The sequence below is a fragment of the Pyrus communis genome, chromosome 4 (genome assembly GCF_041283825.1).
Source record: "Pyrus communis isolate YQ-2024b chromosome 4, ASM4128382v1, whole genome shotgun sequence".
Classification (NCBI taxonomy): Eukaryota; Viridiplantae; Streptophyta; class Magnoliopsida; order Rosales; family Rosaceae; genus Pyrus; species Pyrus communis.
The window spans coordinates 15,385,117-15,529,295 of NC_142568.1; the positions used below are offsets into that span (position 1 = coordinate 15,385,117).

Consider the following 144,179-nt stretch of genomic DNA (forward strand, 5'->3'; position numbering starts at 1 on the left):
AGCTCTCTTCAAAAAACATATAACCAAAGCCGAAGCTTTCTTTCGACAAAAGCCAAAACACTCCCCTTGAAGAATCAATAAGCACTTGTGCCAACTCCTTCAAGACTGGCATATGACTCATCACAAATGGACGAGTCATCAATGACATGTGGCACAAATCAAGCAAAGAAAGCTCAAAAGCATTCCTAACATGTGGCAAATGGGAAGAAATCTCCTTAAAATCAGAAAAGGACCCAAATTACTCCCAAAACCGGAAAGAAAGCTAAAACATCTTCACAAAACAAGCAAGAATTGAAGATTGCTCACAAAATAGGCAAGAAAGCCCTATAGATTTCGGCCAAGCAAGGGAAAGTGGCTGAAATTAAGACACAAAACATGCCTAAATTCTCCTATGGATGAATCAAGATACAAATAAAAGACAAATCCATCCAAATGCAAGCTTTGAGAAGTCTATAAATACAAGGTCCTCAGACAAGCATAAAGGTCAACAATTTCTACTTTAAAAGACCGAAATTCTCACAAAAAGAGAACCCTTGCCCAATCTTTGAAGACTAATACGCTGCCAAAGCTCTCTTTGAAGAACGTATAACCAAAGCCGAAGCATTCCCTTGAAGAATCAACAAGCACTTGTGCTGATTCCTTCAAGACTTTGTTGCAAGCTCAAAACTTGTAACGACGTTCGTTTCAAGATCAAATCTCCAAGACCCTTAAATCAACGAAATCCTACATCAACATCACCTTTACATCAAATTGGAAGACTGAATCAGAGGAAAGTTGTAAACAGAGACTATAGCCCTACAAATTCATTAATACAAATCTACTTTGTACACGTGTTCTCGTTTCATTCATTACGGAATTTTCATGTTTACAATATATATATATATATATATATATATATATATATATATATACATACTTATATATGTTATAAACTTTATTATTTGTCAAGCTTGAATTACTGAATCGGGTTCAAGCCTATCTTATAAAAGTTTCGAGGAGCTTTACGAGCCAAACATACCAATGCTTCTTTTTTAATTGAGCCAAACTAGGCTTTGCTTGGTTTTCTCACTAGTCGAGATTTGACGAGCCAAATTTAGTGCAAGTTCAAACTAGTTCGAGCCGATTTACAGCCCTAAGTGTAAACTTACTAAACTTAATCTGATTTGGTCCTATATATTGTAAACTTATTCTTACAGTGCAATTTTTTTTTTGTCAAAGAGAAGAATATTATTAGATACAAATATAAATGTTTACATCAAGAGCCAAAGCATTAAACAACCACTCTGGTTCAAAGCAATCCCACAAGTGTGAACCCCCTATACGCGTGACATAATTCGCCACCAAATGTGCAACCCCATTACAAAGCACGAGAAATAAAGAGAAATTCAATAGAACTCAATTGCTGTTTGAGATGACCAATGTCCCATAACACAACTTCAATGCTAGCATCCGGTAATAAAAGACCATTTAACATATCCACGAGCATCTTCGAATCAGTTTCAATCTGAACGATCGCATAACCTCTCTCCATACAAGCCAACAAAGCCCTCATCCCTGCTTCCGCTTCTGCCACCAAGCTAGACTCACACAAAACATTCCCCATACCTCCAACTCCTTGAAAAATCCTTTCAAAATCTCTAGCAACCCACCCAAATCAACCCTTCCTCGTTTGAGTGTACCAAGCTCCATCACAATTAACCTTAATTGTTCGAAATGGAGTAATTATCTATAAATTTAGTATTTTGCAAAATTCGATTTTTAAGTAACTGATCTCATCTTCGTTCCCAAATCCGAGTTTCACTAATCCAAAGTTGTTAGAATCTAGATTTTTACAACAATATCTTACACAATTATCTCTTCTCAAAATTTGAAATATTTTTATTCCTAAACCATTCAGAACTACTTCCTACTATCTCTGAGTCTGTTATATTCCTTGAGAAAGACGTTTAAAAAAACAAAACCCTTGTTTTCCTTCTTCTCTTGTCTTCCTCAATTTTCCTCCGCCTTGCATTCTCTCCACGTTTTTTCGCCACACTTCTTCTTTGTCTCCACCAAAAATTGCAGAATAAACCGCCATGGCAAAAACCCCGACAAAAACAGCTACAAAAGAAACAGTGAAATCCTCAGAGAAAACCCCCACAAAACCCCCTAAAGTTGATGAAGAAGACGACGATTTCCTAAAACTTTCACTCTCAACAGGCCACAATCCACCAACGCCTACAAACCCCCACCAGCCTCCTCCACCTACAAACTTCCACCAGCCTCCTCTTTTGGTAACAACACCATCACAACCCTTGACTCTCTTTGCACAAGCCGTCCCACAAGCGCCACCGCCGCCACTTATCCAATATCATCTCTCACATCTCCCACACAACCCTCCTTCCGCCTCCCACCACGAAACCTCCGGCCCATCCCGCCCTACCCGTGCCAGAAGATCCCCTGTCCAAACCCTCAAGCAAGGCAAGTCAGAAGACATTCCAGCTCCATTCCCTTGGGCCATAACGAAACGTGCCACAGTCCACAACCTCGATTATCTCCTCTCCAACGGCATGAACACAATCAACGGCCTCATGCAGTGCAAGAAATGCGACCAAAGCTACGAAATCCATTACAATTTGCGCCAAAAATTCAAGGAGATTGCGGGCTACGTATCGAAACACAAATGCAACATGCATGACAGGGCACCAGCTGATTGGATGAATCCCACCTTGCCCAATTGCAAGTTTTGTGATCAGAACAACTGTATGAAGCCAGTGATTTCGAAGAAGCGTTCGATCAATTGGTTGTTTTTGCTGCTGGGGCAAATGCTTGGGTGCTGCAAGCTTTCTGAGTTGAAGTATTTCTGTAAGCACACGAAGAATCACAGGACCGGCGCTAAAGATCGAGTCTTGTATCTCACTTATTTGGGACTTTGCAAACAGCTTGATCCCAATGGACCCTTTGAGATTTAAGATTTGTAGGCAGCAATTAATTAGCTTTTTAATTGAGTTTATGGTTTTTATTTAATTTTTAAGATTATGCAACTCTGTTATTGGTGGGATTTGGGTTGCTTGATTTGTAAGCTTTTGTTTGATATCTTCAAGTATTGGTTTTTATCTCTTATTTGTGTTCACAACATGCTCGATTTTATGTTTCAACTAGCCTTTCATTCATAAGCCAAAGAGGAGAAGCATGAATAGGAAATAATTGCAATACTTCAATATTGTCAATTAATTGGGTTTCTCATGACAAAATTGCAATGAGATATGTAGACATCTAACGAAAAGTGTTATGAAATACATGTGGAAGCCCAAACACTGAAAGATGAAGGCTGTGAAAGTTGCAAATCAGAGTAAGTATTATTACTCTACACATGTGCACACAGTGGTCTTTATTTCTCAGCACAATATTACCACATGGTGTGTCCATATATGTATATACAAAAATAAATTTGCAATAGGGTGGAGAAATAAATTAGTTTTAAACTCGAGATCTACATGATTCGAACTTAACATCTTTTACTTACAAGTGAAAATTAGACTGTAATAATAGATGACATGTTATAACGATTTATCCATGCCAATTACAAATGAGTTTCTCTATGAGAGAGCAAGAGGGCTACACCTGAACCTAGAGATGAAAGAAAAATAGGGAGAGTATATACACTATACTTTGTACTCCTATTTTTTTTTTTTTTTTTTTTGAACAAACGATATTATCTACATTAGGGGGCCTTAGCCTCGCAATGAACTAGCAATAATGTGGTTCAAATTCGTCTTTGGTGAGAATTGAATCTAAGACCTCTCACTTATAAGTGGAGGAATACCACTAGACCGTAGTACTAAGTGGCTGTACTTCTATTGTTTTAAATGATGAAATGAACTATTTATGCTCCAAGGACGGCCGTAGGTACTCTCGTCTAACCTAGTAAATATTGTGTTCTATTTATTTTGGTCTCTGTCATATTTAGTCTATGTTACAAACTTGGAACATATATTTATTTCACATAGTATAATATACTATTTTATAACTTTATCAGATGGCTAGAATACTCCTTTTGTATTCAAATAGGAATACAGAACACTATCTTATTTGCTCTACATGAATAGAAACCAGATACAAATGACTTTGCAGAAAAGCTAACAAGAATCGACCAACATTTATACGTTTCAAGTAGTTTCGCTGTGTAAAGAATGATTTTCCTTCATTACTGACTGATTTATGTTACAAATTATACAATTATAATCAACTATATATGGATACAAAATCCATACAAACTATAGGCGGAAAGGAATCGTTGATCAGAAGGTAAGTTACATTGCATTTGAACAAAAACAAAAAGGTGGCACGGATTGGATTCTAAATAATCTGTAGCTCTAGGAAACATCAATGAAAAAAATCGGATTCTAAATAATTTCCTAAGGAAACATCATCTAGTCCTTATATAAATATCATATAGCAGGGATTGGTCTTTCATTCATAACCGAAAAGGAAGAGAAGCATGAATAGTAGGGCAATGGCATATCAAAAGTTTTCACTGGCAGCCTTTTTGGTTTTGCTCCTTCTGGGGTTTGCCTCATGTTCCACATTTACCTACAAACCCTTGAATTTTAGAAAGTTAGCGGAAGGTTACCATCCAACAAGAGAAATCGATTTTCGTATTCTGCCAAAGGGCACACTAATTCCACCAACTGGTCCTAGCGACAGAACATCTTGTAATGAGGATAACAATTTTTGCGAACCTCCTCCTCCTGCTCTTCTGTTGGAAAGGAAAATCAATTTTGGTACTCTGCCAAAGGGTACACTGATTCCACCAAGTGGTCCTAGCAGCAGAACATCTTGTAATGAGAATAACAATTTTTGTGCACCTCCTCCTCCTGCTTGGCGCTCTTAAAAGATGAGTGATTTGTGAGCATTTCGTAGCAACGATACCAGAAACAACAATTACTACTTCAAATGATGTGTCCTATGACATGTTTCCTTATAAGATGTCCATAATTGACACTTACCAATAAATTCAAGTGATATCAATGAATCAATGGATATATATATATATATATATGGCTTATTATATTAACACCGCACTAAGAGGCTCAATCAATACTATCCTTGATAAACAAATCAACTATTATATCGGAATATTCTTCAAACCAAGAGACTGGTTGTGCACTAGTGACTTCGAAGCGCGCCAACGTGTCTACTACTTCGTTAGCTTCTTGTTAGCTCTGCGCACCATCTTTGTCTGTGGAGGAAATGCACAAACTCATTTAACCTACAACATAGTAAACAATCTTAACCAAGGACCGGGGGTGTCGACCAAAGCTCTCTGACAGTCAAGTTAGTGATAAAATATATTAGACTCAAGCACTAGGCAGGAAAATAAGTGTGTGATAATTGCATTACCATAGATAAACCCTAGGAGTGTATTTATACTAGTCGATATAGAGTACTTTTAAGACATGGAATCCGTATTAAACTGGGAGAATTCAAGGATATATAGGAGTATCTATTGCATCCTCTTAGGAGTATGATTATTTGCGACGCATGCCAATTCTTAGATTTTAAAGATTTCAAAAATACAGGAAACCTAACTGATTTCTTATTTGGTCAGGTTTATGTGTCTTGCGAAACACGCATGGTCAATCTTAGCGAAGTCATCAAACTTCGCCCACAACTCTAGAACATGATGATGGTGGCATCGCTGCTCCGTTTGTGCAGCTCCACTGCAGAAGTTGTTGAGTCCATGACCAAACTTCTAAAATATTCATATTCCAAACCGCAATTGTGTATTAGAGGGATATTGCATACATTTATATAGTTCTTTCACACGTATTATATATCTACTGTTCATAGTTTTATGAAGAGGATGGAATACTATTCCTTTTGCATTCAAACAGGAATATACAACACAATCTCATTTGCAGCAGAAACCAAATAAAAATGACATTGCACAAAAGCTAACCAGAATCGACCGAAATAAATAAAACAATGCACTTGCACAACAGCATCATGCATTATTCGGGTGCCACGGCAAAATCTAAATTTTGTTCTTGATGGTGGAAGATCGCCTCCTTTGCAGGACTAGATGGTGTAACTGCAATGTACTTTGGCAACATACCAAAGTACCATTTTCTTGAATTCTCACTACCTTTCCCAGGACTATCGGTTGAGTTGGAGTACCTTCTGATGAAATACCAATCAGGTTTCATTTCTTGATGAATATTCAAGAAGATTACCCGTTGGACTGCTTGTTGATAGCAAATGCAGTAAGGTTAGTGGGATTTGAAGAGCAAGAGGCAAAGCCAAAAATTAGGAAAAGCACCAACTTTAAATCAAAGTATCAAAATTTTACCAAAATAATTACCAAAACATACTAAGAATAAAAATTTATAATATGAAATTTACTCATCAAAATACCCCTAAACTTAGCTTTTTGCTTGTCCTCAGGTAAAATAAAACTAGAAAACAAAAATAAAAAAACTAACAAACTAGAAACTTAACTAAAACTAACTGACAAAAAATTTCACCTTCAAAGTTGCAATCCATAAAACGCGTTAAAAATTAGAACATCTTTTCAAAAGTTCCAACCAATCCCACCACACAGTCTAAGCCATTTAGAATCAATTAGAAAAGAATTCACAAACTTCTTTTGGTGTAAAGTGAACCAACAGAGTTAAAGAGACTCGACTAAAACCCTTATCTCTCGTCCTTCTTTATTTCACACGTACTAACTTTGAATATAGCTATTTTTATTTTTCTTTTTCTTTTTGACTTTTCACTTCTTCTTTTTATTTATATATATATATATTATTTTTTTTCAGTAACAGCAGTGGTCGTGCAATGTCAGTTCCCTTAAGTTTTCTATCCAACCCATGTAATGAGCTTTAGGTCAATGACTCCCAAACCATAAAGGCTTTAGGGCACTAGGTGTAGAACGCCCCTAAGGATTTACTAGCTCGAGCTGAAAAGGCTACGAAACTAATTAACCACCTTGCCCCATGCCAAAACTCTACCGTTTGACGAAAGAATCATTGCTGATTAGGCAAGACTGTCCCGGTTACTAAGTAAAGCCTCGAGTGGAACGATTATTAATTTATAACACTTACTAACTCTATTTTATATAGAACAAAAATTAAAATACACTTAGACAAAAATTAAGTGTTTCAATCTCACTCTCCACAAACCATGTTGGTGTGATGTGCAAATTTCAAAGTACAATTCATGAATTAGTGTCTAAGAAATGACAAATAGAAAAGACTCTATTATGAGATTAATCTTCCTCATGTCCATTTGTTCTAACGTTTAAAATATTCTATGAATATTAACTTAGAAAGAATAAAAATTTTAACTTGACACAAAAATTAAAATCCTAAAATTTTACATTCCCACCTCCAAACTTATTTCACACTTTGTCCTCAAGGTGTGGAAAATAAAATAAAATAGAAAAGACAACAAAATTAAATAAAATTAAATTAAAGACAAAAACGAAACCTGAACCGAACAAAACAAATAAACAAAAGAAAAACCAAACAAAGGTAACAAAATAAATAAATAATTAAAGAAAGGAAAACAACATGCACCTGGTGTGAATAACGACGTGAAAGGATCCAAGGTCTTCAAGAGTCACTCATTGGGCCATGGAAAACCAAGGAAAAACATGAAGAATGGCCCACAGAAGTAGAGACAAAGCAACCCATTTTGCTGCTCACACGCACGACACGCGGAAACACCAGAAACTCTAGCTGTATTTGACCAAGCTTCTGCATCCATTCTCCTTGAGCCCAGAGCCAACGGCTCCCTGTCCCTCCAATTTCAAAATCGTCCTTTCATCTTCAGACACGGAACGCACGCGATTTAGACACGTGGCATGCATCTGTGCAATGGACTCCTTAGGATTCCTCCAACACATGCATCTCATCCTCCCATTTTCATTTCAGAGTATTTTGTTAGAGCAAGCCCAGCGTTGCTGGTTGCTCGGGGGACGGGGGAGAGAAAAGGGGTCCGAGGTTCTGTGGACTGGCTCCAGCGTTGGAGAGTCCGAGTGGAGGTGGAGGCTCGAGTTTCGGGCCCGTGGAGAATTGCCAGCCCGAGAGCCTGAAGCCCTGTGACGCCAGTGCTGACGTCAGGTTGGTGTCAGACTTTTTTTAATTTTTTTTCTGTCAGGCGCGTGCACCCCACTCGCGCGTGGGGGCGCGTTACCGACACAAAATCAGAAAAAAAAATTGCTTTTTCAGTTACTGTTGGGAAGCCAAGTGGCTTCCCACGGTCCGTTCGATCTCAACGGATCTAACACCTCATCGACAGTTGATAAAGGTTGAGGTTGTAAAATATCACTACGTACCTTATCAAATATTTCATCCAAACCTACCAGGAAGGCATACACACGGTCCAATTAGATTTCTTCTCGGAGTGTTTAAATCAATGATACATTCCATCTTGATTGCCCGGCATTGATCCAACTTTTGCCAAACAGATTTGAGATCAACATAGTATACACCAATAGGACGTCCCTCATGAGAAAGTCGGAACAATTTCACCTTCAACTCATAAATCTATGAAATATCAAACCCATCATAACACGTGCGAGCAACCTCTTCCCATACTTCTTTAGTAATGCAAAGGTGGATGAAAAAACCTGTGATAGTAGGATCCATAGAGTTGATCAGCCGCCACCCATTCACTATTGCATTCCCCGTCTCCTATGTTTCATATTTGGTACTGCCTTCACTAGGTTCCTTGATGCTTCCAGTCACAAACATTTTTTTACCACGTCCAGCAATATGCATCTCCAAGACCTTGGACCAAAGAGTGCAGTTTGATCCATTAAGTGTCACGGTATTAGGTAAGGCTGAAGCATTATTTTGAATAACTACTGAACTTAAAACTGAGTTGTTGGTTGGACCTTGTGCACCACCCTCCAACTTCAGTGTCGGGTTTTCTTCAACACTCGCCATCTTGACCCACGAACACCATGTAGTAGCACGGTAGGAAGCAAGAACAGCCTATGCAACCTCTTCACGATACACGACTAGAGCAGGTATGTCTCCTGCAAAAAGATCATAGCAGTAGCAGCGGAAAAAATATTTTTTACAGTTAGGGTTACGGCAAACCAGGCTTGGATGCCAAATAGAACTTTTATGGCTTAATTTTCATTTTATTACATAATCAAAGATATATTCATACAAAGTCCTTGTACTACAAGGAAACAAGAAAGGACACAAAAGATATACTTCCTAATAAAGGACACCTAATATTCACATAATCTATACGTACCCTTTTTACAAAATAACGCACGTTTACATATATTGCATATTACTCATTGTGTCCTAACTTAGTTTAGGACATTACTTCCATACCATAGATCATATCAACTCATTCATAGGATATTATCTCCAGAATATAAAGTCAAACTCATGAATGAATAAATCTTGCCCTATTGTTGGGATTGGTCAGTGGAAAAGGTGTGTGGGTGTTGTGGATGGACTACAATAAGGATGGTGTGAGGTGAAACAGACTATGACTCTGCCCATTTTCCAAGTGTCGTTCCTGGGATGTGGCCACATCACTGTCCTGCTTCGTTCTATTTAGGAGCCTCTTGGCGTGACCATTTGTTTGCATTTTTTTTTTTTAACAATTTAGTGGTGTTTCTCTCCTTGTGTCTTACCTTTGATTGAGAAAATTGGGAGTGGTTAGGGTTAAGAGAGAGCATTTTTTTGGTAGTTTGGATTTTCATATTTACAACTGGCTTACAGTTATTAATGTAACCATTTGTATGAATTGACGATATAGACATTTGGTTTGTTCGGATCAAGTTTGTCGTTTTCATGATGACTTATTTACAAGTAACTCTAAATTTGCCCAGATCTTGACTTGTCAGCGTCCGAAATAGCCACAATTTGCTACGTTTTTGACATTGAATTGTTGTCCTCAAAAATGGCCAAATTGAGTCTACTCAACTAAGAGATCTATGGACTTACCTAAGAGATCAATTTGTCAACATTGTGGCCATAAAAATTTTCAAACAACATTGAATATCTCAACTTGCCTAAAAGATAAAACTGTTAGCGTTGAAAATTACTAAAATTTGGTTTATTTTGCAACAACACATCTTTATATTTGTCTAAATAATTAATTTATCAACGTCAAAAATGGCAAAAACTTGATCTACTTCTCCAACAACAGCACATCTCTCTACTTACCTAAAAGATCAATTTGTCGGGTTTGAAGATGGTTAAAATTTGATACACTTCTCTGACAACAACGTATCTTTGTACTTACCTAAATGATACAATTTTGTCGGCGTAAAAAAAAATGGCAAAAACCTAATCTACTTCTCTAACAACAATGTTTCTCTCTACTTAACTAAAATGATCAATTTGTCTACATCTAAAATTGCTAAAATTTGATTCACTTCTATGACAAAACGCATCTTTGTACTTGCCTAAATGATCAATTTTGTTGGCGTTGAAAATGGCAAAAACCTTATCTACTTCTCTAACAATAGCGTGCCTCTCTACTTACCTAAAAATATCAATTTGTTAGTGTCAAAATGGCTAAAATTATTCGCTACTCTTACTTTGTACTTACCTAAAAGATCAATTTGTCAGCCTAAAAATGATTGAAATTTGGTATACTTTCACCACAACGTATCTTTTATCATCCCTGTATTAGTGATCAAGATTTATGTGATATGGAATAATGTCAAATCACATATAGAAATATATGATCCCTGTAATGCTTCTCATGTTGAAGCAAATCTTACAAACATAGCTTCATCCAGTTATTCTGGCTAAAGATTTCCTAGATGGATCTTCAAGTGGCTTCGAGGGTATCTCCTTTCGTAGAACAGTTAGCATAAGGCCATACATGGGTATCTTCATACTCATACTTATCAACCTATGTATCACACTATCGGGCCCTACGAAGTAGTGAAGGCTTTGAAGTGAAATCAAAGTTCATATTTATAAACATAAGATACCTTTGAGTCTCAGATTTGAGAACTATTTGCGTACTATAACCTAAAGCTTTGTAAAGTTTGACATGTGGTTAGCATCCATACGTTTAAGATTCTTGAGCAGTTAGTGTTCAATAAACTTCTTGAACAGACAAGCACCTATGGATCCCCCACGTGTCCAACATGTGTCGCACAAGACCATGCTAACCTTAATACAGCATTTTTGGATAGTCAATGTTCATTTGACTTTCAAATGGCTAGGAAATGTTTTTAGGACATTGCTTCCGTACCTGAAATCCTATCAACTCATTCATAGTATATTATCTCCAGACTATAAATTCAAACTCATGAATGAATAAATCTTGCCCTAATATTAGTTATATAGAATGTGATGAGTGCAACCTTTATCAGTGGCTAAGGGGGTGGGTATGCCTTTACCTACACTGTTAGCCGCTCATATCTCTTTACCCACTTCATTTTGTACACTTTTAATATATTGGAGCATCTTCAATGTGATGATACAAATTTGAGATGCCCAAATTATATTACTTCCCATTTTATTACATTTCTCCAAGGTGTAGATAGGAGTTCTACGCCAATAGCAGAGATGCAACTTAAAGATCCAATTCCATTTCTCTCTTTGATTGGCAAGATCAGCACCACCAAAGGATGTCAAAGAAAGATGTAAATTTAGGTTTTTTGTTTACATTTTCTAGCCAAGATGGATATTTACATCTCTCCGTTGGAGTTTTCCGGCCACCCAAAAACATAAAATGCACATTTCAAGACATTTTGCATCTTCCATTATATTTTTCTTTAGTTACTTGACAAAAATAAATAAATACCTATATATGGGCACATAGTGCATTCATATATACATCAGAGATTCTAAAACTGATGCATTCATTTTAGTGCAGTTAGTGCATTCACATATATCAGAGCAGTCATATATATCAGAGATGCTAAAATTGATGCATTCATTTTTATTGATAATGTCTCAAACGTCTAACATAATATATTATGTTACAAAATAGTAGGAGTTGTCTTGTAGCATAAAAAAGTTTAATTGTCTGATACTTATGTCTCAGGTGGACCTGCATTATGTCTTTTCCAAGGAGCAGATGGTGGGATTATAGTACCCTTCGGCTTCATAACAAAATGAAATTCTCCCGATGATATTTTGGGAAAAGGGGTTGGACTCACTCCAACTCCATGCTCTGTAGCAGCTGCACCAGATGGTTGAACTGGAGGGTCTTTTGATATTTCACCAAAACTTGATGGAAATGGATCAGGTGGAGGGTAACCCTTGCTAGGACCAGATGGTGGGATTGGTAAGCCGTTCGATGGGATGTGTCTAGGTATAGCCCATCTTCCAAGCAACTGATTGTGCTTCTCTTTGGTGCCGCCTGAGGACGAAGAGGCAAAGCCTACGGCTAGCAAAAGGAGCAAGGCCAGTGAGAGTCCCAGGATATGCTTCTCTTTCATTCTCTTTGTTTTTGTTGTTTCTGAAAGAAAGTTATGCTATATTGTTGTGACTTATACGGTTTTTTAGCTATTTATTAGCACGTTGAATCCATGTTAGATTTGTGGTATATAAATTTGTATTCTGTTGTATTTGGTCTATATATTCATATGAAGGCAATAAAAATTTTTCCTTTTGAGGTTTACCAACTAGGGAATTTCACCAACCATATCCAACTTATGGAAGGATTGGAGGAAATATTGCAACCAACTAGCTTTTAATTTATTTATACCAGATTCGACTCACTTGAATTTGCAGCGTATAAGAAATAATATAACTAACTAGCCTTTAGTTTATTGGTACAAGCTTCAACTCACTTGAATTTCAACGTATATAAGAAAATTTTATAACAAATTAGTCTTTATTTTTCCTGCCAAGTTCACATCATCAATCGACAACATCACCACAAATGACAATATTAAATTCTGGTGGCCAGCGGTAAATACGGCATAGCATTTTTGCTTTCGTTGGTATAGCAGTTCACATTAGTCTGTGCTGAGCATTCACATGTCATAGAAGTTTCGAGTGAGAGCTACCACTCAAGCAGTGGCAAGACAAGGATCTGCAAGTCTCCGGCTATAAGTAGTCGTATTTGATTGCAATAGGTATCAGATTCGACTCACATGGATCTATAGAAACTCGATACCAGCCATCCCATTTATTCATCTTCTCATGAAACTACAATTTCAAGTCTTCATTTACATATTCTATTTAAACTTGTCGACAAAAAAATCGAACAGAAGAAAAACTTCAGTTGACATTCTTGGCCTTCTACACTACATAACCACTACCACTACCTCTGCTACTAGCTCATCTATCAACTTCCTCTCTACTTCCCTACCTATGACGTCTATTTCATCTCCAAAATCCATCCACTGCGAGTCCCGTTGCAGCTCTTTCTCCAGATTGTCCTCAATCGTATTCTCTTCTTGGCTTGCTAGCAACTTGCGCAGAACATCTTCAAGTGCACTTTTATTAATCCACTTGGTGTTGAATTTTTTTTTTTTTTTTTTTTTTTTTTTTTAGATCAACGGCCCGGGATCCTCACTTTAACGACACCAATATTGCTCCCAACTTTACCACATGCCCAATCTGTCAAGTGTAGAGTTTTACCACACAAGGTCTTAGTATTAGTTAGAGTCGGGTAATCCTATTTAAAGTCATTACTTTTCTTTACCCCCACCAATGTGGGACTACTAACATACCCCCTCTCATGTAACCTCATTTAGTAGTTCACACGTGGAGATCCACACATTGGCAATTGAAATTCAGAGATCGACTCTATATGACGTCTATTTCATCTCCAAAATCCATCCACTGCGAGTCCCGTTGCAGCTCTTTCTCCAGATTGTCCTCAATCGTATTCTCTTCTTGGCTTGCTAGCAACTTGCGCAGAACATCTTCAAGTGCACTTTTATTAATCCACTTGGTGTTGAATTTTTTTTTTTTTTTTTTTTTTTTAGATCAACGGCCCGGGATCCTCACTTTAACGACACCAATATTGCTTCCAACTTTACCACATGCCCAATCTGTCAAGTGTAGAGTTTTACCACACAAGGTCTTAGTATTAGTTAGAGTCGGGTAATCCTATTTAAAGTCATTACTTTTCTTTACCCCCACCAATGTGGGACTACTAACATACCCCCTCTCATGTAACCTCATTTAGTAGTTCACACGTGGAGATCCACACATTGGCAATTGAAACTCAGAGATCGACTCTATATGGAGTCCAAACTTGTTTTCAATCTTTTTAGGAAGTAACTCTTAAGAACTTAGAGGCCGGCTCTATGTTAAGAGTCCAAGCTGTTTCCAAACCCAAATTTTTGATGACAAGCCCGTTGGCTTGCATGGGCCTATAACCATGGCCTCTGATACCATATTGAATTTTTTTTTTTTTTTTTTAGATCGACGGGCTCAGGGGAGCCTCACTCTAACGACACCGATACTGTCCCTAACTTTTTTTTTAGATCAACGGGCCCAGGGGCTCCACTCTAACGACATTGATATTGTTCCCAACTTTACCGTCCAATCTATCGGGTGTGAAGTTTTAACATAAAATGCCTCGATATTAGTTAGAATGTGATAATCCTATTTAAAGTCATTGTTTTTCTTTACCCCCATCGATGTGGGGCTGCTAACACTAAATGATGTAGAGCGAGCCACGTGTATAAGTGTTCATTTTTTTCCAGAAAAATTAGTTTATAAATCATCAAATCCTACTAAAAACATCACTTCACTTCATACTTCTATTGATATATATTTTTTTATATATTTATATTTCTGCTGCGTCAACAACATACTACCAAACTTAAACAACGTTGCACTTTATATCGCGTATGCATACACTCCTAAGTACGAGTGATGATACTTCTCTTCAAATAATATTAATCATGATAGTGAGATTGAATATTATTAATCAAGATACCCGATTTGAATATTAATAGTTTCCCTTTGTTTTTCCAGGCCAAAGAGAAAACGAAACCAAGATGCCTGAACTGATGCATTTTATTGATTGGACCTCAAACAGGTGAGCTCGCGCAATTACTGTATGCCACTAGAACAAGGTTGTTGAATTCCCTAAAACGAGAGCATTATCGTATGAATCAGTGATTTTATAGGATCCATAGTATGATATTTTATAGCATAGGTTTAGGTCTGGATATACAAGAACATAATAAAGGCCAAAGTTAAAAAGGAGAAATTGAAATGGAGCTATATGATTTCACTGCAAGAAAATTGGACAATAACCACTAGTATTAGTTATACAGAATGTGGTGAGTGAAAACTTTCAGTGGCTAAGGGGGTGAGTATACCTTTTGCCTACACTGTTAGCCACACATACGTCTTTACCCATCTCATTTTGTACACATAATATTTTGGAACATCTACAATGTGACGATACAAATTTGAGATGCACAAATTATGTTACTTACCATTTTATTACATTGTTGGAAGGTGTAAATAGGGGTTCTACGACAATAGCAGAGATGCAAATTTAGAATCCAATTTCATTTCTCTTTGACTAGCAAGATCCGCACCACCAAAGGATGTAAAAGAAAGATGTAACTTTAGATTTTTGGTTTACATTTTCTAGCCAAAATGGATATTTTACATATCTCCATGTGAAAGTTTTCCAGCCAGCCAAAAACATAAAGTACACATTTCAAGACATTTTGCATCTTCCATTAACAATTTTCTTTAGTGAGATGAAAAAAATAAATGAATAACTATATGTGGGCACAGAGTGCATTCATATATATCAGATATTCTAAAACTGATGCATTCATTTTAGTGCTGTTAGTGCAGTCATATATATCAGAGCAGCTAAAATTGATGCATTCATTTTTATTGATAATATCTCAAATATCCAACATAATATTTTATGCTACAAAATGGTAGGAGTTGTTTTGTAGCATAAAAAAGTTTAATTGTCTGATACTTATGTCTCAGGTGGAGCTGCATTATGTCTTTTACCAGGAGCAGATGGTGGGATTATGGTACCCTTTGGCTTCATAACAAAATGGAATTCTCCCGATGATATTTTGGGAAAAGGGGTTTGACTCACTCCAACTCTATGCTCTGTAGCTCCTGCATCAGATGGTTGAACTGGAGAGCCTTTTGATAATTCACCAAAACTTGATGGAAATGGATCAAGTGGAGGGTTACCCTTGCTAGGACCAGATGGTGGGATTGGAAAGCCGTTTGATAGGATGTGTCTAGGTATAGCCCATCTTCCGAGCAACTGATTGTGCTTCTCTTTGGTACCATCTGAGAAGGAAGAGGCAAAGCCTAGGGCTAGCAAAAGGAGCAAGGCCAGCCATGAAAAGTTTTGGTAGGATAGTGACAGTCCCATGATAATGCTTCTCTTTCTCTCTCTCTTTGTTGTTGTTTCTGGACGAAAGTTATGCTATATTGTTGTGCTCATATAAGAGATTTATTTTCCTTATATGGTTTTTTGCTATTTATTAACACGTTGAATCCATGTTAGATTTGTGGTATATCAATTTGTATTCTGTTGTATTTGGTGTGTATATTCATATGAATCCATTAAATTTTTTTCCTTTTGAGGTTTAGCAACTATGGAATTTCACCAACTATATACAACTTATGGAAGGATAGGAGGAAATGATACAACCAACTCGCTTTTAATTTATTTGTACCAGATTCGACTCACTTGAATTTGCGGCGTATAAAAAATATTAAGACTAACTAACCTTTAGTTTATTGGTACACGTTTCAACTCACTTGAATTACGGCGTATATGAGAAAATATTATAATGAATTGGCCTTTAATTTTCCGCCAAATTCACATCATCAATCGACAACATCATAGCAAATGACAACATTAAATTATGGTGGCCAGCGGGAAATACAACACAGGGTTTTAGCTTTCGTTCGTATAGCTGCTCACATTAGTTTGTGTTGAGCGTTCACATGTCAAATGAGTTTCGAGTGAAAGTTACCACTCATGCAGTGGGAAGTAAGGACCTCCGCAAGTCTTCTGCCATAGGTAGTCTTATTTGATTGCAATAGGTATCAAATTCGACTCACATGAGTATACAGCAAATTCGATGTACAGTTATAATTGACCCCATTGTGATATGGAGAAAAAAATAAATAAAAAATAAAAAGGTAATTATGTAGTCGATGAGCATTCTTTTCTACCCCTATAGTCATACCCACCAACAATTTTTTTTCTCTAACAAAGACCATCCCATTTATTCATCTTCTCGTGAAACTACAATTTCAAGTCTTCATTTACATATTCTATTTAAACTCGTCGACCAAAACAACGAACAGAAGAAAAACTTCAGTTGAAATTCTTGGCCTTCTACACTACATAACCACTACCTCTGCTACTAGCTCATCTATCAACTTCCTCTCTACTTCCCCACCTATTACGTCTATTTCATCTCCAAAATCCATCCACAGCGAGTCACGTTGCAGCTCTTTCTCCAGATTGTCCTCACTCGCATTCTCTTCTTGGCTTGCTAGAAACTTGTGAAGATCATCTTCAAGTGCACTTGTATTAATCCACTTGGGACCAATTCTTTTGTTCGCAGGCCTCGCCCATGGGTGTGGATCAGTGAATTGCTCAAACATCTCCAGGAGCCCTGAATTTACCCGGTCAAACAGTAACTTTCTCTCAGGCTTTGGCCAAGAAGTCTGACCGTAGTACTTCTTCTCCAGTTCTTCGAATAGTAAAGGACACATAGGAGATTCTGGAGTGTGACATATTGCCAAGAAGGTAGCCGGACCAGCGTTGCTTAAACCAGATTCAGTTAAAATATCGGCCAAGTATACAGATTCCCAGCTCTCTTCATCTTTGCAAAGCCCTCTTGCATCTAAACACGCTGTAGATCCATCACCGTCTTCATCACTCGAGACTTCCATGTGTGGTTCTGATTCCAACTTGAGTAGCTGAAGCTGCATCCGAAGCCCTAGAAACCAAACAAAAAGATGAAAACTAAAGCAAACAAAAGGAATAGGCCAATTAAATAAAGGAATGCACAACACAGTAGGAAGACAAGTAAATCATATTTGTAAGCAAACTCAACACGGATTCAGTTCAAACAAAAATTAACTCCCATCAATGACTAAAGCATATCCTTACCCAATACCTACACTTGAAAATTGCATGCTTCCTTATGAGTATTTATTATAAAAAATAAAAATCAACTGACTTCTCGCACACAATATATTGATATAAACATAGCAACATTTTACTATCAAGGCTTCATCACAATAATCTACATACGAATTAGCACAACATATTCTATGGATACTGGAAGAAGGCAATAGCTTTTTGTAGCACCTACATATTCATAGGGAAACTGACACTAGAAACAAAAGAAATAATAATCAAAATAAATGGCCTTGCAATTACCTTGCAGGTCAGCACTGACACTCTCAAAGCATTCAGAACTAGATGACACATCATCAGTAAAAGGAACTTCCAGAACTGAAACCGGACTCGGCTGCTCAGCTTCCTTGGAGCTTGCAGGAGATTCGATTCCAGGCACGGAATGGTTAGAGGGGACTGCCTGTTCATCAGGGGGCCTGATTGATGGTTCCTGGAAATTTAATGGAATATTTGAGAGAAAATTTTTAATGTTTAATACAAAGCCCTGCTTTCAACCAAGCAGGGAAGGAATTTCAAACACAGAGATGCGACATACGTATAAAGTATGATGCATCCACTTGTTGGTATAAATGGTGATAAAATAGTGAACATCCGACAATGAGTACTACGCAACATACACATGTTTTCAGGAGCATCAAAGATGAAATTATATAAGATTTTTTAAGAATCAGTTCCTGAAATATCTACAGAAATAGGCCTCCAATAATTCTATATCATTGCAGCACTGATAATATCATACTGCACAAGTAAAAGCCCAGCAGAAAAATTAAACACGCACCTGGGGAATTAGGTTATCTTGGTGACTACCAGAAGAATCACCTTCTGCTGACATATGAGATGATAATTCTGGAAGTAACACATCAGGAGTTTCACAAGGCATGGATGCATCCAGATCCACCAAATTTGCAGAAACTGGACTTGTGTCCAAAGCATTACGAGCTGGTGACTCAAAGACTGCAACATTCTGCTGGGTTCGATTGTTCCCTTCAAAGTCAGTTCTATCTTTATTCTCAGTAGTATGAGTTTCAGGTGAAATGTCAATAGCTTCCCTACTTAAGGAGTGAGACGAATAAGAAATTTTGTTGCTGGATCTAGACAGTTTATGGCCACCTTCTCTAAGATCAAGATGACCAGTTACTGTGCGGTGTCTTTCGTGCAAGACTGTCTCCTTTGGCATCAGATACTTGTCATCATGTACAGTTTCACACCACATACTTGTTTTAAAACTTGCAAACGCAGTAGATGAAGAAGGAAGAGATTTTGATCTTGATAAACTATTGATGCATCCATCCTTCCAACCATCCCTACTGCTGATACCCAGAGGTCCACCCCACCGTGCAGGTGCATCTTCAGTAGAAAACGAATCTCTGAATCCTGCCTCGCCAATCATGGCATTCAAATTCGCAGCTCGCGTTTCCTCGTCTGGGACAGCAAGCATTTCACCAAGTGTGCTGCCCCTGCTAACAGGTCCCACTTCTTGGGACTTGTGAGTCATCTTCCACCTCTCCGAGAGCCTCTTCTTGGCCTCTCTACTCACGGATGATTCAGTAGAGCATGATGATGAAGGCCTGGAGTGGTTACTTATGTGAAATGAATGCCTGGAAGACACCGACATCACCTCTGACTCATTTGCAGATTCATTCTCAGACATGCTACAACAACTCTCATCACCAGCATATCCTTTCAAACCAGAGGAGGAAAGACGCACAGAATTACTGTGAAATTTATTCCTCATTTTCCTTGTGATTTCCTTGGCAACTTCTCTAGATTCTCTGGACTTGTGCCTCAGACGCCCATCATTATCTTGGACATTATTCCTTCCCCGTGATTCTGCCTCCCTATCTCTAATGCTCGGAAATTCAGTGTGTTTGCTTCCATCTAACATAGAAGCATGAGGAGAACATGGTGATGTTTTGGTAGCATTCAGCACCTTCCCAAGGTTTGGTTTCAGAACAACTATCCTTGTAGGATGAATGGCAGATTCAATTTTCACTTCCGGTCGGCTTACAGATGATTTAGGAGGATTATGACCAGCATGTCTACTGTCAGAATGGCTAGGAAAAGAATCGCGATGCTTCTGCGGAGATTCAGAGCAATGCTTCCGCTCTCTCGCTGATGTGAAACCAAGGTCAATGTTTTCATACTTCTGAGCCTCTGGTGACTTCATAGATGCTATGCGACCACAACGGGATTGAGGAACACCGTGCAGATCATGCAGATGTTTAGCAAACAATGAGTCTGGTTGCTGAAGGAATTTCAATAGAAGATCCTTGTTAGATTCCAGCACCTCAAGCACATCATGGAATTCCTTTGAATCCTGTAGCCTCTCATCAGTTGAAAGGCGTTTTGCATCCATGAACTTCTGTCGAACAAAAGCCATTTCAGCATCACTGAGCTTTGTGTTAGCAGTTCCTCGTGATGAGTAACCCTTTGAAGTTTCATAAACTTCAAACACATCCTTGAATTCTTGCTGCACCCTTGAGTTCTTCCTGGACAAGCGGCGTTCATAAGACATACTGTTTCTGTGCTCTGTCTCTTCCGATCTTGACTTCTGAAAATAATTCTCCGAAATGCCTTTTGGTTGTCTATGAGCAGGCTGCTGAGGTGGCAGCCCATCAAGACCCATCAATTTGGCAATTACGCTTGGTGATCTCCTCCTGGGTTCAATTTCTCTCACCATCTCCTCAGCTAATAACTTCTTTATTGGAGTTCCAACAGCTTGCTGTGAAGATCTCCAGCCCAATTCAAAGGGGAACTGCAACGACAAAATTGACACACTTCATCATGCATGTCACATTGTAATTATTTTCTGACATGTAATTATTTTCAATACCAATATATATCCAAAGGAGGGGAAAATCTAGAAAAATACAAAGAAAGCGGAATCTACTCTGTTCCAGATATAAAATGAACTGACAAAACAAACAACAAAATAAAATTAGAAAATTAGAAAAAGCACCCCGAGAACTCAAGTTTTATAGAAAAACACTTCACTAGCTCAATTGGAGAAAACAGAGGAAGCCCCCATCCAAATGAAATCTTTCCCCCATCATCAAGTCAATTGGGTTTATTTTTGTAAACTATTGGTTTCAAAGTGTTCTTTCTCTAAAGTGTAATGTTATGAAGGGCTTACACACAACTAGTGAGTAGAAAATGAGATTACCGAGTCGTCACCGGTAGAGCCACTACTGCAAGAACTCGAATCAGAGGCCAATTTCGGAATGTGTTTCTGTTTCTGAACCTGCCTGTTTCCTGAAAACAAAACCCCCAAACAACATCAGGATCAACATTTCAAAGCATGGGCAAATTGAGAAGTAAACACTCCATAAAATTTTGCAAGTAATTAGAAATCACCAAATGAATTAGAATCCAACCCAGCAAAGTAGATGAAATTTCAACTGTACCCTTTCAATCAAAAGAAAAGGGAAACATGGCAATCAATGTCTGGTAAAATAGCATGCAGAAAACAGAGGAAGCTTCAATTGTTCCCTTTGACTCATCAAAAAGAAGCAATTGAATTATGTCTCATCATTCCAGTGGAAACAAAGCAAATCATGGCAAAACCACTACAGAAAAAGTCACAAACTTTACCAAATTTACAGATACAACCCCAAAATTAACCTGCATTGCATAAGCATTAGAGTAAAATAAACAAAAACAAAAAAAATTAATCAATTAAAATTAGAGTTGCCAATTGAAAATAAATTTTCATCTTTAGTGGATAATTTGATAGAAAAAACTTTGAGAACAATAAAAACCAGTTACTAAGTTCAGAATTTTGTAATTTTCTTCAAGTGAGCTGAATAATTTAGCTTAATCGTTCTGTTTTCGGAACACCGGAGAAAAATAACTACTTTCAGCCAAAATCTGAAATTTTCTCTTCCACTTTTCTTTAATTTTTCTCGGCAACCAAACAGGGTCAGAAATTCAGACAAACCACAAAACTAAAACCCCGAAAAATAAAAAAGTTCCGAAATTCAGAAAATACCAAACCTCTGTAAGCTCGCTCAGCGGAGGAGGCGAGTCGTCCTCCTTCGAAGCTCCTATCAGCAATGCTGGTCACCTTAGACCTCCGAGGCCGCAAGTTCTCCATTTTCACACATTAAAAACCCAAAAATTGAAAATTTAACAAAGCAAAAAAGGGAAGAAACGTAGATCGGAAACTCCGCAGCGACGCACGCGACGCGAATGTTCCGAGAAAATTACAGAGAGAAAAAAGGGAAAAAAAAACCCCAAATTTCAGCTCCCCATTTTCTGAAGAGAGAATCAGAAAAGAAATAAAAAAGATCTTGAACCGAAAGAGAAAGTGAGAGAAAGCAGCAGAAAACGGAGAGAGAGAGAGAGAGAGTAATAAAGAGGGGTCCGTTACTGAGAACTGCTATAGAGAGAGAGAGAGAGAGAGAGAGAGAGAGAGTGGGGTGACTGGGAGTGTGGTGGTGGGTGTGAAGAGAGAGAAAGTGAGGAGACAGAAAGAGAGGGGAGAGAGAGAGAGAGACAGAGACAGAGAGAGAGAGGCAGGGAGAGAGTTCGTTTTTGGGGTTTTGTTTTGTTTTGGGATTTTTGAACTTTCAAATAGCGATATACTGACGGGGGGGCTGAGGGTCTGCGCGGGCAAGTTGAGCGTGTGTGACTGTGGATGGACTACAGTAAGGATGGTGTGAGGTGAAACAGACTATGACTCTGCCCATTTTCCAGGCGTCGTTCCTGGGATGTGGCCACGTCACCGTCCTGTTTGGTTCTAATTACGGGACATGGATCCTCTCCGGATCCATTGGTCCTAATTCATCAAGTCCTATCATCCGGATCATTGAAATTTGATCAAACGGCTAAAGTTATTATACATTTTAAAATGGATCTCTGTTTGTAGCTGTTAGATCAAATTTCAATGGTCCGAATGATGAGACTTAATGGATTAGGATCAATGGATCTAGAGAGGATCCATGTGGGGCCTCTTGGCTTCACTCTTTGTTTGCTTGGGCTTTTTTCACAATTTCATGGTGCATCTTACCTTTGATTGAGAAAATTGGGTGTGGTTAGGGTTAAAGAGAGAGCATCTTTGGGTTGTTTGGATTTGCATATTTACAATTGGCTCAGGGTTATTAATGTAACCATTTGTATGAATCTGCAATATAGACGTTTGAGCTATTCAGATCATATTTGTCGTTTGCATAACAACTTATTTATAAGTAGCTCTAAACTTGCTCAAATCTTGATTTGTCAGTGCCCGAAATAGCCAAAATTTGCTAAATTTCTGACATTGATCCGCCGTCCTCAGAAGTGACCAAAATTGAGTCTACTCAACTAAGAGATCTATGTACTTACCTAAGTGACCAATCTGTCAACGTCGCGACCAAAAATAATTTCCAACAACATCGCTTCTCTCAACTTGCCTAAATGATCAAACTGTTAGCATTGAAATTTACTAAATTTTGGTCTATTTTGCAACAACACATCCTTGTATTTGTCCAAATGATAAATTTGTCAACATCAAAAATGGCAACCACTTGATCTACTTCTCCAACAACAGCAAATCTCTCTACTTTCCTAAAAGATCAATTTGTCGGATTCGAGGATGGCTAAAATTTGATTTACTTCTCTAAAAACAACGTATTATTGTACTTGCCTAAATGATACAATTTTGTCGGCGTCGAAAATGGAAAAAACCAAATCTACTTCTCTAACGACAATGTTTCTCTCTACTAACCTAAAATGATTAATTTGTCTGTGTCGAAAAAGGCTAAAATTTCATTCACTTCTCTGACAACAACATACCTTTGTACTTGCCTAAATGATCAATTTTGTCGGCGTCAAAAATGCCAAAGACCTAATCTACTTCTCTAACAACAACATGTCTCTCTACTTACCTAAACATATCAATTTGTCAGCATCGAAAATGGCTAAAATTTGATTCACTTCTTTTACTTTTTACTTAAAAGATCAATTTGTCAGCCTAAAAAGGACTAAAATTTGGTATACTTTCACCACAACAACATATCTTTTATCCCTCCTGTATTAGCGATCAAGATTTATGTGATATTGAATAATGTCAAATCACATATAGATATCTATGATCCTCATAATGCATCTCATGTTGAAACAATTCTTACAAACATAACTTGATCCAATTACTCTGGCCGGAGATTTCTGAAATGGATCTAGTGGCTTCAAAGGATATTTCTTTCTATTGAATAGTTACCGTAATGCGATAGATTTCTAATTGCGCATTCATGTATCTTCATACTCATACATATGAACCCATGTATCAAACTATCAAGCCCTATGAAGCAATGAGGGCTTTGAAGTGAAATCAAAGTTCATATTTAAAAGCATAAGATACCTATGAGGCCTTATGTCTGTTTGCATACTATAACCTAAAGCTTTGTAACGTTTGACATGAGGTTAGCATCCATATGTTTAAGATTCTTGGGCAGACAATGTTTGATAGGAGCATATTTATGCGACTTAATTGGCTTGTTCTCGTGCATTTACGTTGTGTTTCTTTAGTTATTTTAGTCCTTTATGCCATTTTCGTGTGTTTCTAGGTTCATATGGCTAAGGAAGCAAAAAGATGCATTTTGGAGCCTTTTGGAGCACTTTTGGGCTATGGATGGATAGCTTATGCTTGGAGCCAAAGTGTTGGACGAAATTGAAGGCCTTGTATGCATTTTAGGACATAAAACAAAGGGCCTAGCCCATTCTAACACCTTGCCATGCATCCAACACACATTCACCCTCTTCTCCCATCCCATTTCCAGGTTGTCCACTTCACCATGCAGCCACATATTCACCCACATGCACATTCAATCATTCAAACCCATTGGTGCCGTGCAAAACACCTTCATTCCAGCCACTCCACATGCATTTCCAACCCACATGCACCCCTTTAATCATTCAACCTAGCTGTCATTGCACATGCATCTTCAAATAAATCAGCCACATGCACATTCACCCATTCCTACCCATGTCGTGCAAAACACCTTCATTCCAGCCACTCCACATGCATTTCCAGCTTTCCACCAACCTCCTAACTGTCATATTCCCTCTTTTTCACCTATAAATAAACATCCATTGCAGCCACAATGAGGGGGATTCATTCATTCATCCATTCACTCCAACAAAACCCTTGAGCCGTGCAAAGGCATCCATTCCAGCACCAATCCCAGCCTTTGCCGTGCCTTCCTCCACCATTCCACCACTCCCCATCCATTCATACACACACCCTACCATTACACAACCAAACCTATCATTCTACATCATCCATAATCCCCAAAACTCACCTTAGACCTTGTGCAGCAACAAAGAGGAAGAGAAGAGGGCTTAAACGTTCATACAATTCAAGTTTGAGTTGTTGGAATGTTTAGGTGTTTCTTTTCCTTTGAATTCAATGTTTAATTTCAATTCTCTTTGTTTTGTACCATGAGGAACTAAAACCCCCCTTGGCTAGGGGGGATTCGAATTACATGTTTAAGCTTGCAATATGATTTGATTACTTCTAATTGCGTTTCATAAGTTGTGAATTCAATTTGTTTAACTGTTTGATTGATAACTTATTTATGTATGTTTATTGAGAGTGCACGCTTAATTTTCATGCATGAATATGACGCTAGAATATAAGTGAGTTTCACCTAATCGTTATGAACTTATATTCACAAGTAGTAAAGGTTGATGATCTCAATCGCGTTAAGTAAATTCTTGGCATAAGTTTCATGCAGTTCATAGTAACGAGTGCTTCGTCAATGCTTATGGTTTTCAAAGAACTTAATGATTCTTGCTTGTATCTCTATTATGCAGTTCATATAGGGAACTTGTGGGGAATGTTTTGGGTTGTCGTATGCAATCATCCAATTCAATAACGTTAGGAAAATCTGAGGGTTAATTAGTGCAATTCACGGTTAATCTGGGGCGTTGAGAATTCATGGTTTATTGAGAAGCAATTGGAAACCGTTTTATATGCAAGTATAACATGTATGGAGATGAACCCCTTACCTAGCCTTCCCATCCATTCAATTCCATCAAATTCGTTTTTAGAATCTGTTTTGTTTCCAAGTTTCTGTTTTAATTTCAAAATCATCCAAAACCAATCCCCCTTTACTTTGTTGAGTCATAGTAGTTAGAAATCCCTTTAGTTTGTGTTTTTAAGTGTCTTAGGTCAAGTTAAAACCAATTTTCGTCCAAAGTTGTGTCTAGTGTTCAAAACTGCCCAGAAAGTGTGTTTAAGGCAATTTTGAGTGCTTTGGGTACTGTTTGAGTCTTTTGGTTTGTTTTAGTGTTTTAAAGTTTAGTTTTGCATTCTTTGAGTCTAGTATAGTGTTTTATATTGTGTTTTTACGTTTTTGAGTCAAATCCAAGTGATTTTGCAATCCCTCCTAATCCCCGGTTAAGAACGATCCCTACTTACATACTTACTACAATTGACAAAAAGAGGGTTTAATTTGTGTGCGTATAATTCTCGCATCAATGTTCAGTGAACTTGTTCAACAGAAAAACACATGTATATACACCATGTATCCAACATGCATAGCACAAGACCATGCTAACCTTAATGTGTTATACATTGGCATTTTCGAATAGTCAATATTTATTTGACTTTCCAAACAGCTAGGAACTTATTGGAAGACTAAGTGATTATGGAATACTAGTCCCCCTGCCTAACTTAGTTTAGGACATTGCTTCCATAACTTAAATCCTATCAACTTATTCATAGTATATGATCTCTATAATATAAAATCAAACTCATGAATGAATAAATCTTGCCCTATTGTGGGGATTGATCACTGGGAAATGTTTTATTCATATTTAGTATCATGTTTGATCTTTGTATGGATGTTTTTTGCAATTGAGATGAGTTGTGTATTTTTTTTTTCATGTTGTATTACTTAAGCATTGTAACGTGAAGAACAACATGAATAGATTGTTCTACTAGTTGCGAGCATTATACTCTTTTATTTTATTTATAACTAGTATATGGGCACACACAAAGTGTATGAGAAAATTTTTCATTTTTGTTTTTGAAATAGAATGAGAGAGGAAGAGAGTGATAGAGAATGTGGGAGTGAGAAGTTTTTTTTTTTTTTTTTTTTTTAATTAGAGATATGTTAGGATTATATGTAGGTGAGACTTTGAAAAAAAAAACAGAAAAATTTGATTGTGTGAAAGTACATTTCTACCTCATATTTCTTATTCAGGTTCTATTTTAATTAGAGGGTAAACTAGTAATTTCATAGAATTTTAGTTGACAATGAGTGTTTTATTAATTAATAGAGATACAACAATATTATTTACTCTTTTTAAAGGCCTTTCAGCCTTCTGTGTACATATGATATTTTGAAGATTGCACATTTTCGGGATTTGCAACATTAATTTTAACAAAATAAATTTGTACAGTTGGGTGAGTGTAAGGTTTATTAGACGCACTCGTGGAAAAATACCATGCTATTGTCAAACTAACTTGATAAAAATATTTAAATATGTATCACACTCCGATATTGAATATTCCACCAAACCTGAATGTACATCCTTTATTTTAACAAATAAATTTTTTTTTACATAGAGGCTAAGGTCATCTTTAACCGAAAGAGGCTCAAAATGTCATGTTTAGCCTTATAGCCTTACAAGAAATTATATTTTAATGAACAGTGTCATGCCATATTTTATACCATCTCCAACCGAGAGGGCCAAATGATCATAGGTCAAACATAGTCATTTGATAAAAAACTCATCTCCAACTGAGGGGCCAAGGGGCCAAAGGCCAAACATAACCCCCTCAATAATTTATTATTTTAATTGAATTAATATGGTTAATTAAATTAAACTACAATATATAAATAAGGTTCTCTGACATATTTTGAGTGCCACTTGCCACAATAACGAAGAAAGTGTGATATTATTGCACCTGCCACAAAAGTCAAGTTTGACATTTTGCCATTGGAGGGTTGGTTGGTTGGCTAGAAATGACCAGCCCTCTAGCTTGATTTGTGGGTTTTGGCCTGGTAGGGCCCACAAGCCCTTTGGCCTAGCCTTCGGTTGGAAATGATTTTCGTGTCAGTTCAAGCTATTTTTAGCCTTATGGCCATTTGGCTGGATCAGTTGAAGATGACTTTATATACTTAGGTCATCTCTAACTGGGCCGGTCATAAGGCTATAGGCCAAAGGATAGCCATTTTTGACACAAAACTCACCTCCAATGGAGGTCTAGGCCACAAATTCTTGGGACCCACTAGGCAAAAATCCAGCCATATGGCTAACGGGTTGGCCAACTTTAGTCAGCCAACTAGCCCCTTTAGTTGGGCCCAACTGGATTTTTTTTTTTTTAAAGACGAAATTTAAAATAAAAAAATTTAATTCTAATTTTTTTCCCTATAAATACCTAAGACATTTCTACACCATTTCTCACATCATTTTCACCATTCCATACTATCTTACCTCATTTCATTTCAATTCTTCGCATTTTATTTACCTCAACACTCATCAACACACACACTCCTCTCTTACCTCTTCCAATAATCTTTCCTTTAATTTTTTCAATAATTTTCAAATGGCCACATCTTCAAGTGGCACTCAAACTATGTCCGGAGACTTATTCATAGCGACCAGTGACACCTAAAATATGTCCGAAATTTAATATGGTAGTTTAATTCAATTAACCAATAAAATTAAAGAACAAACTTAAAATAATAAATTATTGAGGGGGCTAAAAAATAGCCCCTTCGGTTGGAGATCATGTATAAATATGGTCTAATACTGTTCATTAAAAAATAATTTCTTTTAGGGTTATAATCTAGACAGGGCTAAACATAACCCCTTCGGTTGGAGATGGCCTTATATTGTTGTGTGCTGGCACAAGCGATTCATCTTTCTTTTTCTTTTCTTTTTTGTACATTTTATTTCCATTTTTTGGATGAATGTGGTTGTATCATCTTTATTATATGTAAAATGACGCAAACCAAACAAAGAGAGGAATCTTTAATTCTCAAAAATTTGAGCTAATTATAAGGATATGGGTACCCATAGTAGGCTGATAATTTCTTGCATGATTCATTAACCTGATACGAATATAAGTTTATTAGCGTTAAACAACGAAACAAAATTATCAAGATGGTTACAAAGCAGAGAACTACATTGTGACTGACTTATTCACAACTGAATAACAAAGCATCATGTTTATAATAAGCTAACCATGATTCCTAATGAGCAAGAAAACGAAAGCCTAAATGTAATGTGCACGGCCTAAATCTTAAACAATAAAATAAATTTAAATATTATTTTCCAACAAATATTGAATGGATGCAAAAGTCTTAAATATCATTTACCAAAATAAATAAATAAAGAAATTTGCATCAATTCGATTGTTACAAGATTCATGGTATGACCCACATCTGTCAACCTAGCACTTGTCGGATCTACTTAAAAATGGAAAAGCTAACTTTCTTCCTAATTAACTAGGATATGGTTTCTTAATGCAGCAGACATGTTATTAATTCATGTAATATAAATTTAGTGAATAAGGAGTTTAAACTTAAAGAGTTAGTAATAAGCAAGTTAAAAGTCGGTTCCCTCCAATGTATTAAAAAAGAAAAACAAAAATTCATGAAGTTATAACGTAATTGTTGATTTTGGCTTGTTTTGCTAGCTACTATTTCACCATGCATACTCAAACATTAAATTTTAGAGAGCTTTAATGAAAATGGCTTCTTCAAACTTTTTATTAATAAAAAAATTCTAATAACTTTATTTAATGAACATGACACAAAGCTCTAATGAAAAGGGATTTTTTTAAATTTTTCTTAATCAAAAGCATCATAATAACTTTATTTAATGAAGAGGACACAAAGGTTTAATGAAAAGGGCTTCTCCAAACATGAACACTGCAATTGTTTCTACAATTGAACACTACAACTGTTCTAGAATTAAATACTGCAACTATTTTCAAAACTAAACACTCCAACTATTTCTAAAACTGAGCACTACAACTAATTCTAGAACTGAACACTGACACTATTTTTAGACCTAAACATTGCAACTCTTTTTAGAATGAAACACTACAACTATTTTTAGAACTGAAAATTGCCACTATTTCTAGAATTGAATATTGAATTGTTTTTAGAACTAAACACTGCAACTATTTGTAGAATTGAACAATGCCACTATTTATAGAACTGCACACTGCCATTATTTCTAAATCTAAATATGAAAGTATTAATTTTGAGTAAGCACTTACATGGAAAAGAAGCCCATAAGGAGAGGGATTAAACTTCTCTCCTGGGCCAAAAACCAATTATGTCAAGTTTGATTAAAAATTGGCAAAAATCTTCGGAAAAACGTCACCTTTGGAGAGCTTGATCTCCCTAAACATTGAGTTTTAGTGTGTGCGTCTTGTATTAGAAGAAAGAGGGTGTCGATACAAACTCGTAGCCTTTAATCTTGCGTGATTTTCATTATTGTATGAGAGATTTTTTAAAGAATCTAATATTAGAAAGGAGAAAACGAGAAAGTTTGTCCTAAATATTAAATAAAGTTATTAAAATACACTGGTTAAGATGATCTTAGTTTTTCTTAAATTTTATGCTAGAAAATGTCAATGGTCATGAATTGTAAACAAAGAAAACTCAAAGCAGCCATGTCATACATGATCTGACCCTCCAACAAGTTTTGGTCCCCCAAAACTTGCATGATTTTTCTTGATACCTTTATTTCTGTGTAAATATGGAATCCAAGCAAAAAGCATCATAACATGGAGATCATTGTGGTCTCCAAAACCCTCCCCTCCCCCCTAGTTGACAAATAAAGCTAATTATACATTTACTTGTCCTTATGCGTGATCATGAAGACGTTTCCTATCTCTTTGATATTTTTACCCCTTTGCTTTTTTTTTTTTCTTCTTAATTCAGGCAATAAATTTCTAGTGTTGTTACGCTTACTCGCCTGTTATATTTTTTTTACTCATTTTATCTGTATTTTTATTAAATATTTTGACTAATTAATGAGTGAGAAAATATGACAAATAAATAGATGTAATAACAGTTATGACTCTTTGGAAAAATAAAAAAAGTCGGTGTGCACGGTAGCACTCTAATTTTTTTTCATGAAAGCATGTCAAAAGAAAGATGACTCTCGTAGCCCCCACAAGCCAGAAAAATATGAGTTTGCTTAACAAGTAAAAGAGAGAAGAACAAGAAGGGGATTGTTTTTTCCTTCTTATGATGCTTAATTGGAAGAACTCAGTTACCAATTGCTGGAGTGTTCTATGATAATTAATTAAAAGCAAAAGTTAAAAGCAAAACTTACTAGCAAGCTTGACTGGACTAAAGTGTGATTATTTAGGTAGAAATCCACAATCATGGCTTTTGAAAGGCCGCAATTATCTGTTAAACTTTGACAAATCTCAAATTCCTTAATTAATCAATCTAAATTGAACATATGCTAGAAGCACATTGGCTATGCTTCTAAGATTAAAACACTAGTATGTGGTTCAACATTTTAGTAAATATGGTGTTAAATTTTCACCCATGTGTCCTGGGTTCGAAACTTTTCTCGTCTTCTAAATTATTGTAATAATTTTGGAACCTTCGACTCTCTTCGTAATAATAGTAAGAAAAAAAATATTGAAACACTAATTGGACTTCCTAGGCAGGCCTGCATACTTAGTTAGGATTTTATTCATATATTAATTAACCATCAAATTTCATCCCATATTGCTTGCAAATACTAGACAGGTATATGATTAGCCCTCAATAATCCTGTCTTTGTCTTCCTTAATTTACAAACCTTTCAGCATTGTGCTAATTGGATTGGAATATCATGTACATAAAACGATCGAGCTAGGATTTAATTCAAATCTTTGAGTGCATGAATACTGAAATCAAATTTGCTCACGCAACTGTAGCTAGGTAGTTCATTTTATGTATACCTTTTTCTCTTTTAGGATAGAGTAAATCAGTTGAGGATGACCGTTTTTAATTAAAAAAATCGGGTGTGCAACGATATTATTATGATATTGTTTTAAATGCATTGATAACATGTTGTTACATTTTTATTAATGTTATAGAAAATAACATGTATAAACTGCATATATTATTTCACACAAAATTTTGTGGAAGTTAACCATCGCTAGTAAATCATTGTATTATTACTAAGTGTTCACACATATATTATATATCAATTGTATAAAAAACGAAAAAAAATATATATACGTAATATACTTGATTTTGTTTCATATTCTAACACATCAAAATAAAGTTTTCTTGTACAACAAGCATTAAACTGGGCATTTGGGTGACATGAAATTGGGAAGTTCTACCAAATGTACAGGACTCGTTTAATCAGCCAAACTCAGAAGCTATGTATGTTTACAAGTTTCATGAGGTGTTGCCATAGCCATGACATTACTATGTATGGTCAAGAGGACTCACATCAACACCAAAACCCAGGAAAAAGAATCTTAAGATCATACGATGGGAAACAAATTTAAAGAGAAAAAAAGGCCTAAGGTTTCGGACTTTGTCATCCATGGATGAGACACCTAGACTTCAAAGTTATAAGATTTGGAACCAAAGATTTCAAGAAGATGCTCCTCCATGGAGCGTTCCTTGTAGTTGTATGATTTGCTTCCTTGGCTCCCCAAAAGTACCAAGATTTCAAGTGGGATGTGTCACATCTACTATACATATGCCTTTATTTCAAAATGAAAACATTGTATTGGTTAGTACACGGAGCCTCCTAAGGCAGAGAATATGCAGTGTAACAAAGTGTACTTAGGTCTCTATCACTCATTGAATATGCGGGTTAACAGAATGTATTTAGGTCTCTATCACTCATCAACGAGACTATATATTGTAAAACTTAGCTAAAATTCTCTACAGGAGAAGTTAGCTATCTCAAATTTCTTTATTAAGAGAGAGTATGCATTCTAAAGAGACAAAAACTGAAACCGTCAACTAAGCTTGGTTCGGATTTGACCAATTTTGGTCAACTTTATTTTTTATACTCGATTTAGTTTGGTTTTTCAATTCATCAATTTTTTTTGCCCACTCCTAATCTTAATATAACTCATCACGTGATTAGTGATATGAAGATGAGAGTTACACATCCAAGTATGGTTTAAAGTTACACATCTCTCTCTTTTTAATTTTAAAAATAATGATAGGTAAGATGATGAACAAAAAGGGTAATGACTATAGGACAATAAAATGGAAAGACAAGGGGGCATCACATGACTTTCACACAAATTGTATTTATTTGTACTATATCTGTCTCTTCCCTAGTACAATGCAGAACAGATAGAATTTGTTGAAACCCCATCCATTTACTGTATTCAGACCAAAACCATGCATTGTCTGTTTGACTGGAAAACATGTACTGAATAGTGAGACCCACACCTTAAACTTCCGATCAAACTGCTAGGCCACCACATTCGACAGTTTAGTATATAACTTAATAACATAGTTTTTCTGTTTATCAAAAAAATTAGTCGGTTTTGAAAAAGTTGATCTTTAAATGGCAACTTAACAAAATAAGGGAGCTTTAATTAAAAAAATTTACTCAATTTTTTTTCTTGATTGAAAAGATAAAAATTACACGTCAACTCAACTTTTATTAAAAGGAAGGATAAAAAAAATGAGATACGGGTCCTTGGCAGCGCGTGGATCCTTAGCATGTTTCCACCGCTCGCTCTTTCTCACCCGTCCCCATCAAGCCCTCTCTCTCTCTCTTTCCTCTTTTAAGCATCACCATCAACTCGCTCTCCCTCACGTCACTCACTCCACAACACAACTACATTTTTGTTTTGCATAAAGTTAAAAAATTAGTGCATGAACGTAGTAAATTAAAAACTTACAATATTCATACTTCAATAATTTTAAAACACTAATTGAGAAACAATCACTATTTTTTAAATATTAATTGAAAAGATGTTTGGGCTCAAAATATTGGTGTGGGCCGAGTTAGGAGTTGTTCTCGGCCCGGCAATATGATTCTAGAATCATCGTGAATTCTAGTTATTATGGGCCGCTTAGTTAGGATCGGCCGAGTCCTAGTATGAGATGGATTGATGGGAAAGTCAAATCCTAGCATAACAAGAAGTCTCAATGGGATGAGGATGTTGAGATTTGAGAAATGAATGTGGCTGGATAAAGAGTTTGGTTCAAAGTCCTAATGGAGCTAAGATTCGCCAGGACTTGGTTAGATTAAGACAAAGAATCCTAATCCGAGTATGGTTCTAGTTTGGCCATGACGAGATTGGTTGCTATAAATAAGAAAGGGGTGGATCATTCTAAGGCCTCCAATTTAACACACAAACTGCCTTGCGCAAACTCTCGCTCAATGTGAAACCTCTCAACAACCTTGAGAATTTTTTTTTTCCACCAACACATCTTCAGTTTGGATAAACAGCACTGTGATGGCAACCGGTGACATCTTCAGTTTGGTTAAATAGCACTGTTGTCGTAGAATCAGCCGATCACGGAGCACCTTCAGTTTGGATAAACAGTACTACGTCGAGGTCGACTGGTTATTTATCCAAGTCTTGGTCAAGAAGGATTTTCGAATCCTTATTGGCAAAGGTCATCTTATTAGCCTTCTCGGTGAGTGAGCTGTTACAGATTACTACATTCGACACATTGAATGCCGAATTTGATATTGAACTTCGCAGAACTAGTAGCCTTGTCTTCAGGCTCTAGAACTTGAAGGCCGAGACGTGTTCCTTCCTCGGCTGCAGTCGCAAGATCAAGAAGTCAGCAGCGTGCCCAACACCACATCAACATATTTTACTCTTTGGCCGAGCTCGATCGACGAGTTGGCACGCTCCCCACATAACTGAAGGACATAATTAACTTATTAATTACTCGGCTAACGCGCCACGTAGGCTTGGTAGTTTTTAGGGTCAACATTTTGGCACGCCCAGTAGGACCCATTGTTGAAGCTACGAAGTTCATGACCACTGAGACACGGTCAGTGAAAAAGAAAATAAGGATGGGTAAATCAGCAACTAACCTTCCACCTATGGTCCAAAACCCAAATCATGATGGCATGTCACAAGCACAAAATCCTCATGTGGCCATCACACCCGAAGCCACGAGTGTGACACGTCGAGAAAAGAAAGTTAGTCTCGGCGGATAGGCTCGTGATGCGGAGAACACCACCAGAGCAACAAAAGCAATTTTTGTCGAAGAAATAATCAAAGATTGGGATGAAGATGGTGGTGAAGGTTCTGATCCACCGACTAGATTTTTTCTTTAGAGAAGACTCGAAGAGCAATTTCAGATTTTCAATCAAGAAGTAAAAAAGCATACTTGAAGTAATACGCAGTAATGGTGAGGCACATAACAAAATGCTCAAATTGTTGATTAGTAAAGTTTACGACGGCGGACCCACCGATCGTTCCAGGCAACTTCCACTTAAGGGTAATCTGGTATCAACGCTACAGGTTGAAACAAGATCTGCTCGGCTCAAAATGATCGATTTGGAAAAAAGAGGAGGATCAAGCAGTAGATCAGACATATCCGATCAGAAAGAAGAAACAACATCTGCTAATATGATTGAGGTCCAAAGAATGATCAATTCGGCCTTGAAAAAGGGGTCGAAGTTCCCAAAGTTCATCCATCTATACCCAACTTATATAGAGAAGTTTGAATATCCTAAAGGTTTCAAAATCCCAGACTTCAGCCTTTTTGCTGGCAAATCGTCACTGTCTTCATTAGAACATGTGGCTCGGTTCACTGCACAATGCAGAGATGTTAATAGCGACTTCCATAAACTGTGATTATTCAACTTCTTGCTAATAGGTTCGGCATTCGCTTAGTACATCAACCTCCTGCCTAATTCCATACAAAGTTGGGGGGAACTGATTGAAAATTTCCATGAACAATTCTATCAGCTGGGGATGGAAATGTCAGTTTCATCACTGGTATGGCTCAAACATTTGACGAATGGCCAATGGAATACTTAACGAGGTTCAAGTCGGCCAGAAATTGGTGCCGAGTAGCTCTCCCTAAAGTTGAATTCGTCAAAATCGCTTTGAATGGCCTGGATGTGGAATATAAAAAAATAAAATTCTTGGGGGCAAACTTCCGAGATATGTACGAACTGGCCCAGGACGTCGAGCAATATGATAATTTGCTCCGAGAATCCCACAGTTAGCTATGCATCGGCCGAAGGCAAGGATTCCCGATACGCCAGTATGGACACGGCCGAGATAACGATAGATAAACCGTACGTATGCAAGGCTTTGGCTCAAATTAATTCCAAGGAGTCCAAAACCTGCTCGGCCTCTGAAGAGACAATGAAAACATCAAAAGTTTACACCTTTGATATCACCAAGGCCGATGCAATACCAGTTGTTACTGGCAAATATCATCAAACTTTGGCCAGGACATAACATTCCAAAGGCTGAAGAGCTGAAAGGCAAAACGTATTGTAAATCCCACAACTCGAATAAGCATACCACAAACAACTGCGTCGTGGTCCGTGATGTTATTCAAATCTGGATTGATAAAGGCAAGCTAAAATTTCTTGAAAAATAGATGACTATCGACGTTGATCCCTTCCCTTCAGCGACAGTTGGCATAGTAGATGCTCATTTGCCCAAGAACAAAGGGAAGGGGAAGGCCGAGTTCGTTCCAATACAACATATCCCAAAGCAAAATTCTCGGATGCGACTCAAGCTTGATCTATTTTCAAACGAACCATCTACAAAGTTGTTAGGACTGGCCATAATCGAATCTATGTCAGACTCCAGTGCAAAAGAAACTGATAGACTGATGGTTTTGTGCAGCCATTGTAAAACACGCGTCGTCCTAACCGAACCAAAGAAGAAACCAGCTCAGGTTCCAACACCACGACAACCATCCACGGTCGCAGTAACACATCCAAGGGTACTCGGCGCAATTAGCGCCAGAAGGTGTTCGATATGCTCAACCCTTAAATACGAACGGACGACCTAACTTCAGCCAGACGACGTCTTGATTTCGATGTGCCGTCTTATAATGAGGATTATTACTCATATAACTCCAGCAGCTCGAGTTCATCGGCGAATAAAAAAAACCTTCAAGCCACCTGAGCCATGAGATCAACGTTAGTATAGTTACAATTCTCCTACCGACATGTATACTGCATTATCCAAATCTCAGAAATGTCGACGCCAACAGATAGATTACATGGCTCGACGACAGGCAACACAGGATACTTCAGCTACCAAATGGTAGCCGAAAAAAGCCGCAAGAAGTGGAGACGACTGACAACCCCTTGCAATCATAGCCAAATTACTTCAAGGGAAAAAGGTAATTGATCGCGACTTTGAAACCACTATTAAAGAATCCGAGAAGCGCATCAAAATCGTCATTCGGCCCGGGGAAATGAAATCCAATTTCCAGCATTTCAAAAAAGAAGCTGAAAACAAGCTTCTCTCACTACCCCCGCAAGAGCCATTAATAAGAGTCCGACGAAATCTGCACCCTCCATTTCTCGAAGACTCCCTAGAGTACATACGAGAATTTCATAAGAAACATTCTGCCCATGACAGGTACAGCCTACCTAAAGCGTGTCAAGAAGCCCTCAACCTGGCCCTAACTTGCCCTGATGTTGAATAGATTATCCAAAAAACCACTGATCCAGCAATGAAGGCCAGGTTCCAGCACATACATGAAGCTCGGGTATTCAGCTTTGAGGTCGACCCGCACACAGACATAGTCACCGTTGAGCTCTTTTTTCCTCTAAAAAACCTTTAATATTTACGACATCATTTCAAAGTCTTTTCAGCTGTATCTCTCTTCAGCTTTATGGCCGATGAGAAGAATCGGTGGTGCGTTTGGATGCCTACTTAGACACAAGGGACACCCGAATCGCGTATGAAGAATGAGCCCGTAAAGCACTGCAGGGCCAAAATCAAACCTCAGCAAAATATAAGCTCGAAGACGACAACCAGAATGAAATAGGTTCAGTCGACATACCACGATAATAGGTACCCAATGAGGCGAAAGATGATCAGGTCGAAGATACTCCGAAGTATGATATCGCACTCAATAACCCGAAGGACAACGACCAAAACTCGATAGGCCATTCAGTCTTCGAAAATATGGAAATTAGCTTGGTCTATGTCTTACCTGCTGAATTTTAACCAACCACACACCAACCAAATTTCTTAGATGGGGACGTGGTAGCCGAGGAAGCAACACAAGTCGATTTCATCGCCAACAATGAAGATGGGCAAGCCAATAGAGATGACAAACTTAAAGCAGCTCTGGCCGTACTATTTCCCCACTCTTATTCGATTAATCTTCAACATTTGAAGCCGTTGTATGTCACGGTTCACATTGAAAGTTATCCAATCTCCAAAATCTTTGTCAATTGTGGGGCTACGGTCAATATCGTGCCCATATCTGTCATGAAGGCACTACGACGATCTAACGACGAACTCATTCCATCAGGAATAACCATGAGTAGCTTCGTCGGCGACAAGTCCCAGACCAAATGAGTGCTTCCTTTGGAGGTAAGCGTTGCAGGTCGTAATCACATAACCGTATTCATTATCGTCGACTCCAAGACCGAGTATCAGGTTCTCATCTTTTAGGACGGCAAATCAGTTGTGGTTCATTCGGCCAATAATCAACCGTTTGAAGCTAATATGACTCAGGAACGGTATTACAATGATCACGGCGGCTATATTACCCTACAGTGTTTGAATGAGGAAGGACGACCGACTCTTCAGTACAGAAAGCAATCAAGGTAAGTGCCGAGATTGTCCATCAGGATTTGGTGAAACTTAGGTTGGTAGAAGACAACCAGGACAGACGTCGGGCCGCAGTTTCATCTACCATGGAATAACTGCTGGCCCATTGGTATGTTATTTCCAAGCAGCCAAATTCGGGCGTAAACTTGGTCGAATGAGACAATAGGCCAGTACTCTCACTAGACAAAGTTCAGGCTGTACTAGCCGAGCTCGAGGATAGTCAACCTTAAGTCAAAGATCTTTTAGAGGAAATAAATGTTGGAATGGCCAAAGACCCACGACCTTTGTTCGTTAGTGCTTTGTTACCTCAACATGTAAAAACCAAGCTTTGTAATTTGCTTAGAGAATTTAAGGATTGTTTTGCTTGGAGCTACCATGAGATGTCTGGTTTAGATCGAACACTAGTCGAACATGAATTACGTATCAAACCTGGGTGTGAACCATTCCGCCAACCACCTCATCGTTTCTCAACCAAAGTACAACTCGGCATAAAAGGCAAACTCGTTCGACTTTTAAAAGCTGGGTTTATTCGGACAGCTCGATACGTCGAATGGTTGGCAAACATCGTCCCAGTTTTAAAGAAAAATGGTGCCTTGCGTATCTGCATTGATTTTAGAAATTTGAACCTAGCAACTCCTAAAGATGAATATCCAATGCCAATTTCAGATTTGTTAATCGACACGGCATTAAACCACGAGATCTTATCCTTTATAGATGGACATGCTGGTTATAACCAGATTTTCATCGCCAAGGCTAATGTTCATAAGACCATTTTTCATTGTCTGGGGGCACTCGACACATATGAATGGGTCGTCATGCCATTCAGCCTCAAGAATGCCGATGCCACATACCAACGAGCCATAAATACTATTTTCCATGATTTGATTGGTACTACCGTCGAAGTCTACATTGACAATGTTGTAATCAAATCACAACGTCGGCAGACATATTTGGATGATCTTCATCAGGTTTTCCTACGTATGCGCCAACACAACCTTAAAATGAATCCCGCCAAATATGCTTTCAGCGTATCAGTTGGAAATTTTTTAGGATTCCTTGTACATCATCGTGGTATTGAGGTAGATGAAAATAAGGCTCATGCAATCATCAATGTTCCATCCTCGACGACTAAAAAACAACTACAGTTGTTACTTGGCAAGATTAACTTTCTCCATCGATTCATTGCTAATTTGGTGGGAAAAATGAAAGCATTCTCCATGCTCTTGAAACTTAAGGATTCTCACCTATTTGAATGGTGTGCAGAACACCAAGAGAAGTTTACACATATCAAGGTCTCCCTCACGACTCCACCCGTTATGGTCCCACCACGATGTGGCAGACCTCTCAAGCTGTACATCTCAGAGCCGAAGAATCCATCGGATGCCTTCTTGCACAAGACAATGATGCTGGGCGGGAACAGGCCATTTTTTATCTTAGCCGAAATCTCAACCCACCAGAGATTAATTATTCCACTGTCAAGAAGCTTTGCCTAGCCTTATTTTTCGCTACATCAAAACTAAGGCATTACATGCTTCGCCCAGACGGATGTCATTCATTAAATGCTCACTCAGTCAATAGTAAAAGGCCGAATCGGAAAATGGACAATGGCATTATCTAAATTCAGTTTGCAATATGTGCCCCAGAAAGTTGTCAAAGGCCAAGTGTTGGCCAATTTCTTGGCCCAACATCCCTCACCATACGGTTTTGGGGGCAATGACGTTGAAATCGACATGGCTCTAGTACTTCAGTCTCTGCTGGCGTTGGAGCATTATCTAACCCCTAAATCACAGTCGTTGATACTTTTCTCTCAAGCTCGATTTTGATTGTACGAATAATCAGGCCGAATACGAAGGCCTTATCATCAGCCTTGGTGTCCAACACGATTTGCGGGCAACTCGTGTCCTTATTATCGGTGATTTCGAACTTGTGATTAACCAACTTAATGGGACTTTTCGTTGCATAAGTTGCACTCTGGTGCTCTATCACATGGTTGCCGGCTATTTAGCCGAGTCTTTCGATGACGTTACCTTCTACCACATTTCACAAGTTTGAAACACTGACGCAGACGAATTAGCTCAAATAAAGTCCAGAGCACAACTCCTAGGGGGCAAAGTAGGCTGAGAAATACATGTGCAAGTTCTCCAACGCTATTGCATGATCCGTACACGAGTCATGTCCTTACCTTCGTTGTTAGAATAGAATGACCATATAGAGGTTTGTGTTGTCGAGGCAATACCAGATGACTGGAGAAAGTCAATTATACGGTATCTTGACAATCTCAATGGCAAACACGACCATAAAACAAGGGTCCATTCCACGAACTATGTAACATACCAAAATGAGTTGTATTGCAAAGGTGAGGATGGTTTATTGTTACTATGCCTCGGCTTGCAGGAGGCCGCCCAAGTAATTGCAGAAGTGCATGAAGGAATTTGCATAGCCCATCAATCTGGACGCAAGATGCGATGGTTGCTCCGTCAACACAGATATTTTTGGCCGAGTATATTGAAATATTGTATCGAGTACGCATGAAGATGTGTACAATGTCAAATTCATGGGCCTATACAAAGAGTACAGGCCGAACTGCTTCACTCGGTCACCAAACCCTGGCCGTTCAGAGGATGGGCCATGGACGTAATCATTAAAATTACACCATCTTCTAGAGCAGCAAAAGATGTATGGATACTTGTGGCAATCAACTACTTCACTAAGTGGGGTCAAAGTAAAATCATGCGCTGAATTGACATCCAAGGAAGTTTGCAATTTTGTAGAAGAAAACATCGTGACCAAATTCGGCGTACCAGAAACAATCATAACATACAATGTAGAATCTTTACGTCTGACAAGTTCAAAGAGTACATGACAAGCTTAAAAATTTGGCTCAAACAGTCCATGCCGTATTACCCACAAGCAAATGGACAGGTCGAAGCAAGCAATAAAATGTTGATCGGCATTCTTGAAAAAACGATAAAAGAGAAGCCTGGTATATGGCATTTAAAGTTACACGAGGTTTTATGGGCATATCGGACTTCGCTCCGCTCGACAATAGGGACGACCCTGTACGCGTTAACCTACGGACACGACGCAATGTTACCGGTCGAGCTAAGTATAAACTCGTTGCGAGTGATTGAACAAAGTAGTTTGTTCAGTGTCGAGTATAGTTAGGCCATGAGACAAGAGTTAGAAAACTTGAAAGAAATTCAGCTTGACACTTATAATTTATTGGTGGTACAGAAGAAGATTGTCGAGCGAGCCTATAATCAACGAGTTAGACGAAAAACATTCGGAGAGGGAGAGTTGGTTTGGCAAATTGTACTACCCGTGGGGATTAAAGACCCTAGGTTCGGTAAATGGCCGCCGAATTGGGAAGGACTATTTGTTGTTCACAAAGATCTCGATAAGGGGGCATACCACCTCAAGGATTGGACTGGTTTAATTCACAAGTTGCCAATCAACGGGAGATTTTAAAAGAAATACTATCTAATCACTTGGGAAAATGAGGAAATAAAGGCTTTTCATTAACTTTGAAAATGATACAAGTGACAAGAAATTAAAGCAGACCGGTTGAAGTAGTTAGGGGATGCCACCACAGAGCCTATCATTTTTGAGAATTGAGAAACCATTGGCTTTTGAAAATATCCCTTCCTTAGGCAAATCACCCTCAAAATCATTATGAGAAAGATTTAGAAACTTGAGAAATTTTAACTTGCCTAGAAATTCAGAAATTTGGCCAAATAAATTATTGCTCGAAAAATTTATTTCTTCCAAGTTTCTTAAACTTTTAAGAGATTGAGGAATTGTTCCATGAAATCTATTCCAAGTGCTGCAGCTCTAACATAATACAATTTCCGAGCGTTGTGGGTACTTCATCTAAAATGTTGTTTCTTGTCACATCTAGCTCCACAAGATTTGCCAAATTACCTACTTCATGTGGTAGTGGACAGTTAAATGGTTGTTAGCCATGCCCAAATAGGTTGAAAGGGATGAGAGCCCAATAAGCTCTCTAGGTATTATTCCTGTTATAGTGTTATTAGAGAGGTTAATGACCAGTATATTTTTGCAGTTCCCTAGATTCGGAGTTATGCTACCCTCAAATCTATTGTCCTCCATGAAAAGGTTTGTCAATGAAGTCAAGTTACCTAGAGATGACAGGATTGGCCCATAAAATTTGTTATAATTTAAGAGTAATGTTATTCATATTATTTTTTTGTACCACATTTTCATATCATTTTAGGTGGTATTTGATGTGGTCAGTCACATCATTTGAATTAATCAGATTTTTAAATTTAGTTCATTATTTAGTAAACTAATAATTAAGAAAAACTAGTTAATTAAATAATGATTGTGGTATAATTAATAATTTTGGTTTTATTTTTTCTGTATTTTTAAATAATTTTTATTAAGTTAATTAATCTAGACCGTTGGATTTCAAAAAATTGAAATCCAACAGCTCAAAATTGGATACGTGGCCAACAGTAATAATGCTAACATTTTCCCTTCTTTCTTTTTTTTTAAGTTTTTTGACCAAAAAATCTTGACCGTTGATCTAGGAATCAGACGGCCTAGATTTGACCACATCACTAGCCATTGGGTTTAAAATTCAATTTTTTTTTTTTACCATTGGAAATCCAACAGTTCAAAAAACTAGCCGTTGGAAATCCAAAGACCGTAGCCAAGCCACGTGGCCTATATCCTGCACCCCTTTAATGTGCCTGCAGCGCTGGCCTAACACATGTCGTCGGGGACGCACACCCACATGCGAGTGTTTCCCACGCGCCTGACTAAACAAATATATGTTGTTCGTTGGCATTAGCATAACGCCAGATAGGCCAGTTCCTACCTCAACCTATTTTTAGCTGGCCTACAAACTAGCTTGGACTTTGTGCCGCCCTATTTTTAGGGGTGGAGTGGATTTTTTGGGTGACAGCCCGTTTTTTTTAGCCTTTGGGCCAGCCTAAAAGATAGGGCTGGAGTTTCTCTAACGCCCATTTGGTAATGTTTTTACTGGGTGGGTTCCACTAAATTTTAGTCTAGCCTTCAGATAGAGATGGATTTTGTGCAAATCAGGCCATATTTTGGCCTTTTAGCCCTCTCCATTGGAGATGACTAAAGGTTCAAAAGCCAAAAAATAGTTTCATTTGCCCAAAAATTCAGGAATTTGGCCAAATAAATTATTGCTCGAAAAATTTATTTCTTCCAAGTTTCTTAAACTTTTAAGAGATTGAGGAATTGTTCCATGAAATCTATTCCAAGTGCAGCAGCTCCAACATAATACAATTTCCGAGCGTTGTGGGTACTTCATCTGAAATGTTGTTTCTTGTCACATCTAGCTCCACAAGATTTGCCAAATTACCTACTTCATGTGGTAGTGGACAGTTAAATGGTTGTTAGCCATGCCCAAATAGGTTGAAAGGGACGAGAGCCCAACAAGCTCTGTAGGTATTATTCCTGTTATAGTGTTATAGAGAGGTTAATGGCCAGTATATTTTTGCAGTTCCCTAGACTTGGAGTTATGCTACCCTCAAATCTATTGTCCTCCATGAAAAGGTTTGTCAACGAAGTCAAGTTACCTAGAGATGACGGAATTGGCCCATAAAATTTGTTATAATTTAGGAGTAATGTTATTCATATTATTTTTTTGTATCATATTTTCATACCATTTTAGATGACATTTGATGTGGACAGTCATATCATTTGAATTAATTAGATTTTTAAATTTAGTTCATTATTTAATAAACTAATAATTAAGAAAAATTAGTTAATTAAATGATGATTGTGGTATACGAGGAGTTTTTCTCTTTTCTTTCCTTGGGTTTTGCAAATTTTTCAAATAATGTGGTTGTCCACATCAGATGCTATCTAAGGTGGTATAGAAATGTGGTATAAAAACATAGTATGAAGAGAACAGGAGGGACAATACCACCAAAATAGTTGTGCTCTATTGCAAAAACAGTTAAAAGATTTCCAATACCGATGGGGATGTTTCCATGTAGTGAATTGTTGCTCAGACTAAGAATTTTTCACTGGGTTGAAAGATTGGTTATGATTCTGTCAATTCTCCTCCAAAATGATTATTGCCAAGACCCAACTCCTCTAGACTAGAACAATTGGCCAGGAAGCTGAGAAAGTCCAAGTCACCAACTTTCCCACTTTCTAATCCATTGCGACCAAAATTTAGTACAACTAAACTTCACAAGCTTCCAATATGCGTACCAGAGAGTGTTCAGTGAGAGCATTTCCAGAAAAAAATAAAGCATCCAAAGTCTAGAAGCATTTGACAATGATATAGGAATATTTTTAGTGAATTTATTTTCACCACTGAGAAATTGTTCAAGATTAGGAAGACTAATGCGGACATTTCATGGTATCTCTCCATGAAGCTTGTTTTGGACAACACCAAAACTGTATATGGAAGAAATATTAAAAATTGAAGAAGGGATCGTGGCAAACAGATTATTCTCTGAAAGTGGGATTTCTTGTAAGCTTGTTAGACGCCCAAACTCATTGGGTATGCTTCCTTGACATTTGTTTTCGTAAAGATAAAGTCTATGCAAAGAAGAAAAGTTTCCTTTCCAATTCGGGATATTTCCAGTGAGATTGTCAGTATCAAACCATAGAAAATTTAGATTCAACAATGAACTGAGTTGGTTGGGAATTTTCCCACCAAGCTCATTGAAACTAAAATCGAGCTTCCTTAGTTGTGTGCAATGAGATATATTAGTTAGAATTTTCCCCCGAAGGAATTGATGTAGATGACCCATTTCTTGAGGAATTTCACCACTAAATCTGTTGTTTGCGAGATTGATTTTGTAAGATAAGTAAGATTACCAATAGAACGTGGAATGGAGCCTACCAGATTTTTATCTTCCAGGTTCAAAATCATGACTCTTTTGGTGGAATGGTTGCTGTGATTATCTATAATGACCAAAAAAACATTGAATTTTTTTTTTTTTAGCAAAAAAACAAAAAAAAAGAAAGACATTGATTTAAATTTTATTTTTTATTAAACTAATATAAAATCTGAAAATTGTTATAGGCCTAATTTACTCAATCATATAAAGGACAGAGAGAGAGGTGCGGCATAGTAGAGAGAAAGAGAGAAATGTGTAATTATGAGGTGTGTGTTGTATCACCTCATTGTGCCTTTATTTATAGTAGTATGATAGGTTAAATCCTTACCCTAATAGGATTACAACTCTAATAGGATAATATCTAACTTAGGGAATATTCCAAGATATCCCTAGATACACTAGTATTTACGCAATTACATTCCTAATCCAATTGGACTGCAACACTCCTCCTTGAGTGTGTAAATACTGAAGTAAATGGCGCATCAGGTCTTCAGCGATGAAGTAAGTACAGTTAATGAAGTCATCGACACAATGAGCGAATGCGACTCTCAAATCAACGGAAGAATGTATAAAAGGTAAAACTCACAAAACATCGCTAAACTCACAAAACATCGCTATGGTAAAACCCAAGGTGGGAGAAAAACCCATAGACTAAGGAGAAAAATGAGAAGTTGTATTAATTTAAAACTATACGTCTTCTGGACGCAAGTAAAAAAGCTCACAAGGGTATGACTAGCCCAAGATAGGTGCCTCGTCAAAATCTAGTTAGGTAGCAAAAACCCAGTGGGAAAAATGCTTCTAATTATAGGGATAGTTTGACAAAATTTCCAAATGAGAACTACAGGCATTGCATATGAATAGTTAGGCATAGCAATTTCTCGAACAAGTTTCTGGAAGGTTAACTTCGGTAGTGACGTTGTGTAGAGGTCGTCAAGGTTGTCTGGGATCGGCTTACATGACTTCAATCTCCTGATGTTTTGCTGATGTGATGGAGACGCAATATGTATTGGCGTTGACTTCGTTGATGTATCGTGTCTTGGTCGGGTTGATACATACGGCATAGTCTCATAGATCGTCGTTGTGACTCAACAATGGATGAAAACAGCAGGTACTTTGAACATGCTCAACAAGAGCTCTCAACCATGTCTCACGTGTGGCATAGTGAAGTAAGGTGACTCTTAGAACAATTCAAAGATTTGGCGACTAAGGTCATATCTTGGACATCCAAGATATTGCGATATCCCTATTGGTAAAGACATAACCATTTGGGGACGTGCCTTGTGCAAGTTTGATAAATAACCAGTGTTATCATAATAAACAAGGCAAACATCATTTCGAGATCAAGGGGTTCAAATCCACTTGGGATGCGTTAGGATTAGCCCAAATCCATAGTACCCTTCAGGGTAACGAAAAAACGTCTTTAATATCAATTCAGTGGATGCGTGTAGGCGCGATACTACATCTTGACTAATAGGTCAACAATGAAGGAGATGTCATGTCTAATGCAATGAGCTAAGTACAACAAAGCGCAAAGTTGAACTTAAATATGGAACTTTAGATTCCATAACCTCTTCAAGGGTCTCATTTGCATATAGCGTATGAAAAATCATAGGTATACTCATAGGTATACTCGAAGGTAACACCTTCGAGGTGTAGTTCGACTAGAAGACCAAAGTAGCGTCAAAACAATGCTTGAACTTCAGGTCAAGGCATAAATGAGTTTTTTCAAGATCCTTCATCTTAAATTCCATCTTCAGGTGTGAGATAGTTTTCTCAAGCTCTTCCAGAGTCTTAGTGCAATTCATGTCAATTACATAAACCGTAACTCTATTCGAAATATGACTTCATAGTTTAACACGCAAAGGCATAGTTCATATCCCTAAATAATAAGTAATCACTTAGATAGGTATACCACAACAACCAGATTGCTTCAATCCATAAGTGAATGCCTCAAACAAGTTGAGAGGGTGTTCATTGGTTTGAAACTATTTAAACTAGTCCACGTAATTCTTCGAGAACTTACATGTAAATCTCCATATTAATATCCCCATGGAGAAACACTAACCATATTCGTAATGCTACAGTCAATCACAAGACATTTGAAAGAGACCTTGTGCCATAAGGCGTGCATCATATCGTACTATTTCATTCATTTCATTACGCTTCCTTTCCCACTTGTAACACAACAGGGTTACCTTGGATAGTGTAGGAACAATAGGTCCAAAGCACACTTTGGTAAGGAATTTAACTTAGATTGTGATTTCGGTTGTCTAATAAGTTTTACGTTGTCACTAATCAACGGAACGCGGTTCGATACCATCGTTTTTCATTTAAGTCGGTAGCTACCATATTAGTGAAAACATCATCGATGCTAATCTCATTCCAATTCCATTATCTCATCTAAACTAGTATACTAGACCAAGAGCTTCAAGTCTCGGGAGTAATCCGGATTAATCTCATAAAATGATTTGAGACAGCGATCAAATATGGATTCATGTTTGTGTCGTGACCTGCCTCTTCAAGCGAAGTGAATCCTATTAACCGAATGGTATGTCGTGCTCCAAGCCGAGACATATTGATTGGTTATTCGTCGGTGTACCGGATTGTCCAACAGGGGCGGCCAAACCGTCTTTTAAAGGTGGCACACCCTTCAGGGATGTTGACTCAATGTCCGTTAACTACGTCTATCCTTGCAGGCATGTTTGCAGTTGGTATATGATCTCGTCACGTTAGCTAGATCATAGGAATGCGTCTCGAGCAACATTCTAAAAGCTAGAATTCATTGCGCTTGCTTATCACACTTATGCGATGCGAGGATTGAGATGAGACAGTGGGCAACGTCCACGCAAATTCGCGTCGTTTTACAGGAACGTTGATGTTTTATTTCCCCTAATGGCGAGAAGAATGTCTCATTAAAGTGATAATCCACAAATGAGCGGTAAAGAGATCACATGAAAGGGCTCTAAGAGAGCTATTATGGAGGAGAATCATAATCGACGAAGATTCACAACCTTCTGTGAAGACCCATATTGGTACGTTGTGGCAATGAAACTTGGCATATGGAATGCACACCCAAAATGCGTAAGTATGAAACGTCAGGTACGTACCCAGTAACCAACTGTAATGTCGAATAGGTTGGGCAGCAATAGGCCTTAAGGCTGACCAACATAGCTACGTATAAGATTGCATAGCCCTAGGCAGAAATTGAAATCATGGTGCGTTTACCAAGGTTCAGGCAATCAATTAAATTCTGCTTTATAATCACTCTGCGAGGCTATTTTGGGGTGAACATAGGGATTTGATGTCCAATTATAAACCCAAAAGAAATGCAATACGTATCAAAAACCTTCAATATAAACTCTCCAGCATTATCTAGTCTTCTAGACTTTATGGGATAATTAGGGTGGTGAACCCTTAAAATCGGCCAAGAGGTTTAGCAGCAATGTGTGTGGACAAACGTGTGACCAGTTTGTCGATTCATCAACCAAAACCATAGGTATTTATATGGTCTACATTTTGGTTAGATTAGTCCACATATATTTCCTTGAATCCACTATGAAAAGAGGGTTGTTTTGTATCTTTACTAGGGATGATTTAGAAAATCAATTTCCCAAACAAGCAAGCTTGGCAAAGTGTGCTTGTAAGCACAAGATCCTTACTCTGAGCAAGGAGAGTGTCATATCGAACAATGCATCGTAGCATCATTGTTCGACCTAAGTGTCCCAAACGGTTGTGCCAAGGCAACTAAACTGCTTAATCACCAGGCTCTAGGTCGGCCACATGTGGCGTGTTCCCAGTTGGAAGGCAGCCTATAGGCCCCAAAACAAAGCTTCATGCTCATTTTTGGAGGTGGTGCAAAGATATTACACTCTATTTTCTTCAGTGGTTTCATTCATCATCATTGTCATCTCAAATATCCTTAAAACTCAACAACGTTCTTCCGGAATAGGGAGAATATAAGGTCTCTGAAATGTTAATTTAGTACCATTCATACAACGAGGAATGTGCCAATGCTCTTAATCAGGTTGGATAGACCTAAAGTTGTTGCTAAAGTTGTGATTTAGGTATAAAGTTAGTGTGCGTAGTATTGCATTCATCCAGACAATTAACTTTCCCACATTCATACCTAATCACATGTTTGATTGAATTTGGTCACATGTATTAAGAAACATGATTCAATTAACCCATATTCGAGGACAAGATCGATAAGATTATCCATAACTAAAACAAACACCAAACTTGAATCCAAGAACATAGAAAAATGTTCACAAAGTAAACCAAAAATACTAAAGGGATTTGGCGAACAAGGCCATCCATGTCAAAATCCATTGATTAGAGGGACAAGATTGTGATTGATGCTATGGAAATAAGATATCCATAACCATTAAAGTTAGAGCATTCAGGTTCTAAGACATGGTTTACGGGTTTACATGGGTGTATTATTTTATGAAAACTTCAGGTTTCAAAGGCACTAAATTCGAAACTACAAGTTCGAGTTTAGTTATGAACTTCCAGTTCATAAAAAGGAGGTACCTGCAAGAACACAGAATACAATATACAACTAAGTGCAGTGGATTTGGGTTACTTCAGGAACTCAAGTGTGAGTGCTTCGGGACTACGAAAGTCAGTCAACGGTTCAAAGAAAAGAAATAATTTATTGAATCGTTAATTGCCAAATAGTGAACTTCAGGCCAATAATTTTGGATTAATTGACAGATTAATGGACTGCTGGTCACTTTAATTAATTTAATAGATCATAACCATCTAGGTTTGATCGTAGAAACAAAATAATAACATTCGGGATAATATTAGCTTGAATTTTGGCTTTAGGCCAAGCACAATAAAATTATACCTTGATAAGCGTTTAACCAATAACATCCCAAAAATTATAGGAGTATGGTTATAGAGCGGGAATGCCAAAAACATGGCATTTGGTTCGAAAAAAATCACAGCCCAACATGGTGGGCTGGCTGTCGTGTGCAGGACAAAGCCTAAAGGGCTTATTAGGCCACGAGATAGGCTGCCAAGGTAGCCCATGTGTGGCTACAGGCCACGGGCCATGTCTGGGAAGAAGCCTAGTAGCCAAGCTTCTGGTTTTGGGCCATAAGGGGCGCGGGAAGCACAGGCCCAACACAGGGGCTAGCTTGGTATGGGTGCGTGCGAAGCCTAGCAAAAGCTGGCTTTTTTATGGGCCGGTTCTAGGTAAGCACAGGCACATGGACTGGCTTTAGTGATCGCGGGCCGAGACAAGTGGCGAGCCCTGCAAGCAAAGCTTACTGCAGGCAGGTAGAATCGTGTGCAGGCAAAGCCCAACAAGCAAAGCTTGCTGGCATAACAGGCCGAGATGGACTCAAGGCTTCAGGCCCGTGCAGAAACCAAACACTGGTCCATGGTGTCGAAACGACGTCGTCCTCGCTGTGGCGTGGCTGCAAACTAGCCAACTTGGCTCAGTGGCATGGCGTGGAGCTGCAGCTGAACCGCAAAAAATCCTAAATTTCCCTTTTTTTCTTCAAATTATAGGGTTCTAAACCCTAATTGCTTCTAAACTAATTTCGATGCTTTGACTCACAAATTCCACATACGATTTATAATTGCGTAATGCATGAACGCGCGCGCGTGTGTGTGTATATATATATATTGTATATGTTTTCATACTTCATAGTCGTTTCAAATATCTTAATTTATTTTAAAAGAACCTATTGGCATAAAACAATTGAGCATTTGAATTTGTAGAAGTTTATTCTCTGAAAGCCAGAATTGCATCTCCAATGCGTTGTATCACGTTCAACAAAAAAAATTTAAATTGAATCAATAGTATGTCGATCAATTCAATAAAGTAATAAATTAATCATAAAAAAATTGATTAAAACGTAATACTCCCCTAATTGAAGAATAAACTCTCTTTAGCGCAGCGTCAAGAGCGTGCTGATAACATGTTGTAGGCCTAATTTACTGAATCATATAAAGAACAGAGAGGGGGTGCGGCATAGTTGGGAGAAAGAGAGATGTGTAAATATGAGTTGTGTGTTGTATCATCCTATTATGTTTTTATTTATAATAGTATGATAGGTTAAATCCTTACCCTAATAGGATTACAACTCTAATAGGATAAACTTAGTGAATATTCCAAGATATCTCTAAATACATTATGATTTATACAATCACATTTCTAATCCAATAGGACTACAACATAAATGTATTAATAAACATAATATGAAGGCAAAAAGTAATTAAAACATAAAAATATAATTAAAATGAATTCCAAGTAGACCCACCCCCCCCCCCCACCCCTTCAAACCTCCACCGTGACCAGATCACCCGTCTAAACAACCACCACGGCCATATCACGAACAATCACCACCGCCAAACAATCCATAAAAATTGTCGGACCACCCATCCAAACTGCCATTGCAACCAAATCACCCAACCACCACCCTACCCAGATCATCCCTTCGCTTAACGACCCTAACCCACTTGATCAACACGCAGCCACCACTTTGGTGTGCCCATCTCGATCTACCATTGGCGTATCCATCTTGATCTACAAGCAGCCACAATTGTTTCAAAGTTTTTCTTTAAATTTTCAATTTCATTTTCATAAATCTATCTCGATCTATCTATGCGTACTTTTTCATAAATCAGAGAAGTAGACTCTTCTTTCTAACTAATAACTTTTTCTGATCATTCAAGCGAAAGATTTCGATCTCACGAGATAGCATGTTGGAGCTTGAAGGAGACGACGAGAAGAAAGAAATTGGACGATGCGCAGAAAGAAAAGGCATTATCATCGCAGAAAAATTTATTGAAGAGTCACTGTTCATCTATGTTTTAGAAAGAAAAAAAAAAACCGATTTTTAAAAGCTTCTTTTGCTTCTTTTGCTTTTCGGTTTTGAATGGGTCTTAATTGTAAAAAAATACTTTTTTGTTTCCCAAAAAGGACTTGGGTATTCCACAACCTTTATCGTAAAAGGACTTGGGTATTCCACAAAATCACCTAAAGTGATTTCTTAATTATATTAAAATAATAATAATTTAAAGTTTTCTTGCTTAATTCGACTCACAATATCTGGTGATGTTTGCATTTGGTTATTGGTTCTTGGCTTTTCAATGAATTATTTGACCAAAAGAACAGTAAATATGTATTTAGTTTCTCTCTGTAGTCCTTACTATTGTGGTCCTGCAAGTTTTAAAAGAACAAGGCCTGCTACGTAGAGATGTTGAAATGTTCTAAATTAGTACTAAAAATACTTGGCAATAGAGCTGGTATAAAATTTCCTAAAGCATAATAATTCATACGACCAAGATAAGCTGCACGACTAATCAATGTTGTTTCTTTTAATCAATAATTATCGTTTATAAGATATGAAGGGAATCCTGCAATGCACCGGAGATTGGCTGCCGGTAGCGAAAAATGCTCATCTGCAACTCCTTAATGCAGTACTACAAGAATGCTCCGTGCTGTTTTTAATAAAATACAGAGAAGATGTAAAACCAGGTTTCAGACTTTTTAGGATTACATGCAAACTTACTAACTTTTCAGACAAGGAATTGACTGTATAAGCATATGGCAAACTCTGAGGAGTTCAGATAGACTATGTCGAAATTTATATGAAGGAATATTAATTAGAGTGGATCAAGCAAATCAAAATGGACTGAAATAGTGCAGGATTATATGACTCCCTCATGCTGCAATTAGGATAATGTCATATATCGTCGAGACTGGTTGGATTTAAACAGAAACTAATGCAAAAATGTAACTATTTCAGCCATAGAACATCAAAAGTAATTTCAGCAAAAAAATGCTAATGATAAATTTCACTGTTCAAAGTGCAAGATAGCTCTTTAGTCGGAATACTTGTACTACTCCTACTAGGCCTACTAATCTCAATTCAAAATGTAAAAGTAACTATGATCGGTATGATGAACGAAGAGAGAAATGACAGTAAAAAAAAGGCGAGACAAGGGGGATCACATGACTTTCACAAAGATTATACTCGACCTAGCTCTTCTTTAGTAGTAATACGATACTTCTTTAGTAGTAATACGATACAAACAGAGAAAATGTAAACAGAACAACACAATATTCCCTTATTCTAAAATATAATTATAAAATACTAGATCAACTTTACATACAATACACATTGGTTTATCTTTAGCAAATTATGTTCTGGCATATATAAGAGTCTAAAGAGTGAGATTATGAAAAGAAACTTAGCCCAATCTCGTATACTGCTAGCTTCGTCTTCATAATTTCATAAATGAGTCTCTAATTGCCTTCATTTTGTTGACAACAACATTCATATGCATCCGCTCTCCCGGGGATATTGCTGAGCATGCTAGTCCTATCTGCATCGCTGAAACCAAGCATTCCTCCAATTTTCTTCCTTGGACTCGGCCGCGGTCATGACGATTTGTAATAGGTCTTTCTTGTATCTCATTTTTGTATTTGTCATCATTAGCATCTGCATTTTCTCCTTCAATGAGCAATGCAGGATCAACTATGTCCATGGTATCATCAGGCATCCCCATGGCTGTGAAATTCTGCATCACTGAAACCAAACCTTCCTCCAATTTTCTTCCTTGTACTAGGCAGTGGTCATGGCGATTTGTGATAGGTTCTTCTTGTACCTCATCTTCGTATCTGTTATCATTAGCATCTGCATCTTCTCCTTCAGTGAGCAATGAAGGGTCAACTATGTCCATGGCATGATCAGGCATCGCCAAGGCTATGAAATTGTGAATATTTATACCATCTCCAAACATTCTATCGGTAGGTCTTTTTCCCGTGAACATTTCTAGCAACAGTATCCCAAAGCTATAAACATCTCCTAGTATGGATACTTTGCCTCCCATGCCATACTCTGTCATCCATTACTCACATTAGGATGTCAAGTCAAATGTTTAGAATTCAAATCTTATTTAAGAGTTCGCTGATGCTTCTTATCCAAAGAAAAGAGGTATTTTTCCATTTTCTTTCATACTAATAGAGACTTAAGTGGGCTACTAATAAGTTTTTAGGAGAAAAAAAATTATTGAGAATCACAAAAACGCATACCTGGAGGAATGTAGCCAATGGAACCCTTTAGCCCAGCTGACATGGTTTGACTTTGAGAGGGGTTATGCACCACTTCTAAGAGGAACCTTGCTAAACCAAAGTCAGAAACATGAGCCACCATATCTTCATCAAGTAGAACATTACTTGGCTTTAGATCACAATAAACAATCGACGTATCACAATGGTGGTGGAGGTAATCCAATGCTGATGCAATATCAGTCGCAATATTGAGTCTTTGTATAAGGCTCAATCTCTTACTATGAGACTGCTCTATTGGATGCAACCACGCATCAAGACTTCCATTTACCATGTACTCAAAAACTAAACTTTTGAAGTCATTGCCCTGATTGTCAATGCTTGAGCAAGCAGTTATGATCTTGAGAAGATTACGATGCCTTATGCTTCTTAAAGCATTGCATTCACGGATGAAACTCCTGGAAGCTCCTTCTTGTTGAAGGTTTAATATCTTAACTGCAACTACGGTTCCATCACTAGGGATTATGCCTTTGTAAACTGAACCAAAACTTCCCATACCAATAAGATTGTCCATGGAGAACCCATTAGTTGATTTAACAAGTTCCGAGTAAGAGACACCCATTTTCCAATCCTTATGGGAAGGCGAAGTTACATGTTTGCGTCTTGAACGAGCAACAATGAAGCATGACAAAGCAATTATGAATGCAAGCGCACAAGCTACAGGGATGACTACTTTCGGGGCAAGCAGTCCTCGAGATGAATGAACCTTTGAGTTGGAGCATGGAGGTAGACTTAGTTGTGGGATGCCGCCACAAAGCCCACCATTTCCGAGAATTGAGATACCACTTGCATTTAGAAAAATCCCTTCTTTAGGCAGTTCACCCTCGAAAATATTATTAGAAACATTAAGATTCTTGAGAAATTTTAACTTGCCTATAAATTCAGGAATCTGCCCAGAAAAATTATTGCTCGAAATATCCATCTCTTCCAAGCTTCTTAAACTTTTAAGAGATTGAGGAATTGTTCCTTCAAATTTGTTATCTGCCAAGCATAGGCGCACCAACATAATACAATTGCCTAGGGCACTTGGAATATTACCTGATAACTGATTTCCCGATGCATCTAACTCCACGAGATGGGCCAAACTACCTACTTCCTGTGGCAGTGCACCAGTTAAATGGTTGTTAGCCAGGCCCAAAAAGATTGAAAGGGACGAGAGCCCAATAAGCTCTCTAGGTATGGCTCCTGTGATATTGTTACTAGAAAGATTAAGTAATAATAGAATTTGGCAGTTTGCAAGAGTTGGAGGAATGCTTCCTTCAAACCTATTCCGGTCCATGTAGAGCTTTGTCAATGAAGTCATGTTTCCAAGGGACGATGGGATTCGGCCCGAAAACATGCAACCACTCAAATACAGTTCCCCTAACTTGTGAAACTTTCCAATTTCATCGGGTAGATTACCACTTAAAAAGCTATTATCCGCTGCCAAAACAGTCAAGCCTATAAGATTTCCAATGCCGATAGGGATGCTTCCATGTATCAAATTGGCACCTACAGCAAGAATTTGAAGACTAGTAGAAAGGTTGGCTATGGATCTTGGCAATTCTCCTCCAAATTGATTATTGGAAATACCCAAAACCTCCAAGATAGTACAATTGGCCAAGGAGCTAAGAAAATTCAGGTCACCAGTTTTCCCACTTCCTAGTAAATTGAAAGCAAACAAATATTATAAATTGAAGGAGGGACCATACCAGACAAATTATTCGCAGAAAGTGTAAGTTTTTGCAAGCCTTTTAGACGACCAAGCTCATTAGGTATGCTTCCGTGAAAATTATTGTCGAAAAGGAAAATATTATACAGAGCAGAAAAGTTTCCTATCCATCTCGGAATGCTTCCTGTGAGATTGTTACGACCAAGCAAAACGGAAGTCAATTTCAACAAGGAACTGAATTCGTTTGGAATTGACCCGATAAGCTCATTGGAGCTCACATCGAGCACGCTTAGCTCCGTACAGTAGGATATATTGGCTGGAAGTTTCCCTCTGAATGAATTTGCAGACAGGTTGAGATATTGCAGGCTTCGTAGACGACCCATTTCTTGAGGAATTTCACCATGGAAGTCGTTGTTTGTTAGGTTGATTCCTGTCAGGTAGGTGAGGTTTCCTATAGAAGCTGGTATATAGCCTGCCAGTTCTCGGGAGTTGAGTTTCAAAATCGAAACTCTTTTGGTGGAAGGGTTGCATGTAACTCCAACCCATCTGCAGAAATCAGTGGAATCGTTCCACGAGCTCATGACATTGAGAGGATCTTGAGTTATCCTGTCCTTGAAGTCCAGCAACGCCAACCGATCGGTTTCATTTCCGGGCAGAATTGCGGCATCCAGACGTGTGCTCATGCATAACAAAAGAATAAGCACGCGAAAGAAGGTAAACAAAATGATTTTCCCATGAGTACTACAAGAATGCTCCATGCTGTCTTTGAAGAAATACAGAGGTGATGGAAAACCAGGTTTCAGGGCTTTTTAGGTTTCATGCAAACTTGGCCTACAAATGTGAAGGGGAAAATCTCATGATAGTGATTTGTTTGAATGCCGTATTTTACAAGATAAGAAAGTCTGTTACACAAATACAAAAGGAGTTGAAAACCCACGATGCCGTGTCTGATAAGGAGTTGAATATTAGACCACAGCTCCTCTTGGGTCCTTCCGTCACATTCAAGCTGGTTTGACTGTGACTAGTACTGACAATTTTTTACAAGGTATGTTAATTTGACACGAAATAACAGGTTTTTTATCAACCCGTTAACATGTCAGGTTGTTATCAAGCAGGGCTGACCCAGGTCTATTTCCGGGTTCAAAAAAGTTGGGGCACAAAAATTATTAGGATGGTATAGTCATATATGTTTTCATAAGAATATAAATTTATACATTTGGTTAAAATTTCAAGAAATTTACCTATAACAAGTAGTTTCTGTGTGTAAAATTAATAAGAAGATCCTGGCTTCAAAATCCTACTTGTGTTTGTGTTTATTTACTTTTCAATTTTTACGAATATTTTTTCTATAAAAGTATAAATTTTTGAAATTTGTTTAAATGATCATGAACTTTAACCATAATTGGTGGCTTATGCTATTTAAAATTAATAAGGAAGTCTCGAGTTTAAAATGCTGTGTGCATTTTTTACTTTTTAGTTTTTACGAATTTCTTTTCATAAGAGTATAAATTTATAAAATTTGGTTAAATAATAAAGAAGTTTAATTAGAAGTAATGGTTTGTGCTGTTTAAATTAACAAAGGGTCATGAGTTCAAAATGCTATGTGTTTTTTTTATTCTTTCCAATTTTTATAAGTTTCTATTTGTTTGTTAATTTTTTTTATAATTACTAGCTAGTAGCTATGTGAGTTCCCGTTTTTAAACATTCAACCTTCAACAAAGAGTAATGCGTAGACCAAGTTTGCAAACCATATGACATGTCACTAATAGGAAAATGCACATTAATCAATATTTAAGTAATAATACAATCATCAACAATCACGGTTTTCAAATTTTGGTTTAAAATTTTGATGTCTCTAGTATTAGCCTTCAAGAAATTAATTTATGTATGTGTTTAGCAATACTAGGTTTAATTTAGTGCTCATCCATTACTTGTACATATAAATTAAAGACTCAAAAATATGATTATTTTTTTAGTCTCATATTGACAAAGTAAGTAAATAAAAAAAAAAAAACAAAAGTATTTATCATTTTTAGGCAAAATTATCCTTTAAGAAGAAAGAAGATATTTTATGAATGACTGTACAAAGAAGATATTTTATGAATGATTCCACGACCATAACTGTGAGGACTAAAGGCTGGTTTGGTATTACTGTGCTTTGAAAAAAACTGATTATGTTGTGCTGTGAGAATAAGCTTATTTTTGCTGCTTCCACGTTTTCATTTTTTTCCACCCAAAACTGTGAAAAATAAGTTACTTTTAAGTGTTTACTAAACACCTTTTTGAGTTTAGCTTTTTTTATTCCCACTTTTTATTAAAGCACCTCAAAACTAAAAATATTGAGATTCTGCTGGTCCCTTCACTCCATTAGATTTTGAATCGAAGCTCAATGCTTTCAAATTCGTCAACTCTGTAATTGATGGAAATTAGATTTTCAACCTAGCACATGTTTGCACCTCTTTGCCCGTTTGTCTGTCTATTTGTAATTGACCTGTTTTATCCGTATAAATATCATAATAATTATTTATTTTCGTCTCTACAATAAAAATAATTAAATTGGCATTTAATTTCGTTTAATCATTCGCATGTATCAAACAATTAACCAATTGAAATTTTCATCCCTACAATAAAAATAATCAAATTTGGAATTTCTTACGTTTCGCATCTATCAACCAACTAACCTATTGAATGGTAAGAATGTTAGTTATTATCATATCCATATATACGTTTAAGATGACTAAATCATCCCTAATTCTATTTTCTTTTGCAAAGACGATTTATAAATAATGATAAAGAAAATAAAAGGTATTGTTAATACATATATACTAGCATATGGCAACACATAAAGTGTGTGAAATTTTTTTATTTTTGTTTTTAAAATAGAAGGGGAAAGGAAGAGAGTGAGGGAGAACGTGGAAGTAGGGAGAGAGGAAAGACAGCTTAACTTTTTTTTTTTAATTTTTTAATAGAGATATGTTCACATGTAGGTGAGACCTTGAAAAAAAAAAGGCAAAAATTTAATTGTGTGAAATTAGATTTCTGCTCATATTTTTTATTCATGTTTAGCTTTAATTAAAAGGTTAAAATGTTAATTGAGAGAGATTTTACTGCTTGTAAAACAAGGGTTAAACCATAGAAAATTCTTGCAAGAGAACAAGTTATTGTAGTATAGAATGACTCAAGTAAGGTCGATCTCCTCATGAATTGGTATGAACAATTAACGAGTTTTGTAGTATTTAACTTAGTTAACTCTAAGAACTACACTAATTTGACAAAACTAAAACGGATTTAAGTAAATTTATTACATTTCGTGTAAATAAATTTTGTGTAAACTAAAACGGGCTAGGGCTAGGGCTTAGCACCTAGGCGGCTAGGCGGGCACCAAAACGAATTTAAGTAAATTTATTACATTTCGTGTAAATAAGTGTTTGTTTATATGTAAAATGTTTATAAACTACAAAATAGAATGACATATATATTATGAAGTATTGGAACATAATGAAAATAAGGGGAACAAACATATAATGTGTGTTCATTTAAGTATTTAACAAGTCTCTTACAATTTATTGAAAAAAATAATATGCAAAATAAAATTTGTCTATTTTCTGTCTATATGAGTCGCAACCTAGGCGGGTCTGGGCGAGCTAGGCGGGTGCCTCAGCAGGTCTAGTTGCCCTTTCTTAATTTTCAAACACTTAGGCATTAATCGAGGCGGTGGTCAACCGCCTAGCGCCTAAGCAGTAATTTTTAGAACAGTGCTTAAGATACATTATAATGAATACATTATATTGAGGTGCACTAGGGGGCAAAACTAAAAGATATAAGGTCATCTCTAACCCAATGGGCTAAACACAGCCCTATCTAGAAATATAGCCTTACAATAAATTATTTTTTAAAAAACAATGTCAAACCATATTCATGTCCATCGTCAAACGAAAAGGCTAAATATAGCCTCCTCAATAATTTATTAATTTTAAGTTTATTTTTAATTTTGCTGATTAATTTTATACAAATGAAAAGAGTATTATTCGTAACCAACAGTCAATAATCCGATTGAAAAGCCAATTACTAATGATATTAGGTATCTTGTTAAATGAATTTAAAAAACTAATTATTCTCTTTAAATCTAGTTAGTGGAACAAGTGTTTAACATCAATGAAGTAAGAAGTATTTTTCTTCCTTCCTTCTCCTTCTTCGTTCCTTGAAATGCCAATCCGGCATCAATCCATCGAGTAGCAGAAGTTGCATAACCGAGTCGCGCAATTCAAAATGCAATTCTTAAGGGTTACTGGGCCGTGTCTCACCGAAACCACTGAAAAAGAATCAATCTTTCCCAAAACTAAATCTATATCCACCGAAATTTCAACCTGAAATTTCTCAAAATCAACAACTTGTGATCGATTATTCACCGAAATAACAAAATTAAATTCAAAGGTTGGTTTAGCTTGAGAGAGAGAAGGCAGGGACGAGAAAAGGAGGAAGGCGATATTTACCTAGCCGTTGGATTCTTTCAAGTCCAACGTTGGATATGCAGCTTGCTGCTGATGGACCCCAGCAAACGGGCTGGCTATCAGGCCGAGCTTGGCCAACCTGATGCCCCTTTGGTCATGTTTTGGCCAGGTGAGTTCCACTAAATTTTAGCCTGGTTTTCAGATAAAGATGAATTTTATTCAAGTCAGGCTTCGATTGGAGACGACATATGACATAACCTGACACTAGTCATTTAAAAATAATTTTTTGTAAGCCTATAATTCTGAAAAGGAGCTATGGTTAGCCCTTTCGGTTAGAGATGGTCTAAGGGGCCCATTCAGCTTTAGTTTAGCTCCCTTCCATTAATCTTGTGGAGGTTTGCTCAACCGCTCACCTGGGATATGCGCATGACTAAAGTAGATAGTGCATTTACAATATCCCACCGTATTTGATAATACATTTGATATTGTATCGTCATTATATTGTGGGCCATGCGCACAACCCAGGTGCCCATTTGAGCATTTGTGACATGTTTTCATCTTTTGCAAGGACAACTGCAGCTGCAGGTGAAGGTTACTAATAAATCATACTGGGTGATATGAGCAACAGGGAGAGAACCTGCTGCTACTCGATCCGATCGAATAACCGCAGTAAAAGCAAGAATGAGAGGGGGGGAAGAGAGAAGCATTATGTTCGTTGGAAATCACCTGGATGCAGTAAGAATCCATACAAACTTTTTCCATGCAAAACTGTCTTCATTTCTGCACCAACTGGGTAGACATCGCGCACCGTTAACCACAAGTTAAAAAACAGTCAGTCAGTCCAACATCCACTTGGTAGTTCATTAAAAACAGTTCAAATCAGATATAATCATATGCATTTTTGCTGCCTATCTGCTCACTGCAAAAATGGAGCACAATAACGAAAGAGGTTGCCTCTTACGCCAGTCATCAGCTAATAAACCATTAACTATCACGCCCGAGAGTCATGAAGGAACAGAAAATATTGTCTCAAGCAAGGGAAACGGATGTTCCACTAAGTAAGAAAGTATAAAGCATACATAGACTTGCCATGACATCAGAAAGAACAATATTGCAGTAGAGACCATAAAAACGATGCGATGTAAGGAACTCCAGTCCTTAATCCATATCCGAATATGCAACAAATTATACAAACACACAAATATAAATCATCATATAATTGTCAACAACTCAACATCTCCACCGCCTTATACTATGCACATTTTGTGCATTACATAAACCAAAACAAATTCATCAACTACTACAAGTTATATTGGAACTTGAATTTCTAAGTCACTCACATACCCTTTCATGCTAAGAACATTCACACGAAGTTCAACCCTTAACGAGATGTGGAACAACTTTGAATCAAGCACAGCATGACATGAATAGCCGCACTTGATACTGAAAAATAAAACAGCACTAAAGGCTTTTTCTGAAAAGAAATTGACTGCATAATATTGACTGTAACTGACATCGCTACCGATACTTGGGAACCAGGGCAGACCATGTGAAAGTTACACGAAGGATATATTAGTAGTACCTGCCAGGGAAATCAATGAACTGAAATACAGTCGAAGAAGTTATGACCAGAACTGAGATCCAGGGCACACTATATAATTTACGATGGTATCATATGGAGCGGAACTAGAGTCGAGGAAGTAAAACCCAGAATTTCTTGTGTATGATTAATCTAAATTACAGGACACAGTTATCAAAGTATTTTCCATCAGTAAAGATTATGACAACCACTTCTGCAGCAGTCCCATTGGCAAAGAAACATTCCCACAATAACTATATGCACCATACAATGAGCCTTCTGGGACAGAGCAAAGCATGCTTTTGAGCTCCGAACACATTAAACCAATACGGGATGTTATCCGTTTCAACATCAGCACATCAAAAACAGTTTCATTCCAGGTATAACTCCAAATATTGAGACAAAATTGGTTCAACAAGATATTAAATTTCACTATTCGATGCACAGATAGCTCTACATTCTGAAAATTACTTTTACTACGACGACTACAACTAAAATTACCTACAGTTTGAGTGAACACTACTAGCCAAAGCATTAACCAAAAACAGATGCAGAGAGAAACCAAGAGGGAACCACCACATTACAGATGCCAGCCACCACAATAAGCTAAAACTCAGCAACCCCAGTTCCCTCAGACTTTCGACGCTGCTCTCTCCCTCTCCACCTTCTGTCCAAAAAGCTTCGTCGCAAACATATTGTCATCAAAATACTCTTTATAAGGGTGGTTCTTTGGAACAAGCTTCCTGAACTTTTCAAACTGTTTCTCAGCCTCATTAGTCTTCCTCAACATTGTATAAATGATTCCTTGACACAGATGAGGCCTGAAGTCTCTCGGTTCTTCCCTCACAAGCTCTTGATAAAGCTTCAAAGCATCGGAATACTTCGACTCCATCACGCGAATTTGCGCAACTAACAGCTTAAAATCCCTCACATCCGACATGTTGCCTTCCTTCTTACACTTCACCATTGCCTCCTCCACCCTCTTCGTCACACTCTTCAATTTCTCCGGTGATTGTGAAGCGCACATTACAAGGCCATGAAAGGCCTCTACTTTGAAAGGGTCTTTCGCCAAAATGTCCTCGAACTCAGCGTTAGCGAGTTCGACCTCACCCATGTAGCTGTGAACATTGGCCTTCAGCAATTGCCACTCAAAGTCTTCGGGTTCCAGCTCGATCAAGCGCTCCAACACCTGAATCGCTTCAGTCAGCTTGTGGGATTTGATCCTGACCTCCATTAAATTCCTGAGCGATTCGACATCATCCGGGTTCTGGGCCAATTGCTCTTCAAGAACCCTTTCTTTCTCCTCATACGGAACTCTGTCAGTGGATGATTCTTGCTCCACTGGCTCAACCATGGAAGGTGCGACTGCAGTGGCGGCCATAGCGGTTCGGTGATTGAACCTCATGAAGAATAATGTGGCGGCAGCGATGGCGGCGCAGGTCGTCTTGATGATAGGGGCGGCAAGAGGGGCTAGGGTTTTGAAAGAGGAAATGGGATTAGAGTTTTGTGGGCTTTGGTGAGGTGGGTGGGCCGAGGACGGCGGAAGCGATGAGGATGAGGCTCTGACAGTGAGGGTGGTGAAGTTGAAGGGCGGCGATTGGCGCGGGGGTATGAAGGAAGAAAGGGGTTTTGGGGATGATGGGCAGTGGGAATTGAGCGAGAGGGTGAGGGGCTGGTGACGGTGGTGAAGTTTGGCGAGAGACTCCATGGATTGAGAGAGAACTGGGGTTTTGTAAAACCCTGCAATGGAGGTGAGAGAAGTGGAAGAGATGATGGAGGAGGAGTGGGAAGGGAAATAGGTAACAGGAGAAAGTTCAAAACGCTGAGAGTATATGCCGTTTAGGCATGTTGGTCCGGGAGAACAAAATTATCGTCTGGGAGGTGAGAAACGGTGTCGTAGGGTCGTTTCCTTAATGGGACATTCGAGAAGGAGCTGGACAGAGGAATTCGACAGTCAGCTAAAGGTACTCCGGGTGTGAGCCTTCAGCTGGGCTTTTTATTGGGCTGGAATTTCCATTGAACTTTTGTTTTTCTTTTTGTTTGGGTTTTGAAGTGGGTTCACTAGAAACTAGCATGGGCTTTCTCTGTTTTAACGTGGACTTATTAGGTTTTCTAATAGCATGTCAAATATAATATATTAAAATTTTATTTGATAGTTGATGTGTTCGAAATTGAATAAATTTTTTTTTTTGTTGATACGAAATAAATGCATTAAAACAAGAAACCACGGATACAACCACAGCCCATAGAGTGTAAATTATAGGTCGGACGAGCAAGGGAAGGAATACAATACTGCCAAAAATGGCTATTCCTAACTAGAAGTCCCTGTTTTGCAAAGGCATCAGCAAGGAAATTAGCTTCTTTGAAGATGTGATTCCATCTCACGTCCAAACAAGACGAAGTAAGCCATCTAATATCTTCAAAACAAGCGGAGGTTCCACGGAGGCTAAAAAATGCCTTGAAGCTCCCTAATAATAAGATTTGAGTTCAACATAAACCTTTTTAAGCCCTTTCCTCTTTGCTATAGGATAGCCCTCCTTCAAAGCTTTTTCCTCCACTTCATTTATAGTTGCACTGTCTAAGTACTGGTTTGGTACTGAGATACTTTTATAAAAAGTGGATATCAAAAAAAGCTGAGCTCAAAAAGGTATTTGGTAAACACTTAAGAACAGTTTATTTTCACAATTTTGGGTTAAAAAAAAAAAATTGAAAACGTGAAACAGCAAAAATGAGCTTATTCTCACAGCATAGCAGAAGCAGTTTTTTTTCAAAGCACAACAATATCAAACAGTCCTAAGTTGAAAGCACCAGCTCCCATCACAATGCCATCTTCATTTCTTACCACAAAACTAGCACCAGCCATGTCGCTAGAAAATGTTAAATCTTTCTTTCTTTCTTTTTTTCTTTTTTTTTTCTTTCTTTATGGATACATCAAATATTTATTGTATTATAGTTTTTATTTTATTGGTTGTTAACATGACCCATGCATTAAAAATTACGGTGAACTGCCAATTTAATCCTTGAATTATCATATGAATCAAAATTAGGTCACTAAACTATTTTTTCAAAAAAATCAGTCCTCGAATTATAATAGTCTGCCAATTATATCCTTAATATTAGATTCAAAGCTACTATACTCAATTTTTCATCAATTTAAATCACATTACTTGCATGTGATACACAATTGAGGGTTCATAAAGAAAGTGTATGAAGTTAACTTTAAAGGGTAAATTAGATGTTAAATTCATAATCTATATGAAATGTTAAGGGCTTATAGGCAAGAAAAAGGACGGTATTACACTCTAAAGTGTGTCAAGTGACTTAAGTTAACGAAAAATTGGATAAAACAACTTTGAATATACTGGTAGGGATGAAATTAGCAATTTTTAATGAATTTAAAGACTTATTCTACCGAAAAAAAAATTTAGGACCTAAATTTTATTGAAGTGATAGTTCAAAGACTAAATCAGCACTTCACTCTAAAAATTAAATATATTTGACTCCTTCTTTGTTTGCAGTAAAATAAAAGACAGCTAGAAAGCATGAAGTCAAATGACTCAACTATCACATCATATATGACATATGCATTACATAACACCTGAATATCTCTTTTGTCATATTTGACATATTTGACATCTACTTTGGAGATGGTCTAATGCATCAAAATTAAGTGTGCGAGTGAAAGTAAAGTTTTTGGTTTTGAGGAACAAAAGTAAAGTTTGAGCTCCATTGTAAAACCGATAAAACAGTAATCATATTGACTAGAGAAGATGTATTTTTAGTCATCACAACCTCTAAGTTGCCCCAAAGACCCAACCAACTCGAAGACACCCACCACCACAAAATCTGCCATAAGCGACACCCACCATAACCTGGAACTGGCCAAATTTTTTGGTTGAACCGAATATCCGTAAACCACAAAATTAGTTTGGTATCTATTTTGTTTTAAGCCATGTCAATAAGCTTTTGTCAATTGTCAGTTGGGGCTATCAATTCGGCTGCCAAACTGATTCTGCCACTAGATTTCCCCTAGAAGAAAGAAAAGACTATCATCTCCATCGATTTAGGGCTGATTTGGATGTACTTTTAAAATGATTGAAAGCGATTTTAGAAAAAAATGTTTTTGGGTTCTAAAAGCACTTAAAGTGCTTTCTGCAAGAAGCAACAGTTATTGCTTCTTCCAGGAAGCACTTTTAGTGCTTTTCCAGGATTTGCTTACATTTTTACTAAAGATAGGCTCCAAAAACATTTATACCAAAATTGTTTTCAGTTATTTTGAAAGCATATCCAAACAAGCAGTTAATGTGTTAAGCATTGAGGTTGACTTTTTTATACATTTTCCTAAACATTTTTACATTTAAGTTTTAACCTAAAAGTAACTATTAATGTAGACAAATTATTCACTTTTCTAATAGAACGATATTATTTACACCAGAATGTGAGAGATTTGGGCTAGCCACACATCGGCTACGAAGCCACATGTAATATATAACACATCATCCACAAAAGTTAAACGTATAACTTCTTATGAAGTGAGAATAAAAATACTACTAAATCATAGTACCAAATTATCAAATTTCAAGCAAAAATTTTGTTTTACTAAACTTGTCAAACATAGTGAATCATTAGAGACAACTAATGCACTCCCAGGAAACATTCTCTATTTTGAATTATTTTGGGCCTATTGTTGAAAAGGCCGAACAGATCTTACTCACCACAGTAGTCGAGTCTAATACTAATCACACACTGAACAAAAAAAAAAAAAAAAAAGAGTTTAAACGCGAAACATAATAAATTGAAGAACACAAGTTCATCAGCTCAGAACAATCTATATCTACCATTGCATCTCCAAGTGACTTAAAGCACTACAGACCGGAACCCTAATCTAATACTAATCATAATATTGTGGGAAAAGATTAAATATAAATTCATAGCCCGCAGGTATGCAAAGATTCTAGTACAACTAAAACTTGATGTCACTCTCAGCCTTTCTCCACCGAACTCGAACGAAAAATTACAATGGCGACAAATTCAAATGACCCACGAACAGAATTACTGGAGAAAACAAACAAAACATCCATGATATTTATACATATTTACAGGAGAAAGAAAGTAAAATAGCCCAATAACCAAAGCTGCCTGAACAGTAAATTTTGGAGTGATAGATTGGTCAAGTAGTTCATTAATTCACTATGTTTCGGGTTCAAAATTTTTACTTCTCTTTGCTATATAATATCTCGTGAAATGGAAAATGAGAAACTAAACACAATGAGAAGTTATTTCTTTTCTAGATGAAATTATTTGAATGAGAATTAAGCAAAAAAGAAAAAAAAGAGGAAAAAGGAATTTGCAGAATTCATAGCTCTAAAATTTTACATTTACAAATCAGTACAGTATCTGCATGGGAGACACACACACAATGGAGGCAAATGGGGCACATCGGGCTCTGCCACGTGTGCGCCACGTTGCTAACCCCAGCCACCCACGCAGTCTCAAGTCTCAAGGGTTTACAAACCCCAATTCCCAACTAGTATTGATGACTGCTACACGACGACGTCGTATGCTCCGTCCGGTTTTGCCCTTGTATTGTCCTGGACAACTTGTTATTTTGCCTATTGTTTTTAGCAACTTTCTCCCTGATGTTACAGATTTATATACCACTTAAAGCCAAAAAGGCCATCTCTTATCGATCGTTTTCTGCATAAAAAATCAAAGGGACTACTAGTCATCAGATTCATCACCGTCGTCATCGGTGGTGGTGGAGTTGTCGCCGCTCTGGGAAAGATCAAAAAGCATCTTCTGGATTCTTTGCTTTGTGACCGTCTCAGAGGATCCTGCTTCCCTGCTCTTCGTGTAGGCCTCAAAGAACTCTCTGTTCTCCTTCTCTAACTCCTTCCACACTGCAGTTAATCAGTTAGTCCATTAATTAGCTAACCATTCAATCCTATGCAAAGAACATATAATACACACACACACATATATATATATAGAGAGAGAGACCTGTGGAGGTAATGATGGGTTTTATGTTTGCATGCTTAGAGAGGGCTTCCATGCACTCCTCTTTGCTCATGTTGAATATGATGCACTCCTCGATTAAATGGTGCACCTATTTATAATCATGCATGTCACTACCATTAATTTTCATCACCACAAAATATTAAAAAATATAACAACACCCCTTTAAAAATGTCATAAGTGCTCTTGGTTTACGAAAAACTTGAGAAAAACTAAATTTCGCGAATTGACTTGTGGTGTTTTTTTAATGTATCGATCATATATATATTGAATCAAAGATATACATCATCTTGGTGATCAAGAAAAAGCAGAAGAATTTTCATAAAAATTATAACAAGGCTTACCAAGTGGATGTATGAAGCAGAAGAGTCTCCCATGTTTATATATTTTGATATATGTTAACTGATATATATAAAGTTTTTGCTATCCCAGCTGCAGAAGATTTGTAGAACAACGAAGAATTTGAAAGGAGAATTCAAAAGAAGAAGGGGATCGGAAAGTGAGAGATTTAGAGAAGCAAGAGGCACCTGCTGGATGATCATAAAAAGTGAACAATAATAGGTTAAAGTTAAAGAAAAATTGTGAAGATAGATTGTATAAATAAACAAATAGAAAATGCAGGTCAGTCCTTGGGTAATGTACGTTGGGACTGGGGGATCATATGCCCACGTGGGGGGACGACGATGATTGGTGGAGAGGGGATTAGAGGAGATTCTACAAGCAGCCCCTTATTTGTCTCTTCTACGTGGCCAATAAGCCATTGTCCACGTGACACGTGGGGTCCCTCTGCCTGCAACACATGATAGTTTGTTGCATGCCTAAACCCTAAACCACTGCGCCTCGCGCCCCCCACGCTCATTCAGTAGGCAATCTAGGCCCCGGTTTCGTCCTACAACATTAACCCATACTGTCTACCCCCTCTCCTAGATACCTTAGCATTTCAAGATTCAACATCTCAAATTCTTAGTCACCATATATATAATACCATTTGTTATAGCAGCATCACTATAGTTTCGCGTAATTGTAGGAAATTATATGTTCATATCTCGTATATGATATTTATTGGTTCAAAAAGTTCTTAGTAATTAAATTGAAAATGATGTTAGATTTCATGACATATTGTCATAAAAATAAGTAATGTTCACCTTGTTGCTATTATCATAGTTTGAAAAATATTCTCTTGTCATGTTGTATATATTATATGTTGTTATGATGCACGATTGTGCATTATCCTCTAAGTCTAACAACGTAAGATATCACAACTAAATAATAGAAATATCTAAAAGCTTATCTTGCTAAGCAGCCATACTGTAGAAAAGTATGGCAAGTAATTGCGTAGAATTCACAGTAACGTTTATATTATAACTACTGACAATTTTATGGGCACATAGCAGAGCTTTCTGATCGATATTTTTACTACTGAACTCGCTCTTGCTGTTTTATTAAGCATTTCGATCGGTGCCTTTTGTATTCTTTTGCATTTCATTTGTTTCTTTCTTTGTATTCAGATAGTTTTGTTTGCATGTTTGCATGGTAATCGAATATGGATAATCCATAAAAATATATCTTTTCATGGGATTCATTGCAGAAGGTATTTCTGATGCATGGGAGAAGCATGTGATTTGCACAATCATATTTGATGAATTTTAATTTACATGAAATATGAGAAATCCCGAGCACCCACCGAATTGGTGAGGCATACGTATCTAGATAAAATAAGTTCTCTTTTTTCTTTTCTCCTTTCTATAAAATCAAACTCCATTGTTTATTACAGTGGAGCCGACAGATCAGAGTAGATAGATGATAAAACACCATATAGAAAAAGGATGATCTTCCTCCACCCAAACATGAAGTTAAGGATGCAATGGCCAATACTTATACTGATAAAAAAAAAATTTAACAAAGAAAATGGAAAATGATATGGATTCCTCCAAAAGAGTACATTCTACCGCTCAATTAGTGTTTTCTCATTTTAACTCTTGAAGGAAGTTGAGGTTCTATCATGACAATATGAGAAGTAGGCAACGCAGTCACAAAACCTCTTATTTCTCCTACGTGGGATTTAAACTCTAAGAGAAACTCTAATTAAAAGCATTTGACAGAACATGAAATCCTCCTTGTCCCACACCAATGTAAATGAGTCATTCTTAACTGCATAGCACATCAAATGAAATTGTTTTTATTAAATTCCTTAACGAAGCCATCAACTGTTCTTTAAAAAATAAAAATAAAATAAAATAAAAAAAAAATAAAAAAATAAAAAAAACAAATTCCTTCCAAGTTGTGTCTTAGAATATCATCCAATGGCATTGTCACATGATTGCCTTGTTGACTTTAATCTTCTATGCGAGGATCAAGATATCATTTAAGCTACACCGATTCAGTATAATATGATATGCTTGTTAGTGCAATTACAGCTACGAATGATAAGGACATGGTCCGCTCTGCTGTTGATTCACGGTTTGTCACTGCCAACTACTTTTGTGTTTTTTAAATTTTTTATTTTTTTACTACAAATAATACTACTCTTCTAAGCTATATCAAGACGAGATAAAATAGATGAACGGAAACACTATTTATTAGTACAATTTATCACTTGTCACTGCACACGCGGATGATTTTCAACATAATTAAAAAAAACATTTACTCTTGCAAACCAAATTTTATGAAAAATAAATATTTATCAAAAGCAGCCAATCATCAAACAATAGTTCAATGGAAATGTTTTAATTTTCTTTATAAAACTGCAACGAAACTAATTTTACAGCTATATAGTGGAGGTTTGAAAGAGAATAAGCCCTTAGGGTCTATAAGAGTTGGTCAGCAACTTGACAGTGTACATTAGTAGATTCAAATACCTAATCTTCCGTCCCGATAAACACTTTGTTACTGTGACACTATCGCCAATCTATTCGCGCTCCCCCTCTAAAATATTTATCAGCACAGTATTTGAGCTCCACACAACCTACAAAACAATGGAGGACTATGTGCATCATGAATCTTACTCGGCTATAACCACCACGTGTTGTGGTAGTGGCCCCAAAACCCTCTCCATCGTGGCAAGATGCTCCAAGTTTTCATGTGTTTGAGAAAGGGCCTCACCCTGTTAAAAGAAAATATAGGAGGAAAAACAAGTGTAAACAAAAAAGCTAGGACACTTCCTAGGCAATAAAAAAAAACTTTCTTTGAACTTTAAATAAAACCGGCTCAACTATAGATGATGGTTCCACATGAACTCAACGGTACTTACCGAGCAAAGTTCAACAAGTATGCGGCCCACACACTATATATGACAAGGATAATTCCTTTCAAGACCTGCGGGTAACATCAGATGACTGTTATCTAGAAAAGAAAAAATATGAAATCAAGATATTGCTTGAGTAGCATAGAGCTGTTACCGAAAATGACCTCCGGTGCACGATAATGGCGTGTTGACACCACATCGCTGTGATACTGATGTTCAAATCTTACTCCCAAAATCAATGAGCTTGATGGCACTTGACTTGGGCAGATTCTTGAAATCGGAACCCTATTTAGTCGAACGTGATAGAAACTTGATTGAAATTAAGGAAAACAATAAAAAATTGAAGGGCTCAGATGAAGGTCTTGCGCCGAATAGGAATGCAGGTTGGGCCAAAACAGTTAATTTTTCAATCTGCTCACCCCCATTGAATTGCGTAGACGCTTGTTGTACGAAGTTTCAACATCCGTAGGTACCTCGCACAAAATGTGAGGGATTCTTGTACACTAACAGCCTCCTCTTTATGGATCATTTGGGTTGTGCCTTGTTACGAACGAACCGCTTTGTAACCGCCCAGCAGCCTAGCAAATTATAAAATGGTATGAAAATTTTTAATTTAAAGGGCTTGAGAAATAATATTAACAAATTAATTATTGACAAGATTACCTCTCAATTGGATACATTCAGCGATTATGCACGGGCCAGTAAGGTTCACTTCATTTGGCAAATGTATCATTACTGAAACCATACTCGTGAAAAATGCTCGTGGATATATTTTCTCTAGCCGTCATAAGATGTACACAATATCTTCTTCCATATCATCTACATCGGATGATTAAAGTTTTACAATATATTTGCTGGAAGAACCTACACAAATATGTTATCGTCTCAACAACCTCGATGTCCAAGAACGGCTGAGTACCAATTGGAAGTAGCCGTTTGAGCAAGACATGACAATCATGATTCTTCAAACCCGACAGTGTCCAAGTGTCTAGCTATATTGCTAATTTCAAACCTTGTAGCCACTTTAAGAACTCTTTCTTGCCAACCGGCTTGAAAGTAAAATTGGCATTCTTTTTCTTGTATTTACCATTTTCCAATGTAGGCTACATGTTAGGCCTTATTCCCTTTGCTTGCATGCCAATATGAGTCTTCATGGTGTCTTTCGATTTTCCCTCGATAGGTAGAGTCGTTCTCACCACATTGTCGCATACGTTCTTCTCAATATGCATGGATCAGCAATTTGTGAGATTTTGAATTTTGACCAGTATTCCAAGTCAAAGAATATACTCTCTTTTTTGTCTAATTAAGTCGTTCCACTGGCTTCGAGCCTTCCTCAAAATGGAGTGTATTCAACTTGGCCAACATCTCATCTCCGGATAATTCTCTTGGTCTAGTTCGATACTTTGTTGTGCCATCAAATGTTTCAGCCTTGTCATGCCACTTGTGATTTTAGGGGAGCCATCTTTGGTGATGCAAGTAGCATTTCCAACTGCCAAAAGGACGACATGTCCTCTCCTCATGTTGGGCATACCATATACCCTTTTGTGCTCCAACCCAACAACATACCATAAGCTGGGAAATCATTAATTGTCCATATAACTGCAACTCTCAGAGTGAACTTCCCCATCAATATGTTGTGCGGTTCGTACACCATTTGTCCATAATTCTATCAACTTATTAATCTAACAGTCGAAAATAAACATCAATGGAATGGGATGGTGATCTTGGCCCGTGTATTAAAAGACTCATGATCGAAAATTCTTTCTTCATGAACCTCTAGGGGGGAAGTTATAAGGAAATGACCATTGACCAAGTGTTACACTCGCTGAAAAAAAAAATCCCAAACGGATTGAAAAATGGTTAATGTAATAAACAGTGACTTGTAGTTGAAGAAAGCAAATCTACAAAATTTAAATGGGGTAAAGCCACGTCTCAATTGAAAGGTTGTTTGTCTGTGTTTGAAATGACACGAATTCGAATTGTGAAAATAGTATCTTTGCAAAACAATAATAAGGCTGCATACGATAGACGTAGTGTCCATGTGAACAATGACTGAGTACCACGTGTTATTAAGGGTCCATGTGAAAATTAAAAATTCAAAAAAAAAAAAAAAAAAAAATTGGTCGTCTTCCATCTCCCCCATCTCCCCCGACCTTCCCTTCCTCCCTTATCCCTCCATTCTCTCCTATGCACCAACCCACCAAACCCTCATCTCCTCTCTTCAACTCATTATTTCTGTCTTTTTGTTTCACTTCACACCCCACCAGTACACATCTCATCGTTGGCCATCTGCAATCTCAAGCAGCTTATCTCATATATTTCTTCCCCATTTGATTTTCTTCTATATTTTTGGAATATTAATCCCCAAATAAATGGTGTCGTAGCTTATCTTCCACAACCACTAATCCCAATTTTTCCACTCAAGAAACAAAATCTACTGATTACACGGGATTCAGTTTCCTTCCTTCTTCTCTCCGATCCCCGAATTGGATTCCGCAGCCGTGAAACGCAGCTGAATCTTTCTCTGAGTTGGTCCGTCGAATTTGGTCAAAAATGCAGGTCGATATCGGGATCCATTAAAGCTCTAGTCCTTTCGCCGCCTATTTGTATCTCGGGGTTGTTGGGAAGCAATTTACTACTATAATCTCACTGCTCAAATTTGGCCGTTTGGAGAAGAAAGGCGAGAAAAAGATTATTGGGTTGCTGTTAATTTCGATTTATTTCCTTCGTGTTAAATGGGTTTATGGCAAAGAATCTGGGTTTTAATTTCTTTTGAGCTGAAAAGATTTGAAAGCCAAGCCCTTTGAGTCTCTGAGGGAGCTTCTTTTACAAGGATTCCAAAGGGAAAAGCAAAATCTGAAGAATTGCAACGGTTGAAACCTTCAAAGTCCCTTTACCAAGTATCCTTTGCTTCTATTAATTGGACCTATAATGGATTTACGAGCTGAAAGCCATAGATTTTGAAGCTTGAATTTGCAGAATTTATTGCACATTTTCACTTACCATTCTTTGGATCTGAAGTGTTACAAATAGGAAGTCTTCTGGGTGCATATTGTCATCTGGGAATTGGGTTTCTACCAAGTTGGTTTTGAGTGGCATTGTGCTGAGTTTCAAGATTTCGAAGCATCGATAGTGCTTATTCTTCGAAGTCTCGCGATGTTGTTCGTTGTGATATGTTTCTCCCAGCTACCTGATGTTTCTGCACAATCCTCAGGAGACTCAGCACGTGGGCTTGATGCGCTTCTTCAAGATGGGTGGAGTCGAAGATGGAAGGGGAAAGGTGGATGTTGATGAGTTGAAAAGGAGAGGAGATGATGGTTTGGTGGGTTGGTGCAGAGGAAAGAATGGAGGGATAAGGGAGGAAGGGAAGGTCGGGGAGGTAGAAGACGACCAAAAAAAAATTTTGAATTTTGAATTTTTCCGTGGACCCTTAATGTTACGTGGTCTAGTCATTGTTTACATGAGCGTCAATGGAAGATTTAACAGTTAGACTAACAGATGTATGAGACTGTCCAAAATTAACATTTTATGACTATGGGACAAAAAAAAAAAACTTGATATACCAAATGTTGAAAATCACAAAACTTGAGTAAACTGAGATTTACCCTTAAAAATATAATAACTTATATAGAAATACATTATTACATTAATGTCAGGAACTTCAATACAAAACTAAAAACCACAAAAGTTTCAGTTAAAGAATATTGGTAGTTAGAAACCGCATTCAAAGTGTCATTTTTATTTTATTTTATTATAAAAACAATACGTTGAGAATGAATCTTATATTGATTAGAGGATGGACCTTGTATGTGCTTATAAATGGTTAGACTACTTCTCATATCGCGTTTTATGGTGGAACCTCAGCTTCTCATATCGCGTGCAATGATAATTGACATGCTGGGCTATCTGGAATAAAAGGTATGCAGCGGTTTTGGAAGGAAAAACTTTCCTCGATTGTTGGAGTTCTTAGTTCTAAAATGTCATTGCTACGAGAAATTTTTCATCGTGATTGGAATACGGGTAGTACATTACGTGTTTTTATATAAGTGGTGAAAAATTATATTTTTTAAGTTATTAACTTTTTAACACACATATCCCACCATTCGTATAAACATATGCTGATGATGATTCGTACAAGTTGTGGTGAATTTGATTAATAATGATGATGATGATGAAGCTTGTTTTTCGGCTGAATGTACCCGATTGACGATATTAGAGCTTTGTCATTGCTCTTTTGTGATTTTTCATGTTGCTGGCAAGGTCGTGAAGCAAATATGGTTGCTAATGATATTGGTCAACTTGTTTATTGAAATTTTATTTCACGGATTGAAGCGAAACTACCGTTGCTGTACTTTTCTCTCGTTGCAGATATAGTGATTCTCTGATTATCAATGAAATTTTATTTCAACAAGAAAGGAAAAAAAAAAAAAAAGCAATACTACACTAAATTCAATTAAACGATAAGGAGAAGAATTCAAACTTGAGTGTATATAGAGAGACACTGTTCTAGTTAACTTAGCTAAACTTATATCTGTATATGTTAATGCCACTTAATTTAAGAAGAACGTTCTCATGTTAGACATATATAACGGCTTAGATTATGTTTTTGTGAAGCTGTATTATATTGATCTCTTATCATAATTTGTACTACTTTAATTTAAGCAAAATGTTAATTGTGTTTGGGGTGTGCTGTCCACACACTTCATTTTACTTCTTACACATTCCCTGTTAATTTTTATCCGTTGATTTTTTTCAATTAATTTGATCTGACGGCTAAAAATTAAAAATTAATGTGAAAAATAAAATAAAATGTGTTAATACCCTTTGTGTTTTGTCAAGGTATATTAAAAAATGTGGTACCATCCTTTCCCTCCAGTCAAAGTTGATATATTTGGTTTGAATAATCAAAATTATATAATAAAATAGTAACACCATGCATGTTTGTTTTGAAATATCAAAATCAACATTTTGGGCTGCTATTGCCATCACACGTACATCCATAAACAAAAAACAAGAATTTCCCTCATCATTCAAATTGTCATTTGCATCCAAATCCGTGTTCTTTCTTCTTTAATAGTAAACTAATGTGTTTTAAGTTAAAACTCATTACTTTTCTTTTTTAATTTAATTTATGATAATAACATCGTATATGATGAGAAAATAATAATTATATATTATTATTCCAGCATCAGATATTGTATGCTCGGTTCTTTCCACAATCGCTTATATAAGAAAAAAAAAAATCTTATATTCTTTCCATTAATACTCTCTTTACTAAATTATTTATTTTATACTTGTACTAAGGGTCAAGATCTTCAAGCTGTCTTGTAGGTCCATATCATGGCAACTCAAAGCCTTGAAGTTAGCAGCACTTGCAAATGTAAGCTCATACCAACCGAGCTCTCTATATAACCATTGGGATAAGTTATTGTTTTTGCTTTCACAATTGAGGTATTAATTTCACATTGTTTTGTTGATCTCAATGTTTCTAACGAAGCAGGGAAAAAATATCAGAAACTCATGGAGGAGGAAAATCTTGATTTGATAAGCAGATTACCATTTGAAATCCAACAAAAAATTATTTCATTTGTCCCATTTAAAAAGGCAGTAAGAAGGAGTGCTCTTTCAGCTCGTTGGAAGAGCCCTTGGTCTCCAGTTGAAGCAAGTTTGAATTTTGATGCAAACCCAGCAAATCTTAAGGGAAACCCAGCAAAACATGAAGAGAAATACCAAGTTATGGAAACTTTCATGAAGTCTTTTGTTTTCCCAGAGCAATGGAAGCTTTATCTCAATGTTGTTGGAAGCAGTGAAGAACCACAGATAATTGTTGCCAAAGTCACCAAGGGGGTTGGCAGAGAGCTTCATCTCGAGTTCTTCGAATCAACGAAAAAAAAAAAAAATTTGAAGGGTTTGTGCCTCCGCAAAAATCCTGCAAAAACAGATGGTTTTTGTGGTGTGAAGCATCTCCATCTCAGAGCAGTTACTGGCCTCACAGGAACTTTCGTGTCAGATTTGTTCTCCAGTTGCCATGTTCTTGAGAGCTTGAAGCTTGAAAAGTGCATGGGATTGTATAACCTTGATGTAGAAACAAATAGCCTCAAGAGCTTGGTGGTGGAAGATTGTTCAGACATGGTTTCTATTACAATTTCTGCACAAAATCTCAAGTCCTTTTGGTACTATGGTGTTCTTCCTCGGATTGTTAGGTTAAAGAATGCAATGAGCTTGGTTGATGTGGTGCTTGATTTGAGAGATGGACCAGGCTGTAGTCAGTTTGAACGTGACCAATTTCTATACCATATCTTAATTTCTTTCAAGGATGTTGAGGCTCTCACTGTAAGTGGCTGGATTCTTGAGGTATGTTTATAATGTATTTTGAATTGAACACTGTTTGGCTTCTTATCACACGTAAAAAGTCATAATTCTTATGTGTAGATCACAGTCTGACACGTATGCAAAAATAACTCATTATTAAAATCTCAAAATGAAAAACTTTTGCACACATATCAAACTGTGATTTGTCTAGTGTGTAACAATGGTGACTTCATACATGAAACGAGTCAAGTATTATTATGTATGCGATTCTGACAATGTGTAAATATGCTTTGTGTTTAAGTGGTTGTGTTCAGGTGGAGTGATTTTTGGATAATCTTGATTTCCAATTCAACAAGCTAAAGTCATTAACGTGGGTAGACTTTTTGATCAACAAGTAAAAAAGGGACTCCCTTGCTTGCTTCCTAAATGCATGTCCTTTGTTAGAGAACTTGTTGGTTGAGGTAAGTGTTCTAGTTTTTAACCGATAAACGGTTTTCGGTCACCCAATACTTATGTTTATTCAATCAAATGCCTATAAATAAACATAGGTGTGCAACGAGAGAAACATGATGTGCAGATTAATAACTGGAATGAAAAGAGAAGGAACTCTGTTCAAGAGGAAAAACTAGTTCAAAATTGACGGCAACGAATTCTAATAATCTTTGGTTGTGTCTCATAGATTAATAAGTACCACCATTTGAACTCCAAAGTTTATTACAAAAAAAGGTTGTGGTGAGCTAAAATATGATGCTAAAGCAGCACACTTAAGAAGGCAAATCGTAATTCTATTTGGTCCCACATCGACCCAAAAGATAATAACAAGGCAAATTGTAATTCTTTTTGGTCCCACAACGACACTTGAGACAGTTGTTTAATATGTTTTTGTTAATTTTTGTTTATGTAAGAAGTAAAAGTGAACATATGGATAACACTATTGAATTCCAAATTGTTGCATTGGCTAGAGAGGATTTACTCACCGCTTACAATGTTTTCCAGGGAAGCAAATAGATTTCACATACACCCATTTATCTATCACATATGGAAGTGTAGTCCGTGCATGAAGTTGAAATAATAAAATCCAAATGGCAGATGCAAAACTAGAACTGAAACAAGAACAACAAAGATAACAACAATGGCAAACATATTACCAGCAATCACTTCACCATACTAATACACGTTTGGTACCTATTTCGTTTTTCGTTTTAGTTTTCATTTTTAAAATACAAATTGAAAACCAAAAAGTGACAACTTAAAAAACAAATCAGTAGTGCAAGGACAAGTTCCTCTGCAACTGCAAATCCACCCGAGTGGAAATAATAAGGGTAAATTACAATATACCTGTCAAATTTGGATATAATTGTAATTTCTTACAATATTTTTAAAAATTTTAATTTTATACATTATTTAAGATTTTATTGAAATTTCATATATTCGTTAATCAAACTGTTAAGTAATAATGTGGCAATGTAAGACGTATATTTTTGCTGATCTAATAACTTTCAGCGGGATCTAATTGACTATTTATAAAACTTTGAAAACATTGGGCACAGCAAGTAAAGTAAACAACAATGAGAGCGGCTACGCCTACCTTCAGTCATGGGAGCCATAGCCGCCGCCATCCCACTGCCACTCACCTCCCCAACTCGCTCCTCCCTCACCGCCTCTCTTCGACCTTCTTCTACGATTTTGAAGCTCAACTCTCTCCCTGCAGCTGCCTCGCCGAGAGCTCCTACTCTCCGCGCATCGGCCGTCTCGTTTTCCATGAACGTGGAAGCCGTTGAGAAAGCCTTCCCCGCTTCTTTTCTCGATCGGAGAGAGGCCGGATTCTTCCACTTCGTCAAGTACCACGGCCTTGGCAACGACTTCATCCTGGTATTCAATTTCTTTGAAATGTTTGAATTTGTTGCAATATTTGAAATTTAATTAGCATTCAAGAAGTTCGGATTTTGAGTTTGATTTTCAATGTTTATTGTGATTGATAGGTTGAGAATTGAGATTCTTCGGAGCCAAAAATCAGTCCGGAGCAGGCGCCGAAGCTATGTGATCGGAATTTTGGGATTGGCGCCGACGGAGTGATCTTGGCGCTGCCGGGCATCAATGGCACTGATTATACGATTTATAATTCTGATGGGAGCGAGCCGGAGGTGAATCACATTTTCCAAAATATCGGCTTTACTTGATTCTTTGAAATGTTAATTAGATGAGTGATTGCCACATTGTATTGAATGTAGACGGTCTGAAATGGCAATGAACTTGTTGCATTTTATTGAATGGCGGTATTGTCGTGCATTTCGAACTTCTGAACTTTGATATCTAAATTTTGTCTATAGATGTGTGGTAATGGAGTCCGGTGTTTTGCCAGATTCATTGCCGAGCTTGAAAATTTGCAGGGAAGGCATAGGTATGGGAAAGCTGGTTCCATATACTGATATTTTTTATTTTATTTTTCGCTTAACAATGTGTTCTTGTATATTACATTGTTTGCTTTAGTTTTTGTTTGCATTTAACGTTGAAAAGAAAATTTTATTCGTTCGCGTACGAATGGGTGTGTATATTTCTAACAACGCTATATGTAAACAATTGCAGCTTTTGGCGCAGGTCTAATTATTCCGGAAATTCAAGAAGATGGGAAAGTATATTCTTTTTTATTTTATGTTTCAGTTGATGTAAAGTATTTCAGATTGGGATGATTTGAACACATCAAACATTTTGCAAAGCCTGTGACTTTGACAATATTATAACAGTATCCATTGCTGCTCTGGATGCCTCCATCATGCATTAAGTACTGGATGTTCTTCGTCTTCACTTTACCAGACATCAATTTTCTTAATTACAGGTTAAAGTCGATATGGGGGAACCGATTCTTAAGGCGTCAGATGTGCCTACCAAACTGCCTGCAAACAAAGATCAATCTGTCGTTAAGTTGGGTCTTGATGTAGATGGAGTAACCTGGAATGTAACCTGTGTTAACATGGGAAATCCTCATTGTGTAACATTTGGAACAGAAGGAGGCCAGGTAACTATTGCTAGAATAACTTACGGCATATTCACTTATACTAGGGGTCTGGAGCAGAATTTTTTTTCATATGCATTTTGTCTGTTTTTTACCCTCCACTCAAATGAATGACCTAATCTAGGCGTAATAAAGCCAAAGTTTCTTATGATTGATTAATGGTTTCCTCCAGCATATCACATCCTTTTCAAATCATCGAAACTTTTCTTGAACAGTCACGCACAAAAAAATAATTCTGGTTGTGACTTCTTGCTTTTTGTTGAAAATGAACAGAATTTGAAGGTTGATGAATTGAAGTTAGCTGACATCGGTCCCAAATTTGAGGATCATGAGTTGTTTCCAGCACGAACTAACACAGGTTAGAATTTATTTGTCTGTGGAAATGCTTTTGTTTCTGGAAGCACATAGAGTTGGCATACCCTATTGTTAATGTAAGGCCACAGTTACATCCAACTTTGAAATTTCTGTATCGTTCGGTTTAAAATCATTGGAGTAGTTCTTGCTTGCAGTGGGTATGTTGAGATGTACTTTGAAAAAGACGTACTCACAAAATTGTCTAGCACTGACACCTTGTTTTTTTTTAATTTACAAAGTTAGAGTGGAATATTTATTTGAAAACAGCTACTCAGAGCTTTTATACTCTGAACTGCCTCAAAATGTAAAAATAACTCATGTGATGTCCATTCCAAATACGATGTAAGGTGCTTCAAGATTCCTTTCTCCAATCTTGCTTAGCAGTTTGAAACACAGTTTCAAGATTCTGTAATGATCATGGTATATATTCCAGTGCAAATGAAATGTTTGATTTCAATCAAATTTCTTGGATCCTTTGCTCCTGTCTTGTTCTCAATTTGTCATTGTTCTGAAGCGTTTATTTTGTATTCACAATTCTCATTTGATTGTTATTGACAGAATTTGTGCAAGTTTTCACACCTTCACACCTAAAGATGCGTGTTTGGGAGCGTAGGGCAGGTTAGTGCTGCTGCAACCAATAGAAGTTATTATACTGTGATCTTATACCAAATCCTTATGCATTGTTTCAGTGGGGAGTATAATTATTTTTCTTCGTAGGAGCAACGCTTGCTTGCGGAACTGGTGCTTGTGCTGTAGTAGTTGCTGCAGCTCTTGAGGGTCGTGCTGGGCGGGTAAGTTTTGGCATTCTGTTTCTTTTGGATATATTAACAAAAATTAATATGGATGGTTATTTATTTCAAATGAAAAAAAAATTCCACTTTCATCTCCCAGTTTTTAACGTTGCCATGTTACATTGGTCACTTTTATAAGCACGATACCCCTCCCATAAGCAGTGCTCTTCATGAAAAACCAGGGGTGGGTATTCTGATACATGTGGCCGAACAACTCAACAGCTACGTTTGTAATGCGGGAAAGTTTGGTGTGCAACATTTAGTTATCTTTGACCGTTGCTTATTCATGTATTGTAAAATTCCAGATCAACTTCACTATTACTGTAGTTTCTCTTACTTGCTGTCCACTTCGCTCATCTTTTTTATGTGCGTATCTTTTGGACATAGAATTGCACGGTTGATCTACCGGGAGGGCCATTGCAGATTGAGTGGAGGGAGGAGAACAACCACATCTACATGACAGGCCCGGCTGAATTCGTATTTTACGGATCGGTGCCTCTGTGATTTCTTTTCACAAGGTTGTCTTTGGATGAAGCATGAAGATGTATTTTGTAATTTAAAATTTCTGAGTTATGTAGAATTGCAAGTAAAAAACACCTGTGGAGTCGGAGACGTTGAATATATCATGTGTTTGCTTTATGAAAGTTTGAATCCCCCCAGTGTTCCATGACAAAATGGTAATTTGAGCCAAATGGCCATCGAAAGCTTGAATCCCTCCGGGCATTGGCGTAGGCATATTGGCTAGATGTTGTGCTCTTTTTATGCATCTAAGTTTGAATTGTCTTCTATGCAAGTTAGAATACTGCTTGTATAAAAATAAAGTAAGGCTTAAGAGACTGGCCCTACAAACACTTGTGATACAAGTAAATATTAGAGAGAGAGTCAAACTTGGGATTTCAAGTGTAAGGTGAGCAACAAGCCTTTTGCGCTCCATTTTCACATTGCATTAATATCCCACTTTTAGTCTAGAATTATGCTCGGCTCAGTAACTTAAGTGCGCATGGGTGATTGCATCATCGATGTAAGTGGGCTCCACAATACAACTCAATCACCCATGCAACCTAGCGTTAAGTTAGGGTGAACTATTGGTGCAATTGGATCTCACAATTGAACAACTCTATGTCACATAATGCATCAACGACTTGTAATCAACCGCGCATTCTAGCTTTCCCGTTCAGTTTAATGTGCTTTGATCATAACGTAAAGCGATAGCATTTCATTAATGAACAAGAACAATTACAAGGATTGTCATGATGAGTACCTTTCTCCAATGACCAATTAGTTGATCTGGAGATAATTTGCACAGACAAGCATAAAGATTAATCCCTTAAATGGCTACCACAAGCAGCATTGGCACCAGTACAAACAGCAACAATACAAATTTGTCACAAAAACAGTGGAGGTAACAAACCTAAACCGAGGCATACACAATGTCATTGCTAATTAAAAGCGAGATATCTTCAAACCAAAATGATAAGGCGAGGCCACATCAAACGATAACGATGTCGTCTATCAACTTTGCAATGGCGCTCCGGCCATCCTGCGTTCTCCTCGTACGGCAACTGCCCGGTTTAGCGTTTACCAAGCCAAATCGAACCCCCATTAATCATTACTTGAACCTTGAAAGTCAGTTCAAATTACATAAGATAAGCCTTGTAATCATCATTCATCATGATAATTTTTTGAGCCTTTTTGATTGATCGACATGAATCAGCTTTTATATGTTTCCCATATTCTTTAATATAGCTTTGTTTCTTACTATCGTTCATACGCGTGTGGACAATTAATCATTCATGTATGTAAAACTCATAATAAGAACAACACGCGTTAATTGTTGACAAGCTAACACTTGATACGACATGAAACATAACCAATTGTTACAATAGATATCAACTTTTCAAAGTATTTTAAATAGAAAAATGCTTCGGAGATTATTTTTTTAGACTTTATTTTATAAATCATATGTGATGGTTGATAGTTGGATACCATTTTAATGATTCATAGAAACAATTTGACCCTTAAATGGCAAATTATATGTGAGTAGTTCTACCCTAAGGACTTTGTGCCAGCACCCAACCCATTTATCCACTTCAGTGAACAGTAATATACTCCAATGAACAGTAATAGACCAAAGCATCTCAACCCCTAAAAAACATGCGCTGGCACCTAGTCTAAAAATGCGATGGCACAAATGATCTCCACTCTTACAAAATGCGCTGGCACCCAACCCATTTAAAATATTATTAATTTTTTTATAAAATAATAAATAAATAAAATTGTTTTAATTTCGGATATGATTTTTAACCAATCTCGTCACACTACGTGTCATTATCCAAACATACTATTTTAAGTTTATGTAATTTTATTTAGTGTGTTTTTTTTAAAAAGTTTATTTGGTGAGGTTATGTAAATTTAATTGGTGTTTTTTTATTTTTAAGTTTATTTGGTGAGTTTATGTAATCTTATTTGATGTGTTTAAATAAAGTACAAAAAATAAATTTGAAATTCCATAAAGTTCTAAAAATAAAAACGAAATTACATAAAGTACTAATAATAAATAAGAAAATACATCTATTAATAAAAATAAAGTACTAAAAATAAAGACGAAATTACATAAAAATTACATAAGAAATTAAATAAAGTACTACAAATAAAGTGTAAAATCCTACATCACCTAGGGGAGTGATCCTTATATGTATATTCTCATCTCTACCTAACACGAGGCATTTTGAGAGCTCACTGGCTTCGGGTTCCATGGGAACTTCGAAGTTAAACGAGTAGCGTGTGAGAGCACTCCCAGGATGGGTGATGACACACCCTGACCGAGGTCAGGGCATGCTGGCTGTCACGAGGAAGTGACGTAGCCACATGCACAGTGCGGAAGCTAATAAAATAGTAATACAAATAGTGCGAATAACTAAAAACTAACATACATAAGGTGATAGAAATAAGTGCTAGCGTAAGTGAGACACAAGTTCAGAGCAATAAGCCTACAGCAGTCCAAAAGAAAATGATGCGACAACAGTACACTCGAAGGTGACCCTACGCTGGTGATCGTTTGTCAGAAATGCCAGGAAAGCCCTCTGGGAAACCACCGAACCTGCTAGACAACTAGAACCTGGAGGGGCGCAAAACAAAAGCGTGAGTGGGCAAAAACAAAGCTTTTTGAAAACCATTTAATAAATAAGTTCTAACCCCTCGCCGTAAAACCTGTATACTTCCCAGAAAATAAACATATGTACGTATATATAAATATACCAATCATGCTCAATAATATGCCATGTCGGAACCACAGAATGAAATGCAAGTGCTCAGGTATAAATCATATCAATAACATATAATCTGGCAGCCGGAGTCACCTAACGTGACTTGTACGGCTGCATCTAGAGCTTAAATCTCAATCTCAATAACTAAACCTGCACACGAGTCGGAACCACCTAAAGTGGTCTGTAGGACAGGCTTGGGTGTAATACATATAAACGCTCTAGTGCTACGATCACGTGAAGGCTGTGCGAATAATCGCGGGTCACCTACGAGTCGAAACCACCTACTGTGGTCTGTACGACAGGACTGTGCACCTAACTTGGATCCAAGCTGAGCGTGTGGTGTGGGAAGTGAACATCACGTGAAGGACTGTGCCCTACTCTGGGCAGGAGCACTAACACCGAGGGTGCAGGTTATGAGCTCTCTAAGCATCTCGAATCGCTACTGAATATAAACATGAATAACACTTACCTGGCACTTACCTATGTGTCCACAACACCCAACATGCATATGTATATGTATGCAACTAATAATGCGACTAATGGTGCACAAACAACGACAATATAATGCATGGCATATGGCAAATAACAATTCAAATCTATTTCTGGGAAAATATAAGTATATAGGTATATACGGAAAACCAAAAGCCCACTCACTGGTATGTGGAAGGGTCGTAGCGCCCTGCCTCGAGTGACCACGCTCGTCCTCGGGATAGGTATCACCTATATGCGAAACAACTACAAAAACGTTAATTTTAAAGCACATAACCCACTTTTTGAAATCACTTCTCATACAATGCTCAAAAGGGGCAAATGAATATACCAACGTGCTCTACTCAACCTCAAGATCACACCCAAATTTTTAGAAAAATTTTCCACCACCGCACGCGCCCCCACGCGCCGGCCACGCGCAGGCACGTGCCTGGCACGCTGACGGCGTCAACTGACGCCGTAGGGAATATTCCGTCAGTTCTAACGGATTCCGTCAACGGCGTCAGGAATATTCCGTCACCTTCTCCGGCGAGCCTCCGGCGCCGTCGCCGGCACCGGAAAACTGGAAAATTTTCAAACGTTTATATCTTCTTCGTTTTTCACCCAAATTCGACAAAATTGGTACCAAAATGAAGCTTAGAACTAGAGGAACACAATTATACTACTTTCAAGGGTGAAAAACCACGAAATCTCACCTGTAAAAACAACCCAACTCCGGCCAACTTCGAATCCAGTGATCCCGACGTCCAAATCTTTCAAACGAACCACTCCGAGCCTCCTTGGGACCCCACCAAGCTTCCTACAAGCTTGAAATTTCCTAAAACGTGAGAAATCACGTGTGCATGAATAGTACCCAAATCGGGCTTCATGGATTCGACGTGAAAACGATGGTGTTCTTACCTGGAAATGGTATAGTTGCACTCCTACAAGCCTCACGAGCTCGAAAATGTGCTTGGTTTGTTCGATCTGTGGAGGTTTAGTGTGCTTGTGTGTGTGTCCGTACAATGGAGGAGGAATGGGGAAGGGAACTGGGCACGGGATAGGGGGTACAGGGCAGGGAAAGTATGTAGGTGTAGGTTAGTGTGTGTGTGGCTCACAACAAGCCAACAAAAACCCAAAACAACCACAACACGTAAAGAAAACACACTAGGGGCAATATTGTCTTTTCACATGTACGTTAAAATGTTTCTGGGACGGGCTGTCACAGGTGACCCATTGGGAAGTTATTGTGTGAGTTCTCAGAAACAAAACCGTGATGGCGTGGTCGGGGCCCAAAGCGGACAATATCGTGCTACGGTGGTGGAGCGGGTCCGGCTTGTGGTGGGGGCCCGGGACGGGATGCGATAATTTGGTATCAGAGCCAAACCCTGGTCGTGGTGTGCCGACGAGGACGTCGGGCCCTTAAGGGGGGTGGATTGTAACATCCCACACCACCCAGGGGAGTGATCCTTATATGTTGACCCACTGGGAAGTTCTCGTGTGAGTTCCCAGAAACAAAACCGTGAGGGTGTGCTGGGGGCCCAAAGCGGACAATATCTACGGTGGAGTCGGGCCTGGGAAGTGGTCCCGCCGGGGTCGGGATCTGACATAAAGATGTAATCGGGTCATGAGTAGTGTGCACCCAACATTCACACAACGTACCATCTTCAATGAGCTTCCACGAAGTCATTTTTTTTTCTCTCAAAGTGTAGAAAATATTGAAATGTTGAAAGTGTAAAAAATATTGAAATATGGTGTAAGGTGGAAGATGAAGGTTATGTATTTATAGAAAAAAAAATTTTTTAAAAAGTTTTATGTATTTTTTTATAATTTTAATTAATTTTTAATAATTTTTAATGTATTAACTTATCTGGACCGTTGGATTTGTAAAGTATTCAAATCCAAGAGCCAAGGAGCTGCCACGTGGCCAACGGTCATAATTCTGATGTTGAGCCTTATTTTTATTTTTATTTTTAATTTTTGAGGGAAAATTGTGGACCGTTGATCTGTGATCGAACGGTCCAGTTTAAAAGTAAAATTCAATTTTTTTAACCATTGGAAATCCAACGGTCTAGAAAAACTAGCCATTGAAAATCCAACAGCATAGAGATGGCCACGTCGCCTACTTCCGGGTGAAGAGCAAGTGGGCTGATAGTGGGCCCTGCCGCTTGCACCCTTGTCCTCTACTCGCGCCCACACGCAAGTGAGTTACACGCGCCAACCAAATAGGCCAGTCCCTGCGTCAGTCAAAAATGGGCTAGTCTCTTGCCTGGCTTGGGCTGGGTGCCAGGCAGTTTTGTGGGGTGGAGTGGATTGACAGACCCCTAGTTTGGTTTTTTGACTGGGTGCTGGGCTATTCCACCTTCGGTGGAACTGCTCTGATCTACAAAATAATATTCAAAAATATAATCTCTCTAACATCACTATTTTAAATAATTCTAAAATTAATTGTGCAACTCTATGCGTATATTTTGTTGAGAGGTTATTTCACATTTAGAAATAAGAATTTTGCATAAATTAATAATGTGCACGAACTAGATTTACATTTTAAAGTCTGCACAACATTTATCAGTGGTTCGACAACTTTAAAACAAAATTAACTCATATTTTTTTAAAAGGGTAATTTTAACAAAATCAATAAATGTTATGATATTGACAATATATCAATTAAATTTATTTTAATTATCAGTAGGTCAAAGAGGTCATTTAGTACTACGATATAGTGATATTCCTCTCACTTGCAAGTGAGATATTTTAGGTTTGATTCTTGCTAAATGCGAAGTTGAATCACATTATAAGGCTTAACCCACTATCCCACCCCCCTTAGTACAGATATTGTCGGTTGTTCAAATATAAATAAATAGGTCAATGAGACTTTGAGGTACTATAACACCTCGATCAAACAAAATTTACTAATTCATGTGACTATAGCTAGCAATGTGCAAATTCTTTTATTTCGAATTAGGTCAATCACACACCTCCAAGACTTCACACTTCGTGTGACTCTCGCAATTTCTGTTTCTTTCTTTTACATTGGATTTAGACTCTGCAACTAAGCAGTGTGCAAAGTCTCCTTTTTTCTTTTTTAATCAGGTCAATCTCACGCATCACTCACATGCCTCCTACGATTTACATCTCACGCGACTCATGTGTTTTACATTTAGATTCAGACACTCCAACGCAATGTCCACTTTTTGGTTCCATTTTTTACATTTGGATTCAGATGCTACGTTGCAATGTCCCATTTCCTAGTTTTGCACAGCTGAGGTACGCCGCACGCGTGCAAACCTCACCACCACCATCTGCTTCATGATCTCGTGGAGGATGTTGGGTTTTGGAAGGAATCGTGTTAATCACAATGTCGTAGTCTCTGCGACTGAGCCGTTGGGATCTAGTGGTCCTAACCATCGCCAATGACCTCGTGTTCTTCATCATAGAAAGGCGAAGAAAAATACGAGAGAGAATGGAGAGAAAGCCAGGAGAGATACAAGATAATAGATAAGAACGAGAGAGGAGAGAAGATAAGAAAAGAAATAAACTGAGGAGTAAATAATATAAATGTTACTTTTTAACTAGCCTAAATCCATGTGTCATGCTTCATTGATCTATACATAATTATTATGAATATTTCATTGATTATGGGAAAAAAAAATTTGGTCATTAATTTATGACTAATTAGCAAAGATTCTATTTGGCTAAATAACATTTTTTAAAACTAATAAAAAAATAATAATAATCATTATTCGATTTTTCTATGGTTAGTTTAGATTAGATAATTAGATGAGATTTTTATTGCTCATGTTTGAAGTAAGTTCTACACGGAAGTTCTCTTTTTCAAGAAGTTTTATTAATATTGTAATATTATTAACGAGTGTTATTATTAGCAATTCAAAATTTTCAGATTTTCTTGAGCAGACTGCAAAAATGAGAATCATGTTTAAACTACTCTCTTCTTTTTCTTTATAGGGGTACATATGGAAGTTCACTTCTGTGAACTCACCCAGACGCAAGTTAACATACGCGCCTCATTTGAATTATCACCGGGCGGCCCCACCCAATTTGAAAAACGCATAGAAGTCCGTCTCGCCCCAACGGCCACTTCCCCCCTATACAAAAGCGCACGGTAGCCGTTGGAGAATTAGACACCACCTTTCTTCCTCATTTTTCAAATCCACCGATTCGATTCAAATTCTCTGAAAACCCTAAAGGCCCTTTCTTTCGCTCGAAAGAGGGAAGAAAGCTTTTTTTCTCCTTATTCCCCTTTCTCTCTCTTGGTCGAAAAATTTCATATATTTTCCGGTTGATTTTGTTAATCGAGTTGGACTTCGTCAGGATACACAAAATCACAAAGGTAATTTCGAGTTTTCGATCCCAATTCAATTGTAACCTAATGCAAGGATTTTTCTACCAAAGACGGAATTTAGGGTTTTCTTCTGGTAATGCTGATTAGTTAAAATCAATTTAATTAATCGGCACGAAAAGTTTCTAAATTTGTTGCTAGGGATTTAGGGGTTTTTTTTATTGTGTAGCTGATATGGTTTATATGATTTGTGATGAATTGTGTTGGTGTTGGTTTAGGTTTAGGAAGAGTGAAAGGGTGATGGCAATCACCCCTGATCAGACAAGGAAAGTTGGGATGGGGCTGTCACCATCCCCATCTCCTTTTCTTACTCCTCGTCCCGAAAGGCGGCGCAAAACGCTTGAGTACAATCCAAATCGTCAAGACAAGGATAAAGAGGTTAATGTGCAAGTTCTTCTCAGATGCAGGTAAGTTTTAGTCTCCCTTTATCTTTTTTTTTTTTTTTTTTTTTTTGTGGTTCAAATTCTGATATGGAATTTCAATGATCATTTTGGTGGTTGCAATGTGATAGAAATATGTTCCGATCCTCATTTAATTGTTGATATAATTTTCAACATCTGGACCATAGAATTGTTTGTGTACGTATTTCTCTAGTCATTGAAGTTGTGTAGCTTCAATTTTTGTTTTAATTTGACATGGATTTGCAGTGTAACATTTCTTCAATTTTTGTTTTAATTTGACATGGATTTGTAGTGTAACATTGTTATGCCAGAGTGGTTCATGACATCGGGTTATCGAAACTTGCTCAAGTTTGATTCAAAAAGCTAAGCAATATCCTGTTGGTTTATTGTTGATTTGATTTCAGGCCTTTAAGTGATGAAGAGCAGAAGTTGAATATCCAGAAGGTGGTATCCTGTAATGAACAGAAAAGAGAGGTCACTGTTATGCAAAGTCTAAATAACAAGCAAGTAGACAAACTGTTCACTTTTGACAGGGTAAACAACAAACAAGCAAGTCTCCATTCTGATAATGTTACTTCATAACACTCTTTCGATCAACATGTAAAAACCGTTTTTGTTTATTAAAATTTGCAAGGTTTTTGGGCCAAAAGCGCAGCAAAAATCAATATATGAGCAAGCCATTTCCCCGATAGTTAATGAAGCTCTCGATGGATTCAACTGCACTGTTTTCGCTTATGGGCAGACGGGAACTGGTAAAACTTACACAATGGAGGGCGGGATGAGAAATAAGGTATAGAATCTACAGATTGATTATCTTGCCATATACTTGCTTTGATTGACAATATAAGATATCTTCCCTCTTCTGGCAATTGTAATGTACACATATTGTTTCTTGTAGAGTGGCAATTTGCCTACTGAAGCTGGTGTTATTCCACGGGCTGTTCGTCAAATTTTTGATACACTTGAAGCACAAGATGCTGACTATAGTGTGAAAGTGACGTTCTTGGAAATATATAATGAAGAAATAACTGATTTACTAGCACCCGACGAGAATCCAAGAACTGCAGACGACAGGCAAAGGAAATCTATTTCGTTGATGGAGGATGGAAAGGGTTGTGTGATAGTAAGAGGCCTTGAAGAAGAATATGTATACAGTGTAAATGAAATTTATACTCTATTGGAACGAGGGTCTGCCAAGAGGCGTACAGCAGACACTCTGTTGAACAAGCGCAGCAGGTATGTTTTCCTCCGTCACTAAAAAGATATTTGACACCAGAGGACCACTTCATGTTAACTCTTGTCCCTTTCTCTTTGTTTGCAGTCGCTCACATTCTGTATTTTCCATTACTGTCCTCATAAAAGAAGCAACAGTTGGAGATGAGGAGCTAATTAAATGTGGCAAAATTAATCTTGTGGATCTGGCAGGATCGGAAAACATATCTCGTTCAGGTGCACGAGAGGTACTATAAATATGTTTTCTAAGCTTAAGCTTGCTGTATTTTGTTAGTCACTGGAATTGCAGCCAGAATCAGGCCCAGGTAGTATATTTGTTTGCGTTTTTACATATCTAGGCTCCTTGTGTTGTTCTAGTAGTATAGGTGTTTTTTTTTTTTTTTTTAAATAAAAATCCCAAGAAATGACAGAACCCCAAAGTTAGCTTTTAAATGAATTTGCAATAATATTGAATTGCATATCAGAGCTTGATAAAACTTCTGTTATAAACTGTAGGGACGTGCAAGAGAAGCAGGGGAAATAAATAAGAGCTTGCTCACTCTGGGCCGTGTCATAAATGCACTAGTGGAACATTCCACTCATATACCTTACAGGTACGACATGATATATATCGATCTTTATTTAATCAGTTTGTGGTTCACTATCTTTTTCTGTTATCTATATGTTTAATCTAATGTGCCGACTCTTTTTTTCAGGGACAGTAAGCTTACAAGACTTTTAAGAGATTCTTTGGGAGGAAAAACAAAAACCTGCATCATTGCCACAATTTCTCCAACTGCTTCATGCATGGATGAAACTCTAAGCACACTGGATTATGCCTATCGTGCCAAGAACATTAAAAACAAACCCGAGGTTCATCCTCCTCTTTCAGCCTTTTGTTTCTTGAAATGTATTGCTTTATGCGATGACTATGATGATGATGAGGTTTATTTTTGCAGGCAAACCAGAAAATGTCAAAACCTGTGCTGCTCAAGGAATTGTATTCAGAGATTGAGAGAATGAAAGAAGGTTGGATGACGATTGCATAACCTCGGATTGGAGATTAATTTTGTTTTAATCTGTTCAAAACTGAATGCAGATATTCGAGCGGCACGGGAAAAGAATGGTGTTTATATTCCGCATGAAAGATTTGTCCAGGATGAAGCTGAAAAAAAGGTGGACCTTCTCAAAGATTGGCGTTTAAGTTCCCTTTTGCATTTGTAATTTTGTACTAATGTAGCTTCATCGTTTAAATCTGAAAACTTTGCAGGCTAGGATTGAGAGAATAGAGCAATTGGAGAATGACCTCAACCTCACAGAAAAGGTACAGTTTGCTTTCTCCTCAATTAATTATTCTTCTATGATATTCTAGTCATCAAACTCACTTCTTCTTTCAGCAAGCGGAAAGTTTTCGTGATCTCTATATCAGCGAACAAGAACAGAAGCTGGATTTACAAAGTGAGCTCAAGGACTGCAAGGTATGCATCATATACCTATATTTTTGCTCTACTCATTTTCAATTTACGCATCTTATCGGGAATTTTACTTCGTCTATTTCAGATAAATCTGGATAACTGTAACAAGGCTCTGCTTGAACTTCAAGAGGATTACCAAACAGCCACCTCAACCTTGAAAGAGAAGGAGCACATCATCTCCAAAATGCTAGTCTCAGGTAAGGAAATTGAGAAAATTTTGTACCTCTTCTCTCATATTTTTGAAAAACTCTCTTTTTTTGAAATAATGGTGGCGTGTCTATGTGTGCTCATAAATATCAGAAAATCTCTTAATTGGACGGGCAAAGGAGTTGCGCAGTGATTTGAAGAATGCATCAGAGGAAATGAATTCCCTCTATGAAAAATTAGGTATGATTAATTAACTTCAGCATGCAAGGTCATAAGCATGCCCCATGCATGCAGAAAAGTAACTAGTGTCCTGCATTTTGGTGATTGGCAAATGATTAATGATTATTCTAGTTTTATTTACTCTTCTGGATGAACAGTACATCTGACTCGAAAAGATGATGAATATTTTAACCTAAGCATTCACATGTCATCCAAAATCCTTTCTCGTGAACTATTGCATCATCATATGTACGTCAACTATTGCATCATCGTATGTACACGAAAGTCAGGTGCTTTTTTGCTCTCTGCAGATCAGAAAGACAAGATGGAAGAAGAAAATCAGAGCTTGGTTTTGACATTTGGTTCTCAACTTGATCGGAGCTTGAAAGACCTACATAAGATCATCCTGGGGTCTGTTTCTCAACAGCAGTATCAACTAAGATGCATGGAGGAACATGTTCAGTCATACCTTGCGAGCAAATGTGATGTAAGAGAGACTTGGCTATGTCATGTACTATGCTTGCCTCGTTTCACCATGGTTATCTGTTTATTAAAACTGTTGCTATTATCAGGCAGCACAGGTACTGGAATCCAGGATGAAGAAGATAACAAAGACATATAGTTCTGGAGTAACAACCTTGAAGGAGCTGACCGACATGCTGCAAAAGAAAGCATCATCTGACCTGGACCAAATAAATGCTAAGACATTATCACATACAGAGGCTGTTGAGAAGGTATCGTGTCAAAAAGTTTCATGTACCATTCGTAGGATGTTCTTGATTTATTAACTGAGCATAGTACAAATGTTCGTCTTTATAGTTTCTTGAAACTGCGGTTAAGGATGCCAACGAGGTCATCCAAGATATTCAGCACTCTCTTGATGAGCAGAAACAGCTATTGGCTTTCTCCACTCAACAACAAGAGGAGGTAGGTAATTCATACTTGTTATAATTTTCTCTTGAAAAATGATTAGAGATTCTTAATCTTTGAGTAAAACTGTAGGGATTGCAAAGAAGCTTGATGTCAGCAGAAGTAATTTCGAAGGCCACTGGTAACTTTTTTGATGACCTCCATGACCGCGCTTGTCAAGTTATGAGAAATCTTGAAGAAACCCAGTTTCAACGAGTCAACCAATTGGTGAATTTTGAGAAGATGTTTAAGGTAAGCAAACCCGAAGCCTACAGGTGTGTTTTGACACGATGATATATGTAAGGCTGATGAACTTTCATTGCTTTGAAACAGGAAGAAGCTTGTAGAGAGGAAAAACATGCTATGGAAAAAATTGCAGTAATTATTGGAACATTGACATCTAAGAAAGCCTTTATGGTAAGTATTTGATTTATTTTGTCGCTTGAAGAAGAGTGGTTTGTAGGTATTTCGTAATTTGACATTTAGAAAGAAAAAAAATAAAATATTAGGTATCGGAGGCATCAACCAACATCCAGGAAAAGAGTAAAGAAGACAACACCAGGTTGCAAGGGGCAATCTTTAACATGCAACAAGTGGCAACGGATGCTAGGACGGAATTGAGCGAATATTTCGGAAAGGTTGAATGTGATTTTATGAAAGACACATTCTCAGCAGTTGAATCTCAGGCAATCATGGAAAACTGCCTCCAAGAGTGGTGAGTTTATTCATTTTCTTCTCAATTTTTATTTTATTTTATTTTTTAAACTTGAACTAAACGTGAAAATATAGTGCAAAAAGATTGTATCCTCTGTTTTTGTAGGAAAATATAGCGCATTGTATTCTGGTATTGCAGCACCCTATGCAACGTTGAGCATGCGTACATGCTGCAGGGGTTTCCTCCTATCAATTTATTACTCCATTTAACCTTTTTTTCCCTTCACATGGTATATGCAGCTCAGAGAGAGTGGGTTACTCTGGGAAACAGTGGGAAAATGCCCAGTCAGCCATAAATACTCTTAATCAGAACAGTGCTGCAAATATCGAATCTACTGTGAAGTAAGTTTCCAACTTTGACACATCAAACTTTGCAGTCATAGTTTGTTATACCATTCCAATGCTCCGTTGAAATTTCAATTCCTTGCTTTCAACAGGGAAAATATCTCTGCGAACCATTCTGCACATGAAAAGTTTGTTTCTGCATCTTCCCGTGTGGATTCGGATTTCAATGCTTTAGCCTCCGACACATTGTCATGCGTTAATGGTAATTTCAATTTACTTATACAACGAACTAAGTGCTTCACTCGTATACAATGCCTAACTGGTGATTTGAATACCTGCAGATTCGCTAATGCTGGACTATGTAAAGACAAAGGAAATAGACTCCATGACGGCTGTGTGCGTTGATCAGCTTAAATCAGTACAAGAAAAGCATGGTGATGGCGTATCAACTATACGAAATCAAGCGGAAAAGTGCTTTGTAGAAGATTATTTGGTATGTGCTTTTGTTAATAGTACACGGTCAACTTCGTTGCATGCCTAATGTCATTGCTGACTGGTATGATTAAACAGGTGGAGAAGCATGCTGGTGCGACCAAGAAACAAGTCATTGCTATCCCCAGCTTGGAATCTATCGAGGAGATGAGAAGCTCCGTCGAAGTCAAAGAAGACGGTTCATCTGATAACAAATTAAAACGGAGCCAAATGGAAAGCAAGATGCCGGGTCCTAGAACTCCTTTCGCGGATGTCAACTGAATTTTGAGTGAAGAATTCAAAGTACCTGCTGTATAAGGTTCCGTTTCAAAATATCGAAACATGCTCATCAACTGATGAGTTCCGAGTTGTTTTCTGCTGATCGAAAAAGTCCTATGCTGCCGGTGCACGCAGCTCATTCGGAGAGCGATGCATGGCAGGGTCTTGTGTTCCCATTTAATCCTTAGAAGTTAAGAAAGAATTATGATTGTAATATTTTTGTAGTTTCCGTCTATGAAAACATTTATAAGTTTCTCCAACTTCTCTAACTGATTAAAGTAATAATGTTGAAGACTTACCTACACGAGGGTCGCACCCTGTAATCACAAACTAATATTACAACGCTAAGTGATTGATTTGAGACACCGTTACCTTAGCATTTATGGCTAAAAGAAGAAATCAAACTATTCTCATTTTGTGCAAGTTTTTTTTCATATTTATGGGCGAGAAAGAAGAAAATTAAAGTAAAAAAATGTGTGGATGAATGAAACCAAAATTAGTCATTGGTTCTCAGCTCCGCTCGCATTCTGCAGGCAGCCCACGGTTTTTTATTTTGTTATCTTAAAAAAACACAGAATATTAGGTGCAGTAGTAACTCATTTACCAATTGTTTTCTGCCAATTTGTTTGGTACGGACCAAGGAATAATCTTCCTTCTTAAATAAGACAGATGATTCTGTCGGTGCTTTTTTTGTTAAAAGTGCTTTTCTGACATCAATGCTTAGAGCAATCTGAAATACTCAGAAGCTACTTGGCAGCTTCCCTCCACAGTAGTACACGGCCATAGCCCTCCGCTCACGACCCGCTGCATCAAGTTTGACTGGTCGAATTTATCTGCTTTCAAGCCAAAGCTGGTCAACGCTCACACGGTATACACACACGCACGTGTACATAAAGGTATACAATTTAACACGTGGATATGATCTAATCTGAAATTCTAAATTCATTACAAAAAGACAACGATTACAAGTCAAACGAACAAAAGGGGTCAAACTCGCTGATTACAAAAAACCCACCACACTAGCCGTTTCCTTAACGCGGTCCAAGGACAGGATAGTCATTTCCAAAAAGTAAAAAGCAAACACTAGAAACTATATTCCTCTATAAATACGATCACAATTGGATGCTCCTCTTCATTCACTCACAACATTTTGCATTCAATTTTTAGAGACATTTGACATTTGTACGTTTGTTTTTGCTTAGACATGATGAGAGATATGAGAGGAGAAGAATTAGGGTTTGGATTAAAGGGTTTGGACATGGCAAAGTGTCTAATGCTACCATCATTTGGCATGGAGACCAAGTTCAAAACATGTTCAAACGATGTGTTCGAGTGCAAAACTTGCAACCGTACGTTCACGTCGTTCCAAGCTCTCGGCGGTCACAGGGCGAGCCACAAGAGGCCGAGAACATCGATGAGTCGTGATGATGAAGACCGTAAAGATGAACGTGAAAAGGGAAACGACAAGTTCATGGTTATGAACAAGAAGGCTAAAACTCACGAGTGCTCGATATGTGGATTGGAGTTTGGCATGGGACAAGCCTTGGGTGGTCATATGAGGAGGCACAGAGCTTCTAATATGGACATGGCCAGTTTTTCTTATGCTCCTTCAGCTGTCACTTCAAAGATTCCAGTACTGACAAGGTCGAGTAGTAAGAGGGTCATGAGCTTGGAGATGGATTTGAACTTGACACCGTTGGAGAATGACTTAAAATTGTTGTTCGGGAAGATGGCACCAAAAGTTGATGCTTTTGTATCATAATTTTTTGATGTACTTGTTACATACCATGAGGGCTCACCATTGTATTATTTTCATTAATTCCCATTTTTATTCTTTCATTAATTTTATTGGATGTACAACAACGTTATATATTAATTGAATTAACACTTACTGATTTTCTTAACTTAATTCTTGTTTTGTTTTTCCAAGTCTTATCTTTTATTTTTACGTACCTAAATATGATCGTTTAATCTGTATTTTGTAGTAGTTGTTAGCAATTTGTGTTTTTGGTGTGTTTGATTCGTCTAGATATTTACGAGGTCGCCATTATTTTAAGTAAATATTAAATTGTATTTAAAAAAAGAGTAGAAAATTGACATACGAACGATTCTGTGTGTATACGTGGGCTAGGCATGTTTTGAACCAGAGAAAGATAGGTCAGCGGTCCATTGAAATATAAAGAAGCCTTCGTAGGAGCCTTCCGTTATGGGCTTTCCTTCCACCTTCCTCCTAAAAAGAACATTGATCGGCACTTGTCTTCTGTTTTATTACCTGAGATAATTTACACTAATTTATATTAGGGAGGGAAAAAAGAGTGTGAATTCTGAACACACGGAATTAAAGAGGATGAATTTTAGGGAGGGGAATGAGAGTTTGCACCCGGAACATAGTGAGTTGAAGAGGATGACGGTTAACAACAATATTTGTCTTCTTTGAATTTTTACATCTTTTTTAGCCAATAAATTGAACAAATTAACGGACAATCAAGAAACATAATAAGAGAAGTGCAAAAAGTAATAATGAATGGGTGCAAATGGTTGATTGCTCTGTTCTTAGAGAATTCTTCTTCAACTCACTGCATCTCGAGTTCAAATTCTCCCCTCCTTTTAATATAGTTTTGAATAATAATTTTGTTTGTACTAAAAATTAAGGGTAAATTACATGGTACCCCTCAGATTTGAGATCTATTACAACCTCATACAATATTTTTAAAACATTCAAATTTCATATATTTACTTATCATTTTATTTCAATTTCATACATCCGTTAGAAAATTCGTTAAGTAAACCGTTAAATGATGACAGGATAAATATAAAATGTTGACGTGGCTGCCAACTTTGTATCAAGTAAATAAAAAATAATTAAAAAAGATTAGTTATTTAAAAAACCATTTTTTAATAATTAAAAACTTTAAAAATGAAAAAGAGGATCTGGGATGAAGGATTTTGGCCTTCTTCGTCCCCAATACCACCATCACAACCCGACGGAAAAAGAGGTCCTCAACGCCGCACCTGTCTGCTAACTACGCTTCCAATTACCACCATAACAACTCGAGATCTCACAACTCGCGTCGCAACTTGGTCGATTACGTCACTCCGAGTTCGATCTCGACACGACTCAGCAGATTGAGAGGCTAATTTGGCGACGGGGAACCACCCATTTTAGCCCCAACGCCTCGATTTCGTCCGACAAGATGGATGTGGACAACCCCGTGCCTCGATGTTCCCGCACTGAAGTCTGCGGTTTTTGACCGACGAGGTCACGACAGACTCGCCAAAGACGGTGATTGACGGTGGAAAGCCGCAGCGATGCAAGAGGCTGCCGAAGCTGTCGTGGTGGCATCGTCTGCGACGGAAGAAGCTGATGAGGTGGGAGAAGAGATGGGAAATGATGTGTAGTCCACAGAGACAGGTGCGGCATCGAGGACGACGGAGCCGGTGAGGTTGTCGTTGATGGACTTGTTGGAGATGGACTACCAGATAGGGATGGAGGCGTCGACGGAAGATTCTTGTTGCATACAAGCACAGAGCAGATGGGGATGGAGTATAGGAGGAGATGGGGTTATTGGGGATGGGGAGGACATGGGTTTTTTTTTTTTTTTTTTTTTTAAATACTTTTTTTAATTAAAATTATTTTTTTTTCTAAGTGGCACAAATATGACACTTGATTGCTCTGATCTTTATTGACCTTTTTCCCACCTCCTGAGCCTTTGAATGTGCATCATTCAAAACTAATTAAGCATGAGGTCAGTCATTACATTTGAATCTAAAGATAACAATGCAATATTACGGTATAAATTAATGTTATGTTGTTACATTTGTGACGGATTCATGAATTTTTCTTTTAAGGCATTTCTCGAACTTTTTGTCTTCATGGTAGGCATGCTCAAGAAAAACATCAGAGGAACATTGGGCAATTTCATGTGTAACATGAATAGGTCTTTTTGTGGATTCACTAGTGATTAAATTAGAACAACCAACCAAAATGATTCTTACTGTAATGTTTGGTCTAGATTTACAGTTTCATTATAAGTAAGCATCACAAAAGTTATATTAGTAATGTGAATATGTCAATGCCCTCGGCCAAATCAAGCAGTGGGATTGCTTCAAAAGAAACCTTTAGCTCAAGGCAAGCTCGGTTCACGAAAGTAGGCATCAGAAATAGGCATTTTTCGATTCAAGAAATGCCACTTTCAATAATAAAGGGTAATTCACATGCACCGATCTCTTGTTCTATGTCAGAAAGTCATTTTTACAAATTTTGAAAACTTCTATTTTCGAAATTTTCTTCATCAAATTTAACTCATATCTTATCCTACGTCCGACTCTCCCGCTTAAAAGGAACTCAACCTCGATCATTTGGAATCGAAATGAATAATGAGCAACACTCAAAACTTTAGTTATTAAGGTGCTAAATATGATCTGAAATAAGTGTTTGATTACTCTGTTTACTTACCATGAAACTTACATATTCGGATTTGACTAGTGCTGAAAGGGTAGTACTATCTACATACACATTATTACTTTTCATATACTCTTTTAATTTTTGATTATCAGATCGAATGAATAAAGAATATCAAGTGCAAAAAATTAATAAAGAGATATGAGAAGTAAAAATATGTTTGTGAATAACACTTTACATACAAAAATAGTGAAGCTAATTAATGCACTGAAAATCCAATAGTAGTTTGAATTGATACAAGTCTTTTCAAATCATTGTCACACACTGAAACCAGAGCCAAACTGAACCTTGAGTATACCAGTCTCTGGCGATAAAAAAGGGACGTCCATCGATCACACTCAGTTCACTGGCTAAATCGGGGGAAGAACAAAGTTGCTTACCCTATCTTCTCCTGTGCATTTTACCCTGCAGATTTATATGTCGGTCCCGTGCATCCTAAAGCTCGGTACGTACTTTGGCCTAGCTGCCCTCATTACGTAGAAGTTACATGCATTAGGTTTGCAGTGAGCTACGTTTTAACTTTTCCCCCTCTACTAAAAGAAAGTTGTTCAACTTTAATTTCTGTTGGATGATTGGGTCCCTTGAGAAAAATCCAGTTCCACCGTAACCGTTTCTTAAGGTATCGTTTGGTATGTAGACGGGATGGGACGGAACGGAATGGGACGGGACGGGACGGGACGGGACAGGACGGAACGGAATGGAGCGGGAGCAAAGATGCCCTCGGATGGAAACAAGGAGGAGGAAGAAGGAGACGGAGAGGTTATAGTTTTGTGTTCCACGGATGTGGAACGAGTCGTTCCAGGGGGGTGAGGTGGAACGGAAATTCACCCAAAACTCGTCCCGTGGAACAGCTCGTTCCACCCGTTTTAGGCGCACCAAACGTGGGACGGAACGCCTTGTCCCACTCTGTTCCGTCCCGTCCTACGTACTCCTTCTTCCTCCTCCTTGTTTCCATCTGAGGGCATCTTTGCTCCCGCTTCATTCCGTTCCGTCCTGTCCCGTCCCGTCCCGTCCCATTCAGTTCCGTCCCGTCCCGTCTGCATACCAAACGATACCTTATGTTGATCCACGATGAAAAGCTGAAGTGCCTAAGGCTCAAATTATTGTGTGGAGTTATAAAATGGGCGGGGTGGAAAAATAAGACAAATATAAACAGACGTAATAATACTTAAATGTAATTCTATACATAAAAGTGAAGAATGTCTCGGTCACAGTTGCATAATTATCTCTTGGATGATTAAAACACTCATTATACTTTCCACTTGGTTTGTTGATAGAACATTAGGACCATCTACTCATAATACAAATGTATAGAAAACTAATCATCTTGAAAATAATCATGAGATCATGATCAATGGGTGTTCTAAATTCTGATGGACCCTTTTTCCAAATGGAGAAGAGAGGCAAATCCCACTTACCCATTATAGTATACTAACTTCACCGTTGGTTTCTTTTCATTTTTTATTTTTGTGAAGCTTTAACTAATCCACTTCAAATTTGTTGCTCGTGATCTCCAATCTTATGACCTAAAGCGATTGTTTGCACTTTGCTTGTGTGCAATTCATGTGAAGGAAAGAATATTTGAAGGTGGAATTGATCACTACAAGAAGCTCTCTAAAAGTTGGTCCATGGGGAGCCTTCAAGTTTTTTGTGCATCAAAATAAAAAATAAAAAAACTATACGTAAAAGGAAAAATCAAATCAAGTCTTCCAAAGATTGAATTTCACAAAAGGATATATAGTTGCAGACAATTGTGTAACATCCACAAAGCATCATGTTCATAATTAAACAGTATTCTGAGCGTAAACAAAACATTAATGTAATTATTGTGGGTCGGAACAATGTTTGTAATTAGCTTAAACGCATTAAAAATTACAACTCAAATCCAACGTTCAATAGTTGATCCGAATGCTATTCCTTCAAGATAATAACAAGGTTATTGTGGAACATATGACCAGAACATCACTTTCACCCAGATTATGCATGGTTCATCATGGATCCGTCGACCCTTACGATCATAGTTGGACATGGACTATCATAGTATCATTTCATTATTTAATCAAATTGTTATTATTATTTTGGTTCAAACTTCAAATGATATTTCATCAAGGCTTTTACTTGTTTTGTTTGTTGAGCTAGTAAATACATGAAACTCTTTTCATTTATGATAGATACTTAGAACAATTTTTTGTTGTAACTGTTACAGTACTATCATGTGTTTTGATCACATAGTTTCTTAGCTTAGATTAAAGTCGAATATTATATATTTTAATAAGCTGAGAATTCATATTCGTGTGTCCAATATGTAATTATTTATTAAAACCATTATTTATGCTAACAATGCATGTATCACCTCTTACGGGTCAAAATGATCCGATTGCTGAAATGAATGTGAGTGGTGCAAGTTGAGCATAAACTGTGGTTTACTAGAATTACACGGATCTAATTAATCATATTCACATCAATTGGGTCTGAAAGCAAAGTCAACCCAACGGATAATCCCAACCAGATGCTTTTAGTTTTGACGTATGAGTTAAATATTCCTATTATTTTTTTACTAGCTAATATTATTTCGATAAATTTTTCATGAACGAGTCTTGATTTCCTTCACGTGATTACATCCTACCCACCTCATGAGTGCTACATTTCAATTTATTTTATTATTAGTTGTTAAATTATTAATTTGAAATACATTTCAAACAAAAATGTGTATATTTATGATTCAAATAATAACAGTATACTCGTAAAATATACATATTTCGACGAGTGGGTAGTTTCTCTAGTATCAATCGGCATCATGATTATGAACTTTGTACAAAATAACGAGTATCTAATATAAATATAATTATACCTATGTAGACAATTAGCTGGACCAAAGCAACAATGTTTCACTATTTTATTTATGCATAGCAAGATTACTTGGTTGATTAGCCACTCGCTTAATTGGTCAGCCATGACCTCAGATCTGTCCAATCTTACGAACAATTATGCGGCTGTTATTTCCCAAACACCTGAATTTTCTCTCACCAAAATCATGGGGCCCGGGCATAGATCCATTGATTAAGAAATATAAGAAGTTTCTCTTAATCATGGGACGGTTTAATTGAGAGTTCTCCATACGTAGATTAAAATATGGAAGTGAATAAATTAAGAATAATACTTCTATTTTCCCACTTGCACATAACGTATTTTTATCATAAAACATTCATAATTGAAACCATTTAATTTCTTAATCTTCATGTGAAGATAATGCTTACAAAATATCATCTGAATTTGAAAATCATTTAGTCATTCAAATGTATCAAATAAATCAAAAACATAAGTATCAAGTAACATATCAATGATGATTCGTCTATTTATTTGATACATTTGGATGATTAAACGATCTCCAATGCGAATGATTTTTTGTAAGAATGATCTTCAAACGAAAATTAAGAAATGAAATGGTTCCGATTATAAAAAATTTACAATAAAGATACGTTGTAAATATTATCCATAATTTAATAGTATTCTCCTATAGTACTGGTTGATCAGATGAAGTCATTCATTCATTGGATAGCTAATTTAGTGGTCTAATTTACTACTAATGCATGCCTCCGAGTTTCGTATTCATATTGCGACTACGTGAATCATGTTTCTGCTCAGTTCTTAATTAATACAATGATTAAAGTTAACCGCCCCAAAATGATGTGTGTTGGAAGAAACAGACAATTAGGAATGAACGTCATTGCTTAGCTAGTTAATTAACAAAAGCAAGGAACATGCATGTTTCTAACTTATAAAGTGTTTATACAACTTCTCAATGAATCTCCATAAGCTAATTTGTTTAATTGTTAAGATACGTTAATGCGCTAGCTGTTGGAGCGAGTGTTCGAAGAAATGATCTATTTTAGCTTACAAACCATGTGACAATGACGTTAATTATGCATTACATAAATAATTAACCACTTTGAAAGCCATTCCATTAGCATAACTATCTTAACTTAATCATCCGTAGTACTAATACTATATTATCATCTTAATTAGAACTTTGTGGAGCTATGTAGAAATATAGGTTTTCGTGGACGGCAGGACTCCTTGTTTAATAAGTTATTCACGTCTGTTATGAAGTAACTTAAATCCAATGTGGGATGATTAATTAGTGTTAGTGTTGATATTTGTTGCATAAAATTATAATATTTAAGGGATTTTTCATTTAAACCCGGTTAACTGATGAGTTGTGAAAAAAAAAAAAAAAAAAAAAACCCACGTATAATTTTTTAGTTCGTTAATATTTAGATTTAGATTTAGGCCCTAATCTCTTATTTCATATGTTTATGTCCATTTTCCCATTAAATAAATTATAAAAATAGACCTGATATCCTTCCTTATATGTAGGTCTGGCAAACGGGTCGTGTCTGTCGTGTTCGTGTCGTTTTCGTGTAACACCTGTTATCTTAACGGGTCGTGTCGTGTCACACCCGTTATCTTAACGGGTCCTTAACAGGTCGTGTCACTTTACCCAACGGGTAAAGTGACCCGACCCGTTATGACCCGTTAAGAAAAAAATATATTTTTTTACAATTTGCACATACCACACATTGCGACATAAATATTACTTGAAAACATTAAAACATTTCTCGTTCAAGTACTATATCTACACTCGAAAATGAAAGCCTAATAAAAAAAATAATACATACACTACTAATCTATTACAAATATTAAATGTATATAATTATTAATATTATAGTTGATTCATACTTTTATTAAGTATATAAATTCCACTAGTGTAAATATTTTAAATTGAAGATCAAATTCATTCTTTGTATTCATATAGGGTCAAGGAATGTAGCTGTTAAAATTCATCAAAATCAGAGTTAAAATAACCGTTAAATCTTCATTTTTCGTTTATAACCGTCGAAAAGCTTTGTCCCGTTACTTGATCTCTGAATGTTTTTTTTTTTGTGATTTTTTGCTGATGTGATCTCCAAGCATATACAAACAATTTTGACGGTTTGGATCGTTGAAATTAGTTTTGGAGAATTCGTAAAACGATAGATTGACTAACACTTAGAGTTTATTTATACTTTCATTAAGTATAACATAAGATTTTGTGGTATCCACTTGTGTAAATATTTTAAATTGAAGATCGAATTCATTCATTGTATTCATATAGGGTCAAGGAGTGTAGTTATAAAAAATCATCAAAATCGGAGTTAAAATAACCGTTAAATCGTGATTTTTCGTTTATAACCGTTGAAAAGCTTTGTCCCGTTACTTGATCTCTGAATGTTTTTTTTTTTGTGATTTTTTGCTGATGTGATCTCCAAGCATATACAAACAATTTTGATGGTTTGGATCGTTGAAATTAGTTTTGGAGAATTCGTAAAACGATAGATTGACTAACACTTAGAGTTTATTTATACTTTCATTAAGTATAACATAAGATTTTGTGGTATCCACTTGTGTAAATATTTTAAATTGAAGATCGAATTCATTCATTGTATTCATATAGGGTCAAGGAGTGTAGTTATAAAAAATCATCAAAATCGGAGTTAAAATAACCGTTAAATCGTGATTTTTCGTTTATAACCGTTGAAAAACTTTGTCCCGTTACTTGATCTTTGAATGTTTTTTTTTTGTGATTTTTTGCTAATGTGATCTCCAAGCATATACAAACAATTTTGATGGTTTGGATCGTTGAAATTAGTTTTAGAGAATTCGTAAAACGATAGATTGACTAACACTTAGAGTTTATTTATACTTTTATTAAGTATAACATAAGATTTTGTGGTATCCACTTGTGTAAATATTTTAAATTGAAGATCGAATTCATTCATTATATTCATATAGGGTCAAGGAGTGTAGTTATAAAAAATCATCAAAATCAGAGTTAAAATAACCGTTAAATCGTGAATTTTCGTTTATAACCGTTGAAAAGTTTTGTCCCGTTACTTGATATCTGAATGTTTTTTTTTTGTGATTTTTTGCTGATGTGATCTCCAAGCATATACAAACAATTTTGACGGTTTGGATCGTTGAAATTAGTTTTGGAGAATTCGTAAAACGATAGATTGACTAACACTTAGAGTTTATTTATACTTTCATTAAGTATAACAAAAGATTTTGTGGTATCCACTTGTGTAAATATTTTAAATTGAAGATCGAATTCATTCATTGTATTGATATAGGGTCAAGGAGTGTAGTTATAAAAAATCATCAAAATCGGAGTTAAAATAACCGTTAAATCGTGATTTTTCGTTTATAACCGTTGAAAAGCTTTGTCCCGTTACTTGATCTCTGAATGTTTTTTTTTTTGTGATTTTTTGCTGATGTGATCTCCAAGCATATACAAACAATTTTGATGGTTTGGATCGTTGAAATTAGTTTTGGATAATTCGTAAAACGATAGATTGACTAACACTTAGAGTTTATTTATACTTTCATTAAGTATAACATAAGATTTTGTGGTATCCACTTGTGTAAATATTTTAAATTGAATATCGAATTCATTTATTGTATTCATATAGGGTCAAGGAGTGTAGTTATAAAAAATCATCAAAATCGGAGTTAAAATAACCGTTAAATCGTGATTTTTCGTTTATAACCGTTGAAAAGCTTTGTCCCGTTACTTGATCTTTGAATGTTTTTTTTTTTGTGATTTTTTGCTGATGTGATCTCCAAGCATATACAAACAATTTTGACGGTTTGGATCGTTGAAATTAGTTTTGGAGAATTCGTAAAACGATAGATTGACTAACACTTAGAGTTTATTTATACTTTTATTAAGTATAACATAAGATTTTGTGGTATCCACTTGTGTAAATATTTTAAATTGAAGATCGAATTCATTCATTATATTCATATAGGGTCAAGGAGTGTAGTTATAAAAAATCATCAAAATCGGAGTTAAAATAACCGTTAAATCGTGAATTTTCGTTTATAACCGTTGAAAAGCTTTGTCCTGTTACTTGATCTCTGAATGTTATTTTTTTGTGATTTTTTGCTGATGTGATCTCCAAGCATATACAAACAATTTTGACGGTTTGGATCATTGAAATTAGTTTTGGAGAATTCGTAAAACGATAGATTGACTAACACTTAGAGTTTATTTATACTTTCATTAAGTATAACAAAAGATTTTGTGGTATCCACTTGTGTAAATATTTTAAATTGAAGATCGAATTCATTCATTGTATTCATATAGGGTCAAGGAGTGTAGTTATAAAAATCATCAAAATCAGAGTTAAAATAACCGTTAAATCGTGATTTTTCGTTTATAACCGTTGAAAAGCTTTGTCCCGTTACTTGATCTCTGAATGTTTATTTTTTATGATTTTTTGTTGATGTGATCTCAAAGCATATACAAACAAGTTTGACAGTTGGGATCGTTGAAATTAGTTTTGGAGAATTCGTATGCCATCAATCAAGTTCCGTGTGTGTGTGTATATATATATATTTATTAAGTAGATTTAAATCTATTTATTTTGTACGTATAAATTATAATTGACTGGTACACAGAATAGTACATACATCACGTGTCATTATAAAAATAATGAGATATGTCATGACAGTCATGTGTGTGATAAAAAGTTAATAACTTAAAAAAAAAAAAAATTTCTCACCACTTCTATTAATTTTCATTTTTCCCTCTTTTTTTTGTTTCCTTTTCAACTTTTTCTTATCATTTTCACTTTTCCCTCCAACATCTTTCCCTAATTCCCTCACTTTTTTTGTTTTATTTTCAACTTTTCTTAACATTTTCATTTTCCCTCCATTTTGTTTTTCAAAAAGGGCGGCAAGTTGACAAATGCATGATCATGATTCATGCATATTAAATTATTAATTAATATGCATTATAGTTTTTATAAATTTTAATATATATATATATATATATATATAATTAGTATAGATAGACTTAATATTTTGGGGGTATAATTATTATAGTATATATAATAATTATAATTATTATAAATTTTATAGTTAATTTAATATATATATATATATATATATTTATTATAATTTTTAGGGGTATAAAATTGTAAAATTAATGTATATAATTATTACAGTATTTTTTTAGGGTTATAAAATTATAAAAATAATATTCTGCTTATCGTGTATCGTGTTTACCCACGTGTATACCCGACCCAACCCGTTATCTTAACAGGTGCTTATCGGGTTACCCGATAAGACCCGATTCGTTATCGTGTCGACCCAAACACCTGTTAATTTCGTGTCGTGTCGTGTCGGGTTATCGGGTCGTGTCAGAAATTGCTAGGCCTACTTATATGCATCATTTACTTCTTAATTTGAAATTTGAAATTTGAATCCTTAACATCCACCAACTGACCGAAGACACAAAATCAACAAGCTAAAAAAATCACGATCAATGTCATGGAAAAGTAAACCCTACCTTACCAATAGCTCGTGAATAAGTTAGAAGAAAATTACATATTGCAGAGAAATTACACTCCAATTGTAGCATATCTATCGAGGAGGTAGAATACAAATTGATATGATAAGAAGATAATTTAGAAGAAAAATAAGTACTAAAAATGACCTATTTTGTAGAAACTGCACAACAAAAATTGTATATCTATTTAGAAGAGGGAAATTAAACTAGAAAAATTGTACATCTGTATCGAAGGTTTATTGTTGTTCAATAACTAGAAAACGATACCTATTGGATAAGCTTGGTAGAGCAAAAGGAAAGGGAGGAATGTGACAATCCGTGCCTAATTTTACGATCATATTAATTTTAAATGAGTGAATTGAAGAAAATGTCTCTAGAGGCGAGGATGTTGACTTTCATTGACCGTCTTTTCATGATATGCATAAGCTAATATTTTAGCGTATTCTCGAAGTATTCGACGATAAGAATGCGTAGGCGCAAGCGGGATAGAATTTGGAGTTACGAATAAGATTTTACGGAACTACAAAACTTGAGGGTGTTTTATGAAATTTGAATTTTGGGTATTTTATTATATTAATATTTTCTTTAAGTTTTTTGTCCAGTGGAACTCCCTATTCCTTCCTCCAATCCCGTGCCCTCTTCTTCCCACTTCTCGAACAAATCTCTTTCACCTCACTCTCCCAATGGATGACTGCCACCTCACCACTCAACTCTCTCAACTCTCTCTTTCGTCTTCCTTGGCAAGCACCGAGAAGGTGCAACTGCTTGAACCACCACCACTCGTCATCTCCGACAACCCAAACCTTCAAGCCGCCACCAAATCTCGCCACGTCGATGAAGGTATCAACATTCCAGCCGAAAACTAGAACCAAGGTTAGAACTCGAACTCTAGAACTCGACCACCATATTTTCCGATGAGGACCTCTCGAATTTCAATGTGGGTGAGTCTCAAAAATAACCCAAAACTTAGTGGATCGTGTTTTGGTTTGTATTTCTATCTTTTTCTAAGGTCTTTGGTAGGAGTTTTGATGCATAAACGACGCGGGGAAAACTCCCCAGTTTTCCGACAAGACTCGGGCACTGTGCAGGCTATTTTTGACCATTTCCTGTCACGACTCAACCCTAGATTGCTATATTTCGATTCCCTAACTCCTGAGCTTTACTTTGGCTTTTGAATTTTTTATTTTGGTTGAGAAATGAACATAATATAGCCCTTTGAAATTTCCCGGCCAAATTTTTCCACAGAATCCGGCGACCCGCCAGAGAAGAAGAAGAAGGAAAAAAAAAAGGGCCTTAAGCCCAAATCCTTAACCCAACCCGATTCCAATTGGGCCGATGTGCCAGCCCAACTCGGTTCCAATTGGGCCAAAATATTCTCTGGAATATTCTTAGAATATTCCTTATAATATCGTTTTCAAAATTTCTCAGGAACCCTCCTAGGCTAATTTCAACATTCCGAATCCATTTTTGACACCCATTTAGTGAAATTCCAAAGTTTTAACATGGTTGATCATCGGGGCGTATCGGTTGACTTTTTAGGGTTGACCGTTGACGTTACGTTGACTTTTTACAAAATTTCCTGAGGACCCTCCTTAGCGTATTTCGACTCCCTAATTTCAAATCCGCCGTCCGTTTTCTGAAATTCGACCGTTTTAAGATAGTTCCTTTATTAGCCGTACTTTGTACGAAAACGCGTAATTACATTAGTACGTTATATTTACCTAAATGGTTTTGTTTCTAGGCAAAACGCTTCGCAAGGACTCTCGATGCTACAAGGCGGGTTCGACTCGATGACATGATCTGTGAATGGGTTTTTTCTTTGATATATATATATATATATATGTATATGTTTGTTTAGTTTCCATATATGCATAAAATGATGAATTTGCTATATGAATGCCATGATTAAATAACATTATAAGAAATGTTGTATTGTTGTGAAATGCTAAAATAAACCTACGGGATGCACAAGTAAGTTTACTATGTTGACTAGAATTATTAAATCGTTATGGCATGATTATATTTATGTAGTCTGCTCATCATTGCTGCACCCAGTGTTAGTGCTCGGCCAAGGCCAATCTTTCACGTGTATGTTCACATCTGCACCACACACTCGCCTTGGATCCAAGTAGGTGCTAGTCATGTCATACAAGTTGCAATAGGCAACTCTAACATCTTGTTGTATAGGTTGCAACAGGCAACTCCGACTTGTATGTGACCGCGAATAGTGCCAGTCTTCACATGATTGTAGCACTAAAGCGTATATCATGATTACATCTAGTCCTATTGTACCGGTTACATTAGGCAACTCCGACTTTTGTGCTAGCATAAATCGATGAGTATATGATTTTATTATGTTACTATTGGGATATTGTGATTGACATATTTCTGGAATTATTGTTGATTTGCATTTGATTTCATACTTATACGTAGTATGATTTTCTAGAAACTATACATGTTTTACAGCGAGGGGTTAGTATGTTCAGAAAATAAATGTGTTTTATAAAACTTTATTTTCAGGGCCACTCACCCTTGTTTTGCTCCCCTCCAGGTTTTAGCAGCTCAGCTTTCGTATCGACGAGGATTCTTGGCAAATTTTAGTGTAGATGACTACCTTCGATGGTATAATTCTGACCCTATCTTACTGTACTATACTTATACTCTGACATCATATGTGAAATAGGTTCATTCCCGCTCACAGCACACTCTTGTATTTAGGCACTTCTAGGTTTAAATTTATTCACATTTTCCACATCATTACACTTCATGGCTTCGTCATCTTCCCGGTGTCGGCCAGCATAGCTTGATTCGGAGTACTAGTGGACATTCCGGATCGGGATGTGTCAATTTGGTATCAAAGCATAAGTTTGGGCAGTATTGCGTTCATCACACGCGTGATGTAAGCATTCACGATTTTTGAACCTAAGTGTCGAATATTACCACCTCATTGAATATGAAAAACATGTTAGCTTTTCCTTAAGTTTTGGGCATTTTAGATGACTTATCGATGTTCTAGATGAACATTTCAGTGACCACCTCTAGACCTTAACAAAGAACCTTCCTGCCAAGGAAAATCCCGACTTGGAGACGAGTTTGTGGCATAAAGCAAGGCTATTGTGTCGGTAATTGTGTACCATCGGAGACTTTACCAATTAATCCTATCACTATTCTCCAGTCATCATTACCAAACCTTTCAAGATAGGAAACCAAGAATAGTTTCAATTCCTTGGCAGTACTCATTAGTATACCACCTATCAAGATTCCTATGAAGTTTATTTTCGTCAAGATTCCAGAAATGTCTTTAAGTGACAACCTAGTGCTAAAGGGGTAGCACTCGACAGAAGAACATCCAGGGGACAGCCATTTTTGGTCCCTTATAACACTAATCTTTCCAAATGTGCTAGTGATCATTCCGGATCTTCAGGAGGAAGATCGACTTCCGTTTAAGTCCGTCCTAAAGTAGAATATTAGCAAATTCCTTTTTTCAGCTGTAGGACATTCCCATCAATACTAGTTCCCGAATTTCTTTTGGTGATGTACTCGTTATTTCGATGAGTATAGGCATGAGAGTACAAGTTGTTATACCTACGGTCAGTAGAAAACCCTGAAGTAGTAAGTATTTTTCCCTAGAATTAATGAAAACCACCTTATAGGATTCATTCCTTACCAATCATCTGAAGCCATCTACCCAAGCGGGCTCTAACCTTTAATCAGCCTATGGTGGCGCTACTAAATGACGATAATGTCTGATATTCAGGAACTGTCAACTAGTATTCCGACGGTATAATTTCTAATACCGACCACACGCTAGTATCTAGAAATGATACCTTTATGCCAGAATGCCGGTTCATAGTTTTAGGGTAGCGAACAATATCAAAATATCTTATGTGCATTAATTAGCCGCGTGACTATTAGACTGATTAACAATGACTATCTGAGTTGAAGAAATTAATAGTAGAAACTTAGGAGTAAGCTTTGCATTAGGACAATAAACTTATGGTTGTTTCTACCTTATCACCTATCTAGGTAAACAAAACCTTTTCGACTAGCCATATTTTCAATCACTTCCACAGGTAGACAGTAGAATCGAAGTACGAGTTAATTTCTCACTGTCAAAGTGAATTTAGTATCAAGAAAGCTATGAAGATCTATTAGCACGTGGCATTGAAAGGAAGTAGTATGGTACATTTCGAGGACGTATATTTTTGGCATCATTTCTCAAAATTTTGCCTCGGATATCACCAAATGGTGAAGTGAAGTACGCCATCGATCCACTTTCTCGTACTACACCAATTTTCCTTGTGTCTTTGTGAAGAACTCCTACAATTGAGAGAACTTAGTTACGGAAGCTTACCAATTGGAAATTTATCCAACCAAACACCTTTCCTAGGGAACCTCAAACCTATCCGCGAAGCTGAAAGGCTGAACCTTAGGATCATACCTAGATCTTTACAACATAATCAAGTGACGATTAAAATTGTTAACCTATACTTCGAATTGATGGTCTACCCGACCACTTTTGGAACTCGAGTTTTCTTTCGTAGCTTGTTGAATTTGTGGTAGTCTTACAAACGACTTTCCCACCTACTTCAGCAATGAGATCAAACTTCCTAAATACTGACAGTCAGCTTTATACAAAATTTCTCAAATGTTAGTTGTTTAAAATGGTACTTTTCTTAGGAGACGTGATATCGATAAACAATATTCTTTTCTTTTTCCCAAAAGGTTGTAACGGAAGAAAGTTGAAATTCTCACAAAGTGTTGTGAAATTTGAGATATTTTTAGTCTTGTCGATTTTATCGACAACTTGTTAGCGTTCTTTTGGCTATAGTGTTTTTCCTCACTCATCGACCGAGGACAGTTAATTTAGTTTGAGATGTTGAATATGAATAAAATTTCTGACAACTGAACTGTTGTCTCCCCTCACCTCTGTTTTACACCTTTCGATGAGATCAATCATTTCGAAATCCATGATGACGTGTTCTTTGAATGTTTCAGCTATATAGAGGCAACATGGCAGAATATCACTTATGCTTCCTAATGGTTGGAACCATATGAAACAAACCATCTTACTCATGACCTAGAGTCAACAATTATCATCTTTATTTGAAAACCGAATGATACTTCTCGGTGGAGAAACGTGTCCAGGACCTTTATCAATCTTAGACTTTTCAAATACATCCTCATTCGAAATAAGCTAAATTTCTAACAGCGGTAGTGAAAGAACCAAATCAACATCTACAATTGCACTATCGTGTATCACCCCAATTGTGCAAATGTAATTACTGTTACAGCAGCAAAAAAAATACATATCTACCCTCGAACATCCTTAGCTTGTCTTATCCCATTCTAGTTAGGATTCAGGAGCCTCGATTTGACGTTATTTTTGAATTATCAAGAAATCATTTAAGTGGTTATAATCACTTCTTGTATCCAAATAGAGATGGGCAATTATCACTCTAAACTCCTTGTATGATATATCTTATACATGTGGAGATTATGATGATGTTTCAGTGATAACTAATCGATTTGACAAGTCAACTCACCTTTCATTGGTCCAGAGGGACTACGTTTAAACCATTTGGTAAAATTCCTTATTCTTGAAATTATCTAATTTTTTGATGTTTTGATCAGCATCTACTCTGATTACAATTCCATATTCACTTCTTGTGCTGGAAGGCATTCCAGTCAACCTTGAGTACATGCCTACCTTACTGCACTTTGTATTAATTTTGAAGAAGACAGACAGTTTAGGTGAATCGCTCGGACATTAAAATTTTAGTTGTGGCCATTAGTTCCTTAGTCACCCAACAAATATTTTGCTAAACGAATCTTTAACGTTGGTGATTGAATATTCCAGAAGCTACTGTTGTAGCGATATGTAATACGTTTAATCCAGTTACCTTGTATTTTAGATTTGATGGATTAGTTTCGACTCACAAATCCCTGATTGTTCTTTTAGTCTTCTTTACATAGTTCTTCGCTAAATTTGAGAGAAATTCAATGTGAATCTATTCATTATGGCGTTGTGGACTACATGGTTCGGCTATATGGGGTGCAGGTCACTACTATACCTCATATTGATGCGTGTTTCATTTGGCTATGGTATTGTTTGAGCCTTGGTATAGAGATTTTACGCATGGAACATGTTTGACAGATGAGTATTGCGAACATGTATTTGAATGATCGAGATTACGATATAGAAAATTTATTAATATTGTTGATGTTACCTGTGAGGGTAGTGCGTGAGCACGATTGAGGCTTTTATCAGACGATGTATGTGTATTTCCCAATAAGGGGTAAGATGGTAATATTGCACCCTTGGGAATTATTTGCTTGCTTATCGTGACAGCAGTGAGTTATCGATATTGTGGGTTGCAGACCGTAATATCAATAACTTATTCATTGGATTCGTTAAGCAAGTGGATAGGTAGGTCCGTCTACGTTAGTATTCTATTTATTTATACGTTAGGTTATTTATTTATTTATTGTTTGGGCTTAACCTAGTGATACTACATGCTTATTCACGGAGTACGTTACGCTACGAGTGCGTAGGTAAAATCTTTCTATGTTCGGTTTTTTATTTCAATACAACTATTTTAACTTTACATCACTATATACGTATTTTGACGTCATGTTTTTATATATCTATTTTTTATCTTTTATTTTAAAAGTATTATATTTTGGTATTGTATTGAAGAAGAATGATAGTTTGAGTTTGGAGGCATGAAAAGGGAATCATTGCAATCCGATCGCGACGGAATGACAATCTCTTTTATGCAATCACTCTAGCTTGATTTCTTCCTTATATGTATACTTTCTTCCAATTTTTTGGAGTATATTATGTATAACAAATGATTTCAAATTTCGGGGACCAAATGTTTTTTAAGGTGGGTAGATTGTGACAATCCGTCCCTAATTTTACGATCTTATTAATTTTAAATGAGTGAATTGACGAAAATGTCCCTAGAGGCGAGGATGTTGACTTTCATTGACCGTCTTTTTCGTGTATTCTCGAAGTACTCGAGGATACGAATGCGTAGGCACAAGCGAGATCGAATTTGGAGCCATGACTAGGATTTTACCAAACTACGAAACTTGACGGTGTTTTATGAAATTTGAATTTTAGGTATTTTATTATTTTAATATTTTCTTTAAGCTTTTTGTCTAGTGGGACCCACCCACGTGGGACTCCTCACTCCTTCCTCCAATCCCGTGCCCTCTCCTTCCCACTTTCCGGACAAATCTCTTTCACCTCACTCTCCCAACGGATGATTGCCACCTCACCACTCAACTTTCTCTTTCTTTTTCCTTGGCAAGCACCAAAAAGGTGCAACCGCTTAAACCACCACCATTTGTCGTCTCCGGCGAACCAAACCTTTAAGCTGCCATCAAATCTCGCCACGTCGATGAAGGTTATCAACATTCCAACCCAAGACTAGAACCAAGGTTAGAACTCGAACTCTAGAACTCGACCACCATATTTTTCGATGAGGACCTCTCGGATTTCAGTGTGGGTGAGTCTCGAAAATAACCCAAAACTTAGTGGATCGTGTTTTGGTTTGTATTTCAAGCTTTTTGTAAGGTTTTTGGTAGGAGTTTTAGTGCAGAAACGACGCGAGGAAAACTCCCCAGTTTTCCGACGAGACTCCGGCACTGTGTAGGCCATTCCGACCATTTCTGGTTACAACTCAACCTCAAATTGGTATATTTCAATTCCCTAACTCCTCAGCTTTACTTTGGCTTTTGGATTTTTGATTTTGGTTGAGAAATGAACATAATATAGCCCTTTGAAATTTCCAAGCTAAATCTTTCCTCAGAATCCGGCGACTCGTTGGAGAAGAAGAAGAAAAAAAAAATAGGGCCCTAGGCCCAAAGCCCGGCCCAAATCCTTAGCTCAATCCTGTTCCAATTGGATCGATGTGCCAGCCTAGCCCGGTTCCAATTGGGCCAGAATATTCCTTACATTATGGCTTTCAAAATTTCTCAAGAACCCTCATGGGCTAATTTCGATGTCTTGAGTCTGTTTTTTACACCTATTTAGTGAAATTCCAAAGTTTTAACGTGGTTGACCATCGAGGCGTCTCGGTTGACTTTTTAGGGTTGATTGTTGACCTTACGTTGACTTTTTACAAAATTTGCCGATGACCCTCCTTCGCGTATTCCCGCCGTCCATTTTCTGAAATTCAACCGTTTTAAGATAGTTCCTCTATTAGCCGTACTTTATACAAAAATGTGTAATTACATTAGTACGTTATATTTACCTAAATGGTTTCATTTCTAGGCAAAACGCTTCGCAAGGACTCTTGATGCTACAAGGCAGGTTCAACTCGACGACATGATTTGTGAGTGGGTCGTTTCTTTAATATATATATATAAATATATATATATATATATATAAATATATATATATATATATATATATATATATATATCTAATGATGAATTTGCTATATCAATGCCATGATTAAATAACGTTATAAGAAATGTTGTACTGTTGTGAAATGCTAAAATAATCCTACGGGATGATCAAGTAAGTTTACTATGTTGACTAGAATTATTAAATCGTTATGGCATGATTATATTTATGTAGTCTGCTCATCATTGTTGCACCTAATGTTAGTACTCGCCCAGGGCCAAGGCCAGTCTTTCACATGTATGTTCACATCTGCACTGCATGCTCGCCTTGGATCCAAGTAGGTGCTAGTCATGTCGTGTTGCAATAGGCAACTCCGACATCTTGTGGTACAACTTGCAATAGGCAACTCCGACTCGTATATGACCGCGAATAACGTCAACCTTCACGTGATTGTAGCACTATAGCGTATATTATGATTACACCATGTCCTGTCGTACATGTTGCATTAGGCAACTCCGACTTGTGTGTTAGCATAGATCGATGAACATCTAATTTTATTATGCTGCTGTTGGGATATTGTGATTGGCATATTTATGAAATTATTGTTGATTTGCATTTGATTTCATACTTATACGTAGTATGATTTTCTGGAAACTATACATGTTTTACAGCAATTGGTTAGTATGTTCAGAAAATAAATGTGTTTTATAAAACTTTATTTTCAAGCCCACTCACCCTTATTTTGCGCCCCTCCAGGTTTTAGTAGCTTAGCTTTCGTATTGATGAGAATTCTTGGCAAATCTTGGTGTAGACGATTACATTCGATGGTATAATTCTCACATTATCCTACTGCACTGTACTTATGTTCTGACATCATGTGTGAAATGAGTTCATCCCCGCTCACAGCGCACTCTTGTATTTAGGTACTTTTAGGTTTAAATTTATTCACATTTTCCACATCATTACACTTTATGGCTTTGTCACATTCCATGTGTGGGTCAGCACAGCTCGATTCGGAGTCCTAGTGGACATTATAGATCGGGGTGTGTCAAGGAAGAAGACCACTGCACTAAAAAAAAAAAAAAAAAAACATTTGTACCGAGAACAATGTAGATGAAAAGATTAGTATACCTACATATGATCATATACGTAAAGATGGAGTAAGAGAAAAATGAACAAAGGGCCACATCTTGTTCCTTACGTTGAAGAAGACCAACCAATTAGGGAAGCAATATTGTATAAATCTCAGCTTGCGGATATGAATAAATTTGGCATAAATTACATTGAATTACAAAGCTAAAATTAAGGAATTTCCTCCTAAGAGTAAATACAGTTTGTAGGATCGGTTGAAAATATTGAAGGGCACAATGGGTATTTCAACAGGGAGGAAAATTGGATGAATAAATGTGGGCTGACTCTTGTAGAAAGAAAGTTTGCTTACATGGAATATTGGTCAAAGGGTTTAATCTAAAAATAAATTTTTTTTAGAGCAACTCCAGCGTTGGAGCCCTCCCCCTAGGCTATGCACTATTCAATCCACCTAATGAACAGTAATAGCCTTGGCAATAGCATTTGCATATTTACCGTTACACTTCAATAGCCATGACAATAGGTAATAAAATATTAGTATTTTTTTTATTTATAAAATAATACAAAATAATTTTAATTGTAATATCAGATAAGATTTTTAATCGTTCTCGTTGCGCCATGTGTCATTATCCAAAGTATTATTAAATAATACAAAATAATTTTATTTGTAATTTCGAATAAGATTTTTAATCGTTGTCGTTGTGCCACTTGTCATAAAATCCAAAAAGACAATTATTGGAGATGGATTTCCGAAATTTTTTTTAATCATACTCGTTATGCCACGTGTCATTATCCGAAAATACAATTATTGGTGATGGATTTTTGATAAGATTATTAACCAATCACGTCGCGCCACGTGTCATAATTTGTTCACAATCTTTGAGGATAGATTTCTATCAGATTTTTAACGAATGACGGCATGCGACGTGTCATAATCTGTTCACAATCTTTGAGGATAGATTTCCATCAGATTTGTAACGAATGACGGCATGCCACGTGGCATTATGTACAACCTATGAGCCCGTGCAACATGAGCCATTACAAAAGGATGGACGTTACAATGAAAGGCTCATTCAACGATATACTGTATTTCAAATGCCAGACATGCACAATACCCGACAAATTGACTTGATAGAGCACCAGTGGGCATTGAAACAAGCTGAAGATAATTAAGTTCATTTAGTGTGTTTTTTTTAATTTGGTATGTTTATGTTATTTTATTTGGTGTGTTTTATTATTTGGTATGTTTATGTAATTTTTTTAGTGAGTTTTTAATTATTCCGTATGCTTATGTAATTTTATTTGGTGTGTTTTTGTCATTTCAATAAATATTCTCTTAGTATAAATAACTTACCAAATTAATTTGAATAAATATTAAATAAATTGGAAACAACATAAATAATACAAACAATAAATAATAAATTACAACCCAAAGTGATTGGAAAATTATGGGCTCCGATTACAAAAAGTACTCTATTCATCATCACTTAACCAATTTGTGGTGCTAGGATGATCTTCTCTTGTGGTGCTAGGACCACCTTGGCTTGCTATCGCTTCTCTTGCACGCCTCTTTCGCATCACGTCCGCTTTCTCTGACTTCCAAAAAAATTTGGAATTTGGAGACTTCCCTTCTAAAGGCGTGTTCATAATCTCACGATCTCTTTGAGCCCGTCTTTCTTCTCTAACATGTTCCCTTGCTTGCCTAAGTAGCTCTATTTCTCTCTCATTAGCCTGAAATTCTCTCTCAATAGCTGCAGCTTTTGCGTCCTCTCTAGTCTTATCAGCCTTATATTTCGCCAGTTCCCTCGCCAAAGTCAATTCACCTTGGCGAGTAAGTTCTTCCATGAACTTTGCATAATCATTCTTGGAAGCACTCCCTTTTCTCTTTGAAGCCTTCTTACCTTGAGGCCTAATTGGATAACGGGTCAAACACGACGCTTGTTCAGGGAGGGGCGTTTCGGGCACTTCTTCTGCATCATCTTCATGAACATGCGAGACATGATCGGGTGTAAAGTGTAGAGGGGTGCTGTTCATGTGCACTTCTGGACTGACTGGCACAACTCTAAATTTAGGACAATCTTTGACAATATTCCAACATTCCCACCGGTTGAATGATTTATTTTTGCTTTTGGTTTTGGCAGCGTACCAAGTTTGTGCTTGAAGTTCCTACACAATGAAAATAAGTAACAAATAAATAATTATAATGAAAATAAGTAACAAATAAATAATACAAACAACATAATTATAATGTAAGTAGGTAACAAATAAATAATACAAACAATAAATAATAAATTATGTAGGTAAAAAATAAATAATACAAACAAATAATTATAATGTAAATTTGGGTATCAAATAAATAATATATTGTTACCTGATCCGAGTAATTTTCCCCACTTTGAATATTACTACTAGCTTGTGTCAAGGCGTCTCTTCACGTACTAAACGATTGGCTAAGTAATTTCCAACGACTGGACATCGATTCTTTGGTTCTTTTCCCACCAATTTTCTGAAGATAATTGGTATGAATAAGACTCCACATTTCTCGCAACTGCATCTCATTACCCGTAAGCGAACTATGAGTAACTTCAACCCAGCTAGTACACAACGCAACATCTTCAATAAGCGACCAATTCGTACCTGCACCAGCGGTCATTTTATTGAAAAAAAATGGATTCAAACTTTGAGACAAAGAAAGGAATGTGATTGAAAGTAGTTGAGAAAATATGAAATTGTTGTGTAAGGTAGATGATAATGAGAAGGTATTTATAGAAAAGTAAAAACAATTTTTTTTACAATTTTTTTTCAGATTTTTCAGATTTTTTTTTGAATTTTTTTGAATTTTTTTGAATTTTTTTTGAATTTTTATTCAATTAATTAATCTCTGCCGTTGGATATAAAAAAATTTGAATTCCAACACTCCAGATTGTGCCACGTGTCACAACGGTAGCTTTTCTTAATTTTAAAACTATTTTTCTTTTATTTTTTTATTTATAAAGCATATTAATATCCACCGTTGATCTCAGTGGATATTAAATAAGACTTTTTTATTTTTTTTGACCGTTGAGATCGAACGGTCTCAATTAAATAACCGTTGAGATCGAACGGACCGTGGGAAGCCACGTGGCTTCCCAACAGTCACTAAAAAAGTTTTTTTTTTTCTGATTTTGTGTCGGCGACGCGCCCCCACGCGAGTGGGGTGCACGAGCCTGACACAAAAAAAAAAAATTAAATATTGCCTGACGCCAGGCTGACGTCACATGGCCTCAGGCTCTCGGGCTGGCAATTCTCCACGGGCCCGGAGCTCGGGCCTCCACCTTCACTCGGGCTTGCCCACGCTGGAGCTGATCCACCGGGCCTCGGGCCCCTGTTCTGTCCCCTGTCCCGCGAGCATTTGCCCAAGCTGGACCTGCTCTTATAGGTTTTTCATTTTTATAGGTTTTTATAGGTCTTCGGAGGTATATAGTTTTTATAATTTTTGTTACATAGGAGATAATTGAACTCTAGCTATTACAATTCCAACTCATTATCTTATGTACGTACGTATCTTCATCACTTTGGCTAACCTCAAAAGCTTACCTTAGGAGGTATGTATGTGCATATTCACCCATTATACACTCTACGTGCCTATACTATCCAAGATAAATTGTCTTGATTTTATTTAGACAACAAATATATTTTTATAAGGACCGAAATATGTATATATGGGTAGTAACTAAACTATTCATGATATAATGATGATAATGTTTTGTAGATCATGGTGAAACTAATGCATTCATTTGAAGGGTACTATATTGAGGACCAGGTATGATTTAAGTTGTAATTAACAGTCTTAAAAGCATCTGATGAGGCCCAGAGAAGCACTTGTAATATGATTGTTCTCGAAGTGGCCCATGGCCTTTTGTCAAAATGATTATTTATTAATTAAAATTAGTGTTAAGTAATGTTGGGGAAGACCCCCCACTTAAATAATTATCGGCTCGTGAGCCTCATGATTAGGAAAGTTAACCTTAATCATGTTTAGTGCTGAACCAACAGTTTGGTCGTCTTTTAAGTGTTGTTATGGCAGCTTTTTTATAACAATTAACTAATCCACTTTCCATAGCAGCATATGCATCCATATATCGATGATCCTCTCCAAGCATGGCCTAAAGGTGATCACCGCACGGTTGCCATCTTTCTTGACTGATATCCGAAATAATACCAACCTCACCTGATCAAATATCCAATTCCATGATTAGAAAATGTTGGACATGCATCTTTTCCCTGTAAATTGAAATATAAAATTAATACTTCCTATAGGTTAATCTTAATCCTACACCAAGAGAGCCATATATTGTAATCCCGAGTTTCGGCTGAAAAACCACATCATCAACTCCTTGCATGGCTTTCCAGTTTGCTTGGAATGAGCAAGCAAAAATTGCCAGCATAGTAAGTAATACGGATTTTAAGACGGTTGAAGATGATATTATTATTTATATACACTAGTAGTTGTACAAATATTATACACATATAAAATTTACAAAGAGAGAAAATATAAAATGGTCACTAAAGTTTTTTTGTGACAATCTTCAAACGATTTTTCGTCGCTGAAGAGGCTATTTATATCTTTAGTGGCCGTTTCTGGATAACTATTTGAAGGGAAAAAAAAAACCTGAAAGAGAAAATCTTGATAACTAATATGTCACCTGGCTGTGAGGCTTTGAAAAAGAAAAAGAAAAAAAATACTGTATAGCTATTGTATTTCATTTTCTACATTATTGCCTCATTTTCATTGAGCCTTGTCTCAAATAATGGCAGATCTTGTCTCATATTAGGGATTCAAGCCTTTCTCTATCCAAATTGATGTTCCTAGGCGCAAGTTATTGCCCACCTGTTCCAGCTACTTGGCTCCTCAGGTTCTTCCTCCATGGATTTTGATTGGAGGCTTGCTTTGGGTTTCGATGTTAAAGTATAATTTACACTGTTTAATAAAATTATGGGAGCGGGCGCAAGTGGTTTGCCACCCCATTTTCTGTTCATCCTTTTGATTCGTTCTTCTTCTTGGAGGCAGTCGCTTGGCCATCATGGTGTGGCTATTTTGGTGGAGGAGGTTGGTTCTCATTTCTAGATCTAAGATTTCCAGTTTAAAGATTGTTATGGGCTCATTTTTGGGTCATATTACTCTTGAGAATGAATCTTATATTAATAAAAGAAGAGACTTTGCATGGCTTTATAGAAAAGTTAGATTATTTCTCATATTACCAATTGGTTTTATAGTAAAACCCCAACTCTCTTCTTATCTTATTTTGCTTTTACTTTTGTATTGAGATGCACTTTTACTTTAGGTTGTAAATTGTCTTTGAACTTTCCTCATTTTGTATGAGTGTATTTTAATTTTAATAACACAAAAGAAAATGTCTACACCATTGGAGTCATTTCTGCCTGCGTAACACATTAAAAACAGTTTGCATACTGAATTCTCTTCACCGTTTAAAATACTCAAACTATGAAGCCAATTGGAAACTATCCAACTGCTCCACGTAAGCATAGAGGTTAAAATTCCTCCAATTGTCTAGTCAATGATCGTAAGAATAGAGTCCAGGTGCCCTTGAAAACCCTAATAATATCATTGAGCTCAAAAGTTTGTGACATCTGGAAAATTCTAGAGGACCCTTGTTCTTCACCCAAAGAAGCGTAAATTCACAAATATCATATCCAGTCCGAAGAAACGTGTTGACATTGCGTAACACTACCATACACTTTACACTACTTTTGGAAACTGCAACATCTTTTATACAATTTTAAATGTTGCTACAACAAATCATCAATGTATAAAATTGGAACTTTCTAATCCTCGGATAAGCGGATTATGTTAAGCAATTATCAGTGTCTATAGTGCTCTTTCTGTCGGCTTAATACCTTTCGGCTTCTTCTTCTCACTCATATTTGCGAACAGTTTGCGCCATATTTAATCATCCTACAAGACTAAAAGATTGCATGCCGAATTGCCATTTCTTCTGAATTTTGCATGTCAGGTGTCAGCCCGTGGCCGTGAAAAATAGGTTCTGAATTCAGCATGGGACCAGATGTGGCAAGTCTCAATCCTTTGTTTTAATCGTGTTGTGTGGTGTCAATTATAATCAAATCCGTATTAAAAAAATAAAAACATTATTAAAAGTATAAGAAAAATGGACTAAATGAGCTACAAATATCTGACACAAAACATTCAAGATTTTAAATAAATATCAATGAACTGTAAATATCATGATCTTGAACTAATTTTTTTGTGTAAACTTAACTATAGTAGTTGCATGCTAGCGTCACGCAATTTGGAAGGATTGTGAACTTTATATGTCACCGAGGCGAATACCCAAAAGAAAATCTAGATTATGGAAGATTCTACGGATAAACACTGGACCGGCCTTGAGGACTTGCTACTGCGCTCGTCAAAAAGGTTGTCATGTAAATGAATGATTTACGTGTTACATTAATACAGGCCCTCAATATTATATTTTCTTAATTAAAGATTGCTTCTGATTATGTAACACTGAGAGAAGACGAAAGTAATGTATGGTTGCATTAATATGTTACTAATGAGAAATGCTAAGAAGACTCTCTCAAAAGTTTATTTTTCGTAAACTTTCTACTACTTCATGTTTTGGACACAATGTTATTCAACGTTGACATTAAACTATGAGATAATAAAATGTCTATAAGAATCCCACTTTGAGAGAGTTTCATTAGCATTACTAATAATTGCTTACGAAGTGCCAGCCAAAAAAAAAAAAAAACATGACTGCTTTTGAAGTTAAAACTCCATGAAAAAGTTAGTCATCCTGACTGATAAAGAAAACCCATTACTAAGGCAACATTGAGAGGGGCTTTTACAGAGTTTCTTATGGATTAAGGTAGCTATTGTATTTCAGATATGTTAGTTAATGTCACAGATATGCATTAAGTTTATTAATTACATTAGCAATCAAAATTTTCAAATGGACAAGACCAATTTGATATATTTAGATACATAAGCGAATAGTATTTATTTTGTGTTTGAAGTCTTAGATTTAATTTTTTCTTCGTCTCTTGATAAAATTCACCAAAATTTTTTTATCAGTGCATAATCATTTGAAATTTTCTAATATAACATTATATTTCTAATCATTAATTTCAAATACATTGTATGCAAAAAAATAAACAATACATAGTCTGTATCTAAGGAGACAAATTTGATTTATTAAAATTATCTTGATTCTAAGCAAGCTAGTGTAATTTAATAATGAAACCGATTATGGAAGAAAACATCAGGTTGATGCCATCAGAGTTCCTATTAAAATACACTCCCTTTACCATTTTCCTCTCCACGCCAACTTTTTTGTTTCTTCTGGTAAATAAATCAAAACACCTCTAGGCTCCAGTGCACCATGTCTCCCTCAAGGTGCCCTAGAACCAAATCTAATACCATTTTAAAGCTTAAATCATCTTCCAGTATATTGGGTTAGGTTGTAGGCATGATTTTATCGAATATTTCTAGCCACTGAGTGCAGGCCACACGGCCCTGGCTCAACTCAGTCGGGACACCTTGCCAACAACCATTGGCTTTTTATTCCAACTTTTCATTTCAACAAATAATATTATAACTTTAAACTAATCCCTAGTGTGTTAATTTGTCATTGTTCGTATAAGGGAAAGAGCCGACTCCGAGGATGTGCAAAAGGTGCCACCGCACAAAACCTTTGAATTGAAAGCATCCCAAATTTTCAGTACATGTATATAATATGTAATATATATTTAAATGTGCATAATAACACCAATTATAGTTCCAACGCTAGTGGTTTAGGACTACAACATTAGAAAAATAAAAGGTCATCTAAATTTTATATTGGTCTTACTGATCTTTAATTATAATTAGCACAAAACTAATGAGAGATTTCAACGGATTAGTACGGATCATATTGCATAATCTCCTACCAATTTTGTCTAATATTGACCAAAGAATTAGGAGTGGCACGTGTTCGATCCCATTTAAATTGGTTACTTTTTCTGATGAGGTTGCTGTTGCTAATTAACTTTTGTTAATGCAGGTAATTTGCTAGTCAAATGGTACGAAAAGGCCACGAGCGTGTACTAGTGTAGTCACCCCCATTAAGAAGTAAATAAGTGTTTTAATAAGATAATGGTAGATAATATTTGATGAGTTGGACAGGTGGGATCCAATACACTTGGCAACAAGAGGATCTGGCAAGTGTTGGTTAAGTATAGGCTGCTGCTCCCACCTGAACTGTGGAGGGAATCGACCTAACAATTTTGTGGTTAATTTAGTGGATTTTCAATGTGGTCTAAGAGCATGCAATTATTTTCTCACAAGAAGTCCTCGTCAGATGGAATTTCATGAAAAACAGTCGTTTTTTAAGTAAGTTTCATTTTCCAATAACAATTACATAAGTTATTTTGACTGTAAAAGATAAATATTTAAGTTAGAATTGATTTTTGACTAAAAACGTTCGAATTGATGCAATCAGATCAATACTCCATCCAATTTGAGTTGATACTACCACCAATAAATTTAAAAGACGCATAAATTGAGCTTGAGTTGACAACAGTATCAATTCAATCAAATTTGGCTTGAGGTTCAAATTTTTGTATTAGATCATAATTTTTTAGGTAATTTACTTCTATTCACGTTGAATTATTGGGTTGAACTCTCGAATAAAGCCTGAGTTAAGCCATTATTTAAGCCTGTCCTAATTAATTTGGACAATTCAAGCTCAACACAGGTTAACCCTATTCTTTGAGTCTAACTAACTAATAAAAATTAAAGGATAAATATCAATTTACTACTCTCATGTTTCGTGGTTTTCAACCTTTAGTGCATCAAGTTTTTTTCGTCCTAGAATCATACCTAAAGTGTTAATTTTGGGACGGTCTCATACATCCGTTAATCAAACTTTAAGTCTGCCGTTAACTGATGATGTGACGCCTATGTGAACAATGATTAAGCGCCACGTGTCATGTCATTAAGGGGTCCACATGAATTTTTGTTTTCTTGGAAAAGGGGTTCAAAAAAATTCAAAAAAAAAAAAAACCCCTCGTCTTCTACCTCCCTCATCCCCCCGCACCCTATCCCTCCCTTTTCTCATCCTTCCTCCCTTATCCCTCTGTTCTCTCCTCTGCACCAACCCACCAAACCCTCATCTCCTCTCCTCCCGATCCACCGTCAAATGCCCCTCAAACAAATATCCTAATAAACCAAAAATTCAATTCCAATAAAAGAGAACAAATTTTGGGTTTTTCAGACAAATTTCCAAAATAACTACATGTAAATTTCAAAAATCAATATAAAGAACAAAAGGTTTCTGTAATTTTTAGAAAAGGGAGATCTTTCATAACTTGATTTGGAGAGGACGACGGCTGCGCGGGGGGGGGGGGGATGGGGTCATTTTCCTGATGAACGACTTGTCGTGCCTCATTGATGCAAGCGAGCAAATGGGCCTTCTCGGAAGGGCTGAAAACGAGGGAATGGGAGAACTGAAAGAGTGCGAGTCCGGCTGCCCAGAAACTAGGGAGGTGTACCGGGTCTTCAACACAATGGCGACCCGGCAAATGACGCCGTAAGAGCGGGCCAGCGATGCAGACACTTCTCAGAGATGAGGATGAGAAAGGATCAGGTTTAAGTGCCTAAAAACCCTAGTAGTTGGTGTGAACTGTGTAAAGCAACTGATTATGTTGCATAAATGACTATGAAGGTTTTAGAGAGATAAGGAAGGAAATGTAGAGAGAAAGAGAAATGTATTGTTGTAATATTTTCCTATATGTTTCAATTACATTCATTACATTTGTTATATATTCACACCACAAGCTTGTTCACTAAGACTCCTTATAACTACCTTAACCTCCTTATAACAAACCTACTAATCCATTGACACATGGCACACTATCTAACCATTCATTATATACTGTTAACATCCTCCCTCAAGCTCAGGAGGAGGATCACGAAGGCTGAGATTGCAACAATGAGCACGAAACAATGGTGCAGAAAGCCCCTTAGTCAGGATATCAGCGAATTGCTCAGTAGAAGAAACAAACTGCATATGAAGTAATTGTTTAGCAACCCTTTCCCGAACAAAATGTATGTCAATCTCAATATGTTTGGTTCTTTGATGCATCACTGGATTGCAGGTAAGAGCAATTGCGGACAAATTATCACAAAACATTGTTGAAGGAGTGGATATGTCAATCTGCAGAAATGCAAGAATCTGTTTTATCCAATCGATCTCAGTAGCTGTTGTAGCAATGGCTCTATATTCTGCTTCCGTGGATGAACGAGATATTGTATGTTGCTTCTTGGATGACCACGATATTGGATTATGCCCTAAGAAAGCAACAAATCCAGTTGTGGATTGTCTGTCATTGGGATCCCCTACCCAGTCAGCGTCACTAAATGTATTCAACTCTAACTCACCTTTGACATATTGAATACCATAATGTTGAGTCCCTTTAAGATATCGTAATATCCGTTTGACAGCCAAGTAATGGGACTCCATAGGACAATGCATGAACTGACAGACCTGATGCACAGAAAATGCAATGTCAGGTCGTGTGAAGGTGAGATATTGTAATGCTCCCACGATGCTTCTGTACAACGCAGGATTATCAAATGGTGTTCCATCATCCTTAAGAACCGATGATGAGGCAAGCAAGGAGTGGCACAAGGCTTTGACTGATGCATTTCTGTCCTTGTCAACAGATCATTAACATACTTATGCTGGGAAAGAAACAACCCTTCTGCAGTGTGTGTAATTTGAATTCCAAGAAAATAGTGAAGTGATCCCAGATCCTTTATATCAAATTCTGTTGCCAATGCAGCAATGACTTCTGGAATGATAGTTGTTGCAATCCCTGTGATGATTATATCATCCACATAAAGAAGGAGGATAACAACCCCAGATTCAGTGTGTTTGACAAACAAGGAAGTATCTGCATAAGTGGTTTGAAACCCCAGAGAAGGCAGAAAATTAGTAAACCTCTCATTCCATGCCTTGGGGCTTGTTTGAGACCATATAGAGACTTGTGAAGTTTACATACTGATGATGAATAGATAGAATCCACAAAGCCAGGAGGTTGTGCCATGTATACCTCTTCTTGCAAGATTCCATGCAAAAATGCAATTTTGACATCAAGCTGTCTTAAAGCCAAACCAAACTGTGCAGCTAAAGCAAGAACAAGTCTCACTATAGTAGGCTTAACTACAGGGCTGAATGTTTCACCATAATCTATCCCTGCCTCTTGATTGAACCCCTTGGCCACAAGCCTAGCCTTGTATCTTGAGATAGTGCCATTGGCATGCCTCTTTATCTTGAAAACCCACTTACACCCCACAAGATTTCTGTTTGATGGTAAGGGAACCAAGGACCAAGTGTGCTGAGAATGTAAGGCTTGGATTTCCTCCTCCATAGCTTTAAACCATACTGGAGATTTCAGAGCAGATTTGTAAGAAACTGGTTCAATCTGTGATAAATCCACTTCTGTAGGCTCGGAGGCCATGGCAAGGAATGCTTTCTTCTTGACAATGCCACTCTTTGATCGTGTTTGCATAGGATGTAAGTTTAATGGAGGAATAGGAAGAATGACTTGTAAAGTTTCTAGTTGAAACTCAGGAGCCACAGGGATGGCAAAGGAAATACACTGGGGTGAAGTGCCAGTAATGGGGTGTCTTGTGTCTTCTGTTGATGGGGACTGAGATGGATCCAGTGGATTTGGAGACTGGAGAAATCTGGCATTGGCAGAGTTAGGGGTAACACTAGGACTAGACACAAAAAAAGGTTGATGGTGCTCCAACAATTGTATTGTTATTAGTAACAAACACTAAACTCACTGGATTTTGAGAACTAGACCTCTGTGAATGGATATATGACTTTGAGACAAAAGAGGAATATGGGAAATCACACTCATCAAATATCACATGCCTAGAGATGTAAGATCGCTTTGAGCTAACATCAAAACAAATATAGCCCTTGTACTTAGATGCATATCCCAGAAAAATGCATAAGTTAGTTTTAGGTTGCAGTTTGTTCCTAGTATAAGGCTTTAAGAATGGGAAACATGCACAACCAAAAATCTTTAGATGTTGAACATCTGGAACAGATTGAAAAAGAACCTCAAATGGGGATTGGTTATTTATAGTTAAGGAAGGCATCTTGTTTATAAGGTAGACTGCAGTTTGACAAGCAAATGACCAGAAAAATGCAGGTAAGGATGCAGTCTGTAGCAATGTGATTGAGGTTTCAACAATATGTCTATGTTTTCTTTCTGCCAGTCCATTTTGCTCTGGAGTATAAGGACATGAAATTTGATGAGTGATTCCCTTATCTATCAAAAAAGATTGAAAAACAGTACTTGTATACTCCCCACCCCCATCACTCTGTAAGGTTTTAATACTGACTGCAAAGTGAGTAAAGATCAATTGATATAATCGAATAAACACAGAACATACTTCACTTTTATTATGCAAAGGAAACAACCAACAATATCTAGTGCATTCATCAATGAATGTCACTTAGTATTTGTATCCATCAATAGAGGTACAGGGAGCAGGGCCCCATACATCACTATGCACTATTTCAAAGGAAATTACAGATTTTGACACAGATGGGGAAAAAGGTAACTTGCTGAATTTGCCTTGTAAGCAAGAATGACACAAAGAAGGTAATACATTAGAAGAAACTGGAATATTAGATTTTCTAAGTATAATGGAGACAATTGAATTGGATGGGTGACCTAGTCTGCTATACCAGAAACTGGAATGCACTTGCTGTCCAAGAAAAGCAGCTTTAAAACCTTGATGCTTAAGCACAGTTGGTCTGGATATTGGTATTGGATATAACTCATTACTACACTTCCCCTTGTACAGAATCCTCCCTGTGGCTTTGTCCTGAATCCAAAAAGAAAAGGCATAAAAAATTAGCCAACAATTGTTATCAAGACAGATTATGTGCACAGATAACAGATTCTGAGTAATTCTCAGAACATATAACACTGAATTAAGCTTCAACTTTTGAGTAGGTGTATGAATGACAGATGAACCAGTATGTGAAATTGATAAACCTGCACCATTGGCAGTTTGAATGGTCTCTGTGGATGGGAAAGGTGTAGCCAAGGAAAGATTTTGCAAGTCTGCAGTGAGATGATTTGTTGCTCCTGAATCTGTAAGCCAAAACTGCTAAGAAGAAGCATTTGATGTTGGAGTGGATAGTGAGGAGTTGACATGCATTGCAGACATTTGAGAGGTGGTGCCAGGCATATTTGCATTTCGAAATTGGCAAAATTGGGCAGTGTGATTCTTCTTGCCACAAATCTGGCACCCTTAAACTATAACAGCCTCAGTATTTCTGAATCGACATGTATCAGCAAGATGACCAAGTTTTCCATATATTTGGCAGGCTGATTGTGAGGGAGATGCACCAAGGATACCAGAAGCAGAAGTAGTGTAGACATTTCTAAAGTTCCCAGATCGAGAATTAGTATTATAGTTGAATTTACCTCTGCCCTTGTGCTTCTTGTAATTGTTCTTGAAGTAGATAGGTGGAGTAGTTGTACCAAAAAACCCAGAAGACAGAGTGCTCGAATAACCTTGACTCGAGTTTGCAGGACTCCCTTGATGAGGACCACCAGTATACCCGTTGGATGAAAAAGACGAGTTCTTGGAACCAGATTCAGAATTCTTGGCCACCATTGCAGAAAGAAATGGTGTAACAGCAATATTCTCAACCATTGCTTATTCAGCAAGCAACTGAGATCGCAAGTCTTTGAGAGAGATTACACTTTCTCGACCTCGAATGATGGATCTGATAGTATTATATTCCCCCGATAATCCATTGAGAGTTAAGATAACAATATCATCATCTTCAAAATGCACTCTTGCAGCAGTCAAATAATCACGAGCTTCCTTAATGCGCTGCAAGTACTGGGATATGGAATCAGGGCTTTTCTTGATATTTTGTAACTCAGACTTCATTTGGAATATTGTTGCACGAGAAACAATGAAGAATTGTTCCTTGAGTCGAATCCACAGTTCTCGAGCACTTGTGCTGCCAATGACACAAGACACAGCCGATGGGGAAAGTGTGACAGTGATGAGCTGCATCAAAGCGCGATCATGCATTTTCCATACCTTGTATTCATCTGTGTCAGCTCTGGATGATGAATCCCTAGAATCAACATCAGACTCCCCAGAACCCGAAGATATAAACCGTGCAGGACAAGGCAGAGAACCATCCAAGAACCCCATAATTCCATGACCTTCAAGAAGCAATTGCATCTGAAAATGCCAGGTGAGATAGTTGGACTCATCAAGTTTGACAGTAACCGACGTAGGAATAGTAGAAATAAGAGAGGTGATTGGCGATTGCACAATTTGTAGTTGAGTGGCAGTCATCATTGCAGCTTGTGAAGGAAAAATTCACATAGGAAATATATCGAACACTTGGCGGACACGATTGTAAAGAGGAACAATCGCGAGATAGGGAAACTTGTAAAAGCCCAAAACCAAGAAAAACCACAATAACAGAGAAGAAGAAGAAGAAGATCTGGAGCAGCGGAAGAAAGAGATCCAAGATTGAGATAACCGTTCAAGCAAGAATAGCTCGATCGGCGAATGATACCATGTAAAGCAACTGATTATGTTGCAGAAATGTATTAATGCAGAAATGACTATGAAGGTTTTAGAGAGATAAGGAAGGAAATGTAGAGAGAAAGAGAAATGTATTGTTGTAATATTTTCCTATATGTTTCAATTACATTCATTACATTTGTTATATATTCACACCACAAGCTTGTTCACTAAGACTCCTTATAACTACCTTAACCTCCTTATAACAAACCTACTAATCCATTGACACATGACACACTATCTAACCATTCATTATATACTGTTAACAAACTGAAGTGAGGTGCCTGCGAGCAAGAAGAAGACTTGGGAGGCGTTGACTGAGAAAGGTCCTCATTTCCAGTCGACAGTTTAGGGATTTAGAGACAGCGAGGAGAGCTGTCGTTGTCGGTGTTGCTGCGGACAATGTGGACTCCATTGGAAAATCGCCGCCGAGAAGAGAGGAGATGAGGGTTTGGTAGGTTGGTGCAGAGGAGAGAATGGAGGGATAAGGGAGGAAGGAAGAGAGAAGGGAGGGTGGTGCAAGTTGTAGAAGAAAGAAGGGAAGGAAGGAGTACAAGTTGCAGAAGAGAGAAATGAGGGAGATGGTGTAGGGGGATAAGGGAGGGAAAGGGTGCGGGGGGTTGGGGGAGGTAGAAGACAGGGTTTTTTTTTAACCCTTTCTTCAAAAAAAATAAAATAAAATAAAATTCGACGTGGACCCTTTAATGACACGTGGTGCTCAGTCATTGTTCACATAGGTGTCACGTCATTAGTTGACGGTAGACTTAACAGTTTAACTAACAGATATATAAGACTATCCCAAAATTAATACTTTAGTATGATTCTGGGACGAAAAAAACTTGATGTACTAAATGTTAAAAACCACGAAACATAAGGGTAAAAAACTGATGTTATACTAAGTTTTTCATTTTTTGGTTACATGGCAGGAATTGGACCTTTGTCCAAACGTGATTCAAACTCATTTAACTACGCACACTCAATTCTGATGCTAACCTTACAATTTAGTCTTTACGTGTGGGATTCGACTACAATACTTAAATATATTTAATACAATTATCATTTGACGGTTAGATATAAGTCATGTAAATATATGTATTTAATATCATCACTATAAATTTGGGATTGGTTTATTGACTTGATCAAATTGAACTAGTGCACTATTGATTGACTTATGCTGGTTACTCTCCAACCTGTCTTATTTGCACCATATAAACACTGTCATTTTCTATACTTTGTGCCTAACATATGTTTCACCGGAAATGAACAATGTGTAATCATACAAAGAATATTGCTACTGAACTTCACTATTGTACAACTCTTTTTTTTTTCTTAGGATATTCATTATTCACACACCTATTTTTTATTTTTTTCACACACTATTCTTGATTTTTGGTCGTCGGATCTGTTGACCCTAAAAATTACGAAGCCTACATAGCGCGCAGGCCGAGTAACTAATAAGATGACATCTGCCAATAAGGATTCGAAAACCCTTATCGACCGAGACTTGGATAGGTAACCAGTCGACCTCGACGCAGTGCTGTTTATCCAAACTGAAGGTGCTCCTCGGTCGGCTGATTCTACGGCAACAGTGCTGTTTATCCAAACTGAAGGTGTTCGCCGGTTGCCTTCACAGTGTTGTTTATCCAAACTGAAGATATGTCGGCGAGAAAAAGAAAATAAAAAATCTCAAAATGTTTGAGAGGTTTTGCGCAGGGAAATTGTGTGTTGAATTGAAGGTCCCAAATCGTTGCACGATATCTTATATTTATAGCACCAACTCCTTCTTGAGATCAAATTAAACTCATATCTGGATTGGGAGTTCTTGTTTCGTTCCAACTTTGCTTCGAACAACCCTACTCCCATTAGGACTTTGAAATCACCCATTTTTAGGGCTTTATTCATTGTTGGTCGAGAATCCTAATTGCACTAGGACTTCCTCGACCCCTTTTGCTTATCTGAACTACTCCTTCTTGTGATAGGACTCGACCATCCCTGCTGAATGGCCTGGAATCACCAGACAGCCCATAGTATTTTTGACACGGCTTTGGGCCGAACACAAACCTACACTCGGCCCAACAATGTTATTTTGGGCCTAAACAGGATCAGATGAATTAATAGAAAATCAATAACCAAATATTAATAAGAGTATGTGAAAGATGAAAATGAGTGTATGAATAATATTTTTCTTCTTTTATTATAATTTTTAGAATAAAAAACAAGAACTAGGGTTTGGTGGTTTTGGTTCATGGTTGGATCCTAATTGCCAAGGCCGGCTCAGGCCCAGTGTGGATAAGGCGACCGCCCGAGGCCCAAAAAAATTAGGGGCACCAAAATTATTAGTGTGGCATATTTATATACGTTTTCATAAGAGTATAAATTTATAAAATTTGGTTTAATGACAAAGAAATTTAACTAGATCCAGTGATTTTGTTGTTTGAAATTAATAAGGAGGTCTTGTGTTCAAAACACTATGTGTGCATATTTAAATTTCAATTTTTACAAATTTCTTTTCATAACAATATAAAGTTATAAAATTTGGCTAAATAATCAAAAGTTTTATTAGAAGCAATGATTTTTGTATTTAAAATTAACGAGAGGTCCCAAGTTCGAAATGCTGTGTGTTTATTTTTTTCAATTTTTACGAATTTTTGTTTGGTTGTTAACTTATTTTTAATTACTAGCTAGCAACTATGTGGATTGCTATTTTTAAACATTCGTTCCAATTCAAGTCTAACATTCAACAAGGGGTAATGTGTAGACTAAATTTTTAAACTAAATTTGCAAATCATATAAGCTATCATCAAAATGTTTCATTACTTATATATATTTTTAAAGACTTGAAAATATTATTTTTTTTAATCTTATATTGACGAAATTAGTAAATAAGAAAAAACACATTACGATTTATACAAAAACACTTTAAAAGTTCAGATGGAAGACAAAACTCATAATCCATCTACTTATAAGCTTGAAGTATTTTGGTTTCCTTCTCTTAATATAAAATAAATTAGTTTGTCGGTATTTTTAAATTACTAAGTTTTAAATGCTTTTTTATATATAATTTTTTTGATATCTTACGTGTAAAAATAAATAATTTTTTTATATAAAATAAAGACATGTTTTTACGTTCCCAACTTCAAAAATCTCTAACCGATCCTAATTGCGTGCACCAGTGTACTGTCCCCTCGTAATCTACTACACTAACAAACAACTTTACTGCGGGCAGGCAGTGGCTTTCAAAGTTGGACTAGGATTTTCTTTTTTCTTAATCTCTTTTTGATTTTATCTTCTTCAATTTTTACGATTACGTTATATTTATATTTTATTCTGAAATTTTTATATAGAAAATAAGACAAAAAGAAAAGTAGAAGAGGAAAAGATTAAATGAGATAGTAATAGAAAGGAATAGAATCCTATTTCTTGAAAGTCTGATGCATAGCAACCTATTTACTAAGTGTCTATCAATATATATATCTCAGAGCTGTAGAGGCCTGCAGCCACCATTTTATTTAATTAAAATGTGGACAGCTGCTGCAGCAACAGAAGTTCTATGTCAGCGTCTTGATCACTCTCTTCTCCCCCGAGTTTTCCCTTCTCCTCGAGTTGAGTTGCAAGTTATGACCCAGACTGACAATCATTTTGCTTTATGGGTTCGATTTGCATTAATTACCTCAACGGAACCCATTCAATAATGTGAAGTTTTGTGATTAACTATGAGACTGATTTAAGAAATTTCATATTTATGATTGAAAACATTAATAATATAAATACTTTGTAAATACTATTTTTATAAAAAAAATTAATAAAAATAAATTTTTGGACTCCCGATCTGCAAATGCAAATCACAGCTCCTATCTTTAAAATTCAACCAAATGTACCTACTTTTGAATTGTGCTATTACCAAAATAACCTTGATACGCACATGGTCTTATCCCCCCCTTCTCTCCCCAAGTTCTCCATTTTCCCCTCCCAGCTCCCATTTTTGTCCAGCTCCCAAGTTTCTCCTCCTTTCTCGTCACCTTCCTTATTCTTCGTATTGCATTAACCGTTCTAAGCTTTCTACTGGTTTATCTCAAATACGAGGCAATATCAAGAAGTACCACCAAATGAAAGGCTGCTATATATGGTGAATATACACAGTCGATACAATAAATTTGAAGATGTATCCCAGCAGGCCAACGACCTAACCTTTGACCTAAGGAGAATCCCGAACAAAATAAAAATAAACCAAACCAAAATTTGGAGACGTAAGTGAGAATTAGTAAGTGATTAAACTAAAACATTAGAAGGAAACAAGTCTTGAAAAATGACAAAACTTAGGGAAGAGGGGTAATTGTGAGTGAGAGTTGAGAAACGAGACACATAAATTGGAGTCTCGACAGAGATGGGAGTCCTGGAGGGTGAAAACTTGAGATTAGAACAGGAGAGGTTAGGGCTCGTAAGAAAGGGAGGGACTTGTTTATAATAAGGGTGTTTTGGTAGTAGCACATTTAAATTGAGTATCTTTGGTTGAATTTTAAATCGTGAGTAGTTTTGATATGCATTTGTGAGCATTTTTGCCATCAAACAAATAAAATATGACATTGTTTAGTCATTAAACTGTATTAAAATAGATGGATGATTTTAGTAAAAATATGTAGAACTGTTTATCTATTTGATACAATTGATTGATTAAACAATCTTAATTTTAATTTTTTTTTTTTTTTTGTAAAAATGATATTTATAGAGAGATTTGTAATATGAATGGTTATGATTATGAACTCAAGGTGAATCGAGGAGGAACTCCTCAAAACGCTTTGTTGTCAACTCACAAAGCTTCAGTGGTTATGATAGGAAATGTTTATAATCGTAACCCTATTCATGTTATATATCACTCGGTAAAAATTATCTAGGTAAAAAAATCAAATAAAACCAAGATCATTTAATCAACCAACTGTAGCAAGTAGATTAAGTGCTCATAATACTCTCACCGATTTCAACTATCTATTTGTATACAGTTCAATAAAAACCTCATATTTTATTATACTGAGAGAAATTATTTTTACATAGTAATTTATAATATGAAAATTTCTGATCAGAAGCATGAAGTCAAATTTCTTTTTTATAAATTATTGATAGGTGAATTATCTAGTATGAAACTTTTAACTGGAAATTCTTTGGTCATTGATACATGAGCATGATAAAATTTTCAATTCAAAATTTAATTAATCTATGAAAAATAAAATATTGCTTGAATTTTGTTCACTGAGATTATATTTGTTATGCAATTAATGGATGACATGTGCTAAATGAACATACGAATTTAAAAAAAAAAATCAAGGATGACATATGATTATTTGAATAATCGTATGAGTTGCATTTTATACCATCAGTGATTCTTTCTTTTGAGCTGTGCTAGCATTTGAGGCGCACACAGATCAATGGCGAGCTTCTTCCCTGTGTTTTAATACTTAACTATTGTTGATTAATATGATTGGAACTGTCATGTGTAGGATTATCAGAGAAACGTATTATAGATTCATTTCTAACCGCATTAATATTATCTTCAACTTACTAATTACCACGTGCACAATCCGTCAGGTGTAGGGCTTTATAATAAAAAGTCTCGGTATTAGTTGGAGTGAGGTTAAAATATTTAAACTCTTATTTTTTCAAAGATATGGTTGGTGTGAGATATTTCAACACGCACCTTCATGTGGGACCCAATTAGTGGGTCACACGTGAGAGATCCATACATCAATAATCACTTGGAGCCAAGGGGGCTCAACTTATACGCTGGGCCAAGGGACGCACCATTATGGTGCAGGGCCAAGGTGACCCACCTATCACATGACAGTACAAGCTCGTTCCCTAGCTCTAATACCATGATAAAAGTATAGTGTTTAAGGTTTAATCGCTCATTCTTGTTATTCTTCTCCCATTGGGAGGCAGTATATATACACTGATATTCTCCTTGTGATACAAGGAATATTAAAGAGAGTCGCAACCAAATTAGGAAACATAAATAAATTTCTAATCCACCTAAAACTCACTCCAACGTCATGTTATAAATCACTCGGTAAAAATCATCTAGGTAAAAAACCAAACAAAACTAAGGTCATTTAATCCACCAATTGTTGCAAATAAATTAAGTGCTCGTAATACTTTTACCGATTTCAACCAACTATTTGTATACAGATCGATAACTAAAAAACCTTATCTTTTATTACATTTGATAGAAATGATTTTTATATCATGAAAGATTCCGATCATAAACATAAAGTTAATTTTTCTTATAGATTATTGATAACTGAATTTTTTAGTTTGAAACTTTTTATCGTAAATTCTTTGGTTATTGGTACATCAAAGCATGATAAAATTTTCAATTGAAAATTTAATTAATCTATGAAAAATAAAATATTACTTGAATTGTGTCCACTGAGATTATATTTGTTATGCAATTAATGGATGACATATGCTAGATGAACATACGAATTATTTTTTTAAATCAAGGATGACCTATGATTATTTGAATAATCGTATGAGTTGCATCTTATTTAGTTGATTAATATGAAACCATCAATAAATTATTTCTCTTGAGCTGTGCTAGCATCTGAGGCGCACACAGATCAATGGCGAGCTTCTTCCCTGTGTTTTAGTGCTTAACTATTGTTTGTATTTTCAACGTTTATAATCATTTCATCAGCAATTTTCACAAAAACACAGTAACAATAAATGGGACTGAGATGGAGCTTAAGTCCTGCGTACGGTTCCATCAACTGGCGGTAGACTGCCATTGCGTATGGATTTGACAAAGACAAAGACAAAAAATATTTAAAGAAAAAACAACCATCTAAATCAAAGGGCAAATCATCAAAATCAAAGATTAGACAGCTAATAAAGGCTCAATCAATGATTGGTGAGTAAAGAAGGCCAAAAAAAAAAAAAAAAAAAAAAAAAAAGTTGGTACCACAAATTTAAAATAGGATAATGTTTAGTCATTTTTATATATAATTATCATATCTTTGTCTTCTAAATTTTATAATTGAACCGTTTGTTGTGAATTTCCTTAGTTTAAATGCGATTATTTAAATCCTATATTAGATTTTATTATAATTATTCTTTCTTATATAGACTTATATTCTTTAAGGATGAAAGATTTATTCTCTCCTTTTACTATTATAAATAAAGACACTACGTAAGGGGATAACATATCATCAACACACAATTTTCCTACTATTTTACAAACACATCTCTCCTCTATCTACCCTTGTTGCCGGCCCCTTCACCTTGTCATATAAAATAAGCTACAGCACCATTGAATTTCTTAATATTTATTTAAAAATTAGTTATGTGAATAATTATTTGAATCAAAAGTAGTAATTTGAATTTATCAAAAATAGACATGTTTGCTCATACACACACCACCGCTTTGTACTACAATATTATGTATAAATGATATCAGATTTAAATAATTTTTTGTACGAATGTTTCTCAAATAAAGATTAAGAACTTAAATAATTCTGACCATAAAAAAAATTATGTGATGAAGATAAAATTTTCACAGAGAATGAGATATGTTTGTGCATTCACCTCATTGTGGGATACGAGTATTTATCATTCTTATATTCTTTCAATTACATATATATGTGTACAAAAAAAAAGTTCTTCATGTATGTTTTAAGAAATAAATTGCATACTTCATTTATAAAAGGGACAAAATACTACAATTATACAAAGAATTTTTTGTTTTTTTTTTATAGCAAAAGTACGATATTCATTAAGCAAATCAAAATTCGTACAAACTGAGGATAGTGTGCTTAATGGGTCTCGATAAAAACCTTGCCGGGCACAATTATACGAAGATTATGACTTCACGATATGGGATATTGGGGGGGGGGGTTAGGTTAATGAATCTCCGATGCCTAAGTTAGTTTATCTGAGAGAGTAAAGTGTTTAGGGCTTTTTAGGGTTGCAAAAGCTCTCAAAAATGGTAGAATATAGGGTATTTATAGGGTTAGGGCCGGACATATAGTGTTTAATGGAGAGATATTCTTTAAATATTCTTAAGATATTTAATAGGAAATAATATCTTGAGATAATGGGGTAATTATCCCTAATTGATTTAAATTAGGATTACTTACTTGATTGGAGTCAATCTTCAATTAGGAATGTATTAAAGATAAGATTTGGGTAATTAATCCTTATCTTTAATCATTGCCAAAGGTAGGTGAGATGTGGGCAATTATGTTCTGCTACTGAGCCTTCCAAGGATGTGAGCTAAGCGTGTGAGCATCTGAGAAACCTGCCCATTTATTGAGGGCAATCTTGTCATTCTTGAATAAAAGTCCACATGTCGCATCTAGAATATTTGGGATTATTTTACGCTCCACAAATGCCATCACATCTAATGTGTTGCACGCAGGAAAATGATTGTAGGTGTAGGAATCCTAAGCTGTCTAGGCTTGCAGAATTGTTTCTCAATTTGAACTTGATCTTTTTTCTTGATTTGGAAACATATTTCTTCTAAGAAAAGGAAAATAATTATTCCCAATACCTATTTAATTCTGCCTTAAGCAAAGGATTAAATAAATTTAGAGAACAATTATTGTCCCAACAAGAAAGTGAAGCCAGAGGAAATTTTTATTCCCCTTCCCCTAGCGTTCTTCTTTTCTTTCCTTTGCAAAGAGTCGTTTCTCGTTGTTTTCTTCTCTGTGCCGCACCAAGGTAAGAAAAATTTGAATTTTCTTCTTCTTGAATTTTTTGGAAGTCTTGGGACTTGAAAAATTGGCTCGGCGGGGCCAAATGACGCGTGCTGGGCTCGGACCCTGCTGAACATCAAAGGAGAATGAAAGAGACTAGCATGGGGCGGTTCTCTGGCATGCGCGAGTTGGGCCAAAAGGCCTGGGTTTGCTTTGGGCATGCGCTGGGCACGAGAGAATAAGGGGAAGAAGGCGCGGGCCTCCCTCTATGTTGGGCTGGAGCGGCATGGGCCGCGTGTAGGGCTCAAGGGAGAGAAGGAGCCGGGTTTGGGCTGTGGGGCATGGCCTGCGGCTTGGGCCTGGACCGAGAGAGAAGGTGAGGGCCGTGAGGGATGGTGCGAGGGTGCTAGGCTTACGGTCCTTTATTTATTTATTTATTTTTATTCTCTTCTTGCTAGTTGCCTTCTAAATATTTTTCTTCGTACTTTTTGTAGAAACTTTGAAATGTCTTCCTCTGACCGCAAAAGTGATGAGTTTCCTCCACTTTTGTACCGTTAAGGTGGTTCTTCCAACAAGGTGGGTTACTTCAAAGCTGCACATGTCAAGATCAATTTCGACGAGCTGTTTTGGGATTTTCTTGAGGCGTACAAGCATGGGATTCCATCAGGGGTTCGCGTCAAGCAGGTGAAAAATGATAGCGGTCATGAACTATGCGGCGATAGTGCCTCTGCTAGGAAAAGAGCTATCAAATTCCATCCGTACTACTTTGTGTTGGGATTTACTTTTCCCATGCTGCGTCTTTTCCAGGAGGTGATCTGCTCCATAAGATGCGCACCTGCTCAGTGTTCCCCGAATGTAGTTCGTATGATGGTGGGGTTCTCAAACTTGAGCAGGTTCTTTGATCTTGACTTGACCATAAATGAGTTTTGGTACTTCTTTGAGATTGGCCACAAGGAAGGTGTAGGGCAGCCGAGGTCTCACCATAAGCTGCTTGATGCTTCTAGCAAAGGCGATCATGAGCAGGCGAGAGATACCTTGGAGGTGAGAGGATAGTGGAAGTCTGACTTTACTTCTGAGCTGCGTGTTTAACTACCTTTATCAGTGGTAAGTGAACCGCTTCATTCTTGTTCTGCTTGAATTTTTCATTGAGCTACTCTATGACTTCAATTTATTGATCGTCTTTCTTGCTTTGTGTAGATTCGGAGTTTGGCTTAACCCTAGGACTTTGGCAGATATGAAGAAAGTGCACGTCGCCTTGGGCATTCCTGCTGAGTACTGTGAGTGGTGCTAGCTGCTCAACCCTCTTCGTTGTGAAAATGATGGCCTGTCCCCGAGGGAAGAGATAAAGCGGATAAAAGATGAGGTGCTGGCTCGCTCGATCGTTGTTGTAGAGCCTACTGCTAATGGTGGTGGAAAGAATAGGTTTTCTTTACCTGTCTGTGAGCCTTCGGTTGAGAAGAAGCCAATGACTTCTTCTGTTGCTCGTGTGAGCCCGTTTGCTGCCGAGAAGCTTGTCATTGATCTAATTTCCCCCAAAGAGGCAAAGATAACCGTTGAGCTTAAGCCTGTGAAACCTACTCTGACGATAACTGCATCCATTGTTGAAAGACTTGCCCAACGAAAAAGTTCGGTGGTGTCTTCGGTGTCCGGGTTTGTATCGAAGCGTTCGTCAGGAGCTAAGTCGAGAGCTAATTCTACTGCTAAGGTGGCGTCTGGGCCTGCTTCTCCTTCTGCCGTGACTGACTCGTCTGCTGAGAAGGGGAATCTACTCGCACGGGCAGTTGTGAGAGATCCACCGAGTCTGAGGTTAGAGAGTTTCTTAAAGTTTGTGCATTGCTGAAGGCTGACCTGCTTAAGGACGTTGATGCATACGCCAAGTTTGTTGACAGTGTAAGGAAAGTTGTCATCCGTTCAAACTCTTTTGCGAAGCGTCCTGCCTACTCAAGAAGGTCATCCCTGATTGCTACAATGCATAAGACTTTGATCCTAGTAGCTGAGTCTATGCGCGTTGATCAGGATGCTGTCAAGTGTGCTAAGGAGGCCGAAGTGGCATTGGTTGCTCAGCTTCGCTTGACTGCTGAAAAGATGGAAAATCTCGAATCTGAACTCACTATTTTGAAAGGGTCTGATGTCTCTGCCCCCACTACTTTGCAACTGGAGATCGCTCATCAAGAGG

At 36.9% G+C, this 144,179-nt stretch overlaps 10 protein-coding genes and 2 pseudogenes across 11 annotated transcripts; 5 read left to right on the plus strand and 7 right to left on the minus strand.

Annotated features, from left to right (window-relative positions):
• The first annotated feature begins 1,925 nt into the window (after positions 1 to 1,925).
• On the plus strand, positions 1,926 to 3,035 carry LOC137722020 (uncharacterized). Its single transcript, XM_068461026.2, has one exon. It carries the CDS (start codon positions 2,076 to 2,078, stop codon positions 2,949 to 2,951), a length of 876 nt encoding a protein of 291 aa, XP_068317127.2. The 5' UTR covers positions 1,926 to 2,075; the 3' UTR covers positions 2,952 to 3,035.
• A 14,109-nt stretch (positions 3,036 to 17,144) lies between these two features.
• On the minus strand, positions 17,145 to 22,647 carry LOC137723712 (uncharacterized). Its single transcript, XM_068462906.2, has 5 exons — positions 22,093 to 22,647; positions 21,263 to 21,351; positions 18,878 to 20,854; positions 18,343 to 18,529; positions 17,145 to 17,896 (listed from the first exon to the last, which is right to left on the minus strand). The coding sequence occupies exons 1-5, from the start codon at positions 22,190 to 22,192 to the stop codon at positions 17,292 to 17,294; spliced, it is 2,958 nt and encodes a 985-aa protein (XP_068319007.2). The 5' UTR covers positions 22,193 to 22,647; the 3' UTR covers positions 17,145 to 17,291.
• A 31,175-nt stretch (positions 22,648 to 53,822) lies between these two features.
• LOC137723467 (putative LRR receptor-like serine/threonine-protein kinase At3g47570) lies at positions 53,823 to 56,099 on the minus strand. The gene is made up of 2 exons (XM_068462663.2): positions 54,725 to 56,099; positions 53,823 to 54,530 (listed from the first exon to the last, which is right to left on the minus strand). Exons 1-2 carry the CDS (start codon positions 56,097 to 56,099, stop codon positions 53,914 to 53,916), a joined length of 1,992 nt encoding a protein of 663 aa, XP_068318764.2. The 3' UTR covers positions 53,823 to 53,913.
• A 295-nt stretch (positions 56,100 to 56,394) lies between these two features.
• LOC148697522 (uncharacterized) lies at positions 56,395 to 57,223 on the minus strand. The gene has a single exon (XM_088692600.1). The coding sequence runs from the start codon at positions 57,167 to 57,169 to the stop codon at positions 56,402 to 56,404; it is 768 nt and encodes a 255-aa protein (XP_088548726.1). The 5' UTR covers positions 57,170 to 57,223; the 3' UTR covers positions 56,395 to 56,401.
• Positions 57,224 to 62,800: 5,577 nt separating this feature from the next.
• Positions 62,801 to 64,319, minus strand: LOC137723125 (protein SLOW GREEN 1, chloroplastic-like). Its single transcript, XM_068462294.2, has one exon. It carries the CDS (start codon positions 64,147 to 64,149, stop codon positions 63,073 to 63,075), a length of 1,077 nt encoding a protein of 358 aa, XP_068318395.2. The 5' UTR covers positions 64,150 to 64,319; the 3' UTR covers positions 62,801 to 63,072.
• Positions 64,320 to 67,777: 3,458 nt separating this feature from the next.
• Positions 67,778 to 69,049, minus strand: LOC137721658 (uncharacterized). Its single transcript, XM_068460679.2, has 3 exons — positions 68,801 to 69,049; positions 68,442 to 68,547; positions 67,778 to 68,341 (listed from the first exon to the last, which is right to left on the minus strand). The coding sequence occupies exons 1-3, from the start codon at positions 68,831 to 68,833 to the stop codon at positions 68,163 to 68,165; spliced, it is 318 nt and encodes a 105-aa protein (XP_068316780.1). The 5' UTR covers positions 68,834 to 69,049; the 3' UTR covers positions 67,778 to 68,162.
• Positions 69,050 to 77,079: 8,030 nt separating this feature from the next.
• LOC137722021 (F-box protein At2g39490-like) lies at positions 77,080 to 78,478 on the plus strand. The gene is made up of 2 exons (XM_088692001.1): positions 77,080 to 78,054; positions 78,314 to 78,478. The coding sequence occupies exons 1-2, from the start codon at positions 77,221 to 77,223 to the stop codon at positions 78,344 to 78,346; spliced, it is 867 nt and encodes a 288-aa protein (XP_088548127.1). The 5' UTR covers positions 77,080 to 77,220; the 3' UTR covers positions 78,347 to 78,478.
• A 1,057-nt stretch (positions 78,479 to 79,535) lies between these two features.
• LOC137723489 (diaminopimelate epimerase, chloroplastic-like) lies at positions 79,536 to 82,814 on the plus strand (annotated as a pseudogene). Its single transcript, XR_015961656.1, has 9 exons — positions 79,536 to 79,884; positions 79,995 to 80,156; positions 80,343 to 80,427; positions 80,599 to 80,645; positions 80,849 to 81,028; positions 81,299 to 81,383; positions 81,938 to 81,997; positions 82,097 to 82,170; positions 82,558 to 82,814. The product of XR_015961656.1 is annotated as a diaminopimelate epimerase, chloroplastic-like (transcript).
• Positions 82,815 to 90,011: 7,197 nt separating this feature from the next.
• LOC137723297 (kinesin-like protein KIN-5B) lies at positions 90,012 to 96,636 on the plus strand. The gene is made up of 24 exons (XM_068462452.2): positions 90,012 to 90,255; positions 90,483 to 90,671; positions 91,070 to 91,199; positions 91,300 to 91,455; positions 91,564 to 91,901; positions 91,987 to 92,125; positions 92,394 to 92,491; positions 92,594 to 92,750; positions 92,837 to 92,906; positions 92,977 to 93,053; positions 93,148 to 93,201; positions 93,275 to 93,355; positions 93,438 to 93,549; positions 93,653 to 93,739; positions 94,030 to 94,205; positions 94,291 to 94,452; positions 94,538 to 94,645; positions 94,721 to 94,879; positions 94,961 to 95,044; positions 95,137 to 95,342; positions 95,582 to 95,683; positions 95,779 to 95,888; positions 95,968 to 96,119; positions 96,197 to 96,636. Exons 2-24 carry the CDS (start codon positions 90,505 to 90,507, stop codon positions 96,377 to 96,379), a joined length of 3,108 nt encoding a protein of 1,035 aa, XP_068318553.2. The 5' UTR covers positions 90,012 to 90,255; positions 90,483 to 90,504; the 3' UTR covers positions 96,380 to 96,636.
• An 861-nt stretch (positions 96,637 to 97,497) lies between these two features.
• On the plus strand, positions 97,498 to 98,285 carry LOC137723764 (zinc finger protein ZAT11 pseudogene; annotated as a pseudogene).
• Positions 98,286 to 120,151: 21,866 nt separating this feature from the next.
• LOC148697523 (uncharacterized) lies at positions 120,152 to 124,601 on the minus strand. The gene is made up of 3 exons (XM_088691944.1): positions 124,577 to 124,601; positions 121,993 to 122,084; positions 120,152 to 120,844 (listed from the first exon to the last, which is right to left on the minus strand). The coding sequence occupies exons 1-3, from the start codon at positions 124,599 to 124,601 to the stop codon at positions 120,152 to 120,154; spliced, it is 810 nt and encodes a 269-aa protein (XP_088548070.1).
• A 7,827-nt stretch (positions 124,602 to 132,428) lies between these two features.
• On the minus strand, positions 132,429 to 133,088 carry LOC148697524 (uncharacterized). The gene has a single exon (XM_088691945.1). The coding sequence runs from the start codon at positions 133,086 to 133,088 to the stop codon at positions 132,429 to 132,431; it is 660 nt and encodes a 219-aa protein (XP_088548071.1).
• Between the last annotated feature and the right edge of the window lie 11,091 nt (positions 133,089 to 144,179).

Excerpts from the sequence above, each read along its gene's own strand:
- LOC137722020 (XM_068461026.2), top strand. The coding sequence starts at position 2,076 with ATGGCAAAAACCCCGACAAAAACAGCTACAAAAGAAACAGTGAAATCC.
- LOC137723712 (XM_068462906.2), bottom strand. The coding sequence starts at position 22,192 with ATGGAGAACTTGCGGCCTCGGAGGTCTAAGGTGACCAGCATTGCTGAT. Across the intron at positions 20,855-21,262 it reads GCTCTACCGGTGACGACTCG|TTCCCCTTTGAATTGGGCTG; the intron begins GTAATCTCATTT and ends TTGTCGTTGCAG. Across the intron at positions 18,530-18,877 it reads AAGATAACCTAATTCCCCAG|GAACCATCAATCAGGCCCCC; the intron begins GTGCGTGTTTAA and ends TTAAATTTCCAG.
- LOC137723467 (XM_068462663.2), bottom strand. The coding sequence starts at position 56,099 with ATGTTTTCGGGCCGAATCCCATCGTCCCTTGGAAACATGACTTCATTG. Across the intron at positions 54,531-54,724 it reads CATTGGCTACATTCCTCCAG|AGTATGGCATGGGAGGCAAA; the intron begins GTATGCGTTTTT and ends AATGGATGACAG.
- LOC148697522 (XM_088692600.1), bottom strand. The coding sequence starts at position 57,169 with ATGGAGCATTCTTGTAGTACTCATGGGAAAATCATTTTGTTTACCTTC.
- LOC137723125 (XM_068462294.2), bottom strand. The coding sequence starts at position 64,149 with ATGGAGTCTCTCGCCAAACTTCACCACCGTCACCAGCCCCTCACCCTC.
- LOC137721658 (XM_068460679.2), bottom strand. The coding sequence starts at position 68,833 with ATGGGAGACTCTTCTGCTTCATACATCCACTTG. Across the intron at positions 68,548-68,800 it reads CTGCTTCATACATCCACTTG|GTGCACCATTTAATCGAGGA; the intron begins GTAAGCCTTGTT and ends GATTATAAATAG. Across the intron at positions 68,342-68,441 it reads ACCCATCATTACCTCCACAG|TGTGGAAGGAGTTAGAGAAG; the intron begins GTCTCTCTCTCT and ends GATTAACTGCAG.
- LOC137722021 (XM_088692001.1), top strand. The coding sequence starts at position 77,221 with ATGGAGGAGGAAAATCTTGATTTGATAAGCAGATTACCATTTGAAATC. Across the intron at positions 78,055-78,313 it reads TAAGTGGCTGGATTCTTGAG|TGGTTGTGTTCAGGTGGAGT; the intron begins GTATGTTTATAA and ends TTTGTGTTTAAG.
- LOC137723297 (XM_068462452.2), top strand. The coding sequence starts at position 90,505 with ATGGCAATCACCCCTGATCAGACAAGGAAAGTTGGGATGGGGCTGTCA. Across the intron at positions 93,202-93,274 it reads ACCTCAACCTCACAGAAAAG|CAAGCGGAAAGTTTTCGTGA; the intron begins GTACAGTTTGCT and ends TTCTTCTTTCAG. Across the intron at positions 94,206-94,290 it reads ACCTTGCGAGCAAATGTGAT|GCAGCACAGGTACTGGAATC; the intron begins GTAAGAGAGACT and ends TGCTATTATCAG.
- LOC148697523 (XM_088691944.1), bottom strand. The coding sequence starts at position 124,601 with ATGAGTGAGAAGAAGAAGCCGAAAG. Across the intron at positions 122,085-124,576 it reads TGAGAAGAAGAAGCCGAAAG|GTCCAGCTTGGGCAAATGCT; the intron begins GTATTAAGCCGA and ends CTATAAGAGCAG. Across the intron at positions 120,845-121,992 it reads GTGGGCAAGCCCGAGTGAAG|GAACTTCAAGCACAAACTTG; the intron begins GTGGAGGCCCGA and ends TTCATTGTGTAG.
- LOC148697524 (XM_088691945.1), bottom strand. The coding sequence starts at position 133,088 with ATGACTGCCACTCAACTACAAATTGTGCAATCGCCAATCACCTCTCTT.